Raw genomic sequence first — 144179 nt, forward strand, 5'->3', positions numbered from 1 at the left:
ACCCGTACGCCCCGAATCTGTCAGAAGACAAGAGGGGACCGGCCCCTGGTCCAGCCGTGTTACTCTACGTCTCAGCTGGGAAGACCGGAGGCTTGTGGCTTATATACAGTAGTCAGTTGCTGAAGCCACATTCTAATCTCCGTGAAGGTTAAGGAGGTCCAGAAACTGCAACGTACAGGAGGGACTTCAGAGCACCCAAGAGGGATTGAGAGTGGGCAGCGCAGGGCAGGAGGGAAAAAGACCCAGCGTGAAGATGGTCTAGCTAGGAACACAAGAAAGTGGGGTTCTGTCAGGTACTCCTAATCTGCCTGAGGTGAACGCAGTGCGACGTGGGAGGCTGTAAGCCGACAGTGCAACCTGCGGAACATAAGAACTGTGAGTAAAGACTCGGATGACTGCACCGCACTGCCTCTGTCCATTATTTCGTCTGCGCCATCTTTCCCCCTGCACGACAACGCCCAGCGCAACCACCAGCACCTACACTGCCCTGGAGCTAGCTCTTCCTGTGGAGAGCCAAACCATCCCTGCTGCAGTAACATCAGCTTCAGAGGACTGCTCCGCAGCGGCGGCTCCCTCTAACCGCAATCCACAGGTGGCGTCACAAGCACTATTCCAAAAACCCCATACCAGAAATCTACCCCTTTTTACTGACCGCCCTGGGTCACGGACCGGGCCAGCCACCCTGATATCCCCGCCATACCGGCATCCAAAGGCCCGGCAGCCGAGTACCCGACGGCCCTGGGGGTGCGTCAGTGACAGCAGGAGATAAGCAGCATTTGTGGCAGATTGCAGTGCATATAGCAAGAGGGTCCATTGAATGTCCTGTTAGTCTAGGTATTTCACAACATATATATATATATATGTATATATATATATATATATATAGTCTAATATATAAAGCTGAATGTGTGTGTGTGTATGTATTTATGTATGTATGTGTGTATGTCGGGGATTGGCATCTGCACCGTCGCAGCTACAGCCACAAAATTTTGCACAGTCACACGTCTGGACCCCGAGAGTGTCATAGGCTATGTTGTGAGGCGAAATTTTAACCCCGCTCATTCCAATTCACCAAACAATTTGGCCCTTATCTACATAATGGGGAAAAAGTGAAAGCAAAAGTGTTGGAGGCAAATTGACAGCTGCCACATGTGAACAAGGGAGAATTAAAGAATGAGAGCGATGTCTCCAAAGAGTATATACCTTACAGTTGCTAAGGTGGGGCCCCGACATGGGATACTCATACTACCCACACACGGGGATATGAACACACACACAAAATGCGGCACACACTACCACGTGCTTGAACACATATACCACCCTCAGCACACACAATACTCATCTCACAAAGATTTATCAGGCTGCCAATAGCAACCAATCACAGCTCGGCTTCTATTTTGCTACAGTTAATTAATCTGAGCTGTGATTGGTTAATATAGGCAACAAAGGACATTGTCAGTATAACAAAGCTTGTGTAAGGTAATAAGATGTCAGTCAGGGTGTTTTGGTGGAAAGGCTGATGTCAGTCACATTACTTCTATGTGAGAGGATATAGAAACTGCCAGTTATAGATTATTTTTACCACAATAATGCCTCATAAGAAAAGGATTTTCATGGCACGAATGTCAGCTGATGCAAAAAGAATAGCTGCATTACGGGCCAATGAAAAATGTGAAGACCGAGAAACAAGGCTGACACACATGAGAACAGCAGCTGCTTCCTCAAGAGCCAATGAACTTTCTGAGCAGAGGGAAGTGAGGCTTGCAGACATGAAAACAAGAGCTGCTTCCTCAAGGGCCAATGAACTTTCTGAGGAGAGTGAAGTGAGGCTTGCAGACATGAAAACAAGAGCTGCTTCCTCAAGAGCCAATGAACTTTCTGAGGAGAGGGAAGCGAGGCTTGCAGACATGAAAACAAGAGCTGCTTCCTCAAGGGCCAATGAACTTTCTTAGGAGAGGGAAGCGAGGCTTGCAGACATGAAAACAAGAGCTGCTTCCTCAAGAGCCAATGAACATTCTGAGGAGAGGGAAGCGAGGCTTGCAGACATGAAAACAAGAGCTGCTTCCTCAAGGGCCAATGAACTTTCTGAGGAGAGGGAAGCAAGGCTTGCAGACAAGAGAATAAGAACTGCTTCCTCAAGAGCCAATGAACTTTCTGAGGAGAGGAAAGCGAGGCTTGCAGATAAGAGAAGAAGAGCTGCTTCCTCAAGGGCCAATGAGTCATCTCTGCAGAGAGAAGGCCAGCTTTCCACTAAGAGAATTTTTGATTTCTTCCACCAGGGCACAGGAAATGGTTGGAGATTTGAAACATGCAGCCTTTTGTTACCAGTCAGACATAAACTATCAGGATAATCCTAAAGTTCAGATAGGAAAAATGGATGTGGTCTGCATGTACTGCAGTGCCCTGAAACGGAAAGATGTACCGCCAGGTTTATGCTGTGCAAATGGCAAGATAAAACTTCCACCTCTCCTGTCACCACTAGATTCCCTAAAGTCTCTGATGACAGGTACCAGAGAGGGCACCTGTTTCCGGGCCAAAAAACAGTGAATCGCCATGACCTTATTGCTCGGGTTTTCAAACAGAAACTTTCAAAAATGACTAATCTCATCACAAAATCACATATTTATGGTGTGACACAGTGCGGGATGTATTCAGTTGAATGGAAAAAAAGAGGCCTTCCTCACGTCCACATCTTGATTTGGCTGAAGCTAAAAATACAGCCTACCGAAATTGACAATATCGTCAGTGCCGAATTGCCAGACACTCAGATTGACCCATTGCTGTTTGACACCATCACAAAAAACATGATCCATGGTCCGTGTGGGAGTCTCAACAAAAATTCTCCCTGCATGATTGATGGCAGGTGTTCAAAGCATTACCCACGATCCCTGGTCCAAGAAACCCAAACAGGACAAGATGGATATCCCGTCTACCGAAGAAGAAAGCCAGGGGATGGTGGTTTCATAGCAAAGCTCAAAATGTCTGTTGGATCTTCACTCAAAGAGATAGAAATTGACAACAGGTGGGTAGTGCCTTACAAACCTTTGCTCTCAAAAATCTTCCAGGCCCACATAAATGTCGAATCTTGCAACTCTGTGAAATCAATCAAGTATATCTGCAAATATGTCCACAAAGGAAGTGATCAATCAGTTTTTGAACTCCAGAAAAATGGACCTATTATTGATGAAGTGGAGGCATTCCAGATGGTCAGGTACATAAGTTGCAATGAAGCTGTTTGGAGAATACTAGGATTCTCCATTCATGAGCGCTACCCACCAGTTGTGCATCTGAGTGTGCACTTGGAAAATGGACAGAGAATTTACTTTAACCCAGCAAACTTGCAGCAGCAGCTCCTAACACCACCTAAGACCACCCTCTTGGCATTTTTTTGAGCTGTGTCAACAAGACCCTTTTGAAAAAAAAATTCTCTACTGCGATTTACCAAAGTACTACACTTGGAATGCCTCCAGAAAAACACTGGAACGGAGGAAACGGGGGCTTGATATTGAAGGCTATCCAGCGGTGAAATCAACTGATACTCTTGGTCGCGTCTACACTGTTCATCCGTCAAATGCAGAGTGTTTCTACCTGCGCATGTTACTTCATGTTGTCAAAGGCCCTACATCATTTTCTGACCTGAAGACCGTCGGAGGCCATGTGTGTGAAACATTCTGGGAAGCTTGCCAAAGAAAATGACTTTTGGAAAATGATGGACACTGGGACATGACCCTCAGTGAAGCAGCAGCCACACAAACCCCAAAGCGACTAAGACACCTCTTTGCTATTATTATAACAACCTGTAGCATTTCAAATCCTCTTGAGATTTGGACAAAGTACAAAACTGATCTCAGTGAGGACATCCTCATGCAGATTGAAAGAGAAAATCCTCAGCAACTCATTAACTTCACTGAGGAAACGTTCAATTAAACTTTAATGCTCCTTGAAGATCAGTGCATAGCAATGTCAGGAAAAGCCTTACAGTTGCTTGGTTTGCCTGCTCCAATAAGAAATCTTGAAGGCATCCAAATGTGTAGGGAGATTTTCCTAGAAACTACAATATTGATGAACTGACAGCATTTGTGTCTCAGAAAGAGCCAATATTGGTACCAGACCAAAGGGACGCCTATAACTACATTTTAAGTTTCAGTGATACCAACAAAGGTGGGATTGTCTCCCTTGATGCTCCAGGTGGAACAGGAAAGACATTTGTAATCAACTTGATCCTGGCAAAATTTCGACAACAAAAAGATTGAATTTGCAGTGGCATCTTCGGGAATTGCAGCTACGCTTTTAAAAGGTGGCAGGACAGCACATTCGACATTCAAACTACCACTTAACCTGTCTCATAGTGACAGACCCATGTGTAATATTGCCAAGGAATCAGGACTAGTGCTGAGCCATCCCCGTAGTGTTCGAGTTCTGTTCAGTTCGTCGAACACCCGTATGTTCGCCGAACTGTTCGTCGATCTGTTCGTCGAACACCTTCGAACACAGTTAAAACCAATGGCAGGCAAACAAAAACACATAGAAACACATAGAAAACACCTTCAAAGGTGTTCAAAAGCTGACAAACTGCTCAGAAGAAGCAACTAACACATGGAAAAGTGACAAGTACATATAGTCATGGGAAAAGAAAAGAGGTGGAGGAGTAAAAGGAGGGGGAGACACAGATATAGGCATGTCATGCCCTTCTAAAACCAAAAAAGTGCGAAGCCGACACAGCCAGTCCGTTCCTGCCCGTGCGACCTCCGTGTCGCCGGGTTTGTGCCAGAGCTGCGGTGGACCCTGATGGCCAGCCCCCCTCTCTTAATACTGGTGCCTGTCCGCTGGTGGGTCGAGCCCCCCCTCGGTGGGGGGGGGAGTAACATCTGCAGAAGAAAGACCATCTTCCAGCAAAACTAAGATGTCTACTTCTTTTCGTGGACAATGTGATACGATCCATTTCTTACGGACACGCTCATCGCTACAAATTCCAGATGAGGCACAAAAACAGCAGGTGCTTCAACGGATATCAAGTGCTCCTTCAAGTGGGCTCTCCTCCACCTCAACTTCAACATCACAAATACTCCAGTCCTCAGAGGTGTCACCCCAATCGCACTTGCTTCCTCACAGCTCCCAAATCTCCAGCTGCCCGTCTGAGTATGGGGTAACACAGATGGTTGAGTCTGCACAGCTCTTTACTCATACTATAGCCTGGGAAACGGAGGTCTGCTCCAGAGCTTCTGTTAATCCAGATGAGGAAATGATCTGCACTGATGCCCAGAATCTTTATGAGTCAGATCCAGGACCAGATGAAGAAGGTTTTGAACATAATGTAGACCCTCGTTCCCAAACTGTAACTCCTGTTGGTGGAGACAATGATGAAGACGATTATGAGACTCAAATACCTGATTGGAGCGACAACTTGACTATTCGGTCAGGGCAGGAAGAGGTTGGCTCTGAGGACGACGGGTGTGAAAACACACAGGGTGATAATGACGAGGTTGGAGATCCCACTTACTGTCAACCCACAGTCAGCCAGTCGATGAGGTCAACAGAGGAGGTGGAGGAGGATGTGACTAGCCCAGGGGATGGGGATGACTCGGTACCCGGGCCTTTGCCTGGCCTTTGGGATATCGCGGTGGTCGGCTCCCGGGCCCGTACCCTGGGGTCAGTCTTTAAAAGGGTGGATAATTGTTAATTTTATGAGTTTGTGATGCCACCTGTGGTATCTGGTGAGAAGCACCAGCGCTGCAGTAGTCCACTGAGGCCGGTGATAAGACAACTCGATGGTATAGCTCCCGACAGGTGGAGCTAGGCCTCAGAAAAGCGTATGCAGGGGGAATGCAGGACAGGCGAGACCCAGCTGGGTCAGAGCAAGAACGGGAACGGACACGGTAGTCACTTCAGTACCTTTTACTGGTGGAAATTCAGGCACATCCCGGAGCACTGTAGGGTGAAGGGTGCATATCAGGATCCTCCCCAATGAACGGGTGTAGGGCCTCCTGTTTCTTGCCTCTGCGTAGTAAGTTTCTGACCTGCCTGGAGGTAGGCCTAACTTTGTCTCTGTCCTGCGCTGGCTGACCTTGTGGTAGGGCCTTGTCTTGGAGTTCACGCACCCAGTATGCGGGGCCTAAGCGTTTCCTGGCTCTGTTACGTATCAGCACCTTAGCGATCCTGGGACTTGTAGTTCTCCAGGGATTCCGGTTATGCCTTACTGGGTCATAGAGATCCCGGTAAGCTCGGATCCGGTGTCTGGTAAATGCTTCTGGGTGAGCTGGTTAAGCTCCTCTGCCCCCTGTGTACTAACTCTCCACTCGCCTTCGGCCTACTCAGGCCCTCACTAGGCTATACACACTAAAGGCAACTTGCCGCGCTTCACCGATCTTATGGCGCCGGCACACCTTAAGCTCTAACTGGGCTCCCTGAATCTAGCTAACAGGAGCCTCGTGCTCCACTGCTGAACTATTAACTGAGTTCTCTAGACTAGGCTGAGCTCCACTGCAGACTGACCTCTCTTAGGCTTCTCTACTGCAGGAACTCTTCAGAGGAAATAAACTGCCTAGCTCCACCTTCCCTATTTATATCCCTAACGGGCTCCCTCTGCTAGTCTGAGGTGGAAGGTGGAGATGTGTGAATGTTTATGGGGGCCTCTTTTGGAGGATTCCATCAATGCACTCTTCTAGGATCTGTGATACCAAGCGCAGCTGGGTGTCACAGATGCTATTGACGACGAGGTTAGGTTGCACCTTCCTGGACAGAGACGGAGTACTGGAAGCACGTCAACAACTGCATCCTCAGCCACAACTCTGCCTCTGACCACAAGTCGTAGTGGCTCTTCAGGTCGCATGGGCTCTAAGCCTTGCATAGCCTGGGTATTTTTTCAGATCGATAAGGATGACCCAACTCGTGTTATCTGTAATATTTGTCACCAAAAGCTAAGTAGAGGCCAAAAAATCCATAGTTTGAGTACTTCATGCATGAACCGTCACATGGATATGAAGCATAACTTGCAGTGGGAAGCTCACTGTGCTACAATGCGGCCTAGCGGGCCGTGCCAACCACCGTCTGCCCCATCTTCTGCATCCGCGGCCTCTTCATCCTCTGTGACTGGGGGGACAGCAGTCGCACATGTTTTTGGACACAGACCTGCCACCTCTTTACCCGCAACAGCCAGTGTGATTGGCAGGTCATCATTTCATTTGGAAGTGGAAACACCAGCTGGTGTTGAGCGCTCTCCGACATCGAGAGCACCACCTTTGGATCAAGGCAACCTAACTTTTCCGCCTGCATCTTCCTCACAGACCGGCAAGTTTGCCGGGGACACCCTACTCAACCCTGTCTAAGCAAAACAACCAGCCCTCGGTCCCTCAGATGTGGACAAGTAAAAGACCATTTCCTCCTAGCCATGACAAAGCTAAGAGGTTGAATTTCACCATCTGCAAGCTCTTGGCTACAGAAATGCTGCCTTTCCGCCTGGTGGACACAGAGGATTTTCGAGACCTTATGTCCGTCGCAGTGCCCCAGTACCAGATGCCCAGTTGGCACTACTTCTCAAAGAAAGGTGTGCCTGCGCTCCACCAGCATGTCGCACACAACATCACCGCTTCTTTGAGAAACTCTGTGTGTGACAGGGTGCATTTCACCACAGACACTTGGGCGAGTAGGCATGGACAAGGGCGTTGCATGTCGCTGACAGGGCATTGGGTAACTATGGTGACAGCAGGACAAGGGGCTGGTGTCCAAGTCTTGCCGTCCCCACGAGTTGTACGTCAATCCTCTTTATCTAGAAGTTCCTCCACTGCTTCTGCCTCCTCAACCCCCTCTCGGTCCTCCACCTGCACCCAAAGCCTGTCTGGTAATGCCACCCGCTTTCTAACTGCGCAGATGGAATCCTGCACACCTCCTTACTATGCTGGCAGCAGGGCTCAACGGCATCAGGCGGTGTTTACTTTGAAATGTCTGGGAAATGTGAGTCACACAGCTGAGAAGTTGTGGTCAGCTCTGGAGACCCAGTTTCATGAATGGTTGTCTCCAATGGACCTGCAACCAGGGAAGGCCGTGTGCGACAATGCTGCAAACCTGGGTGCGGCCCTTCACCGGGGCAATGTCACACACGTGCCTTGTATGGCTCACGTGTTGAACCTGGTTGTCCAGAAATTTTTAGCCCACTATCCCGGACTAGATGGCCTTCTGCAGAGGGCACGGTCTCTGTGTGCTCACTTTCGCCGTTCGCATCCCGCAGCTCAATGACTTACATCTCTACAGAAGTCGTTGGGCCTGCCAGTTCACCGGCTGAAATGCGATGTGCCGACACGGTGGAATTCAACTCTGCACATGTTGCTGCGACTGTGGCAGCACCGACAAGCCCTGGTGCAATACGTTCTGATGTATAGCCTGGGCCAACGAGATCCAGAGGTGGGGCAAATCACGCTGCAGGAGTGGTCTCAGATCAGGGACCTATGAAGTTGACGCGCCCCCTGGGCCGTGGGGTACCCGGATCCGGGCCGGAAGACGCTGGGGGTTGTAGTCACTGTGGCGGCGACCCGGTCCGTGACTCAGGGCGGTCAATCCAAGGGTAATTTGTATATATGGGTTTTATAATATCCGACTACGCCACCTGTGGAGTGCGGCCAAAGGGGCCGCCGCTGGGGAACAGTCCTCTGAAGCTGGTGGTTTTGCAGCAATGGTATTATTACTCTCCACAGGAAGAGTGTAGCTTCAGGGCAATATGGGTGGATGATGGTGGTTGTAGTGCAGGGAGTCAGTAATGAACACAGAGTCCGTGTGATGCAGTCCCAAGATCTTTACTCATAGTTGTTGCAGTCAAGATTACAGGTACCAGTGCAATCTCCCCCGTCATGCTGTGCGTACTCAGTGAGGGGCTCAGTACACCCCCAGATAGCTCCGGAGAACTTAGCAGGACCCCCTTCTGTGTTTCCTTTCTCTGGCCTTCTCCCTGCACCTCACACCCAGTGACACTTCTATCATGTATCCTCGGGCCTTGGCGGGCGACGAGTGTTCGGTCCCCTGGGTCCTATGTGGCTACCTTCTTAGTGAGACTGGTGTGGACTTTGGCCTGCAGTACATGAAATTCTGCAGCCTCCGGTTTCTAGTTGAGCCTAACTGTTTCTCTGCTAGTTGAGGGACCGGTTCCCCTTATCTGCCCTGACGCCTCTATCTCCTGGTAGCAGCGGGCGTAAGGGTGGCCTTCTGCACGGCCGGTACACCAAGGGTCCCTTCGGTTCCTGGAGCCTTCCTGCTCCCACTCCTCTCTTCTCTCCTTCAGTCCTGGGCCTCCCAGGATAGGCCCGCCTCCGGAGCAGAGCCTCTGCTCCTGTCACTTCTCCTCTGACTCGCTTGCTCTTTCTAAGATGGCTTCCTATTTATACTCTCCCTGTCATGTGCTCCCCTAAGCTGCTTTCTCCACCCACACCCACTACATAGGTCCCTCCCACCAGCTAGGGACCTGGGACTGTGCTCTCCCTTAGGAGCAATCTCGCCCTACCCCCACTGCGGGTATGTGTTGGATGCACGTGTTAGGGTCCCGAGCCATACTCCTTCCTTACCTGAGGGTGAGATACCACACCTCTGGGTGAGATGCAGTACCTCTGTGGCGACTGAACCCTCAGGGGCACCACACACACTTCTGCACAGTTTTGAAAAGGCAACGAAGATGTTTAGTGCTGACGACGATGCCATTATCAGCATGACTTTTCTGGTGATTTACATGCTGGAGCACACATTAAACAGAATTTAGAGTCAGGTGGTGGGACAAGAGGAGGTGGAGGAAGTAGAGGAGGAGTCGTATGCAGAAGGGATAACATCTCCAAGGTCCAGACAGTCGGCAGCACCAAGGCGGCAGGCATGGGAGGGTAGGGGAGAGGGATTAACCAGGGCGCATTGTAGCAGCCAAACTGTTGAGGAAGGTGCAGGAGCCGAGGAAGAAGTGGAGGACGAACTGGCGATGGGCATGTAAGACTCATCAGATGAGGGAGACCTTGATCACATTTCTGTTGTGCGAGGTTGGGGGGAGAGGGCAGAGGAAGGAAGCATGATTCTTACCTTGCTACCAACACAACAAGGACTTGGTGCTCCTGGATGCGCAAGACACATGAGTGCCTTCTTGCTGCACTACCTGCAACATGACCCTCCGATTGTCAGAATTCGAAGTAATCCTGACTACTGGGTTGCCACACTCTTAGATCCCCGGTACAAAAGTAAATTTGCCGTAATAATTCCTGCCATAGAAAGAGATTCCCGCATGCAGGAGTATCAGCAGAGGCTGTTGCAGAATCTTACATGTGCTTTTCCACAAAACACCAGTGGTGCACGTAGTGAATCTCACAGTTCTAACTTGCAAACCGTGGGACTGTCGAATCTTCATCACTCAAACCGTAACAGTAACACAGTATCTGCTGGTAACGGCAATTTTGTGGAATCGTTTCACCACTTTTTTAGACCATCCTTTGCAAGGCCACAGGAGACAAGAAGTCTGACACATAGTCAACGCCTAGAGACAATGGTACAGGAGTATCTCCAAGTGAATATCGAAGCTATGACTGTGTCACTAGACCCTTGCTCATTTCGGGCTTCCAATCTGGAAAAATGGCCGGAGCTCGCCACTCACGACTTGGAGATCTTGTCATGCCCTGCAGCCAGCGTTCTCTCTGAACGTGTGTTCATCGCTGCTGGTGGTGTGCTGACAGATAAGTGCATGCGGCTGTCCACTGAGAATGTAGACAGACTCAAGTTCATAAAGATGAACAAATCATGGATCCGCAAGGACTTTTCTACCCCTGTGTCATCCTGGGGAGACTAAAAGCTTGAGGATTTGGTAAAATCACCTCACCAACCATTTTAAGCAACTCTGGGGCAATTGATGCCACTTAAGTGGTGTCTGTGCCACAATTTTTGGAAAAAATGGAGACTCTTTTTGGAGTCCCCTTGCTGTGTTTTACGTGACGCTGGCATCGTCAATTCCAGGTGGGTTGGGTCGCTCCACCCCTTTTAGCTGTAAGAAACTACATACACTATGGCTTGGGGTAACACAGATGGTTGAGTCTGAAGAGCTGGTTACTCAGAGGTCTGCTCCAAACCTTCAGTGTCTGCTAGTCAGTGTAGAATTTTCAACTGCATCTAGCCTAGGCAATACTTTGGGCGTAGTAGCCCAGCTGCGAAGCAAGCTGCACCGCCTGTGTATCTAATAAGAATTTTTAAATGCATCTAGCCTAGGCAGACTGTGGGGACCCCCAACCAAACCCAGACGCTCAGCCCCACTACCGCCCCCCTTTCCTTGACAATACAATAATGTAACTCTTACAACTGGATGGGTGAGGATCGGTCACAGCTTTATTAACTCTTTATACTCATTCCATTAGAAAGGCATTTTATTTCTAAAATAATTCAGCTTGTTGCAGCATGCCCTCGGTCTCCATACCTGCAAGTTGGGCAACAAGTGTAACTCTCCAACATGTCCTTTCTATTTCCAGGCCACGGAGGATCCTGTGTACTCATATGCAGGACTCTGACCCCCATCGATCACTCTTAACGCTTGTTCCACTCCATCCTGGAGTCCTGACAGGAATATGTCCAGGCCGTATGAGGCCTGCTTTATCTCCTTCCAGTTGTCGGTGTTGTATCACTACACCATCTCTGTCTCTTCTAAATTTTGCCATCCGAATATTTATTACCCGCCTTGTCCGTTCGATGGCCGTGATGTCTCGCGCTCCTTGCCATACCGCTATCGGCACAATCTCTGACCATACTATAGTTAGTTTTGTGAAAAATTCTCTGAAGCGCTCAGTGTCTAGTTTCATTATTGCTGTTAGTGATGCGCTCTTGTAATGACCTAGGTCGTTTCCCCGGGCCTGTATAACTAAGATGACCGGACCTCTTGCCTCTCTCCCTACCTTGATTACCTCCATTAGTACCTGTGGCCATAGTAGGCCTCTAATACCTCTCCAGTTGAAATATGTGTTGTGAAACTCTAATTTCTTCCCGCCTGGGTGGACTTTCGCCCTTTTTTCTGCCCAATATATATACGAGTGGCCTATCACCCACACTGTTGGCTTAGCGTCACCTGTAGAAGAAACAAACCACGTTAGGATAACAAGTCCGGTCTTATGTACCTCGCCAAACACGTGGATCTCCATCTCCCTATCCTCTGAACTTCCGTTTCTGACAGTCCTGCTCTTGCTGCTTCCGTGGCCGCGCCTATGCGGAATGAATGTGTCCCGTAATCTTTGGGGTGGTTCCCTGCCGATGTTATGCATTTATTAAATATAGCTTGGAACTGGTATCTTGATAATGGCGTTCCATCAATGTGTGATAGGAAGAAATTACTTTGTGATCTGATGGTTATATATGTTTTTACTATTGTTACCCGACTCAGTGTACCGTTTGTGGGTTGCAGAGGTACCCAAGTACCCCTGCCCGCTGGAACCTTTTTCGATTGGCGTATGCGTAGACGTATTGCATTATTGGCTATGACTACGTCCTGGTGTAATAAGCCTCCACTGGTGGTAATTTTGGATTGAGGGACTAATTCGCTTATGCATAGCGGCCCGAAGAAGGCGATCGCATATGCAGTAGCAGTAGTGTTGCTTCAAATTGTGAGTGTCATGTTAATGGTGTTAGGGATATGATGTGAGAAATCAGTTTTAGTGACACGGGACGGGACGTCTACACTCCTGTCTTGGCTGACCCCTTTTCCACCCTTTTATGGATTGTCTGATGATGAATCTCTTTGTCACATCTCCCCAATTCAGTAGTTGGCAGTGAAATGCTACTCCAGTCAGACACCGCTGCGCTGATGCCCCTGATATGCCCCTCATCATTAGCTGGTGGAGAAATTCTATGGTGACTTGTAATCTGGCTTGTTCACATTGGTTAACCCGTATGCCTGCTACTAGTCGTGTCCACTCTTCCCATGCCTTACGGTATGCCTGCCACGTCGACGGGGCAACTGACGCTCTGATTAATGGCATCAACTATTCGCCACTAGATCCCATAGGGAGGGTGGGCAACTGTTGCCCGATGGGTGGGCGTTGAGGGGGAGCTCTGTGAAAATCTGCAAATTGAATTGTGATAAAGCATTAGCAGCAGCTTTAGATCCCTCAACATCGTGGCTAGCGCGGACCAATGCATTGTGTTATAGGCACAGAAATGCTAGCCGGCGTAGACGGGAGAGACGATGATGCCACCCTATTAATGCAGTGCGCTAGGCTGGTGTTTTTTGTTATGAAGCGTATATTTTTGTTAGCCAGGAGCGCGCCCCATAGCTCTATTGCTACCACTATTGGGAAGAAAAAAATTTTTCCGGGCTAGATGCAGCTAAAAATTATTCTTAATTTCAAAGCTGGTGGAGCTTGGTATAGATGGCCTAATACAATGAGTACCACACACTGCTAATATGCCCAAAATTAGTTTACAGGCAAAATGCAGCTAAAAAATATTTTTAATTTGCAACCTGGTGGAGGTTAGTATAGATGGACTAATAGAACAAGTCCCACACACTGCTACCAGCCGAAGCCCAAATATTTTTTCAGAGCTAGATGCAGATAAAAATTATTTTGAATTTGCAACCTGTTGGAGGTTAGTATAGATGGACTAATAGAATAAGTCCCACACACTGCTAGAAGCCCAAGCCCAAATATTTTTTCAGAGCTAGATGCAGATAAAAATTATTTTGAATTTGCAACCTGGTGGAGGTTAGTATAAATGGACTAATAGAACAAGTCCCACACACTGCTACAAGCCGAAGCCCAAATATTTTTTCAGAGCTAGATCCAGATAAAAATTATTTTGAATTTTCAACCTGGTGGAGGTTAGTATAGATGGACTAATAGAAAAAGTCCCACACACTGCTACAAGCCCAAGCCCAAATATTTTTTCAGAGCTAGATGCAGATAAAAATTATTTTGAATTTGCAACCTGGTGGAGGTTAGTATAGATGGACTAATAGAACAAGTCCCACACACTGCTACAAGCCCAAGCCAAATATTTTTTCAGAGCTAGATGCAAATAAAAATTATTTTTAATTTGCAACCTGGTGGAGGTTAGTATAGATGGACTAATAGAACAAGTCCCACACACTGCTACAAGCCCAAGCCCAAATATTTTTTCAGAGCTAGATGCAGAAAAAAATTATTTTTTAATTTGTAACCTGGTGGAGGTTACTATAGATGGACTAATAGAACAAGTCCCACACACTGCTACAAGCCCAAGCCAAATATTTTTTCAGAGCTAGATGCAAATAAAAATTATTTTTAATTTGCAACCTGGTGGAGGTTAGTATAGATGGACTAATAGAACAAGTCCCACACACTGCTACAAGCCCAAGCCCAAATATTTTTTCAGAGCTAGATGCAGATAAAAATTATTTTGAATTTGCAACCTGGTGGAGGTTAGTATAGATGGACTAATAGAACAAGTCCCACACACTGCTACAAGCCGAAGCCAAAATATTTTTTCAGAGCTAGATGCAGATAAAAATTATTTTGAATTTGCAACCTGGTGGAGGTTAGTATAGATGGACTAATAGAACAAGTCCCACACACTGCTACAAGCCGAAGCCGAAATATTTTTTCAGAGCTAGATGCAGATAAAAATTATTTTTAATTTGCAACCTGGTGGAGGTTAGTATAGATGGACTAATAGAACAAGTCCCACACACTGCTACAAGCCGAAGCCGATATATTTTTTCAGAGCTAGATGCAGATAAAAATTATTTTGAATTTGCAACCTGGTGGTGGTTAGTATAGATGGACTAATAGAACAAGTCCCACACACTGCTACAAGCCAGAGCCCAAATATTTTTTCAGAGCTAGATGCAGATAAAAATTATTTTGAATTTGCAACCTGGTGGAGGTTAGTATAGATGGACTAATAGAACAAGCCCCACACACTGCTACAAGCCGGAGCCCAAATATTTTTTCAGAGCTAGATGCAGATAAAAATTATTGTGAATTTGCAACCTGGTGGAGGTTAGTATAGATGGACTAATAGAATGATGCTATGCCCAAAAGGTTTTACTTCACTAGGTGCAGTAAAAAAATTTGTATTCTATACACAGGTGGTGTAGCTTGCAACACTGATAGGCTACTCCACTGACTAACACACACTGCCAGAGGCCAGAAAGGATTTTCTTTGCTAGATTTAGCCAAATGCTGTGAAAAAAAACTTGCACAGCATTGGCACAGACCTGCCTGGCAAAAAGTGATAGGAACTGATGTAACCTAGCCCTCAAAAGGACTGCAATTACAATTAGTCTTTACTCCAAACCTATCTATTTAAGAGCACAGACCTGCCTGATAAAAGTGATAGGAACTGATGTAACCTTGCCCTGAAAAGGACTGCAATTACAATTAGTCTTTACTCCCAACCTATCTATTTAAAAGCACAGACCTGCCTGATAAAAATAGTAGGAAATCATGTAACCTAGTCCTTAAAAGGACTGTAATCACAACTGTTCCCTACTCCCAAGCTATCTGTAGATTTGTGCGAAAATTGACTTGAAATTAACAAAGTATAGCGCACACAGCAACAGCGGTGCCATCTAACACGCAGCTGCAGCAGTGAGAAAATGGTGGCGACGGGTAAATGGCTGGGTCTTATAGGGCAAGGACATGTGACATACACTGCCAATGACACATGCCCTTGCTTGTGTGAAAAAAAGCAGTTCGCTCCGTGTGTGCGCTGCTGATAGGCTGACAGATTGCACCTCCCCACTGTAAATGCGGGAAAGAGAAAAAAAAATGGAGATCTTCATTATTTCTGCAGAGATCCATCCCCTGACCCTCTCCCCGCCCCGCTGTACACTCAAACTGCGTATTAACATTAATTTTCAGTATTACTGAGAAAAAATCCAGTTATGATTTTGGTGCACGAACAGTTATTGAACATAACCTCGAACAGCCGAATTTTTTTCAAAGTGTTCGTGTTCGCCGAACGGCTAGAACACCGCCCAAAACAGCTCGAATTTGAGATTGGCAAACAGTTCGAGTCGAACACCGCTCATCTCTAATCAGGACTGGCCAAATTGCTTCAAAAGTGCAGTGCCATCATTTGGGATGAATGCACCATGTCACACAAAAGGGCTCTGGAAGCAGTGGACAGACTGCTGCAAGACCTGCTTAGCAACAAATATATCATGGGAGGAGTAGTTGTTGTTTTGGCAGGTGACTTCCGCCAAATCTTGTTATTCCAAGATCAACCCCTGCAGACGAACTTAATGCCTGTCTCAAAGCATCGTACCTTTGGAGAAAAGTAAAGAAAATGTCACTGAACACAAACATGAGCGCCTATATGACAGGCGATGTTTCTGCTGGACTGTTTTTGAGCCAGCTGTTGACTATTGGGGATGGCAAGGAACCAGTTAGCTCAACCACTGGACAGATCACCTTCCCAAGCAACTTTTGTTGCATTGTGACTTCCATTGAGGAGTTGAAAGCAAAGATTTTTCCAAACATTCAACTCCACTTCAAAAATTCTGGCTGGCTGGGTTAAAGAGCTATTCTAGCTGCCCAAAATGACAGTGTCAACAAGATCAATCTTCAGATTCTAAATCTCCTTCCAGGTGTGTGCACAACCTACAAGTCAGTGGATACAGTAATAGACCCTGCTCAAGCATTATTTTATCCAACTGAGTTCCTCAATTCCTTGGAGCCACAAGGACTTCCTCCTCACAATCTCTTTCTAAAACCTTGAGCACCTATTCTGCTATTGAGAAATTTGTATCCACCAAAGCTGTGTAATGGAGCAAGACTCTTGATTAAGAACCTGTTTCCACATGTAATTGAGGCAACCATTTTGACAGGATGTGCCACAGGAGAAGATGTTTTCATTCCAACAATTCCTCTCATTCCATCTGATTTGCCTTTTGATTTTAAATGCCTCCAGTTTCCGGTTCGACTGGCATTTGCTATGTTCATCAACAAGGCTCAGGGACAGTCCTTGAATGTAGTTGGAATCGATTTACAATCTCCATGCTCTTCTCATGGTCAACTTTATGTGGCCTGTTCAAGAGTTGGGACAGCCAAAAATCTGTTCGTGTTTGCACCTGAAGGAAGAACTAAGAATGTCGTTTATCAAAAGGCTCTCGAATAAGGAGTAGAAGATTACTTCACATTACTTGGCCAATTTAGTTAAATCTGTGTGGAATATCTCTGGTGTTGAAATATATGTTGTGAAATGCTTCTATTAGCTTAGTTTTTGCCTTTTAATAATTACATTTCTATCTATTTGTTTTGTTGTTTTTGAGTGGAGAATAAATTTTTGTTAACACATTATATTTTGCTAACAGCAGTTATTAACCTGGGCGAAGCCGGATAGTATAGCTAGTATATATATATAAATATATATCAGAGCTAGACAGGCAGGAAATGTATGTGGAAGACTGCAGTGCATACAGCACAAGAGGCTCCATTCCAGTTTTGTCTGCTGCTGTTACAGATATTCCTAGAAATAACCCCAGGTATCAGGGGCCAGGGATAAATTTTTTTTTATCTTAATCCTGATTATGTGCTTAAAAAGCAATCCAGAGAACACAGTTTTTTTGCTCGAATTGCTTGTTGCCACTGCAGAATACAGCCAGATCCTTTCCATATTACAGCAATAAAAACCAGAAATTTGTAGTGAACGTGGAAAATATTGGCCTCCTTTTAAATTTTGTTGCACTGTGTCAGTGAAGTTATTGACACGTGGTCGCTGTGAAAAATAGTAACCTACGGGCCAGCTATTTAAAACTGGTTTTCCATAACACGTATCACATATAAGTTTTCACCAAATTCAGCCATTTCTGGCCTCCATTTCGATTTTGTTGCAGTGTGTCAGTGAAGTTATTGACATGAGGTCGCTGTGAAAAATAGTAACCTACAGGCCAGCTATTTAAAACTGTGGTTTTCCATCACACGTATCACATATCATTGCGGTTCAAATCCAGCCATTTGCAGTGAACGTGGAAAATATTGTCCTTCATTTAAAATGGGCATGGCGTGTGGCATGGGATGGGAAAGTGGACGTTATGGTGATGGTGCATGGAGAGGATGAGGCCCATGCCGTGGGCAAGCTGGAATTGTGCCACAACAAACACCCATATCTTGTCACTCGACCATCCTGTTCCAATTAATAGGGGACTGCAGAACACCACTATTGAACATAGAGCAGTGTGAAAAAGTTATTGGTTGGAATACAGATAATGCTTCCAGTCACTTAGCCACCACCACCACCACCCTGTCTTCCACATGGTTAAGTCTCAGTAGCCGTGAGTCTGGAATGCATATTCCTCACCCTGATCCTCCTTCGTCCCACCATGCCGAGTGCCGGAGATAACTGATCTCACACTTGGACACTCTGAAAAGCTGTTCACTTTTCCATTTATAGATTCGGGCCTCTCGTCGGTCCACTTTAAGTGGGGCAAGAGGAGATCGCATGTAGCAATGCCCAAATATTTGAGCAGCCACGGTCATACAAAACTGGGTGGGAAACTGTCACAAGAGGTGGACGATGATGAGACACAATTGCCAGAAAGTCAGGAGGAGGACCAGTGTGCGGAAGTGGAAAATGAGGTGGTGGACGATGAAGACACTGACCCAACCTGGCAAGGTGACATGCAGAGCGTGTACAGAAGCACACAGGGGGAGGGAGGCATAGCATCACAACAGGCAAGAACAAGCAGTATGGTGGCCGCAGACAGAAGGCGGGAAACCGTTCCCCGTAACATCAACACGACGGAAGTTGCCAGTACAACTGATAGGTCTTCCCGAATCTGGTTGTTTTTTAACTACTCTGCCGATAATCCCAAAAAGGCCATTTGCACCACCTGCAAGGCCAAAATCAGCAGGGGTAGCAAAACTACCAGCCTGACCACCACCAGAATGATCAGACACATGGCAGCAAAGCACCCTACTAAGTGGGCCGAACTCCAGGGTCCAGCAGCAATGTCTGCGGGTGACATCACTGTTTGTTCTGCTGTTGTGCATGAACACCAATCCCCTGTCCATGGCGCATGCCAAAATGCCTCCCACCCTTCACCTGTCGTTGAACACTCCCAACAAGCACCATCAGCAAGCACGTCCACCTCCTTGTCCCAGCGCAGCGTTCAGATGTCCCTACCCCAGTCCTTGTAATGCAAGCGCAAATACACAGCTAATGCACCACAAGCCACACTACTAAATTCACACATTTTGCGAATGCTTGTGCTCGAAATGTTGCCTTTTAGGCTCGTGGAGACAGAAGCTTTCCGCAACCTGATGGCGGCAGCAGTCCCTCTGTACTCGGTCTTAGCTGCCACTATTTCTGCTGCCCTCAACAACGCAGTTACTGGGAAAGTCCACCTAACCAAGGACACGTGGACAAGTGCTTGTGGGCAGGGAGGGCACATCTTGCTGATGGCACACTGGGCTAACATAGTGAAGTCGGGACCCAGTCAGACCTTGGAACGGAACATGTCCTCCCGACGCCGAGGATTGCGGGCCCTGGGTCAATCAGGGTTGCCCCCACATTCTACAGCTCCTGCACCTCCTCCTCCTTTTCTTCAGCATCCATCTCCGCATTGACCACATCAGTCGCAAGCTGGAACCACTGCAGCACTGCCTCGGCCAAGAGGCAACAGGCTGTGCTGAAGCTAATATGCTTAGGTGACAAACCACACAATGCTGAAGAGTTGCGGACTGCTCTGAAAGAGCAGGCAGATCTGTGGCTGACACCGATGACCCTACAGCCAGGCATAGTCGTGTGTGACAATGGCCGGAAACTGGTGGCAGCTCTGAGGCGAGGCAAGGTCACACACGTACCATGCCTGGCCCATGTGCTTAACCTCGTGGTTTAGCAGTTTCTCAAAACCTACCAGGATCTGCTGGATCTGCTTGTCAAAGTATGCCACCTGTGTGCCCATTTTAGAAAGTCAGCTACAGCTTCTGCCGCCCTTGCTGTGCTTCAGCAGCATTTACAACTTTCGGCTCACCGATTGGTGTGTGATATCCCCATGCATTGGAACTCTACATTGCAGATGTTGGGAAGGATTTATGGCAGTTATTAACTAGCAGCATCAACAAGGCCATCGGTATTCAGGTCAGACTACACACATAAAACCTCAGGAGTGGACATGGATGTCAGACATCTGTACCATCCTCCAAAACTTTGATGACTCCTTCAAGATGGTAAACGGCGATGAAGCCATAATTAGCATTACCATCCTGCTTCTCTGTCTTCTGAAACCCTCTCTGCTCTCAATCAAAGAGGATGCGTTGCAGGTGGAGCACAAAGAGAAGGAGCAAGGAACCATACAGGGTGATTCCACATAGCCCAGCCGCTCATCTCATCCCAACGTGAATTGGGTGACAATAAGGAAGAGGAGGAGAAGGAAGAAGAACAGGAGCTAGTTTCCTGCACTATAGACTGTACTACCTGCACAACTTTCATACTGTCTGTTCAGCGTGGATGGTGTGAGGAAGGGGAGGAGGAGGAAGAGGAGAAGGATAAGGAGGAGAGCATGGTCAGTCGTCCTCCTGGTGAGGACATGGAAGTCTTGCCTCTTTTCAAAAATGAGCAAGGGCTGGATTGGGCCAGACTTCTCAACACCACTGAATGATAGCAGTGTAACATAAACTTAAATACAGTGTCTTTTTTTGGGGAGGTCTAACTCTATTTCCATGTACCTCTGTCTTCATACCCAGACATGGGTATACGCTTCCTGATTTTGTCTATTTGCTCTTGTCCTCCTCCTTCTCTGCATCCTCATCCTCCACCACCATATCACCACCATATGTATCATACCAACATATCTACGTCTCTTGCAAGGGGCATTGGAGTGCCTCCAAATTTTCCACGCTCACTACAAATGCCTGAATTTAGAGTGAACTTATATGTGATCCGTGTGATGGACAAACTACAGTTTTAAATAGCTGGCCTGTAGGTAACAATTTTTAACAGTGCCAACCTCGTGTCAATAAGTTCACTGACACACTGCAACAAAATTTCAATGGAGGCCAGAAATGGCAATATTTTCAGCACAATTATATGTGATCCGTGTGATGGACAAACCACAGTTTTAAATAGCTGGCCTGTAGGTAACTATTTTTAACAGTGTCGACCTCGTGTCAATAAATTCACTGACACACTGCAACAAAATTTAAATGGAGGCCAGAAATGGCAATATTTTCAGAGCAATTATATGTGATCCATGTGACGGACAATCCACAGTTTTAAATAGCTGGATTTTTAGCACTGTAATATGGAAAGGACCAGGCTGTATTCTGCAGTGCCAACAAGCAAATGGCGCAGAAAAACAGTGTTCTCTGGATTGATTTTTAAGCAAATAATCAGAATTAAGATAAAAAAAAATATTCCTGTCCCCTGATACCTGGGGCTATTTCTACAAATATCTGTAAAAGCATCAACAGACAGAACTGGAATGGACCCTCTTGCTATGTGCACTGCAGTCTGCTATATACCCTGCCTGCCTGCCTAGCACTGATATCTCTGCAGCTGGATTAGTCCTCAGAAGGACTGTTAGTTGAGCTGGATATGTAGAGAATCTTGTAGAATACCTACACTTTCTAATAAACTACCGGATTTCTCCCTAGCTCAGCAGCACCTCTCCCTACACTGCCTGATTGTGGAGTAGACTGTGAGGAGCACGGCGGCGCCAGGTCTGATATAGACCTGATGACGCTGTGTGGCCAATCACTGTAATGCCACAACCAACATGGCTGCGGCATTACAGTGTGTGGCAGACAATCCCTGCATGTTCATTGGTGCTCTAAGTAGCGCCAAACATGCAGAGAGGGGTCCCAAGCTCCCGCTGAGTAACCCCGGACATACTCGGCGAGTGCCGAGCATCTCGAGCAGTGAGATGCTCAGGCGAGCACCGAGCAGTAGCGAGCATGCTTGCTCATCACTATTGGTATACTTACAATAACTAAGAAACAAGCAAATCTCTCCCAAGATGAACAGCACCTCTCCCTACACTGCCTGATTCGGAGTAGACTGTGACGAGCATGGTGGCACCAGGTCTGATATAGACCTGATGACACTGTGCGGCCAGCCAATCACTGTAATACCACAACCAACATTACTGCGACATTACAGTGTGTGGCAGACAATCCCTTCATGTTCATTGGCACTCTAGGGAGCGCCAAACATGTAGGGAGGGGACCCGAACTCCCGCCGAGTAACCCCCTGATATTCTTGGCGAAGGCCGAGCATCTCGAGCAGTGAGACACTCTGGCGAGCACCGAGCAGTAGCGAGCATGCTCGCACATCACTAGTCAAGAGTCTAGTACAAGAAGCTACACCTGACAGTCTCAAAACTTTACCCAAGGTCAACAACTCCAACTGGGAAAAGATTTATTAGAATTTAAGATTTAAGAATCTGAGCATATTTAACATTTATGACACTAAGCAGCCAGGTGTGAAGCAGTATCGGGTAATTCCTGCCACCAATGAATAGGATTCAGATTTCTATTCTATTCCAGAAGTCAATTTTCACTTGCAAATGTTAACAGAGGGGCTTTCTCCAAAGATGAGCAATCAATGATTCCCCTGAGGCCAGGGAAATTTACAAAGAAACCTTCAGTTCAAACTTGGCTATGTAGGATTAAAAATTTCCTTGTGAAAATGTGGCTACTACTTCTCTACTACAAGACAAGATGTGGATATTACTTGTCTTCAGACTTTTAGCAGCCTGGGAAAGGTCTCCTTCGATAAGTGGATTCTTAATGTTATCTGTATTTGCCTTGTCTGCACTTTAAAACAATTTCAATCTACAGTTGGATCAGCCTTTTTTCAAGCAGACAATTCACTGGATCGGATCCTCTCACTTGCATAGTAGGCGTTTATTTCTCTTTTACTTGTAGGATTGTGTGGTTGGGAAAGCCATGTTTCTTTGGTCATGAAATCAGTTGGGTCAGTCAGCCCATTTTCAATATAAAATTCCTCCACCAGTATCCAAAGCCAAAAATGTTTTGCTTGGAAAGTATCATAAAACTGAGATATGTATTTACTATAATGGTAGATTTGAAAGATGTTTTTCTTACAATTTATATTTTGTCAAAAACAGACAACTCTGAAGGTAGAAGAAAAGTTAGTTCCTCTGGTATTTCATGCCATTTCACAGCTTCTCTTAGGACGTACAGACAATATTTTATTCACTAAGGCTAAGTTCCCACAATTCAGAAATGCTGCATATTTTTTCCGCTGCTCCCTGGCAGGAAAAACGCATGCGGATTTTACATGCGCTTTTCCTGCCAGGTAGAAGCATTTGTCAAGCGTTTTTGCATGCATTTCGGAATGCGGGTTATCAAGCGCTTTTCCAAACGATTTTAGCATCATTTGGAAAAGTGCTTGACAACTTGGTCACACTATATAAATCCATGCAACCGGCATGGATTTATATAGTGTGACTAAGTAATAGTTAAAAAAAAGAATAAAAATGGTAAAAAATAAAAAATAAAGATTATACTTACCTTCTGATGGCCCCCGGTGTTTTCTCTGTTGCGTCCGGTGTGTTGCATCGGTCGCGGTGATGTGAAAGGGCCACGATGACGTCATTGAGTCATGTGACAGATCACGCGACCGTCGACGTCAGCATGCCTCCCGCCATCATAGACACTCCTTTTGATGATGCTCCAGAGGTTCTCATGCTGCACATAACACATCGGCATCTCTGACTGCTATGGGCATAAAAGGGGACAAACTTATGGTGTGGCACCCATGCACCCCTGACCTCAACCCCATTGAGAACCTCTGGAGCATCATCAAAAGGAGTGTCTATGATGGCGGGAGGCAGTTCACATCTGAGCAACATCTCTGGGAGGGTATTCTGTCCTCATGCAAAACAATTAAAGCAGAAACCATCCAAAACCTGACAAATTCAATGGACGAGAGAGTTCAGAAGCTCCTTTCGAGCAAGGGGTCCTATGTGCAAATGTAACATCACCTAGAATAAAGTTTTGAGTTGAAAACTGTTTGATTTCAGTTTGTAATAACCTGCTAATGCTTATAATTTCAAAAATGACAAAAATGAGTTCTTTATTAAAATGAAAAGGTTGAAAACTCTGCTGTGCATAATAATTTGGAACATGCATTTTGAGTGCAGTTTGAGTTTTTATTTTTTTTTAAAATATACTGTTATCATAGGCAGTTTGTACAAAAACCTTTCAATTGTACTCTAATAGTTATTTGACTGGAAAATTACAATGACTGCAATTCATATAGGTAATTTGGGAAAATCTGAGAAAATATTATTTGCATAATAATTTGGAACACAGTGTATATTCCTTTCTTGGTGAACTCCAGCACACATCTGCAACATTGAGCTGCACTATCCTTTTTTTTTTTAATTGTACAGCAATTATGAAAGAAACAAGTGCACGTATTTGGTTAACAATCCTAAGCCCCAGTACAAACCTATGGAACCTGAATATAGTTGGTAAAAACTGAAGAGAATTTTCTCCCCCTTAACTGCTTCATAACCTTGCGATTTTCTGTTTTTGCGCTTTCGTTTTTTCCTCCCCTTCTTACAAGAGCCATAACTTTATTATTTTTCCATCAATATATCTGTATGAGTGCTTGTTTTTTGTGAGATGAGTTGTATTTTGGATGACACCATTGATTTTACCATATAGTGTACTGGAAAACGGGAAAAAAATCCAAGCTCTGTGAAATTGCAAATAAAAGTGCAATTCCACAATTGTTTTTGTTATTTTTTATTTACCATGTTCACTATATGTTAAAACTGACCTAGCAATATGATTCCTCAGGTGAGTACGAGTGCGCAGATACCAATTATGTATAGGTTCTTTTTAATTTATGTGATGAAAAAAAGCAAAAAATTTTTTACTTACAAATTTTGGATTTATGTTGACATTTTTCGAGATCTGGGGTTGGGTGAAGGTTTATTTTTTGCGGCTTGAGTGGACTTTTATTGATATCATTGGGGTAGATATTATGCTTTGATCGCCTCTTATTACATTTTATTGCAATGTTGTGGGGGCCAAAAAAACATAATTCTGGCATTTCGATTTTTTTTCTCTGGAATATATTTTGATAGATCAGACATTTCTAAAATCAGTGATACCAAATATGTGAATCTTTTATTTTTTATTGGTTTATTTACAATGGGGAAAAAGGACTTTGAACTTTTGAGGTTTTTTTATTTTTTAATATATTTTTAAATATTTTTTTTTCCCAATTTTTACTGACTTCAGTAGTCCCCTTAGGAGACTAAAAGCTGCTATCTTCAGCACTGCTATGTACAGTATAGCAACAATCACGATCTCCACGAGCTGTCATTCACAGGAAATACACAATGACAAGAACAAGGATCTTCTGCAGACCCCTGGCTGTCATGACAACCCATCAGCACCCCACGATCAAGTGACAGGTGCGCCGATGGGCGAGATTTGTAGCGCACTTTCAGCTGGCGCCGTTTAAATCTCGCTGTCAGTGATTCATAGTGGGGTTTAACAGGTTAACAGCCGTGGATGGAACACCGTTTCACCCGTGACTCTTAAAGGCATTTTATGGCTGATTAAATCAGCCATCAAGTGCGAGGGAAAGATGCAGGCTCAGCATCGGAGCCTGCATGAAAGGCAGAGACACAACCTTTGAAGTACCAGTATGACAAAGGTCGTGAAGGGGTTAAGGTGGGATGGGAGTCTCAAAATTCAAAATGCTTTACCCCTTATGGTTCTCTATTTGGATTCCTCCAGTGCATCAGCTGGTATTAATGTACCCATTTTGGATTTCAAAACACTAGGATTCAACTGATTACACTCAGACCAAATGTTCTGCTAGATATGACAAGGGATTGTTTTCTGTGCTCACAAATTCTACTTGAATTAAAGCTCTAATTGATTTTTCTCATTTTCATGTAACTTATAATGAGGGACAGATATAAATGTAATATTAAAAATATTACAATTAATTTTGCGGAAGGAGGGCCAGAATCAATGTGAAATATTAAAATTGGCTTTGAAATTCTTGATGTCTGCCTTAAACATCCTCCTTCCAAATTTCTCAGAGAATTCATATTATTTGAGATATTTTAAGGAGCTCTATGATTAGAGATGAGCGGTGTTCGACTTGAACTGTTCGCCAATCTCAAATTTGAGCTGTTTTGGGCGGTGTTCGAGCCGTTCGGCGAACACGAACGATTTGAAAAAAATTCGGCTGTTCGAGGTTATGTTCGATAACTGTTCGTGCACCAAAATCATAACTGGATTTTTTCTCAGTAATGATGAAAATTAATGTTAATACGCAGTTTGAGTGTACAGCGGGGCGGGGGGAGGGGCAGGGGATGGATCTCTGCAGGAATAATGAAGATCTCCATTTTTTTTTCTCTTTCCCGCATTTACAGTGGGGAGGTGCAATCTGTCAGCCTATCAGCAGCGCACACACGGAGCGAAGTGCTTTTTTTCACACAAGCAAGGGCATGTGTCATTGGCAGTGTATGTCACATGTCCTTGCCCTATAATACCCAGCCATTTTCCCCGTCGCCAAAATTTTCTCACTGCTGCAGCTGCGTGTTAGACGGCAAAGCTGTTGCTGTGTGCGCTATTCCTTGTTAATTTCAAGCCAATTTTCGCACAAATCTACGGATAGCTTGGGAGTAGGGAATAGTTGTGATTGCAGTCCTTTTAAGGACTAGGTTACAGCATTTTCTGCGACTTTTATCAGGCAGGTCTGTGCTCTTAAATAGATAGGTTGGGAGTAAAAACTAATTGTAATTGCAGTCCTTTTCAGGACTAAGTTAGATAGGTTCCTATCAGTTTTTGCCAGGCAGGTCTGTGCCAGTGCTGTGCAAGTTTTTTTCACAGCATTTGGCTAAATCTAGCAAAGCTAATCCTTTTTGGCCTATTGCAGAGTGTGTTAGTCAGTGGAGTAGCCTATCTGTGTTGCAAGCTACACCACCTGTCTATAGAATACCAATTTTTTTACTGCACTTAGTGAATTAAAACCTTTTGGGCATAGCATCATTCTATTAGTCCATCTATACTGACCTCCATAAGGTTGCAAATTGAATATAATTTTTTTCTGCATCTACCTCTAAAAAAATATTTGGGCTTCTAGCTGTGTGTGGGACTTGTTCTATTAGTCCATCTATACTGACCTCCATCAGGTTGCAAATTGAATATAATTTTTATCTGCATCTAGCTCTGAAAAATATTTGGCCTTCTAGCAGTGTGTGGGACTTGTTCTATTAGTCCATCTATACTGACCTCCATCAGGTTGCAAATTGAATCTAATATTTTTCTACATCTAGCTCTGAAAAAATATTTGGCCTTCTAGCAGTGTGTGGGACTTGTTCTATTAGTCCATCTATACTGACCTCCATCACGTTGCAAATTGAATATAATATTTTTCTGCATCTAGCTTTGAAAAAATATTTGACCTTCTAGCAGTGTGTGGGAATTGTTCTATTAGTCCATCTATACTGACCTCCATCAGGTTGCAAATTGAATATAATATTTTTGTGCATCTAGCTCAGAAAAAATATTTGGCCTTCTAGCAGTGTGTGGGACTTGTTCTATTAGTCCATCTATACTGACCTCCATCAGGTTGCAAATTGAATATAATTTTTTTCTACATCTACCTCTGAAAAAATATTTGGGCTTCTAGCGGTGTGTGGGACTTGTTCTATTAGTCCATCTATACTGACCTCCATCAGGTTGCAAATTGAATATAATATTTTTCTGCATCTAGCTCTGAAAAAATATTTGGCCTTCTAGCAGTGTGTGGGACTTGTTCTATTAGTCCATCTATACTGACCTCCATCAGGTTGCAAATTGAATATAATTTTTTTCTGCATCTAGCTCTGAAAAAATATTTGGCCTTCTAGCAGTGTGTGGGACTTGTTCTATTAGTCCATCTATACTGACCTCCATCACGTTGCAAATTGAATATAATTTTTTTCTGCATCCAGCTCTGAAAAAATATTTGGGCTTCTAGCTGTGTGTGGGACTTGTTCTGTTAGTCCATCTATACTGACCTCCATCAGGTTGCAAACTGAATATAATTTTTATCTGCATCTACTTCTGAAAAAATATTTGGGCTTCTAGCTGTGTGTAGGACTTGTTCTATTAGTCCATCTATACTGACCTCCATCAGGTTACAAATTGAATATAATATTTTTCTGCATCTAGCTCTGAAAAAATATTTGGCCTTCTAGCTGTGTGTGGGACTTGTTCTATTAGTCCATCTATACTGACCTCCATCAGGTTGCAAATTGAATATAATATTTTTCTGCATCTAGCTCTGAAAAAATATTTGGCCTTCAAGCAGTGTGTGGGATTTGTTCTATTAGTCCATCTATACTGACCTCCATCAGGTTGCAAATTGAATATAATATTTTTCTGCATCTAGCTCTGAAAAAATATTTGGCCTTCTAGCAGTGTGTGGGACTTGTTCTATTAGTCCATATATACTGACCTCCATCACGTTGCAAATTGAATATAATTTTTTTCTGCATCTAGCTCTGAAAAAATATTTGGGCTTCTAGCTGTGTGTGGTACTTGTTCTTTTAGTCCACTGACCTCCATCAGGTTGCAAACTGAATATAAATTTTTTCTGCATCTACCTCTGAAAAAATATTTGGGCTTCTAGCTGTGTGTGGGACTTGTTCTATTAGTCCATCTATACTGACCTCCATCAGGTTGCAAATTGAATATAATATTTTTCTGCATCTAACTCTGAAAAAATATTTGGCCTTCTAGCAGTGTGTGGGACTTGGTCTATTAGTCCATCTATACTGACCTCCATCAGGTTGCAAATTGAATATAATATTTTTCTGCATCTAGCTCTGAAAAAATATTTGGCCTTCTAGCAGTGTGTGGGGCTTGTTCTATTTGTCCATCTATACTGACCTCCATCAGGTTGCAAATTGAATATAATATTTATCTGCATCTAGCTCTGAAAAAATATTTGGCCTTCTAGCAGTGTGTGGGACTTGTTCTTTTAGTCCATCTATACTGACCTCCATCAGGTTGAAAATTGAATATAATTTTTTTCTGCATCTACCTCTGAAAACAAATTTGGGCTTCTAGCCGTGTGTGGGACTTGTTCTATTAGTCCATCTATACTGACCTCAATCACGTTGCAAATTGAATATAATTTTTTTCTGCATCTACCTCTGAAAAAATATTTGGGCTTCTAGCTGTGTGTGGGACTTGTTCTATTAGTCCATCTATACTGACCTCCATCAGGTTGCAAACTGAATATAATTTTTTTCTGCATCTAACCCAGACAATAGTTTTGGCCTAATACCGCAGTTTGGCCACTCAGCTCTGCTCGGTTCCCATCCATTGTTTTTTTGTGCAAACAACTCCAGAGTTGTGAATTAGTTAACCACCAAAATGAGTGGAAAAAGGCCTGATGCTGGTGGAAAGGGGAATAGGCGTGTTCGGAAGGGGAAAAAAGGTTGTGTCCGTGGAGTAGGTGTTAAAGCAACAGTAACATCTGCAGTAGAAAGACCATCTTCCAGCAAAACTAAAATGTCTACTTCTTTTAGCGGACAATGTGATAAGATCCCTTTCTTACGGCCACGCCAATCGCTACAAATTCCAGATGAGGCACAAAAACAGCAGGTGCTTCAACGGATATCAAGTGCTCCTTTAAGTGGGCTCTCCTCCACATCAACTTCAACATCACAAATACTCCAGTCCTCAGAGGTGTCACCCCAATCGCACTTGCTTCCTCACAGCTCCCAAATCTCCAGCTGCCCGTCTGAGTATGGGGTAGAACAGATGGTTGAGTCTGCAGAGCTGTTTACTCATACTATAGCCTGGGAATCAGAGGTCGGCTCCAGCGCTTCTGTGAATTCAGACGAGGAAATGATCTGCACTGATGCCCAGAATCTTTATGAGTCGGATCCAGGACCAGACGCAGAAGGTTCAGACCATAATGTAGACGCTCATTCACAAACTGTAACTCCTGTTGGTGGAGACAATGAGGAAGACGATGATGAGACTCAAATACCTGATTGGAGCGACAACTTTCGCTTTTTGTCAGGGCAGGAACAGGTTGACTCTGAGGACGACGGGTGTGATAATACACAGGGTGATGATGATGAGGTTGGAGATCCCACTTACTGTCAACCCACAGTCAGCCAAGAGATGAGGTCAGCAGAGGAGGTGGAGGAGGATGCTAGTGACGACGAGGTCAGGTTGCGCCTTCCTGGACAGAGACGTAGTACTGGAAGCACGTCAACAACTGCATCCTCAAACACAACTCTGCCTCTGACCAGAAGTCGTGGTGGCTCTTCAGGTCGCATGGGTGCTAAGCCTTGCATAGCCTGGGCATTTTTTCAGATCGATAAAGATGACCCAACTCGTGTTATCTGTAACATTTGTCAACAAAAGTTAAGTAGAGGCCAAAAAATACATAGTTTGAGTACTTCATGCATGAACCGGCAACCCTGACTACTGGGTTGCCACACTGTTAGATCCCCGGTACAAAAGTAAATTTGCAGAAATAATTCCTGCCATAGAAAGGGATGCACGCATGCAGGAGTATCAGCAGAGACTGTTGCAGAATCTTACATGTGCTTTTCCACAAAACACCAGTGGTGTACGTAGTGAATCTCACAGTTCCAACTTGCCAACCGTGGGAACGTCGAGTGTTCAGCCCTCAAACCGTAACAGAAACACAGTATCTGCTGGTAACATCAATTTTGCGGAATCATTTCACCACTTTTTTAGCTCATCCTTTGCAAGGCCACAGGAGACAAGAAGTCTGACACATAGTCAACGCCTAGAGACGATGGTACAGGAGTATCTCTAAGTAAACATTGAAGCCATGACTGTGTCACTGGACCCTTGCTCTTTTTGGGCTTACAATCTGGATAAATGGCCGGAGCTCGCCACTTACGCCTCGGAGATCTTGTCATGCCCCGCAGCCAGCGTTCTGTCTGAACGTGTGTTCAGCGCTGCTGGTGGTGTGCTGACAGATAAGCGCACGCGGCTCTCCACTGATAATGTAGACAGACTCACGTTCATAAAGATGAACAAATCATGGATCCGAAACGACTTTTATACCCCTGTGTCATCCTGGGGAGAGTAAAAGCTTGATGATTGGTTAAAATTAGTGTTGAGCCACCCCCGTAGTGTTCGAGTTCGGTTCGGTTCGTCGAACACCCGTGTGTTCGCCGAACTGTTCGTCGAACTGTTCGTCGAACACCTTCGAACACCGTTAAAACCAATGGCAGGCAAACAAAAACACATTGAAACACATAGAAAACACCTTCAAAGGTGTCCAAAAGCTGACAAACTGCTCAGAAGACACAACTAACACATGGAAAAGTGACAAGTACATATAGTCATGCCAAAAGAAAAGAGGTGGAGGAGTAAAAGGAGGGGGAGACACAGATATAGGCATGTCATGCCCTTCTAAAATCCAAAAAGTGAGAAGCCGAGACGGCCAGTCCGCTCCTGCCCGTGCCACCTCCGTGTCGCCGGGTTTGTGCCAGAGCCGCGGTGAACCCTGACGGCCAGCCCCCCTCTCCCAATACTGGTGCCTGTCCGCTGGTGGGTCGAGAGAGCCCCCCTGTGATGGAGGCAGCTCTAAGCTTTTTAATTTAAATTGTCCCTCTAATTTGAATGAATACACTTTAAATCCATTTACAAGGATCTATTGGAGGGCAAGTCTCATGCCAGCAGCCGCGTAATTCCAGCTCCAGTAGCGTCCACTAAAGCTGTTGCAGTTAAAAAGCTTTTATAAGGATCGAGCTCGGCTGTCCACCGCAAGGCATCCTAGTGCCAGTCCCAGCCCCTATGCCTTGGGGTGCCTCCTGATGCTCTTCACTGAGTATCCCGTGGTCCCGAAGCATTTCCTTTGAAAAAATTAAGTGTCCAAACTACAGGTGGTTTAGCCTGCTTAACAGCCGGGATAATCCGCTGACTAGCAGTCACTGCTACTAGGCACAAAGTATTTCCTGGGCTAGATGCAGTTAAAAATTTGTAAGTAGATACTCTCGTTGGATGCTGAGAAAGCATTCCATAGAGTCTCCTGGCACGCCATATATGATTCTCTTAAAAAGCTTGGGGTAGGGGTCTAGGGGACCCTTTTATAGCCAAAATCACGGCCCTGTATCACAATACGTCACCTAGGCTGAAGATAAATGGAACTGTAGCACCGAGGGCTCGGTTGCTACAGACGTATTGCACCTCACCCAGAGGTGTGATATCTCACTCTCAGATAATGATGGAGTGTGGATCAGGACCCGACACCTGCATGCATTACACCACATTGCCGTGGGGCAGGGCGACCAATATGCCCCTGAGATGGGCACGACAGTCCCTGTCCCTGGCTGGAGTGGGGGGAGGGAACACTGAGGAAGGGGAACCCTGCAGTGCAGGAGCAGGGAGGAAGCAGTTCCTGGGTGCATTGAGAAGGGAGTATAAAAGGTGGGCACCATCTTAGTTCAGTGCAGAGAAGTCTGAGCAGAAGTGGCAGGGAGCAGGGGCTCTGCATGAGCTCTGCTCCGGAGGCGGGCCTAGTAACAGAGGCCCAGGCCTGCAAGAGGTAGAAGGAAGGAAGAGGAGCGGAGAAGGCTCCAGGAACGAGGAATGAAGGGATCCCAGGGGTGCGGACGGGCGAGTCGCCACCGCACGCCCGAATCCACCTGCGTGGAGGGGTCAGGCCAAAGGGGGAGACCGGTCCCCGAACTAGTGGAGGCAGGAAACGACCCTCAGCTAGAAACCGGAGGATCTGACATTTTATGTGGCGCAGCCCCTTGCTCCACCCGCTAGGAAGGCACCACATAGGGTCAGAGAAACTGGCGCCAAGTTTACCAAGAGGAGGCCCGAGGCAGCCGGACAGAAGTGTTGGTAAGAAAGGCCAGACAAAGGACACACAAAGGGGGTCCTGTGAAGCGCTCCAAAGTTATCTGGGAGTTGTCTGAGCCCCTCACCTGGTGAGCACAGTACGACGTGGGCAGCCGTTACCTGCAGACGTGGTCTGGATAATAAGAACTGTGAGTAAAGGCCCTGAACTGCATCACTGACTCCGTGTCGTTACTGCTGCTGCCCTGCACCATCACCCCCATCCTCCGCATACACTGCCTTGAGGCTATACTCCTCCCGTGGGGAGTTATGCTACGCTCTGCTGCACCCACAACACCAGCCTTAGCGGTCTGCCCTGTAGCGGCGGTTCACTCTGACCGCAATCCACGGGTGGCGTAGTCGGACATTTAAACATCAAAACCACATAAATAGTTCCGCCACTGGTTTGACCGCCCTGAGCCACGGAACCGGATCGCCGCCACGAAGACTACAACCACCAGCATCCACCAAAAAGGGTCCGGCTCCGGGTGTCCCAAGGCCCAGGGGGTGCGTCAGAACATTTTCATCACCTTTCACAATCACCAATGGGACAAGGCAGGGATGTCCTCTGTCCCCTCTCTTATACATCCTAGTGACGGAGCACCTGCTCTCATCAATTCGCCATAACCCCAATATTAGGTGGATTGAGGTGGGAGGCACCGAGTACAAGTGCTCTCTATTTGCTGATGATGTCCTAGTATATATCACTCAATCACATATATCCATCCCTGCTGTTATGGCTGAAATAGATCACTTTGTTACATGGTAAAATTTTAAAATCAATGCAGCGAAGTCTGAGGCCCTCGATGTCTCCCTCCCTAAATCCATATAGGATTCCATCCAGTCCAACTTTCCCTTTTCCTGGCCCTCACAGGTTATCAAATACTTAGGAATTCCTATTCATAGAGACCTCTCCCATCTATGTTATCTTAATTTTGGGCCCTTTATTGAACAATTCCATACAGACCACGGTTGGCAAGTTAGAACTGTAAGATTCACTAGGTGAACCACTGGTGTTTTGTGGAAAAGCACATGTACACCGCGTTCCAAATTATTATGCAAAAAGTGTTTAGGAGTGATAAGGGAAGAATTTGTTTGTTTGTCAGTTAAACTCATTGATGGTGATGTGTGTCAGGGCTCTTTATATCACTGTAAGCAATTGCAGACACCTGTGCTAATTAGTTTGGCAGGTGTGTCCAATGAAAGGCAAGACTACTTAAGAAGGCTCTCTCACATTATTAAGCAGCCTACATTTTCTGCCAAAATGGGAAAGAAAAAGGATGTGTCGGCTGCTGAGAAGCAACAAATTGTGGAGTGTTTAGGTCAAGGCATGACTACAATCAACATTGTGCGATGATCAGGATGAAGTGTCTTGGCAATCAAGAAGTGTGTAGCTGATTCACAGTACACACGTGTGCGTGCTGATAAGGGCAAATTGAGGACTCTTTCCTACAGGCAATTACGTCAGGTTGAAAGAGCAGCGGCAAAAAAGCCTTGTCATAGCAGCAGACAAGTTTTTGAAGCTGCTTGTGCCTCCAACGTCCCCCGAACAACAAGATGCAGGGTCCTTCAGAGGTTTGCAGCTGTGCATACGCCATCCTGTCGACCTCCTCTATCCACTTCACACAAGCAGAAACGGCTCCAGTGGGCCAAACATTACATGAAGACTGATTTCAAAACTGTTTTGTTCACGGATGAGTGCCGTGCAGCGCTCGATGGTCCAGATGAATGGAGTGGAGGATGGCTGGTTGATGGACACCCCATGCAAACACGGCTACAGCGCCAACAAGGAGGAGGTGGAGTAATGTTTTGGGCTGGAATCATGGGGAGAGAGATTGTCGGCCCCTTTAGGATCCCTGAAGGCGCTAAAGATGAACTCCATAATGTATGTGGATTTTCTCAAACAGCACTTCCTGCCATGGTTCAAGAAGAAGAACCGTGTATTTCACAGCAAGATCATTTTTCTGCATGATAATGCACCATCTCATGCTGCACATAAAACATCTGCATCTCTGGCTGATATGGGCATAAAAGGGGACAAACTTATGGTGTGACCCCCATGCTCCCCTGACCTCTACCCCATTCAGAACCTTTGGAGCATCATTAAAAGGAGTGTCTATGATGGCGGGAGGCAGTTCACATCTAAGCAACAGCTCTGGGAGGGTATTCTGTCCTCATGCAAAACAATTGAAGCAGAAACCATCCAAAACCTGACAAATTCAATGGACGAGAGAGTTCAGAAGCTCCTTTCGAGCAAGGGGTCCTATGTGAAAATGTAACATCACCTAGAATAAAGTTTTGAGTTGAAAACTGTTTGATTTCAGTTTCTAACAACCTGCTAATGCTTATAATTTCAAAAATGACCATTTTTTTGGTCTTTATTAAAATGAAAAGGTTGATCGAAAAGTTTGGGGGATCTAAGAGTGTGGCAACCCAGTAGTCATGATTACTTCGAATTCTGACAATATGAGGGTCATGCTGCAGGTAGTGCAGCAAGAAGGCACTTATGTGTCTTGCGCATCTCGGAGCCCCAAAATTATTTTCGGGGCTAGATGCAGCTAAAAATTATTTTTCATTTTAAATCTGGTGAAGCTTATTATAGATGGCCTAATAGGATCAGTGCTGCACACTGCTACAAAGCCCAAATTATTTTCCAGTCAAGATACAGATAAACATGATTAGTAATTTGAAAGCTTAAAACGGTTGGTAGGGTGATTTTAACCAATCATCAAGCTTTTACTCTCCCCAGGATGACACAGGGGTAGAAAAGTCGTTTCGGATCCATGATTTGTTCATCTTTATGAACGTGAGTCTGTCTACATTATCAGTGGAGAGCCGCGTGCGCTTATCTGTCAGCACACCACCAGCAGCGCTGAACACACGTTCAGACAGAACGCTGGCTGCGGGGCATGACAAGATCTCCAAGGCGTAAGTGGCTAGCTCCGGCCATTTATCCAGATTGGAAGCCCAAAAAGAGCAAGGGTCCAGTGACACAGTCGTGGCTTCAATGTTTACTTGGAGATACTCCTGTACCATCGTCTCTAGGCGTTGACTATGTGTCAGACTTCTTGTCTCCTGTGGCCTTGCAAAGGATGGGCTAAAAAAGTGGTGAAATGATTCCGCAAAATTGATGTTACCAGCAGATACTGTGGTTCTGTTACGGTTTGAGTGTTGAACACTTGACGGTCCCACGGTTGGCAAGTTGGAACTGTGAGATTCACTACGTGCACCACTGGTATTTTGTGGAAAAGCACATGTAAGATTCTGCAACAGTCTCTGCTGATACTCCTGCATGCGTGCATCCCTTTCTATGGCAGGAATAATTTCTGCAAATTTACTTTTGTACCGGGGATCTAACAGTGTGGCAACCCAGTAGTCAGGATTATTTCTAATTCTCACAATTCGAGGGTCATGTTGCAGGTAGTGCAGCAAGAAGGCACTCATGTGTGTTGCGCATCCAGGAGCACCAAGTCCCTGTTGTGTTGGTGGCGAGGTAACAATCATGCTTCCTTCCTCTGTCCTCTCCCCCCAACCTCGCACAACAGAAATGTGATCAAGGTCTCCCTCATCTGATGAGTCTTCCATCAGTTCGCCCTCCACTTCTTCCTGGGCTCCTGCACCTTCCTCACTAGTTTGGCTGCTACCATGCGCCCTGGTAAAATCATCTCCCCCACCCTCACATGCCTGCCGCCTTGGTGCTGCCGACCGTCTGGACCTTGCAGATGTTAGCCCTTCCGCATACAACTCCTCCTCCTCTACTTCCTCCACCTCCTCTTGTGCCACCACCTGACTCCGAATTCTGTTTAACATGTGCTCCAGCATGTAAATCACCGGAATAGTCATGCTGATAATGGCATCGTCAGCACTAAACATCTTCGTCGCCATTTCAAAACTGTGCAGAAGGGTGCATAGGTCCCTGATCTGAGACCACTCCTCCAGCGTGATTTGCCCCACCTCTGAATCTCGTTGGCCCAGGCTATACGTCAGAACGTATTGCACCAGGGCTTGTCGGTGCTGCCACAGTCGCTGCAACATGTGCAGAGTTGAATTCCACCGGGTAGGCACATCGCATTTTAGCCGGTGAAGTGGCAGGCCCAACGACCTCTGTAGAGATGTAAGTCGCTGAGCTGCGGGATGCGAACGGCGGAAGTGAGCACACAGCGACCGTGCCCTCTGCAGAAGGCCATTCAGTCTGGGATAGTGGGCTAAAAATTGCTGGACAACCAGGTTCAACACGTGAGCCATACAAGGCACGTGTGTGACATTGCCCCGGCGAAGGGCCGCACCCAGGTTTGCAGCATTGTCGCACACGGCCTTCCCTGGTTTTAGGTCCAGTGGAGACAACCATTCATGAAATTGGTTCTCCTGAGCTGACCACAACTCCTCAGCTGTGTGACTCACATTTCCCAGACATTTCAATGTAAAAACCGCCTGATGACGTTGAGCCCTACTGCCAGCATAGTAAGGAGGTGTGCAGGATCCCTTCTGCGCAGTTAGAAAGCTTGTGGCATGACCAGACAGGCTTTGGGTGCAGGTGGAAGACCGAGAGGAGGTTGAGGAGGCAGAAGCAGTGGAGGAACTTTGACATAAAGAGGATTGACGCACAACTCGTGGGGACGGCAAGACTTGGACAGCAGCCCCTTGTCCTGCTGTCACCATAGTTACCCAGTGCCCAGTCAGCGACATGTAACGCCCCTGTCCATGCCTACTCGTCCAAGTGTCTGTGGTGAAATGCACCCTGTCACACACAGAGTTTCTCAAAGAAGCGGTGATGTTGTGTGCGACATGCTGGTGGAGCGCAGGCACACCTTTCTTTGAGAAGTAGTGCCGACTGGGCATCTGGTACTGGGGCACTGCGACGGACATAAGGTCTCGAAAATCCTCTGTGTCCACCAGGCGGAAAGGCAGCATTTCTGTAGCCAAGAGCTTGCAGATGGTGAAATTCAACCTCTTAGCTTTCTCATGGCTAGGAGGAAATGGTCTTTTACTTGTCCACATCTGAGGGACCGAGGGCTGGCTATTGTGCTTAGACGGGGTTGATAAGGGTGTCCCCGGCAAACTGCCAGTCTGTGAGCAAGATGCAGGCGGACATGTTAGGTTGCCTTGATCCAAAGGTGGTGCTATCGATGTCGGACAGCGCTCAAGACCAGCTGGTGTTACCACCTCCAAAGAAAATGATGACCTGCCAATCACGCTGGCTGTTGCGGGTAAAGAGGTGGCAGGTCTGCGCCCCAAAACAGGTGTGACTGCTGTCCCCCCAGTCACAGAGGATGAAGAGGCCGCGGATGCACAAGATATGGCAGACGGTGGTTGGCCCGGCCGGCTAGGCCGCATTGTAGCACACTGAGCTTCCCACTGCAACTTATGCTTCATGTCCATGTGCCGGTTCATGCATGAAGTACTCAAACTATGTATTTTTTGGCCTCTACTTAGCTTTTGCTGACAAATGTTACAGATAACACGAGTTGGGTCATCTTTATCGATCTGAAAAAATGCCTAGGCTATGCAAGGCTTAGCACCCATGCGACCTGAAGAGCCACCACGACTTGTGGTGAGAGGCAGAGTTGTGTTTGAGGATGCAGTTGTTGACGTGCTTCCAGTACTACGTCTCTGTCCAGGAAGGCGCAACCTGACCTCGTCGTCACTAGCATCTTCCTCCACCTCCTCTGCTGACCTCATCTCTTGGCTGACTGTGGGTTGACAGTAAGTGGGATCTCCGACCTCATCATCATCACCCTGTGCGTTATCACACCCGTCGTCCTCAGAGCCAACCTGTTCCTGCCCTGACAAAAAACTAAAGTTGTCGCTCCAATCAGGTATTTGAGTCTTATCATCGTCTTCCTCATTGTCTCCACCAACAGGAGTTACAGTTTGGGAATGAGGGTCTACATTATGGTCAGAACCTTCTGCGTCTGGTCCTGGATCCGACTCATAAAGATTCTGGGCATCAGTGCAGATCATTTCCTCGTCTGGATTCACAGAAGCGCTGGAGTCGACCTCTGATTCCCAGGCTATAGTATGAGTAAACAGCTCTGCAGACTCAACCATCTGTTCTACCTCATACTCAGACGGGCAGCTGGAGATTTGGGAGCTGTGAGGAAGCAAGTGCGATTTGGGTGACACCTTTGAGGACTGGAGTATTTGTGATGTTGAAGTTGATGTGGAGGAGAGCCCACTTAAAGGAGCACTTGATATCCGTTGAAGCACCTGCTGTTTTTGTGCCTCATCTGGAATTTGTAGCGATTGGCGTGGTCGTAAGAAAGGGATCTTATCACATTGTCCGCTAAAAGAAGTAGACATTTTAGTTTGGCTGGAAGATGGTCTTTCTTCTGCACCTACCCCACGGACACAACCTTTTTTCCCCTTCCCAACACGCCTATTCCCCTTTCCACCAGCAGCAGGCCTTTTTCCACTCATTTTGGTGGTTAACTAATTCACAACTCTGGAGTTGTTTGCACAAAAAAACAATGGATGGTAACCGAGCAGAGCTGAGTGGCCAAACTGTGGTATTAGGCCAAAACTATTGGCTGGGTTAGATGCAGAAAAAAATTATTTTTAATTTGCAACCTGATGGAGGTCAGTATAGATGGACTAATAGACCAAGTCCCACACACCGTTAGAAGCCCAAATATTTTTTCAGAGCTAGATGCAGAAAATTTTTTTATTCAATTTGCAACCTGATGGAGGTCAGTATAGATGGACTAATAGACCAAGTCCCACACACTGCTAGAAGCCCAAATATTTTTTCAGAGCTAGATGCAGAAAAAAATTATTTTTAATTTGCAACCTGATGGAGGTCAGTATAGATGGACTAATAGACCAAGTCCCACACACCGCTAGAAGCCCAAATATTTTTTCAGAGCTAGATGCAGAAATTTTTTTTATTCAATTTGCAACCTGATGGAGGTGAGTATAGATGCACTAATAGACCAAGTCCCACACACTGCTAGAAGCCCAAATATTTTTTCAGAGCTAGATGCAGAAAAAAATTATTTTTAATTTGCAACCTGATGGAGGTCAGTATAGATGGACTAATAGACCAAGTCCCACACACTGCTAGAAGCGCAAATATTTTTTCAGAGCTACATGCAGAAAAAAATTATTTTTAATTTGCAACCTGATGGAGGTCAGTATAGATGGACTAAAAGACCAAGTCCCACACACCGCTAGAAGCCCAAATATTTTTTTCAGAGCTAGATGCAGAAAAAAATTATATTCAATTTGCAACCTGCTGGAGGTCAGTATAGAAGGACTAATAGAACAAGTCCCACACACTGCTAGAAGCCCAAATATTTTTTCAGAGCTAAATGAAGAAAAAAATTATTTTTAATTTGCAACCTGATGGAGGTCAGTATAGATGGACTAATAGACCAAGTCCCACACACTGCTAGAAGCCCAAATATTTTTTCAGAGCTAGATGCAGAAATTTTTTTTATTCAATTTGCAACCTGATGGAGGTCAGTATAGATGGACTAATAGACCAAGTCCCACACACTGCTAGAAGCCCAAATATTTTTTCAGAGCTAGATGCAGAAAAAAATTATTTTTAATTTGCAACCTGATGGAGGTCAGTATAGATGGACTAATAGACCAAGTCCCACACACTGCTAGAAGCCCAAATATTTTTTCAGAGCTAGATGCAGAAAAAAATTATTTTTAATTTGCAAACTGATGGAGGTCAGTATAGATGGACTAATAGAACAAGTCCCACACGCTGCTAGAAGCCGAAATATTTTTTCAGAGATAAATGAAGAAAAAAATTATTTTTAATTTGCAACCTGATGGAGGTCAGTATAGATGGACTAATAGACCAAGTCCCACACACTGCTAGAAGCCCAAATATTTTTTCAGAGCTAGATGCAGAAAAAAATTATTTTTAATTTGCAACCTGATGGAGGTCAGTATAGATGGACTAATAGACCAAGTCCCACACACCGCTAGAAGCCCAAATATTTTTTCAGAGCTAGATGCAGAAAAAAATTATATTCAGTTTGCAACCTGCTGGAGGTCAGTATAGAAGGACTAATAGAACAAGTCCCACACACTGCTAGAAGCCCAAATATTTTTTCAGAGCTAAATGAAGAAAAAAATTATTTTTAATTTGCAACCTGATGTAGGTCAGTATAGATGGACTAATAGACCAAGTCCCACACACTGCTAGAAGCCCAAATATTTTTTCAGAGCTAGATGCAGAAAAAAATTATATTCAGTTTGCAACCTGATGGAGGTCAGTATAGATGGACTAGTAGAATGATGCTATGCCCAAAAGATTTTACTTCACTAGGTGCAGTAAAAAAATTGGTATTCTATACACAGGTGGTATATCTTGCAACACAGATAGGCTACTCCACTGACTAACATACTCTGCAATAGGCCAAAAAGGATTAGCTTTGCTAGATTCAGCCAAATGCTGTGAAAAAAACTTGCACAGCACTGGCACAGACCTGCCTGGCAAAAACTCATAGGAACTGATGTAACCTAGTCCTGAAAAGGACTCCAATTACAATTAGTCTTTACTCCCACAATCTATCTATTTAAGAGCACAGACCTGCTTGATAAAAGTCGTAGGAAATGCTGTAACCTAGTCCTTAAAAGGACTGCAATCACAACTATTCCCTACTCCCAAGCTATCTGTATATTTGTGCGAAAATTGGCTTGAAATTAACAAGGTATAGCGCACACAGCAACAGCGGTGCCGTCTAACACGCAGCTGCAGCAGTGAGAAAATGGTGGCGACGGGGAAAATGGCTTGGTCTTATAGGGCAAGGACATGTGACATACACTGCCAATCACACATGCCCTTGCTTGTGTGAAAAAAAGCACTTCGCTCCGTGTGTGCGCTGCTGATAGGCTGACAGATTGCACCTCCCCACTGCAAATGCGGGAAAGAGAAAAAAAAATGGAGATCTTCATTGTTCCTGCAGAGATCCATCCCCTGCCCCTCCCCCCGCCCCGCTGTACACTCAAACTGCGTATTAACATTAATTTTCATCATTACTGAGAAAAAATCCAGTTATGATTTTGGTGCACGAACAGTTATCGAACATAACCTCGAACAGCCGAATTTTTCTCAAATTGTTCGTGTTCGCCGACCGGCTCGAACACCGCCCAAAACAGCTCGAATTTGAGATTGGCGAACAGTTCGAGTAGAACAACGCTCATCTCTAGTTAAAATCACCTCACCAACCGTTTTAAGCTTTCAATTACTAATCATGTTTGTCTGTATCTTGGCTGGAAAATAATTTGGGCTTTGTAGCAGTGTGCAGTACTGATTCTATTAGGCCATCTATACTAAGCTCGACCAGATTTAAAATTAATAATAATTTTTAGCTGCATCTAGCCCGGAAAATAATTTTGGAGCTCCGAGATGCGCAAGACACATAAGTGCCTTCTTGCTGCACTACCTGCAACATGACCCTCAGATTGTCAGAATTCGAAGTAATCCTGACTACTGGGTTGCCACACTCTTAGATCCCCCACACTGTTCGATCAACCTTTTCATTTTAATAAAGACCAAAAAAATGGTCATTTTTGAAATTCTAAGCATTAGCAGGTTATTAGAAACTGAAATCAAATAGTTTTCAACTCAAAACTTTATTCTAGGTGATGTTACATTTGCACATAGGACCCCTTGTTCGAAAGGAGCTTCTGAACTCTCTCGTCCATTGAATTTGTCAGATTTTGGATGGTTTCTGTTTCAATTGTTTTGCATGAGGACAGAATACCCTCCCAGAGCTGTTTGCAATGCACACGCCCGGGCTGAGCGGCGTGTGCGTGTGATTCCACTGGACCGTGCCGGAGAGTGAATGCCTGGAGCGGCGTAACTAGGTATTCACCCGATCCGACCAGGGTCGCACGACGGCATTCGACGCCAATGCACCCAGGAGGAACCGAGCAGAGGGACCAGGTGCTACTCCAGGACAGACCCCGGACACGGCTGTTGACCCACACAGGGGAATACAGGAACAGACTGGTTAGGCCGGCACACAGACTGGTGGGAATAGGCAGGCACGACTGGTATGCGGGCAGGCGGGTATGCAGACAGGGGGGTACAGGCAAGCACGGCTAGAGTGCAGACAGAAAGGCACTAGCAGGCAGGAACACAGGCGGGATAGGACCCAGTACACACTGGGACTCTGGAACAGAACCACAGATGTGGCAGACAAACACAGCAGAGTGAGGCTGCCCAGAGAGGTGAGCGAGAGCAAGGCAGGACAAGACCGCCTGGAGCGGTGAGCAAGAGCAGAGCAGGACGAGACCGCCTGGAGCGGTGAGCAAGAGCAGAGGAGGACGAGACCGCCTGGAGCGGTGAGCAAGAGCAGAGCAGGACGAGACCGCCTGGAGCGGTGAGCAAGAGCAGAGCAGGACGAGACCGCCTGGAGCGGTGAGCAAGAGCAGAGCAGGACGAGACCGCCTGGAGCGGTGAGCAAGAGCAGAGCAGAACGAGACCACCTGGAACGGTGAGCAAGAGCAGAGCAGGACGAGACCGCCTGGAGCGGTGAGCAAGAGCAGAGCAGGACGAGACCGCCTGGAGCGGTGAGCTAGAGCAGAGCAGGACGAGACCGCCTGGAGCGATGAGCAAGAGCAGAGCAGGACGAGACTGCCGGAGCAGTGAGCAAAGGAGTCAGAGCGGAGCGAGACTGAGCAGGGGGAACAGGGCTCTGTTCACATGGAACAGACAGGAAGGGAAAGGCAGAGCCAGATACCCACAAGGTACTTGCAGTGAAGTAGCGAGTGGACCACAAACACACAAACGGGAGTACAGAGACAACAAGCAGGAGTTATGTATGAGTTCAGACTCTGCAGAAAAAGGAAAGGAACGGACATAGAGGCAAAACAGGTAAAGGATAGGAGAGAGTTCAGACTGGAACTGAGTGTACGGAAGAGACCGACACTGCAGCGGGATACAGGAGCGGGTCTGGGAATACGGCCCCCAGAGAGGCGGGACGAACAGGCAAGGAGCGTGTTCAGACAGGACAGACAAGATACAGGAGCGGGTCTAGGTAATCGGCCCCTAGATGGCGGGAGGAACAGGCTAGGAGCAAGTTCAGAGAGGACAGACAAGATACAGGAGCGGGTCTAGGTAATCGGCCCCTAGAAGGCGGGAGGAACAGGCTAGGAGCGTGTTCAGACAGGCCTGGAAATACAGCCTCCAGGATAGGCAGACAAGAGAACACAGAACGGGATCTGGCACCTTCAGAGTGCAAGCACACACTGAATGAAACACAATGCTCAGGCAGGGATTGATTGGAGCAGCTGGGTTATATACCAGGTGACAGACAGCAATAGGCTGAGGACGCACAAGGGGTGTGACCCACAGCAGGTACAAAAAGCAGGAAGTGATCGGGCGCCGCCCTTAAGCAGCAGAAACAGACACAAACAGACAGCATGGAGGGAAGCCAGAGAGACATTCTGGACTGGAGATCAAGTGTGCGCTCTTGCACAGTGGGAGATGGACCACCATGCAAGGGCGCCGCCAGGTATGTTACACTGTTGCTTAGATGTGAACTGCCTCCCGCCATCATAGACACTCCTTTTGATGATGCTCCAGAGGTTCTGAATGGGGTAGAGGTCAGGGAAGCATGGGGGTCACACCATAAGTTTGTCCCCTTTTATGCCCATAGCAGCCAGAGATGCAGATGTGTTATGTGCAGCATGAGACGGTGCATTATCATGCATAAAAATGATCTTGATGCGGAATACACGGTTCTTCTTCTTGAACCATGGCAGGAAGTGCTGTTTGAGAAACTCCACATACATTATGGAGTTCATCTTTACCCCTTCAGGGTTCCTAAAGGGGCCGACAATCTCTCTCCCCATGATTCCAGCCCAAAACATTACTCCACCTCCTCCTTGTTGGCGCTGTAGCCGTGTTTGCGTGGGGTGTCCATCAACCAGCCATCCTCCACTCCATCCATCTGGACCATCGAGCGTTGCACGGCACTCATCCGTGAACAAAACAGTTTTGAAATCAGTCTTCATGTAATGTTTGGCCCATTGGAGCCGTTTCTGCTTGTGTGCAGTGGACAGAGTAGGTCGACAGGATGGCGTACGCACAGCTGCAAACCTCTGAAGGACCCTGCATCTTGTTGTTCGGGGGACGTTGGAGGCACCAGCAGCTTCAAAAACTTGTCTGCTGCTATGACAAGGCTTTTTTGCCGCTGCTCTTTTAACCTGACGTAATTGCCTGTAGGAAAGAGTCCTCAATTTGCCCTTATCAGCACACACACGTGTGTACTGTGAATCAGCTACATACTTCTTGATTGCCAAGACACTTCATCCTGATCATCGCACAATGTTGATTGTAGTCATGCCTTGACCTAAACACTCCGCAATTTGTTGCTTCTCAGCAGCCGACACATCCTTTTTCTTTCACATTTTGGCAAAAAATGTAGGCTGCTTAATAATGTGGGACAGCCTTCTTAAGTAGTCTTGCCGTTCATTGGACACACCTGCCAAACTAATTAGCACAGGTGTCTGCAATTGCTTACAGTGATATAAAGAGCCCTGCCACACATCACCATCAATGAGTTTAACTGACAAACAAACAAATTCTTCCCTTATCACTCCTAAACACTTTTTGCATAATAATTTGGAACACAGTGTACATGTGCTTTTCCACAAAACACCAGAGGTTCACGTAGTGAATCTTACAGTTCTAACTAGCCAACCGTGGTCTGTATGAAGTTGTTCAATAAAGGGCCCAAAATTAAGATAACATAGACGGGAGAGGTCTCTATGAATAGGAATTCCTAAGAATTTGATACCCTGTGAGGGCCAGGCAAATGGAAAGTTGGACTGGATGGAATCCTGTATGGATTTGGGGAGGGAGACATCGAGGGCCTCAGACTTCGCTGTATTGATTTTAAAATTTGACCATGTAACAAAGTGATCTATTTCAGCCATAACAGCAGGGATGGATATATGTGATTGAGTGATATATACTAGGACATAATCAGAAAATAGAGAGCACTTGTACTCGGTGCCTCCCACCTCAATCCACCTAATATTGGGGTTATGGCGAATTGATGAGAGCAGGTTCTCCGTCACTAGGATGTATAAGAGAGGGGACAGAGGACATCCCTGCCTTGTCCCATTGGTGATTATGAAAGGTGATGAAAATGTTCTGAAGCGTCCCCTGGGCCTTGGGACATCCGGAGCCGGACCCTTTTTGGTGGATGCTGGTGGTTGTAGTCTCCGTGGCGGCGACCCGGTTCCGTGGCTCAGGGCGGTCAAACCAGTGGCAGAACTATTTATGTGGTTTTGATGTTTAAATGTCCGACTACGCCACCCGTGGATTGCGGTCAGAGTGAACCGCCGCTGCAGGGCAGACCGCTGAGGCTGGTGTTGTGGGTGCAGCAGAGCGTAGCATAACTCCCCACGGGAGGATTATAGCATTAGGGCAGTGTATGCGGAGGATGGGGGTGATGGTGCAGGGCAGCAGCAGTAACGACATGGAGTCAGTGATGCAGTCCAGGTCCAGGACCTTTACTAACAGTTCTTATTATCCAGACCACTTCTGCAGGTAACGGCTGCCCACGTCGTACTGTGCTCACCAGTTGAGGGGCTCAGACAACTCCCAGATAACTTTGGAGCGCTTCACAGGACCCCCTTTGTGTGTCCTTTGTCTGGCCTTTCTACCAACCCTTCTATCCGGCTGCCTCGGGCCTCCTCTTGGTAAACTTGGCGCCAGTTTCCCTGACCCTATGTGGTGCCTTCCTAGTGGGTGTAGCGAGGGGCTGCGCCACATTAAATGTCACAGCCTCCGGTTTCTAGCTGAGGGTCATTTCCCGCCTCCACTAGTTTCGGGGACCGGTCTCCCCCTTTGGCCTGACCCCTCCACGCAGGTGGATTCGGGCGTGCGGTGGCGACTCGCCCGTCCACACCCCTGGGATCCCTTCGTTCCTCGTTCCTGGAGCCTTCTCCGCTCCTCTTCCTTCCTTCTCCCTCTTCCAGGCCTGGGCCTCTGTTACTAGGCCCGCCTCTGGAGCAGAGCTCATGCAGAGCCCCTGCTCCCTGTCACTTCTGCTCAGACTTCTCTGCACTGAACTAAGATGGTGCCCACCTTTTATACTCCCTTCTCAATGCACCCAGGAACTGCTTCCTCCCTGCTCCTGTACTACAGGGTTCCCCTTCCTCAGTGTTCCCTCCCCCCTACTCCAGCCAGGGAAAGAGACTGTCATGCCCATCTCAGGGGCATATTGGTCGCCCTGCCCCACGGCAATGTGGTGTAATGCATGCAGGTGTCGGGGTCCTGATCCACACTCCATCCTTACCTGAGAGTGAGATATCACACCTCTGGGTGAGGTGCAATACCTCTGCAGCAACTGAGCCCTCGGGGTGCTACAGTTCCATTTATCTTCAGCCTAGGTGACGCATTGCGTTACAGGGCCATGATTTTGGCTATAAAAGGGTCCCCTAGACCCCTACCCCAAGCTTTTTAAGAGAATAATATATGGCGTGCCAGGAGACTCTATGGAATGCTTTCTCAGCATCCAACGAGAGTATCTAATTACAAATTTTTAACTGCATCTAGCCCAGGAAATACTTTGTGCCTAGTAGCAGTGTCTGCTAGTCAGCGGATTATCCCAGCTGTTAAGCAAGCTGCACCACCTGTAGTTTGGACACTTAATTTTTTCAAAGGAAATGCTTCGGGACCACGGGATACTCAGTGAAGAGCATCAGGAGGCACCCCAAGGCATAGGGGCTGGGACTGGCGGTAGGACGCCTTGCGGTGGACAGCCGAGCTCGATCCTTATAAAAGCTTTTTAACTGCAGCAGCTTTAGTGGACGCTACTGGAGCTGGAATTACGCGGCTGCTGGCATGAGACTTGCCCTTCAATAGATCCTTGTAAAAGGATTTAAAGTGTATTCATTCAAATTAGAGAGACAATTTAAATTAAAAAGCTTAGAGCTGCCTCCACCACAGGGGGGCTCGCTCGACCCACCAGCAGACAGGCACCAGCATTGGGAGAGGGGGGCTGGCCGTCAGGGTCCACCTCGGCTCTGGCACAAACCCGGCGACACGGAGGTGGCACGGGCAGGAACGGACTGGCCGTGTCGGCTTCTCACTTTTTGGATTTTAGAAGGGCATGACATGCCTATATCTGTGTCTCCCCCTCCTTTTACTCCTCCACCTCATTTCTTTTCGCATGACTATATGTACTTGTCACTTTTACATGTGTTAGTTATGTCTTCTGAGAAGTTTGTCAGCTCTTGGACATCTTTGAAGGTGTTTTCTATGTGTTTCTATGTGTTTTTGTTTGCATGCCATACGGGGGTGGCTCAACACTATCTATGATATCCTACACCTTAATATTCTCCGAGATTGGAGCATAGAGCTGCTTTTCTCACACTTAAAGTGGTGGGGCACTTTATCTTTATATTTTATCAGATGTATTGAGAACATGATTTTGTGTACACTTGGTATTAATTTGGTATGACAAATTCTTCTCCTGCACTTATTACTGGAGCTTTCCTCACAGGCTGAACAGGTCTCCTATCCATAAAATGGCTGCTGATTCAGGAGCATGTGATCAGAGCAGTTCAACACCCCATCCAATTGAATAACACCTCATATGGGAAAGCTGCCTTTCAATTGGAGGAGGCTGGTAGTCTGAACTGGTCACATGCTCCTCCACCAGGAGCTATTTTATTGATAAAAAAGATGTGCAGTCTCCGAGGAAAGCTGTATTATCAAGTGCCAGAGATTAACCTTCCATACCTACCGTATGTAATAGTACATGTACACAAAGTCATGTCCCAACATTATCAGTTAAAATAAAAACAAAATGGCCAACCTCTTTAGGCAAACTGTCCAATTTCCAATCCCTAAAGTTGTTGGGATAAAGTTAGTATGCCTTATCTCCTCGGCTAAGGAAACAAACATGATGTAACTTAAACTACTGCACATAAACAAACCCTAGTTATCGGCCATCCTAAATGTTTTCAATTAAACAGGTTTTCTGGACTGGGAGTCACTTAATGTAACTGCAGACTGGTAAATTATGGCAATGTGTAATGCACACACTGTCACGATTCCCCTATATTTGGCATGCAATTGGGCAGTCACGTGCCAACTAGATTCTCATCTATTTTTCTCTAGTGAACATTGAGAGAGCAACTATATGCAAATCACAAACTTGTCGTCATGTGACAGCCCACACAAATGGGGACTACAAGTGAATAATGACAGTGTGTGCATCACATTCTCTTCCAGTCCTCTTAATATAATAATAATAATGTTTGTATTTAAATAGCACCAACATATTCCGCAGCGCTTTACAATTCAGAAATGGGCTACAGAAATGATGTGAGCTGTTGACATGACGTCACAGTTGCTGCCAAAACACAGAGACCCAAGCAGTGACAGGGAGCCGAGGAGGGTGAGTACCGGCTCTGTTTGTGATTTTAGATATATAAGAGCATATGGGGTTAACTTTCCATAAAGTTTAGAACACCTTTAATCTTTAATTAGTGATTAATGATCATTAAACAATTAATCAATTATCAAAAAATACCATAAGTGCTGTCTTCAAGGCTAAACCTATATGGCATCATGGCCACATAACGTAAAATATTAAGACAATACTCTGATAAGAAATGTCAGAGCACTGAACCTCCCTTCATACGAAATGTGAGTAAAGTGGTATTTGCCTTTTTATGTTATAAGTCTGATATGTGATGTATAACTCGTATATGACAGGGACAATTTTCATTTTTCCTCCTCTTATAAAAGCCATAACTTTTTTCCATTGACAAGGATGTGTAAGGGCTTGTTTTTGCAAGATAAGTTGTAGCTTTAAATGACACCATTCACTTTACCAAATAATGTGTGGCACCCCAGGGGTCTGGTTTCCACAGTAATAGCAGTATTACGTCTGTGAGCAGGTGGGAGGTCTCCTGGGCAGGAATCCTAAGCATGCCACACCTCCTGCCCAGTCCTGGGAGGGGAAGAACTTCCCCTACATAAACTGGGGCTGAGGCAGGGTTAGGGAGAGGAGTTCCAGACAGAGACGGAGTCTGGTCTGGACACGCAGAAACAGGGACAGATAGACATCAGGAGCTCTGTAGGAGCCAAGGAGAAGCGCCAGGGGCTGGAGCTGTGCAGAGCTCGCCCTGGGAGAAGGTACTAAAACCGGACACAGGAGTCCGAGGCTGTGGGGACTAAAATATACCCAGCAGCAGAATCCATCCGGCAGGGGATTCCAGGTCCTCTGGCCATAAAAGCCCAGAGGCTCAGTCACAACGAAGGGACCAGCACCACCATCCCGGAGCGGAGGCTAACAGGAGGCCCCAGGTCACCAGCCATACGGGTGAGCACCACACGGTATACCCAGGGACGTGGGCTACTTGTAACCGCCGAAAGCAGGGTAGCCAGGAAGGGTACAGACTAACGGGAAGGCCTACAACTCCACCTGGCCAGGGGAACTCCGGCTTACTCGCAGACTAACCAGGCCCCAACTACTAGCCAGTACTCCCGGGGGAATTTGCCTTGTACCATCAGTAAAGGCCCTGAACTGTACCCTCGCGTCTCTGTGCTTCCTTGTCGCACTGTTAGTGCTGGGACATCCACACCATCACTCCCAACATCACCCACATCCGCTGCCCTGAGGCCATACCTCTCCCGTTGGGGGTTATATCAACATTGCTGCACACCTATACCACCGGCCTCAGCGGTCTGCCCTGCAGCGGCGGTTTCATAACCGCATTCAACGGGTGGCGTAGTCGGACACTAATACCATCATACCAATAACTGCCACTTAGTTTGACCACCTTGGGCGCGGACCGGGTCACCGCCACACGAAGACTACTACCCCCATCGTATCCGGCTCCGGGTATCCCACGCGCGCCGCACTACAGCACTGGCCCAGGGGGTGAGTCAACTTTACTGAAAATATAAAAATAATGTAAGTGTGGTGTAATAGTGAGGGAAAGTGAAATTCTGCATTTTTTGTGTAGGTTTTGTTTTTGCAGAATTCATTGAGCGGTATTAATGTCTTGGTCAGTGCAATTACATCAATTCCAAATTTATATATTTTTTTATAGTTTACTGCTTTTAAAAAATTCAGAATTTTGAAAAAAGTAGGTTTGTTTTGATATAACTTTTAATTTTTCTGTTGTTGCAGGGTGAAATAACATTTTTATTTGTACCATTATACAAGCCCTAACCCACATCCAGATCACACCACTTGAAGAAGTTGTCCACTACTTGGACAACTCTTTGTCATACCCCATGCTTGGCCCTGATAAAATAAAAAACTGAAATTCACCTCCCATGGCGGCGCCATTCCAGCAGTCTCAGCACTTGCGGTCCTGGGGCTCCCATGCGGTTGTTGTGACACGTGAGCCCGGTGACCTATTAAGAGCTGGCGTCAATTGCCCTGCCTTTGGACAAATTGAATAACAAAAATGTTATTTAAAACCCAATTTTCTTTACTTTCACAAGGGTAACAGGAGAAAATGGACCCCAAAATGTGTTGTACAATTTCTCTTGAGCACGCCGATACCCCATATGTGTGGGAAAACCATTGTTTGGGCACATGGCAGGGCTTGTAAGGGAAGGAATGCCATTTGGCTTTTTGAATGTAAAATTTGCTGGAATAAGTAGTGGACGCCATGCCACATTTGAAGAGCCCCTGATGTGCCTAAACAGTGGAACTCCCCAGTAGTGACATCATTCTGAAAACTAGACCCCTCAGAGAACTTATCTAGATGTGTGGTGAGAATATTTTGCCTTCCTCTGGATCAACATGTTAGGCTATGGGTTGAACTAGATGAACTTAGTCTTCAATCAACCTTAAAAGCTATGCTACTATGTTACTAATGTTGAACCCCCAGGTGCTTCATAGAAATTTGTGAAGTAGAGTCGTGAAAATAAAAAAATCACATTTTTCCCACAAAAAAATATTTTAGACCCAAATTTTGCAATTTCACAAGTCAGGAGAAATTGCACCGTACAATTTGTTTGGGCACCCTTTCAGGGCTCGGAAGGGAAGGGAAGGAGCGCCATTTCACTTTTTGAATGCAAGATTTGCTGGAATAATTAGTGGATGTCATGTCGTGTTTGGAGAGCCCCTAATGTGGCTAAACAGTGGAAACCCCCCCACAAGTGACACCATTTTGGAAACTAGACCCTTCAGGGAACTTACCTAAAAGTGTGGTGAGCACCTTGAACCCCCAAGTGATTCACAGAAGTTTATAACTTAGAGCTGTGAAAATAAAAAAATCACATTTTTCTGACAAAAATGTTACTTTAGACCCAAATTTTATATTTTCACAGGGATAACAGGACAAAATGGACCCCAATAATTGTTGTGCAATTTCTTCTGAGAATGCCGCTACCTCATGGATGAAAACTACTGTTTGTTCACACAGCAGGGCTTAGAAGGGAAAGAGAACAATTTGACTTTTTGAATGCAAAATTTGCTGGAATAATTAGTGGACATCATGTTGCATTTGCAGAGCATCTGATGTGCCTAAACAATGGAAACCACCCACAAGTGACACCATTTTGGAAACTAGGCCCCTCAGGGAATTATCTAAATGTGTGGTGAGCACCTTGAACTCCCAAGTGCTTCACGGAAGTTTATAACGTATAGCTGTGTAAATAAAAATATCACATTTTTCCCCCCAAAAATGCTTTTTAGCCCCAAATTTTATATTTTCACAAGGGTAACAGGAGAAAATGAATCCCAAAATGTGTTGTACAATTTCTCCTAAGTATGCAGATGCTCCATATGTAGGGGAAAACTACTGTTTGGTAGCACAGCAGGGCTCAGAAAGGAAGGAGTGACGTTTTGGAATGCAGACTTTGATGGAATGGTCTGCCGGTGTCATGTCGCATTTAGAGAGCCTCTGATGTACCTAAACAGTGGAAAACCTTCACGATTGACCCCATTTTGAAGACTAGACCCCTAAAGGAATTTATCTAGACATGTGGTGAGCACCTTGAACCCACGAGTGCTTCTCAGAATTTTACCACGTTGATATGTGAAAATGAAAAAAAAATATTTTTCCCACAAAAATGCTGTTTTAGCCCCAAATTTATTCATTTTCACAAATATATCAGGAGAAAATGGACCCCTAAATTTATTGTGCAATTTCTCCTGAGTACGCCAATTCCCCACATGTGGTCAAAAACTACTTTTGAGTGCCACTGCAAAGCTCAGAATGAAAGAAGTGGCATATTGGAGTTTAGATTTTACTGCATTGGTTTGAGGGTGCCATGTCATATTGGCAGAGCCCCTGAGGTGCCAGAACAGAACAACTGCCCCCATAAGAGACCGCATTTTACAAACTACATCTATCAATTAGTGATGAGTGAATTTGCTGGACCAATGTTCTAAAGTTTCAAGTTCGACAGGAATATGGCACATTCAGATTCGTAATCAGAAAGGCGAGCAAAATTTCTTAAAATCGGAAATTGCATTTTGAACAGTTTTGGTAGCATAGTGCAAGTGTATGTTGAGCGAGGAGACGTGGTAGCTAAGTGTGGGGGCTGTGGAGAGCTCAGAACAGGTCAGATCAGCGGCGCGTGCTTTTTTTTTTCTGGTAGCCTGTAACTTCAAGTCAGGAAAGCGCGGCCAGTCAATCAGAGCACAGGAAGCATCCACACTGTCCAGACAAAAGGGCTTGTGCAATTGGCTGTTGAAATCACACGTCCTCTCCATATAAAAACCGGCCATGTTCCCTCAGAGCCATTTTATCCATGTAACTGCTGGGGAGAAAGAAGCAGCTCAGTGTACTCCTGTGTAATGACAGATATTAGCTAGCTAAATGGGCTCTTGTGTGGAAGTCAGATAATGTAGATAATTCCTGGCCTGTGTACCTGTGTAATCGCTGGTGCAGCATATTTTTTGTTTTCTTGTGGAAGTACTGAGATTAATACAGAAAGAGAGGGCCCATGCCATACAACAGTGTTGTGCACCGCTTATATTGAGCTCCATGCATGAGTATACCTTCAATCTATTCTTGCACTTGCTAATGTGATCAAGCAAGAAATCGCAGCCCACCTTTTCATTTTGTGGAGTTGAAATTCTGCTCTATGCAGAGTCTGCAGAGCTTCTGATTGCAGAGCACAAAAACCTTTTTTCTTTCTGTTGCTAATGTGATAGTGCATGCTTTGTTAGCCTAGTTTTTCCTTTTTTGGCTGGGTGAAATGCAGCTATACGCAGAGTAAAACAAATCTATTTTTTTGGTTGGCAGGCAGAGTCCACAAAAGTTTTTTTAGTGTGGCAAAGGTGATCCAGTCTGTTAAAAGCCAGATACAATTTTAGTGGCGTTGAACTTCACCTGGTTCCAGAGTAAAAAAATACATTTTTCTCTTGCTAAGCACAGTCCAAATAATATTTTTTCATGTGACAAACATGATACGCTTGCTATAAGCCAACTACTATGTCAGTGGTGGTCAAATTCATCTGTACGCACAGTCAAAGAAATATATATTTTTTGCTGGCAGGCGGAGTCCACAAAAATTTTTGTAGTGTGGCAAAGGTGATCCAATCTGCTAAAAGCCAGATACTATTTTAGTGGCGTTGAACTTCACCTGGTTTCAGAGTAAAAAGATAATTTTTTTCTCTTGCTAGGCACAGTCCAAAAATTTTTTTTTTGTGGAACAAACGTGATACACCTGGTGATACACCTGGTTTCAGAGTAAAAAAAATACATTTTTTATTTTGTTGCGCACAGTCCAAAAATTATTTTGATACAGCAGGCTAGATCTGAGTTTGAAATATTTTGGAGCATATATTCTATGTCATACTCGGCTCATCCACACTAAAAAAATACTTTCTTCTGTTCCTAACATTATACAGCAGGGGACATCTCAGTTTGAAATTGTTTGTATCATATCTTTTATGATATACAGGCCTCATCCACGGTAAAAATATACTTTCTTCTGTTACTAACATGATAGAACAGGGGACATCTCAGTTTGAAATTGTTTGCAGAATATCTCATATGTTTTATTGGCCTCATCCACACTGAAAAATTTCTTTCATCTGTTAGTAACTAGAGATGAGCGGAGTTCGACTAGAACTGTTCGCCAATCTCAAATTCGAGCTGTTTTGGGCGGTGTTCGAGTTGTTCGACGAACCCGAACGATTTGCAAAAAATTCGGCTGTTCGAGGTTATGTTCGATAACTGTTCGTGCACCAAAAGCTTGTCCTGCATGTCTGGCGCTATTTAGAGCACCAATCATGCAGGGATTGTCTGCCACTCACTGTAATGCCACAGCCATGGTGGTTGTGGCATTACAGTGATTGCCCAAATCGATGGGAACAGTGCCAACAGTGAAACATGAAAAGCCGGCAATTCAGCAGCGGCATACACCGGTACCCGACAATTTAGAACCGAAAGAATAGAGCTTCACACATAGATTAGATAGATAGAAACATGTCAGCCACATACAATACAGACCAAATGTTTGGACACATCTTCTCATTTAAAGATTTTTCTGTATTTTATTGACTATGAAAATTGTACATTCACACTGAAGGCATCAAAACTATGAATTAACACATGTGGAATTATATACTTAACAAAAAAGTGTGAAAAAACTGAAAATATGTCTTATATTCTAGGTTCTTCAAAGTAGCCATCTTTTTCTTTTATGACTGCTTTGCACACTCTTGGCATTCTCTTGATGAGCTTCAAGAGGTAGTCACCAGAAATGGTCTTCCAACAACCTTGAAGGAGTTCCCAGAGATGCTTAGCACTTGCTGGCCCTTTTGCCTTCACTCTGCGGTCCAGCTCACCCCAAACCATCTCGATTGGGTTCAGGTCTGGTGACTGTGGAGGCCAGGTCATCTGGCGTAGCACCCCATCACTCTCCTTCTTGGTCAAATAGCCCTTACACAGCCTGGAGGTGTGTTTGGGGTCATTGTCCTGTTGAAAAATAAATGATGGTCCAACTAAACGCAAACCGGATGGAATAGCATGCCGCTGCAAGATGCTGTGGTAGCCATGCTGGTTCAGTATGTCTTCAATTTTGAATAAATCCTCAACAGTGTCACCAGCAAAGCACCCCCACACTATCACACCTCCTCCTCCATGCTTCACAGTGGGAACCAGGCATGTAGAGTCCATCCGTTCACCTTTTCTGCGTCGCACAAAGACAAGGTGATTGGAACCAAAGATCTCAAATTTGGACTCATTAGACCAAAGCACAGATTTCCACTGGTGTAATGTCCATTCCTTGTGTTCTTTAGCCCAAACAAGTCTCTTCTGCTTGTTGCCTGTCCTTAGCAGTGGTTTCCTAGCAGCTATTTTACTATGAAGGCCTGCTGCACAAAGTCTCCTCTTAACAGTTGTTGAAGAGATGTGCCTGCTGCTAGAACTCTGTGTGGCATTGACCTGGTCTCTAATCTGAGCTGCTGTTAAACTGCGATTTCTGAGGCTGGTGACTCGGATAAACTTATCCTCAGAAGCAGAGTTGACTCTTGGTCTTCCTTTCCTGGCGCGGTCCTCATGTGAGCCAGTTTCTTTGTAGCCTTGATGGTTTTTGCAACTGCACTTGGGGACACTTTCAAAGTTTGCCCAATTTTTCACACTGACTGACCTTCCTTTCTTAAAGTAATGATGGCCACTCGTTTTTCTTTACTTAGCTGCTTTTTTCTTGCCATAATACAAATTCTAACAGTCTATTCAGTAGGACTATCAGCTGTGTATCCACCAGACTTCTGCACAACACAACTGATGATCCCAACCCCATTTATAAGGCAACAAATCCCACTTATTAAACCTGACAGGGCACACCTGTGAAGTGAAAACCATTTCCGGTGACTACCTCTTGAAGCTCATCAAGCGAATGCCAAGAGTGTGCAAAGCAGTCATCAAAGCAAAAGGTGGCTACTTTGAAGAACCTAGAATATAAGACATATTTTCAGTTGTTTCACACTTTTTTGTTAAGTATATAATTCCACATGTGTTAATTCATAGTTTTGATGCTTTCAGTGTGAATGTACAATTTTCATAGTCAAGAAAATACACAAAAATCTTTAAATGAGAAGGTGTGTCCAAACTTTTGGTCTGTACTGTATATATGAAGTACAGTGACATTGTTGCTTACTGTACTTGTCATTTAGTGTAAAGGATTTATCAAAAAAAATAATAGTGTTTTCATGCACCGTCTCTTAAAAAAAGCCGGCCGGCAATTCAGCAGCGGTACCCGACAATTTGGAATAGAAAGAATAGAGAATCACACATAGATTAGATAGATAGAAACATGTCAGTCACATATATATGAAGTACAGTGACAGTGTTGCTTACTGTACTTGTCATTTAGTGTAAAGGATTTATTAAAAAAAATAATAGTGTTTTCATGCACTGTCTCTTTAAAAAAGCCGGCCGGCATTTCAGCAGCGGTACCCGACAATTTGGAATAGAAAGAATAGAGAATCACACATAGATTAGATAGATAGAAACATGTCAGTCACATATATATGAAGTACAGTGACAGTGTTGATTACTGTACTTGTCATTTAGTGTTAAAATAAAGGATTTATTTAAAAAAAAATTGGCGTGGGGTTCCCCCTAATTTTAGTCTCTAGCGGAGGTTAAGCAGACAGCTGGGGCAGATGTTTGAAGCCTGGGAAGGGGGTAATACCCACGGAGCTTCCCAGGCTACTAATATCAGCCCCCAGCGGAATACCTAGCCTTTACTAGCTATTAAAATGGGAGACCCCCCCAAAAAATGAGGTGGGGTCCCCCTATTTTAATAGCTAGCAAAGGCTAGGCAGACAGCTGGGGGCTGATATTAATAGCCCAGGAAGGGTCCCATGAATATTGGCCCCCTCCCAGGCTAGAAACACCAGCCGTCAGCCGTCCCAGAAATGGCGCATCCATAGGATGCGCCAATTCTGGCACTTAGCCTCGCTCTTCCCACTGCTCTGTAGCGGTGGCAGTGGGGTAATAGGGCTGGGGTTGATGTCAGCTTATAATGCCAGCTGACATCAAGCCCAGGTTAGTAATGGAGAGGCGTCTATAAGACACCCCCATTACTAACCCCATAGTCAAAGTTAAAAGAAAACACAAACACCCAGAATAAAGTCCTTTAATTGAAATAAACACACAATTCTTTATTGTTCTAAATTAAACCATACTTACCACCACGCCCATTCCAGCTGAAGCCAACGATCTCCTGCAATAAAAGTAAAATAATAAAGCAACCTCATCCTTACCTTTCCATGGTTCCCACGACAGCTTCAGCTCTGCTACATCGAGATGACAGGCTGGACCGCAGCAGAACGCTGCCATCCAGACTGTCATCCCGCAGACACTGAGAAGCGCAGGCATGCTTGCGCTCCTCAGTGTCTGGCTGTGATGACGGCATAAAGATGAGCCGAGGTCATGTCCAATGAACTCGGCTCACCTCATGCACGTCACTGACAGCGTGGGAGAATTCTCCTGCACTCAGCGCTTCAGCGTGAGAAATTTCCCACGCTGTCAGTGACGTGCATGAGGTGAGCCGAGTTCATTGGACATGAATGAGCTCACCTCATGCACGTCACTGACAGCGTGGGAAAGTTCTCACGCTGAAGCGCTGAGTGCAGGAGAATTTTCCCACGCTGTCAGTGACGTGCATGAGGTGAGCTCATTCATGTACATTGAACTCAGCTGACCTCATGTACGTCACTGACAGCGTGGGAGAATTCTCACGCTGAAGCGCTGAGTGCAGGAGAATTCTCCCACGCTGTCAGTGACGTACATGAGGTGAGCTGAGTTCATTGGACATGACCTCGGCTCATCTGGATGCCGTCACAGCCAGACACTGAGGAGTAGAGATGAGCGTTTTTCTACTCGAACTATTCGCCAATCTCAAATTCGAGCTGTTTTGGGCGGTGTTCGAGCCGTTCGGCGAACACGAACAATTTGAGAAAAATTCGGCTGTTCGAGGTTATGTTCGATAACTGTTCGTGCACCAAAATCATAACTGGATTTTTTCTCAGTAATGATGAAAATTAATGTTAATACGCAGTTTGAGTGTACAGCGGGGTGGGGGAAGGGGCAGGGGATGGATCTCTGCAGGAATAATGAAGATCTTCATTTTTTTTTCTCTTTCCTGCATTTGCAGTGGGGAGGTGCAGTCTGTCAGCCTATCAGCAGCGCACACACGGAGCGAACTGCTGTTTTTCACACAAGCAAGGGCATGTGTCATTGGCAGTGTATGTCACATGTCCTTGCCCTATAAGACCAAGCCATTTTCCCCGTCGCCACCATTTTCTCACTGCTGCAGCTGCGTGTTAGACGGCACCGCTGTTGCTGTGTGCGCTATACCTTGTTAATTTCAAGCCAATTTTCGCACAAATCTACAGATAGCTTGGGAGTAGGGAATAGTTGTGATTGCAGTCCTTTTAAGGACTAGGTTACAGCATTTCCTACGACTTTTATCAGGCAGGTCTGTGCTCTTAAATAGATAGATTGTGGGAGTAAAGACTAATTGTAATTGCAGTCCTTTTCAGGACTAGGTTACATCAGTTCCTATCAGTTTTTGCCAGGCAGGTCTGTGCCAGTGCTGTGCAAGTTTTTTTCACAGCATTTGGCTGAATCTAGCAAAGCTAATCCTTTTTGGCCTATTGCAGAGTGTGTTAGTCAGTGGAGTAGCCTATCTGTGTTGCAAGATATACCACCTGTGTATAGAATACCAATTTTTTTACTGCACCTAGTGAAGTAAAATCTTTTGGGCATAGCATCATTCTATTAGTCCATCTATACTGACCTCCATCAGGTTGCAAATTGAATATAATTTTTTTCTGCATCTAGCTCTGAAAAAATATTTGGGCTTCTAGCAGTGTGTGGGACTTGTTCTATTAGTCCATCTATACTGACCTCCATCAGGTTGCAAACTGAATATAATTTTTTTCTGCATCTAGCTCTGAAAAAATATTTGGCCTTCTAGCAATGTGTGAGACTTTCTCTATTATTCCATCTATACTGACCTCCATCAGGTTGCAAATTAAAAATAATTTTTATCTGCATCTAGATCTGAAAAAATATTTGGCCTTCTAGCAGTGTGTGGGACTTTCTCTATTAGTCCATCTATACTGACCTCCATCAGGTTGCAAATTAAAAATAATTTTGATCTGCATCTACCTCTGAAAAAATATTTGGGCTTCTAGCTGTGTGTGGGACTTGTTCTATTAGTCCATCTATACTGACCTCCATCAGGTTGCAAACTGAATATAATTTTTTTCTGCATCTAGCTCTGAAAAAATATTTGGCCTTCTAGCAGTGTGTGGGACTTTCTCTATTAGTCCATCTATACTGACCTCCATCAGGTTGCAAACTGAATATATTTTTTTTCTGCATCTACCTCTGAAAAAATATTGGGGTTCTAGCTGTTTGTGGGACTTGTTCTATTAATCCATCTATACAGACCTCCATCAGTTTGCAAACTGAATATATTTTTTTTCTGCATCTACCTCTGAAAAAATAATGGGATTCTAGCTGTGTGTGGGACTTGTTCTATTAATCCATCTATACAGACCTCCATCAGGTCAGGTTGCAAACTGAATATAATTTTTTTCTGCATCTAGCTCTGAAAAAATAGTTGGCCTTCTAGCAGCGTGTGGGACTTTCTCTATTAGTCCATCTATACTGACCTCCATCAGGTTGCAAATTAAAAATAATTTTTATCTGCATCTAGCTCTGAAAAAATATTTGGCCTTCTAGCAGTGTGTGGGACTTTCTCTATTAGTCCATCTATACTGACCTCCATCAGGTTGCAAATTAAAAATAATTTTTATCGGCATCTACCTCTGAAAAAATATTTGGGCTTCTAGCTGTGTGTGGGACTTGTTCTATTAGTCCATCCATACTGACCTCCATCAGGTTGCAAACTGAATATAATTTTTTTCTGCATCTAGCTCTGAAAAAATATTTGGCCTTCTAGTAGTGTGTGGGACTTTCTCTATTAGTCCATCTATACTGACCTCCATTAGGTTGCAAACTGAATATATTTTTTTTCTGCATCTACCTCTGAAAAAATATTGGGCTTCTAGCTGTGTGTGGAACTTGTTCTATTAATCCATCTATACAGACCTCCATCAGTTTGCAAACTGAATATATTTTTTTTCTGCATATACCTCTGAAAAAATATTGGGCTTCTAGCTGTGTGTGGGACTTGTTCTATTAGTCAATCTATACTGACCTCCATCAGGTTGCAAACTGAATATAATTTTTTTCTGCATCTAGCTCTGAAAAAAATATTTGGCCTTCTAGTAGTGTGTGGGACTTTCTCTATTAGTCCATTTATACTGACCTCCATCAGGTTGCAAATTAAAAATAATTTTTATCTGCATCTAGCTCTGAAAAAATATTTGGCCTTCTAGCAGTGTGTGGAACTTTCTCTATTAGTCCATCTATACTGACCTCCATCAGGTTGCAAATTAAAAATAATTTTTATCTGCATCTAGCTCTGAAAAAATATTTGGCCTTCTAGCAGTGTGTGGGACTTTCTCTATTAGTCCATCTATACTGACCTCCATCAGGTTGCAAATTAAAAATAATTTTTATCTGCATCTACCTCTGAAAAAATATTTGGGCTTCTAGCTGTGTGTGGGACTTGTTCTATTAGTCCATCTATACTGACCTCCATCAGGTTGCAAACTGAATATAATTTTTTTCTGCATCTAGCTCTGAAAAAATATTTGGCCTTCTAGCAGTGTGTGGGACTTTCTCTATTATTCCATCTATACTGACCTCCATTAGGTTGCAAACTGAATATATTTTTTTTCTGCATCTACCTCTGAAAAAATATTGGGCTTCTAGCTGTGTGTGGGACTTGTTCTATTTATCCATCTATACAGACCTCCATCAGGTTGCAAACTGAATATATTTTTTTTCTGCATCTACCTCTGAAAAAATATTGGGCTTCTAGCTGTGTTTGGGACTTGTTCTATTAATCCATCTATACAGACCTCCATCAGGTTGCAAACTGAATATAATTTTTTTCTGCATCTAGCTCTGAAAAAATAGTTGGCCTTCTAGCAGTGTGTGGGACTTTCTCTATTAGTCCATCTATACTGACCTCCATCAGGTTGCAAATTAAAAATAATTTTTATCTGCATCTAGCTCTGAAAAAATATTTGGCCTTCTAGCAGTGTGTGGGACTTTCTTTATTGGTCCATCTATACTGACCTCCATCATTTTGCAAATTAAAAATAAATTTTATCTGCATCTACCTCTGGAAAAATATATGGGCTTCTAGCTGTGTGTGGGACTTGTTCTATTAGTCCATCTATACTGACCTCCATCAGGTTGCAAACTGAATATCATTTTTTTCTGCATCTAGCTCTGAAAAAATATTTGGCCTTCTAGCAGTGTGTGGGACTTTCTCTATTAGTCCATCTATACTGACCTCCATCAGGTTGCAAATTAAAAATAATTTTTTTTCTGCATCTACCTCTGAAAAAATATTGGGCTTCTAGTTGTGTGTGGGACTTGTTTTATTAATCCATCTATACAGACCTCCATCAGGTTGCAAACTGAATATAATTTTTTTCTGCATCTACCTCTGAAAAAATATTAATGCTTCTAGCTGTGTGTGGGACTTGTTCTATTAGTCCATCTATACTGACCTCCATCAGGTTGCAAACTGAATATAATTTTTTTCTGTATCTAGCTCTGAAAAAATATTTGGCCTTCTAGCAGTGTGTGGGACTTGTTCTATTAGTCCACCTATACTGACCTCCATCAGGTTGCAAATTCAAAATAATTTTTTGTCTGCATCTAGCTCTGAAAAAATATTTGGCCTTCTAGCAGTGTGTGGGACTTTCTCTATTAGTCCATCTATACTGACCTCCATCAGGTTGCAAACTGAATATATTTTTTTTCTGCATCTACCTCTGAAAAAATATTTGGGCTTCTAGCTGTGTGTGGGACTTGTTCTATTAGTCCATCTATACTGACCTCCATCAGGTTGCAAATCGAATATAATTTTTTTCTCCATCTAACCCAGCCAATAGTTTTGGCCTAATACCACAGTTTGGCCACTCAGCTCTGCTCGGTTCCCATCCATTGTTTTTTTGTGCAAACAACTCCAGAGTTGTGAATTAGTTAACCACCAAAATGAGTGGAAAAAGGCCTGCTGCTGGTGGAAAGGGGAATAGGCATGTTGGGAAGGGGAAAAAGGGTTGTGTCCGTGGGGTATGTGTTAAAGCAACAGTAACATCTGCAGAAGAAAGACCATCTTCCAGCCAAACTAAAATGTCTACTTCTTTTAGCGGACAATGTGATAAGATCCCTTTCTTACGGCCACGCCAATCGCTACAAATTCCAGATGAGGCACAAAAACAGCAGGTGCTTCAACGGATATCAAGTGCTCCTTTAAGTGGGCTCTCCTCCACATCAACTTCAACATCACAAATACTCCAGTCCTCAAAGGTGTCACCCCAATCGCACTTGCTTCCTCACAGCTCCCAAATCTCCAGCTGCCCGTCTGAGTATGAGGTAGAACAGATGGTTGAGTCTGCAGAGCTGTTTACTCATACTATAGCCTGGGAATCAGAGGTCGACTCCAGCGCTTCTGTGAATCCAGTTGAGGAAATGATCTGAACTGATGCCCAGAATCTTTATGAGTCGGATCCAGGACCAGACGCAGAAGGTTCTGACCATAATGTAGACCCTCATTCCCAAACTGTAACTCCTGTTGGTGGAGACAATGAGGAAGACGATGATGAGACTCAAATACCTGATTGGAGCGACAACTTTAGTTTTTGACAGGGCAGGAACAGGTTGGCTCTGAGGACGACGGGTGTGATAACGCACAGGGTGATGATGATGAGGTTGGAGATCCCACTTACTGTCAACCCACAGTCAGCCAAGAGATGAGGTCAGCAGAGGAGGTGGAGGAAGATGCTAGTGACGACGAGGTCAGGTTGCGCCTTCCTGGACAGAGACGTAGTACTGGAATCACGTCAACAACTGCATCCTCAAACACAACTCTGCCTCTCACCACAAGTCGTGGTGGCTCTTCAGGTCGCATGGGTGATAAGCCTTGCATAGCCTGGGCATTTTTTCAGATCGATAAAGATGACCCAACTCGTGTTATCTGTAACATTTGTCAGCAAAAGCTAAGTAGAGGCCAAAAAATACATAGTTTGATTACTTCATGCATGAACCGGCACATGGACATGAAGCATAAGTTGCAGTGGGAAGCTCAGTGTGCTACAATGCGGCCTAGCCGGCCGGGCCAACCACCGTCTGCCATATCTTGTGCATCCGCGGCCTCTTCATCCTCTGTGACTGGGGGGACAGCAGTCACACCTGTTTTGGGGCGCAGACCTGCCAACTCTTTACCCGCAACAGCCAGCGTGATTGGCATGTCGTCATTTTCTTTGGAGGTGGTAACACCAGCTGGTGTTGAGCGCTGTCCGACATCGATAGCACCACCTTTGGATCAAGGCAACCTAACATGTCCGCCTGCATCTTCCTCACAGACCGGCAGTTTGCCAGGGACACAATTATCAACCCCGTCTAAGCACAATAGCCAGCCCTCGGTCCCTCAGATGTGGACAAGTAAAAGACCATTTCCTCCTAGCCATGAGAAAGCTAAGAGGTTGAATTTCACCATCTGCAAGCTCTTGGCTACAGAAATGCTGCCTTTCCGCCTGGTGGACACAGAGGATTTTCGAGACCTTATGTCCGTCGCAGTGCCCCAGTACCAGATGCCCAGTTGGCACTACTTCTCAAAGAAAGGTGTGCCTGCGCTCCACCAGCATGTCGCACACAACATCACCGCTTCTTTGAGAAACTCTGTGTGTGACAGGGTGCATTTCACCACAGACACTTGGATGAGTAGGCATGGACAGGGGCGTTACATGTCGCTGACTGGGCACTGGGTAACTATGGTGACAGCAGGACAAGGGGCTGCTGTCCAAGTCTTGCCGTCCCCACGAGTTGTGCGTCAATCCTCTTTATGTCAAAGTTCCTCCACTGCTTCTGCCTCCTCAACCTCCTCTCGGTCTTCCACTTGCACCCAAAGCCTGTCTGGTCATGCCACAAGCTTTCTAACTGCGCAGAAGGGATCCTGCACACCTCCTTACTATGCTGGCTGTAGGGCTCAACGTCATCAGGCGGTTTTTACTTTGAAATGTCTGGGAAATGTGAGTCACACAGCTGAGGAGTTGTGGTCAGCTCTGGAGAACCAATTTCATGAATGGTTGTCTTCACTGGACCTGAAACCAGGGAAGGCCGTGTGCGACAATGCTGCAAACCTGGGTGCGGCCCTTCGCCGGGGCAATGTCACACACGTGCCTTGTATGGCTCACGTGTTGAACCTGGTTGTCCAGCAAATTTTAGCCCACTATCCCAGACTAGATGGCCTTCTGCAGAGGGCACGGTCGCTGTGTGCTCACTTCCGCCGTTCGCATCCCGCAGCTCAGCGACTTACATCTCTACAGAAGTCGTTGGGCCTGCCACTTCACCGGCTAAAATGCGATGTGCCTACCCAGTGGAATTCAACTCTGTACATGTTGCAGCGACTGTGGCAGCACCGACAAGCCCTGGTGCAATACGTTCTGACGTATAGCCTGGGCCAACGAGATCCAGAGGTGGGGCAAATCACGCTGGAGGAGTGGTCTCAGATCAGGGACCTATGCACCCTTCTGCACAGTTTTGAAATGGCGACGAAGATGTTTAGTGCTGACGATGCCATTATCAGCATGACTATTCCGGTGATTTACATGCTGGAGCACATGTTAAACAGAATTCGGAGTCAGGTGGTGGCACAAGAGGAGGTGGAGGAAGTAGAGGAGGAGGAGTTGTATGCGGAAGGGCTAACATCTGCAAGGTCCAGACGGTCGGCAGCACCAAGGCGGCAGGCATGTGAGGGTGGGGGAGATGGTTTTACCAGGGCGCATGGTAGCAGCCAAACTAGTGAGGAAGGTGCAGGAGCCCAGGAAGAACTGGAGGACGAACTGATGGAAGACTCATCAGATGAGGGAGACCTTGATCACATTTCTGTTGTGCGAGGTTGGGGGGAGAGGACAGAGGAAGGAAGCATGATTGTTACCTCGCCACCAACACAACAGGGACTTGGTGCTCCTGGATGCGCAACACACATGAGTGCCTTCTTGCTGCACTACCTGCAACATGACCCTCGAATTGTGAGAATTAGAAATAATCCTGACTACTGGGTTGCCACACTGTTAGATCCCCGGTACAAAAGTAAATTTGCTGAAATTATTCCTGCCATAGAAAGGGATGCACGCATGCAGGAGTATCAGCAGAGACTGTTGCAGAATCTTACATGTGCTTTTCCACAAAACACCAGTGGTGCACGTAGTGAATCTCACAGTTCCAACTTGCCAACCGTGGGACCGTCAAGTGTTCAGCACTCAAACCGTAACAGAACCACAGTATCTGCTGGTAACATCAATTTTGCGGAATCATTTCACCACTTTTTTAGCTCATCCTTTGCAAGGCCACAGGAGACAAGAAGTCTGACACATAGTCAACGCCTAGAGACGATGGTACAGGAGTATCTCCAAGTAAACATTGAAGCCATGACTGTGTCACTGGACCCTTGCTCTTTTTGGGCTTCCAATCTGGATAAATGGCCGGAGCTAGCCACTTACGCCTTGGAGATCTTGTCATGCCCCGCAGCCAGCGTTCTGTCTGAACGTGTGTTCAGCGCTGCTGGTGGTGTGCTGACAGATAAGCGCACGCGGCTCTCCACTGATAATGTAGACAGACTCTTGTTCATAAAGATGAACAAATCATGGATCCGAAACGACTTTTCTACCCCTGTGTCATCCTGGGGAGAGTAAAAGCTTGATTATTGGTTAAAATCACCCTACCAACCGTTTTAAGCTTTCAAATTACTAATCATGTTTATCTGTATCTTGGCTGGAAAATAATTTGGGCTTTGTAGCAGTGTGCAGCACTGATTCTATTAGGCCATCTATAATAAGCTCCACCAGATTTAAAATTACTAATCATGTTTATCTGTATCTTGGCTGGAAAATAATTTCGGCTTTGTAGCAGTGTGCAGCACTGATCCTATTAGGCCATCTATACTAAGCTCCACCAGATTTAAAATTAATAATAATTTTTAGCTGCATCTAGCCCGGAAAATAATTTTGGAGCTCCGAGATGCGCAAGACACATAAGTGCCTTCTTGCTGCACTACCTGCAACATGACCCTCATATTGTCAGAATTCGAAGTAATCATGACTACTGGGTTGCCACACTCTTAGATCCCCCAAACTTTTCGATCAACCTTTTCATTTTAATAAAGACCAAAAAAATGGTCATTTTTGAAATTATAAGCATTAGCAGGTTATTAGAAACTGAAATCAAACAGTTTTCAACTCAAAACTTTATTCTAGGTGATGTTACATTTTCACATAGGACCCCTTGTTCGAAAGGAGCTTCTGAACTCTCTCCATTGAATTTGTCAGATTTTGGATGGTTTCTGCTTCAATTGTTTTGCATGAGGACAGAATACCCTCCCAGAGGTGTTGCTTAGATGTGAACTGCCTCCCGCCATCATAGACACTCCTTTTGATGATGCTCCAGAGGTTCTGAATGGGGTAGAGGTCAGGGGAGCATGGGAGTCACACCATAAGTTTGTCCCCTTTTATGCCCATATCAGCCAGAGATGCAGATGTTTTATGTGCAGCATGAGATGGTGCATTATCATGCAAAAAAATGATCTTGCTGTGAAATACACGGTTCTTCTTCTTGAACCATGGCAGGAAGTGCTGTTTGAGAAAATCCACATACATTATGGAGTTCATCTTTAGCGCCTTCAGGGATCCTAAAGGGGCCGACAATCTCTCTCCCCATGATTCCAGCCCAAAACATTACTCCACCTCCTCCTTGTTGGCGCTGTAGCCGTGTTTGCGTGGGGTGTCCATCAACCAGCCATCCTCCACTCCATCCATCTGGACTATCGAGCGCTGCACGGCACTCATCCGTGAACAAAACAGTTTTGAAATCAGTCTTCATGTAATGTTTAGCCCACTGGAGCCGTTTCTGCTTGTGTGAAGTGGATAGAGGAGGTCGACAGGATGGCGTATGCACAGCTGCAAACTTCTGAAGGACCCTGCATCTTGTTGTTCGGGGGACGTTGGAGGCACCAGCAGCTTCAAAAACTTGTCTGCTGCTATGACAAGGCTTTTTTGCCGCTGCTCTTTTAACCTGACGTAATTGCCTGTAGGAAAGAGTCCTCAATTTGCCCTTATCAGCACGCACACGTGTGTACTGTGAATCAGCTACATACTTCTTGATTGCCAAGACACTTCATCCTGATCATCGCACAATGTTGATTGTAGTCATGCCTTGACCTAAACACTCCACAATTTGTTGCTTCTCAGCAGCCGACACATCCTTTTTCTTTCACATTTTGGCAGAAAATGTAGGCTGCTTAATAATGTGAGACAGCCTTCTTAAGTAGTCTTGCCTTTCATTGGACACACCTGCCAAACTAATTAGCACAGGTGTCTGCAATTGCTTACAGTGATATAAAGAGCCCTGACACACATCACCATCAATGAGTTTAACTGACAAACAAATTCTTCCCTTATCACTCCTAAACACTTTTTGCATAATAATTTGGAACACAGTGTACATGTGCTTTTCCACAAAACACCAGTGGTTCACGTAGTGAATCTTACAGTTCTAACTTGCCAACCGTGGTCTGTATGGAGTTGTTCAATAAAGGGCCCAAAATTAAGATAACATAGATGGGAGAGGTCTCTATGAATAGGAATTCCTAAGTATTTGATACCCTGTGAGGGCCAGGCAAAGGGAAAGTTGGACTGGATGGAATCCTATATGGATTTGGGGAGGGAGACATCGAGGGTCTCAGACTTCGCTGCATTGATTTTAAAATTTGACCATGTAACAAAGCGATCTATTTCAGCCATAACAGCATGGATGGATATATGTGATTGAGTGATATATACTAGGACATCATCAGCAAATAGAGAGCACTTGTACTCGGTGCCTCCCACCTCAATCCACCTAATATTGGGGTTATGGCGAATTGATGAGAGCAGGTGCTCCGTCACTAGGATGTATAAGAGAGGGGACAGAGGACATCCCTGCCTTGTCCCATTGGTGATTGTGAAAGGTGATGAAAATGTTCTGATGCACCCCCTGGGCCTTGGGACACCCGGAGCCGGACCCTTTTTGGTGGATGCTGGTGATTGTAGTCTTCGTGGCGGCGACCCGGTTCCGTGGCTCAGGGTGGTCAAACCAGTGGTGGAACTATTTATGTGGTTTTGATGTTTAAATGTCCGACTACGCCACTCGTGGATTGCGGTCAGAGTGAACCGCCGCTGCAGGGCAGACCGCTGAGGCTGGTGTTGTGGGTGCAGCAGAGCGTAGCATAACTCCCCACGGGAGGAGTATAGCCTCAGGGCAGTGTATGCGGAGGATGGGGGTGATGGTGCAGGGCAGCAGCAGTAACGACACGGAGTCAGTGATGCAGTCCAGGGCCTTTACTCACAGTTCTTATTATCCAGACCACGTCTGCAGGTAACGGCTGCCCACGTCGTACTGTGCTCACCAGGTGAGGGGCTCAGACAACTCCCAGATAACTTTGGAGCGCTTCACAGGACCCCCTTTGTGTGTCCTTTGTCTGGCCTTTCTTACCAACCCTTCTGTCCGGTTGCCTCGGGCCTTCTCTTGGTAAACTTGGCGCCAGTGTCCCTGACCCTATGTGGTGCCTTCCTAGCGGGTGTAGCGAGGAGCTGCGCCACATAAAATGTCACAGCCTCCGGTTTCTAGCTGAGGGTCGTTTCCTGCCTCCACTAGTTTCGGGGACCGGTCTCCCCCTTTGGCCTGACCCCTTCACGCAGGTGGATTCGGGCGTGCGGTGGCGACTCGCCCGTCTGCACCCCTGGGATCCCTTCATTCCTCGTTCCTGGAGCCTTCTCCACTCCTCTTCCTTACTTCTCCCTCTTCCAGGCCTGGGCCTCTGTTACTAGGCCCGCCTCCGGAGCAGAGCTCATGCAGAGCCCCTGCTCCCTGCCACTTCTGCTCAGACTTCTCTGCACTGAACTAAGATGGTGCCCACCTTTTATACTCCCTTCTCAATGCACCCAGGAACTGCTTCCTCCCTGCTCCTGCACTACAGGGTTCCCCTTCCTCAGTGTTCCCTCCCCCCACTCCAGCCAGGGACAGGGACTGTCGTGCCTATCTCAGAGGCATATTGGTCGCCCTGCCCCACGGCAATGTGGTGTAATGCATGCAGGTGTCGGGTCCTGATCCACACTCCATCCTTACCTGAGAGTGAGATATCACACCTCTGGGTGAGGTGCAATACCTCTGTTGCAACCGAGCCCTCAGAGTGCTACAGTTCCATTTATCTTCAGCCTAGGTGACGTATTGTGATACAGGGCCGTGATTTTGGCTATAAAAGGGTCCCCTAGACCCCTACCCCAAGCTTTTTAAGAGAATCATATATGGCGTGCCAGAAGACTCTATGGAATGCTTTCTCAGCATCCAACGAGAGTATCTAATTACACATTTTTAACTGCATCTAGCCCAGGAAATACTTTGTGCCTAGTAGCAGTGTCTGCTAGTCAGCGGATTATCCCGGCTGTTAAGCAAGCTACACCACCTGTAGTTTGGACACTTAATTTTTTCAAAGGAAATGCTTCGGGACCACGGGATACTCAGTGAAGAGCATCAGGAGGCACCCCAAGGCATAGGGGCTGGGACTGGCAGTAGGATGCCTTGCGGTGGACAGCCGAGCTCGATCCTTATAAAAGCTTTTTAACTGCAGCAGCTTTAGTGGACGCTACTGGAGCTGGAATTACGCGGCTGCTGGCATGAGACTTGTCCTCCAATAGATCCTTGTAAATGGATTTAAAGTGTATTCATTCAAATTAGAGAGACAATTTAAATTAAAAAGCTTAGAGCTGCCTCCACCACAGGGGGGCTCGCTCGACCCACCAGCGGACAGGCACCAGTATTGGGAGAGGGGGGCTGGCCGTCAGGGTTCACCGCGGCTCTGGCACAAACCCGGCGACACGGAGGTGGCACGGGCAGGAGCGGACTGAACGTGTCGGCTTCTCACTTTTTGGATTTTAGAAGGGCATGACATGCCTATATTTGTGTCTCCCCCTCCTTTTACTCCTCCACCTCTTTTCTTTTCGCATGACTATATGTACTTGTCACTTTTCCATGTGTTAGTTGTGTCTTCTGAGCAGTTTGTCAGCTTTTGGACACCTCTGAAGGTGTTTTCTATGTGTTTCTATGTGTTTTGTTTGCCTGCCATTGGTTTTAACGGTGTTCGAAGGTGTTCGATGAACAGTTCGACGAACAGTTCGGCGAACACATGGGTGTTCGACGAACCGAACCGAACTCGAACACTACGGGGGTGGCTCAACACTACTGAGGAGCGCAAGCATGCCTGCGCTTCTCAGTGTCTGCGGGATGACAGGCTGGATGGCAGCGTTCTCCTGCGGTCCAGCCTGTCATCTCGATGTAGCAGAGCTGAAGCTGTCGTGGGAACCATGGAAAGGTAAGGATGAGGTTGCTTTATTATTTTTCTTTTATTGCAGGAGATCGTTGGCTTCAGCTGGAATGGGCGTGATGGTAAGTATGGTTCAATTTAGAACAATAAAGAATTGTGTGTTTATTTCAATTAAAGGACTTTTTTCTGGGTGTTGTGTTTTTTTTAAATACTTTACTAGAAATTCATAGTGGTCATGTCTAATATTGGCGTGACCACATGAATTTCGGGCTTAGGGCCAGCGGATAATGCCAAGCTGGCCCTAACCCCTTTATTACCCAGTGAGCCACCGCACCACGGCCCTGGATGAGTTGGGTACAGCGCCAGAAGATGGCGCTTCTATGAACGCGCCATTTTCCGGGGCGGCTGCGGACTGCAATTTGCAGCGGGGGGGGGGGCCCAGAAGGCTTGGGCCTCCCTGCGCTGCGGATTCCAGCCCCCAGCTACCTAGTTGTACCTGGCTGGACACAAAAATAGGGCGTAGCTCCACGTATTTTTTTTTTTAATTATTTCATGAAATTCATGAAATAATTAAGAAAAAAAGGGCTTCCCTATATTGTTGTGTCCAACCAGGTACAAATAGGCTGCTGGTGGTTGGGGGCAGCCCGTTCCTGCCTGCTGTACCTGGCTGGACACAAATATAGTGCGAAGCCCCACGTCAATTTTTTTTTTAATTATTTCATGAAACTAGATGGTGGCCCGATTCTAACGCATCGGGTATTCTAGAATATGTATGCGGCAGACCCGGCGCAATCAGCAGAGCGGTGTTCAAATTTGGCGCCAAAATCGCTGACTGGTCGCGGCCAGCAACCGCGACCAATCAGCAAAGCGGTGTTGAAATTTGGCGACTATATCACTGATTGGTCACGCCCGGCGGTCGCGACTAATCAGCAGAGCGGGGTTTAAATTTTGCGCCAATAATACTGATAGGTTGTGGTCGCGACCAATCAGCAAAGCGGTGTTTAAATTTGTCGGCAATAATGGTGACTGGTCACGACCTCGACCATTCAGCAGAGTGGTGTTTAAATTTGGCGGCAACAATGTTGATTAGTCGCGGCCGGCGGTCGCGACCAATCAGCAGAGCGGGGTTTAAATTTGGCGCCAATAATGCTGATTGGTCGCAATCGCCGGCCGCGACCAATCAGCAGAGCGGTGTTTAAATTTGGCGTCAAAATCGCTGATTGGTCGCGGAAGGCAACTGTGACCAATCAGCCGAGCAGGGTTTAAATTTGGCGCCAATACTACTGATTGGTCGCGGACGGCGACCGCGATCAATCAGCAGAGCGGTGTTTAAATTTGGCGCCAATAATGCTGATTAGTCGCGGCCGGCATCCGCGACCAATTAGCAGAGCGGGGTTTAAATTTGGCGCCAATCTCACTGATTGGACGCGTCTGGCGTCCGCGACCAATCAGCAGAGCGTTGTTTAAATTTGGCGCCAAGCTCGCTGATTGGTCACGGCCGCTATTTAAATGTGGCGCCCAAATCGGTGATTGGTCGCGGGCAGCGTCCGCGACCAATCAGCAGAGCGGTGTTTAACTTTAGCGCCAAGATCACTGATTGGTCGCGTGCGGAGAGCGCGACCAATCAGCTAATCGTATTGGTGAGGACCGGGGAGCGCCGCTGCCTGGTCGGATACTTCTGTTGCGAGAAGCCGGGAGATGAGCGACTGCTCGCAGCAGAAGTATCCCGACCCGCAGCGCCGCTCCCCGGTCCTCCCTTGACACCCTAGCCGCTGATGTCCCCACAGTATCCGCATGGTGTTACAAAGATCCGGACATTTGTGTTAAAAATCGCTGATTGGTCGCTGGCGCTGCCCGCAACCAATCACCGATTTGGGCGCAAAATTTAAATATCAGCCGCAACCAAACACCAATCTTGGCTCCACATTTAAACACTGCTGTGCTGATTGGTCGCCGACGCTGGGCGCGACCAATCACCGATTTTGGCGCCACATTTAAATAGCGTCCGCGACCAATCAGTACAGCGGTGTTTAAATGTGGAGCCAAGATGGGTGATTGGTCGCGGAGGATATTTAAATTTGGCGCCCAAATCGGTGATTGGTCGCGGTTGATATTTAAATTTGGCGCCCAAATCGGTGATTGGTCGCGGGCAGCGCCAGCGACCAATCAGCGATTTTTAACACAAATGTCCGGACCTTTGTAACACCATGCGGATACTGTGGGGACATCAGCGGCTAGGGTGTGAAGGGAGGACCGGGGAGCGGCGCTGCGGGTCGGGATACTTCTGCTGCGAGCGCCCGCTCATGTCCCGGGTTCTCGCAGCGGAACTATCCGCACAGGCAGCGCCGCTGACATCCATGCGGCTAGGGCGTGAAGGGAGGACTGGGGAGCGGCGCTGACATCCAATTGGTCGCGGCCGCTATTTAAATGTGCCGCACAAATCGGTGATTGGTCGCCGTCTTGACCGCGACCAATCACTGATCTTGCCGCCAAAGTTAAACACTACTGTGCTGATTGGTCGCGGACGCTGCCCGCGACCAATCACCGATTTGTGCGCCAAATTTAAATATCGGCCGCATGCACGTCACTGACAGAGTGGGAAAATTTTCCTGCACTCAGCGCTTCAGCGTGAGAATTCTCCCACGCTGTCAGTGACGTACATGAGGTGAGCTGAGTTCATTGGAGGCTCATCTGGATGCCGTCACAGAGAGACACAGGAGCGCAAGCATGCCTGCGCTTCTCAGTGTCCGCGGGGTGACAGGCTGGATGGCAGCGTTCTGCTGCGGTCCAGCCTGTCATCTCGATGTAGCAGAGCTGAAGCTGTCGTGGGAACCATGGAAAGGTAAGGATGAGGTTGCTTTATTATTTTTCTTTTATTGCAGGAGATCGTTGGCTTCAGCTGGAATGGGCGTGGTGGTAAGTATAGTTTAATTTAGAACAATAAAGAATTGTGTGTTTATTTCAATTAAAGGACTTTATTCTGGGTGTTTGTGTTTTTTTTTTAACTTTGACTATGGGGTTAGTATTGGGGGTGTCTTATAGACGCCTCTCCATTACTAACCTGGGATTGATGGGAGCTGGCATTATAAGCTGACATCAACCCCAGCCCTATTACCCCACTGCCACCGCTACAGGGCAGTGGGAAGAGCGAGGCTAAGTGCCAGTATTGGCACATCCTATGGATGCGCCATTTCTGGGGTGGCTGACGGCTGGTGTTTCTAGCCTGGGAGGGGGCCAATATTCATGGCACCCTTCCTGGGCTATTAATATCAGTCCCCAGCAGTCTGCCTAGCCTTTGCTAGCTATTAAAATAGGGGGGACCCCACGTCATTTTTTTCGGGGGGTCCCCCATTTTAATAGCTAGTAAAGGCTAGGTATTCAGCTGGGGGCTGATATTAGTAGCCTGGGAAGCTCCGTGTGTATTACCCCCTTCCCAGGCTTCAAACATCTGCCCCAGCTGTCTGCTTAACCTCCGCTAGAGCCTAAAATTACTGGGAACCCCACGCCAATTTATTTTTTAATAAATCCTTTATTTTAACACTAAATGACAAGTACAGTAACCAACACTGTCACTGTACTTCTTATATATGTGACTGACATGTTTCTATCTCTCTAATCTATGTGTGATTCTTTATTCTTTCTGTTCTAAATTGTCGGGTACAGATGATGAATTGCCGGCCGGCTTTTTTAAAGAGACAGTGCATGAAAACACTATTATTTTTTTTAATAAATCATTTACACTAAATGACAAGTACAGTAAGCAACACTGTCACTGTACTTCATATATATGTGACTGACATGTTTCTATCTATCTAATCTATGTGTGATTCTTTATTCTTTCTATTCTAAATTGTCGGGTACTGAATTGCCGGCCGGCTTTTTTAAAGAGACAGTGCATGAAAACACTATTATTTTTTTAAATAAATCCTTTACACTAAATGACAAGTACAGTAACCAACACTATCACTGTACTTATTATATATGTGACTGACATGTTTCTATCTATCTAATCTATGTGTGATGCTCTATTCCTTCTTGTCTAAATTGTCGGGTACCGATGTATGCCGCTGCTGAATTGCCGGCCGGCTTTTTTAAAGAGAGCGTCTTCTGAGCAGTTTGTCAGCTTTTGGACACCTTTGAAGGTGTTTTCTATGTGTTTCTATGTGTTTTTGTTTGCCTGCCATTGGTTTTAACGGTGTTCGACGGTGTTCTAAGGTGTTCGACGAACAGTTCGACAAACAGTTCCTCGAACATCCCGGTGTTCGACGAACCGAACCAAACCCGAACACTACGGGGGTGGCTCAACACTATTAGTAACGTTACACGGCAGGCCATATCTTACCTTGTCTTTTATTGTCGCTGAAATTCAGGTGTGTGCAGAGCTTTTGCAGAGGAAAAAAATCATTTTTGTTTAGTTAATAGCGTGCTCCTACTACAGTATCTGAGCAACATGAGTGGGAAAAAGAGTGGTCGTGGTGGAAGGGTCAGAAAGAACAGGTGCTCCAGTGGATGGCAAGCTCTGCTTCAAGTGCCCTCTCCTCTTCTTCCTCCACCTCAACATCACATGCAGTACAGTCCACAGAGGTGACACCCCAATTACCCATGCTTCCCTCCGCATTACAACAGTCCAATTGCCCAACTGACTGTAGCGAACCCCGATTGAGAGAGTCTGTAGAACTGTTCACCCCTTCTATACCATGGGCATCAGAAGTGTACTCCAAACAGTCACAGAGTCAAGAGGAGGAAAGCATCTGCACCGATGCCAACATTTTTTTACCTTGGATTAGGGGCAGGACAAAAAAGGGTCTAAGCAGTTTCCTGACCCTCATCACCAGACGTTAATCGCAGTGGAGTGTGGTGATCCCGATGAGACTAAGATACCTTAGGCTGATGCGGACTGTACTTGCTGTCAGAGCAACAAGAGGAGAAGGGTCACTGTGAGGGCAAGAAATGGGATAACACATTGGAAGATGACGAGGTTGAAGATCCTACATTGTGTGAACCCAGAGTCACGCAGCCGAGTAGCTCATCTGAGGAGGTGGAGGAGGAAGACAAGGAGGTTACATTTCACCATACGGCGCAGACACAGAGTGATGCAAGCACAAGGAGCACTGCATCCTTAGCCACAACCGTGGCTGTGGACAGCAGCGGTCACGGGTCAGGGGAGGCAAGGGTTGCCTAGCATGGGCCTTTTTTGTCACCGCAAAGGATGAGCCAACTCACGTTATCTGCAAACTTTGCAATAAAAAACTCAATAGAGGCAAAAACTGCAATAATTTGACTATTACATGCATGAACGTTCACATGCTCAAACAACATGCCTTACGCTGGGAATTTCACAGCGCAGAAATGTCGACCAGCGCACCTCAACAACTATCAGCTGCCCCAACAAACACATCCACTGCTTCTTCCTCCTAGTCTGTTACCGTGCCAAGTATTGTCACGTAGGTCTCTCGTTGCAGAAACTCCGGTTGTTTACCGGCTCCAGTCAGGCTTAGTGACAGCCCATCAGCTGTACCGGAAGCGAACGCGCCTGTTGTGTTTGTTTTACAGAGCACACCGCATGTTTCTCAATCCACTGTAACATCTGCGCCTGCACCTCACTCACGGTCCAGCAGTTTGCCCGGTTCACCATACTCCGCCCTCTCTCAGCACTGCAGCCAGCCCTTGGTCCCGCAGTTGTGGTCATGTAAAAGATTGTTTCATCCTACGCATGACAAAGCAAAGGGGTTGAACTCCACCATCTCAAATCTGTTGGCAACAGAAATGCTGCCTTTCTGCCTTGTAGATAAAGATGGTTTCCAAAAGCTGATGGCCATCGCAGTCCCTCAGTACCAGTTGCCCAGTCGCCATTACTTCTCCAAGAAAGCTGTGCCTGTGCTACACCAGCATGTCGCAGACAACATCACCCATTCCTTGTCTAAATCTACGTCTGCCAGGGTGTATTTCACCACAGACACCTGGACGAGTAAGCATGGCCAAGGGCGTTACATCTCGCTGACTGGGCACTGGATGACTCTGGTTGCTGTGGGGGCAGGCAGGAAAGGGGCTGCTCCACAAATCTTGGAATCCTCAAGGCTTGCAGAAGAAACCTCTGTATTTCCCACTTCCTCCACTGCTTCTGCGTCCTCCACCTCCTCTTGGGCCTCCACAGGCGCACTCAACCTCTGCCTTGATGAGACACGCGTTCCAAGGGTGCAGAGCGAATCCACACCACCTCCGTACTGCGCAGTCAGGGCTCACTGCAATCTGGCAGTCTTAAAATTAATATGCCTTGGAGATCGCAGTCATACAGGTGAAGAGTTGTGGGCACCTCTCCAGGCTCAGTTTGTGCAATGGCTGTCTCCTCTGAACCTAGATTCAAGGAAGGCCGTGTGCGATAATGGTATGAACCTATTAGCGACCCTAGGCCAAGGCAAGCTCACACATGTGCCTTGCATGGCTCACATCCTCAACCTGGTGGTACAGCAATTTCTCCGCCACTATCCTGGCCTGGATGAGCTGCTTCACAAAGTACGGAAGCTGTGTGCCCACTTAAGCCGTTCGCACCCCTCATGTTATCAACTTGCATCAATACAGAGGTCTTCGACCATGCCAGTTAACAGGTTGATCTGCGATGTGTCGAAGTGGTAGAATTCCACTCTCACATGTTGCAGCAAGTGTGGCAGCATCAAGAAGCTCTGACGCAGTATGTCATGTCTTATAGCCTGGGCCAACGCAGTACGGACGTGGGGCATATCACGTTTACAGAGTGGGAACAGAATAAGGACCTCTGCACCCTTCTGCACAGTTTTCAAATGGCTATTAAACTGGTTAGTACTGACAATGCCATCATCAGCATCACTTTTCCGGTCATCTACATGCTGGAGCAGACTTTGAATAACCTGCGGCAGGAGGTGATGGTCCCAGAAGAAGAGATACCAATGTCTCACATTTCCAGAATCTCATCGCACAGGCGGATGCCAAGTGATGGTGGATTCCTGCAATTGAGGGGGTTTGGTGATACCAGGCAAACTGTTAGTGAAGGTGCAAGAGCCGAGGAAGTAATGGAGGAGGAAGAGGTGATGGGCGAGCAGCTGTCAGAGGATGAAGAGGATAATCATCCCCTCTCGGTTGAATGTGGTTGGCAGGAGGGGCCGGAGGAAACTAGCATCAGTGTTACGCAGTCCACAATACAGCCTGGCTTTGGACCTCCTGGAAGAACCCGACATATGAGTGCCTTCTTGATGCACTATCTGCAACATGATCCCCGCATAGTTAGGATTCGAAATAATGCTGACTACTGGGTTGCCACTCTGTTAGATCCACGTTATGAGAGTCAATTTTTCCAGATGCTTCCTGCCCTAGAAAGGGACCTGCTTATGTTGGAGTATCAAAACAAGCTTTTAAGCAACCTTAATAGAGCATTTCCCTAAGATAGCAGCGAGGCACACAGTGTGCATCGCAGCTGTAGACTTTCAACCTCCGGCACGTCAGTTTGTCAATGCCAAAACGTTAGCACCAGCAGCAGAGTAAGTGGCAGAAGCAATTTCTGTGAGTCCTTTCACACATTTTTAGATGACCTCGTGCACCAGTACAAAAGAGTTCAAGTCTGACACGTGGTGAATGACTGGAGATGATGGTGGAGGAGTATGTAGAGCTTAATATAAATACCATTAGGGAGGATTTGGACCCTTTTACATTTTGGTCTTCAAAAATGAATGAATGGCCTGAGCTCATCTGTCACGCTTTGGAAGTTTTATCATGCCCGGCAGCCAGGGTTCTCTCAGAACGTGTCTTCAGTGCTGCTGGTGGTATCTTGATGGTTAAGCGCAGCCGGCTGTCCCATGAAAGTGTAGACTGCCTAACTTTCATCAAGTTGAACAAGTTATGGATCTCCAAGGACTTTTACACCCCAATTGCAGACTGTACAGAGTAGGCGATGTGGTAGTTTTTAGTGTGCTGCATTGATCTCACGGAATTGCAGTCTGTGATTTGGCTTCTGTGCCTGCTCTTGCTGCTGAAGCAGGTTTTAGGCCCTAATTTTGGGAAATGTGGAGCATCCTGATTAGGTCTCCATCCATTGGGTTGGCTGTTGTGGGAGAGGTTTGGGTCTCCGTTAAACTACTTTTAGTCTGATGAAATTGATGCCACTTCGGTGGTGTTAGGCCCTCATTTAGGGAAATGTGAACACTCCTCGTTAGGTATCCATCTCCTGGGTTGGCTGTACTGGTAGAGGTGTGGGTCTTATTTACACTATTTCTACTGTAGTGAAATTGATTACACATTGCTTATGTCTGCCACTAATTTTTAGAAATGTGGAGAATCCAGATTGGGTCTCCATCTATTGGGTTGGCTGTAGTGGAATAGGCTTTGGTCTCCTTTGCAATAGTTATACTCTAGTGAAATTTATGCCACTTTGGTGGAGTTAGGCCCTAATTTAGGGAAATGTGTACAGTCCTGGTTTGGTCTCCATCTCCTGGGTTGGCTGTACAGGAAGAGGTGTGGGTCATATTTACACTATTTCTACTTTAGTGAAATTGATTACACATTGCTAGTGTCTGCCACAAATTTTTGTATATGTGGATAATCCAGATTGGGTCTCCATCTATTGGGTTGGCTGTAGTGGAAGAGGTTTTGGTCTCCTTTGCAATAGTTATACTGTAATGAAATTGATGTCACATCGGTGGTATAAGGCCCTCATTTAGGGAAATTTGAACAGTCCTGGTTAGGTCTCCATCTCCTGGGTTGTCTGTACTGGAAGAGGTGTGGGTCTTAATTACACTATTTCTACTGTAGTGAAATTGATTACACTTTGCTGGCGTCTGCCACAAATTTTTGGAAACGTGGAGAATCCTGATTGGGTCTCCATTAGTGATGAGCGAATGTGCTTGCCTCCAGGGTTGGATTAAGAGTAGCAAGGGCCCCGGGCAGTTTAGAAGGCGTGGGCCCCCCTCACACACGCACACACCTGATGTATCACGTAACTTGTCACATGATCCCCCTTTGATAGATCATGTGATAGTTCATGTGAAAATAATTCTGCACAATATTAATATATTAATTCTAATTATTTTTTTATATTAATTGTATGACTTAATATTGAGCAAAATTAAGTATGCTGACATCCCCCTATGTATGTAGGCTCTCATACTGTATAATATGAGCTTCCACATAATCCTCTTATACACAACAGGAGGCCGCACGGCGCCCCCCCAGATACAGCCGTAGGCCCCACGGCGCCCCCCCAGATACAGCTGGAGGCTGCACGGCGCCCCCCCCAGATAAAGCCGGAGGCCGCACGGTGGCCGCCCAGACAGATACAGCAGGAGCCCACACACACACAAACAAACATATACAGACATATACAAAGACAAACACATACACGCATAGGCTGCGTGCCCACTATGCGTTTTTCAAGCGTTTTTGCCGCAGAACTTCCGCAGCGAAAACACTTAAAAAACGCTTGGTAATACGTGCCCCATGGTCCCCAATTATAATCCGCATGTGCTGTGCACATGCTGCGGAAATTTCCACTGCAGATTATCATTGCAGAAAAATACGCAGCATGTCCATTCATTTTGCAGACACGCAGCGTAATTGCCGCCATTGACTTGCATTGAATCGCATAATATCCATATGAGCACATGTGCACAAGTGGATATTATGCGATTCTATGTGCGGATGGTACCCGGGTCTGGAGAAGAGGAGACTCTCCTCCAGACTCGGGTACCATAGAACCTGTTAAAAAAAGATTTAAAATAAAAAATAAAGATTATACTTACCTTCCGATGGCTCCCGGTGTTTTCTCCACTGCGTCCGGTCTGTTGTATGGGTTGCGGTGGTGTGAAAGGACCTGCCATGACGTTATTTAGTCATGTGACAGGTCACGCTACCGCTGACGTCGGCGGTCGCGTGACTTGTCACATGACTAAATGACGTCATGGCAGGTCCTTTCATACCACCGTGAGCAGTGCAAGAGACTGGACGCAGGGGAGAAAAGCCCGGGGACCATCGGAGGGTAAGTATAATCTTTTTTTTTATTTTTTACCATTCTTATTCTTTTTTTTAAACTATTACTTGGTCACACTATATAAAATCCATGCAGGTTGCATGGATTTATATAGTGTCACCAAGTTGTCAAGCACTTTTCCAATTGATGCTAAAATCGCTTGGAAAAGCTCTTGATAACCCGCATGCAGAAATGCATGCAAAAACGCTTCACAGACGCTTCTACCTGGCAGAAAAAACGCATGTAAAATCCACATGCGTTTTTCCTGCCAGGGAGAAGCGGAAAAAATCTGCAGCATTTCTGCATCGTGGGCACTTAGCCATAAACACATTTGAAACACAAAAATACTGTAAATATAAACAGACATATCACACAATGATATCTGCACACACTGACACGCCCTGTGCCACACACACACACACCACTCACCATCCCCCTGCTCAGCTCCCGTCGTCCAGCTCCTCTCTGATGGTAAGAAGCTGTGCAGGGCGCACACTGCATGACGTCACGCTAGCAGACACTGCTGCGCACAGGGCTGTGTCTTCTAGCTGTGACGCGGCCGGGCAAGCACACGTGCGCACGGTATGCAGACATGCGCACAAGCATGATACGCAGACATGCGCACACGCACGGTACACAGACATGCGCACACATGCACATGGTACACAGATATGCTCACAGACACATGCACACAGGCATACGTATATATCTTATAAACACATAAAACTGTACTGTCCAGCAGCTCCTCAGGCATGTCTCAGTGCTGGGCCGCCGGCATGTCACAGACATGGCCCTGGACCATCAGAAGGGCCCACTCGCCGTTGGGGCCCGGGCTGCTTCTACGGCATCTGTGTAGGACCTCTGGTGCTGCTTGATTTCTGGCACTTCACCTGACATGCCCATGCGCTGTGCGGTTGTGTCTGGTAGTAATGACGAGGCAGGGGCAATACACAAGCACAATTATAGGCACAGACACAGCCGCCAGCCGCACAGTTCACGGCTATGTCAGGTGAAGTGACGGCGGTCCTGCACAGATGCCAGGGAAGCGGCCTGGGCCACGACAGCGAGTGAGCCCCTCTGATGGTCCACAAATACATGGACATAGATACATACACACACACATATACATACATACACATATATGTGTATATACAGTTAGGTCCATATATATTTGGACAGAGACAACATTTTTCTAATTTTGGTTCTAGACATTACCACAATGAATTTTAAACAAAACAATTCAGATGCAGTTGAAGTTCAGACTTTCAGCTTTCCTTTGAGGGTATCCACATTAAAATTGGATGAAGGGTTTAGGAGTTTCAGCTCCTTAACATGTGCCACCCTGTTTTTAAAGGGACCAAAAGTAATGGAACAATTGACTCCAAGGCTATTACATGGACAGGTGTGGGCAATCCCTTCGTTATGTCATTCTCAATTAAGCAGAAAAAAGGCCTAGAGTTGATTTGAGGTGTGGTGCTTGCATTTGGAAGGTTTTGCTGTGAAGTAAACATGCGGTCAAAGGAGCTCTCCATGCAGGTGAAACAAGCCATCCTTAAGCTGCAAAAACAGAAAAACCCATCCGAGAAATTGCTACAATATTAGGAGTAGCAAAATCTACAGTTTGGTACATCCTGAAAAAGAAAGAAAGCACTGGTGAACTCATCAATGCAAAAAGACCTGTTCGCCCACGGAAGACAACAGTGGTGGATGATCGCAGAATAATCTCCATGGTGAAGAGAAACCCCTTCACAACAGCCAACCAAGTGAACAACCCTCTCCAGGAGGTAGGCGTATCAATATCCAAATCTACCATAAAGAGAAGACTGCATGAGAGTAAATACAGAGGGTTCACTGCACGGTGCAAGCCACTCATAAGCATCAAGAAGAAAAAGGCTAGACTGGACTTTGCTAAAAAACATCTAAAAAAGCCAGCACAGTTCTGGAAGAACATTGTTTGGACAGATGAAACCAAGATCAACCTCTACCAGAATGATGGAAAGAGAAAAGTATGGCGAAGGCATGGTACAGCTCATGATCCAAAGCATACCACATCATCTGTAAAACACGGCGGAGGCAGTGTGATGTCTTGGGCATGCATGGCTGCCAGTGGCACTGGGTCACTAGTGTTTATTAATGATGTGACACAGGACAGAAGCAGCTGAATGAATTCTGATGTATTCAGAGCCATACTGTGTGCTCAGATCCAGCCAAATGCAGCCAAACTGATTGGTCATTGTTTCACACTACAGATGGACAATGACTCAAAACATAAAGCCTAAACAACCTGGAAGTTTATTAAAGCAAAGAAGTGGAATATTCTTGAATGGCCAAGTCAGTCACCTGATCTCAACCTAATTGAGCATGCATTTCACTTGTTAAAGACTAAACTTCAGACAGAAAGGCCCACAAACAAACAGCAACTGAAAACCACCGCAGTGAAGGCCTGGCAGAGCATCAAAAAGGAGGAAACACAGCGTCTGGTGATGTCCATGACTTCAAGACTTCAGGCAGTCATTGCCAACAAAGGGTTTTCAACCAAGTACTAGAAAAGAACATTTTATTTACAATTATTTAATCTGTCCAATTACTTTTGGTCCCTTTAAAAACAGGGTGGCACATGTTAAGGAGCTGAAACTCCTAAACCATTCATCCAATTTTAATGAGGATACCCTCAAATGAAAGCTGAAAGTCTGAACTTCAACTGCATCTCTATTGTTTTGTTTAAAATTCATTGTGGCAATGTCTAGAACCAAAATTAGAAAAATATTGTCTCTGTCCAAATATATACACTGTGTGCAGAATTATTAGGCAAGTTGTATTTTAGAGGATTATTTTTATTATTGATGAACAACTATGTTCTCAATCAACCCAAAAGACTCATAACTATCCAAGCTTAATATTTTTGGAAGTTGGAGTGTTTTTTTTTTTTAGATTTGGCTATCTTAGGAGGATATCTGTTTGTGCAGGTAACTATTACTGTGCCGAATTATTAGGCAACTTAATAAAAACCAAATATAATCCCATCTCACTTGTTTATTTTCACCAGGTAAACAAATATCAGTGCACAAAATTTAGAAATAAACATTTCTGACATGCAAAAACCCAAACCAAAAAAATTACTGATCAATATAGCCACCTTTCTTTATGATGACACTCAACAGCCTTCCATCCATAGATTCTGTCAGTTTCTTGATCTGTTTCGATCAACATTGCGTGCAGCAGCCACCACAGCCTCCCAGACACTGTTCCGAGAGGTGTACTGTTTTCCCTCCCTGTAGATCTCACATTTTATGATGGACCACAGGTTCTCTATGGGCTTCAGATCAGGTGAACAAGGGGGCCATGTCATTATTTTTTCTTCATTTAGACCTTTACTGGTCAGACATGCTGTGGAGTAGTTGGATTCATGTGATGGAGCATTATCCTGCATGAAAATCATGTTTTTCTTGAACGATACCGACTTTTTCCTCTACCACTACTTGAAGAAGTTGTCTTCTAGAAACTGGCATTAGGTCTGGGAGTTGAGCTTCACTCCATCCTCAACCTGAAAAGGTCCCACAAGTTCATCTTTGATGATACCAGCCCATACCAGTACCCCACCTCCACCTTGCTGGCGTCTGAGTCGGAGTGGAGCTCTCTGCCCTTTACTGATCCAGCCTCTGGCCCATCCATCTGGCCCATCAAGAGTCACTCTCATTTCATCAGTCCATAAAACCTTTGAAAAATCAGTCTTAAGATATTTCTTGGCCCATTCTTGACGTTTTATCTTATGTTTCTTGTTCAAAGGTGGTCGTTTTTCAGCCTTCCTTACCTTGACCATGTCCCTGAGTAGCACACACCTTGTGCTTTTTGATACTCCAGTAACATTGCAGGTATGAAATATGGTAAAACTGGTGGCGAATGGCATCTTGGCAGCTTCATGCTTGATTTTCCTCAATTCATGGGCAGTTATTTTGGGCCTTTTTTGGCCAACACGCTTCTTGCGACCCTGTTGGCTATTTGCCATGAAACGCTTGATTGTTCGGTGATCACGCTTCAAAAGTTTGGAAATTTCAAGACTGCTGCATCCCTCTGCACGACATCTCAGAATTTTGGACTTTTCAGAGCCTGTCAAATCTCTCTTCTGACTCATTTTGCCAAAGGAAAGGAAGTTGCCTAATAATTAAGCACACCTTATATAGGGTTTTGATGTCATTAGTCAACACCCCTCCTCAGTACAGATATGCACATCACCAGATTTACTTAATTGGGAGTTGGCTCTCAAGCCTATGCAGCTTGGAGTGGGACAACATGTATAAAAAGTGTCATGTGATCAAAATACTCATTTGCCTTATAATTCAGCACACAGTGTATGGACCTAGCTGTATATATATATATATATATATATATATATATATATGTATATACTGTACACACACCCACACAAGGCACATGGACTTACCCTTTCTGTACATGATGCAGGTTCTTCCATCTTCTCTGTGGGGCAGCCTCCCCTCCTCTTTGGGCCCGACTTAAGAGCTCTCGGTGTAATTGCAGGGCAGGAGGGGGAGAGCGTAGCAGTAACATTCAGAGCAGGAGAAGGGGCAGGGAGAGCAGTGGTCATGCTATAAGCTGGCTCTGTGCTCTGCTGTATGCCGGGGCAGGTGGGCGGAGCCTCCTCTCCTGCACTTACACAGTCAGCAGCTGGTGAGTCATCCTCTGCAGCCCTGCTGGACACACAAGTTTTACAGAGCAGATTCCATCTTCCGACTCCCGGGCCCGCCTGTAACACATTACAATGAGGGTAATCTGTCCCTGGACCCCCTGGGAGCCCTGGGCCCCTTGAGAGCCCCGGGCAGTAGCCCAGTGTGACCTCATTATAATCCGCCTATGCTTGTCACTGCTCGGTACTTGCCTGAGCATCTCACTGATGTCACGACTGATTCATACAAAATCAGGAAGTGCATACCCATGTCTGGGTGTGAAGACAGAGGTGCATGGGAATAGAGTTAGACCTCCCAAAAAAGACACTGGATTTGAGTTTATGTTACACTGCTATAATTCAGTGGTATTAAGAAGTCTGGCCCAATCCAGCCCTTGTTCATTTTTATAAGAGTCAGCCTGTCAGCATTTTTAGTTTTCAGGCAGATGCATTTATCAGTTATAATTCCACCAGCGCCACAAAAAACCTGCTCTGACAAAACGCTAGCGGCAGGGCAGGCCAGGACCTCCAAGGCGTAGAGAGCCAGTCCATGCCACGTGTCCAGCTTGGATACCCAATAATTATAAGGCACAGAGGAATCACGGAGGACTCTGGTACGGTAGGCAAGGTACTCCCTCACCATCTTCCCAAAGTTTGCACTCCTTGTGAGAGTATTCCGTGTCTCAGGACCTGTGTGATGGGAGGGTCTGAGAAAACTGTCCCAGAACTTTGACAGTGTTCCCCTGCCTCTGCTGGATTGGAGTTGTTGGACAGAGAGAGTTTCAGAAGACAGAGAAGTAGGATGGTGATGCTAATTATGGCGTCATCACTGCTCACCATGTTTGCGGAGTCCTCACAGTTTTGGGGGATGGTAAATATGTCTGATATTAATGTCCACTCTTGAGGTCTTATGTGTGGAGTCTGAACTGAATACTGAAGGCCTTGTTGATGCTGGTAGTCAACAACTGCACCCTTCTGCTCACAAATCCTTCCCAGCATCTGCAATGTAGAGTTCCAACGCGTGTGAACATCACACACCAGTCTGTGAGCTGGAAGCTACAAACGCTGCTGAAACATGGCAAGGGCGGCGGACGCTGTAGCTGACTTTCTAAAATAGGCACACAGGTGGCGTACTTTGACAAGCAGATCCGGCAACTCCGGGTAGGTTTTGAGAAACCGCTGAACCATGAGGTTAAGCACATAGGCCAGGCATGGTACATGTGTGAGCTCGCCTCGCCTCAGAGCCGCCACAGGATTCCGGCCATTGTCACACATGACCATGCCTGGCTGTAGCTTCAGCAGTGTCAGCCACAGATTTGCCTGCTCTTTCAGAGCTGTCCACAACTCTTCAGCGCTGTGTGGTTTGTCACCTAAGCATATTAACTTCAGCACAGCCTGTTCCACTTGGCTGAGGCAGTGCTGGAGTGCTTTCAGCTTGTGACTGATGTGGTCATTTCGGAGATGGATGCAGAAGAGGAAGAGGTTCAGGAGCTGTAGAATGTGGGGTAATCCTGATTGACCCAGGGCCCGCAATCCTGGGCGTCAGGAGGGCGTGTTCCTTCCCAAGGTCTGACTGGGTTCCGGCTTCCACTATGTTAACTCAGTGTGCCGTCAGCAACTTGTACCATCCCTGCCCACAAGCACTTGTCCACATGTCCATGGTTAGGTGGACTTTCCTAGCAGCTGCATTGTGCAGGGCACGGCTAATGTTTTGGGACACATGCTCATGTATTGCGGGGAGGGCACACCCGGAGAAACAGTGGGGGCTGGGGACTGAGTACCGATAGACGGCCGCCGCCATCAGGTTGTGGACAGCTTCCGTCTCCATGAGCCTAAAAGGCAACATTTTGAGCGCCAGCAGTCGTGAAATGTGTGAATTTAGTAGTGTGGCCTGTGGGGCTTTGGCTGCGTATTTGCGCTTGCGTTCCAAGGACTGGGGTAGGGACAACTGAATGCTGCACTGGGACAAGGAGGTGGATGTGCTTGCTGATGGTGCTACTTGAGAGTGTGCAATGACAGGTGCAGGGCAGGAGGCATCTTGGCATGTGCCATGGACTGAGGATTGGCTTGCATGCACAACAGCGGAAGAAGCAATGGTGCCACCCACAGACACTGTTGCTGGACCCTGGGGTTCGGCCCACTTAGTCGGGTGCTTTGCTGCCATGTGCCTGATCATGCTGGTAGTGGTCAGGCTGGTAGTTTTGCCACCCCTGCAGAAGCTGGCCTTAGAGGTGTTGCAAATGGCCTTTTTGGGGTTATTGACAGAGTATTTAAAAACAAGTAGACTCGGGAAGACCTAATAGTTGTACTTGCAACTTCCGTCGTGTTGATGTTATGGGGAACAGTTGCCCGCCTTCTGTCTGCGGCCACCATGCTGCTTCTTCCTGCCTGTTGTGGTGCTATGCCTCCCTCCTCCTGTGTGCTGCTGTCCTCGCTCTTTATGTCTCCCTCACCTGATGACACTGTGCGGTCAGCCAATCTCTGTAATGCCACAACAAACATGCATTGCTGCGTCATTACAGTGTGTGGCAGACAATCCCTGCATATTCAGGTAGGGAACAAACATGCAGGGAGGGCACCCGAGCTCCCTCCGAGCAACCCCGGAAATACTCGGCAAGCGACGAGCATCTCGAGCAGTGAGATGCTTTGGTGAGCACCGAGCAGTAGTGAGCATGCTCGCTCATCACTAGTTGAAAGCAATGCAAAAATGCAAAAACGCATCAAAAACGCTTGTGGAAGGCGGGGGCGACAACGGGAGAAATAGTGGTGGCTGGGAACCAAGTATGGAGACCCGGCCGATGCCACCTCCATGAGGTTGTGAAATGCTTCTGCCTACACGAGCCTAAAAGGCAACATTTCAAGTACAAGCAGCTGCCCAGAAATGTGGCAATCTACTATTGCGGCCTGTGGGTGGGTGGCTGGTTGCATACTTGCGCTTGCATACCAAGTAACAGAAAACTAAGGAGAAGGATGGCCTCATCATCATCACAACCTGCAAGGTTTGGGCTATGAACTTTCCTGATGGAGAAGCCAGGGCCCACCGGGGGATTCTTGGTTTCTCTGGTGAGCCCGCTTAACCATGCTGAGAAGCAGCCCTGGCTAAGAAAATCTGTGTGAAGGTTCCCCGACAATTTGTGCATGATTTTTCACTGTTTACTGGCTCCGTACCTTCCCTGGCCACATTCACTTGTCCACGTGCTTGTGGTTAGGCAGTCCTTCCCAGTAAGTGCACTGGGGAGGTCAAGGGTAATGTTCTAAGTCACAGGCTCTTCTCTACCTTCAGCCTGGGACAGCTCATGGTCTCACGGCTTTCAGTTTCACCTTTATGCTATAACACACAGATCTACCTTTCTGGACCTGATATCACCTCCTTACTAACCAGAATCCCACAATGTGTGTCCTATATTTCATCTTTCTTCTCTGTTACATTTGTAAAACTTAACATGGATAAAATGGAATGCATAATCTTTCCACCATATCATTCACCCCCCCCCATCTGACCTATCCATCAAAGGGAATGGCTGCCCACTTTCCCCAGTCCCACAAGCTTGACTCTGATTTGTCCTTCAAACGTCACATCCAAGCCCTTTCCACTTGCTGCTGACTCCAACTCCAAAGTATCTCGGAGATCCCCACATTCTTCAACCATGCGTCTAGAAAAACACCAGTGCATGCACTCATCATCTCCTGCCTCTTTTACTACAAGCTCCTGCTCTGTGGCCTCACTTCTACCATTTCCTCACCCCTCCAATCTATCCTAAAGTGTGCTGGCCGATTAATCCACCTGTCACCCTACTTTTCCCAGGCTTCTTCCCTCTGTCAATCCCTGCGTGGGCTCCCTGTTGCCCAGACACTCCAGTTGAAAAGCCTAACTTTGGCATACCAAGCCATCGAAAACCTGTTTCCTCCAAACATGTGTGACCTAGTCTCCCTGTACTAGTTACCTGCATGCAACCTCCCATCCTTCCAAGATCTTCTTCTCTACTTCCCTCTTATCTCTTATTGTCACAATCGCATTCAAGATTTGTCCGGTGCATCTCCGCTACTGTGTAACTCTGTACCCCAACACATCAGACTGTCATCTACCGTGGAAACCTTGAAAAGGAAGCTGAAGACCCACTTCTTGTGACAAGGGTACAATCTGCGGTAACCCTCGCTTCAGCATACCGCTGCACGACTAACTGTACCCTGACCTACTGTATCCTCCCCCATCCCTTGCAGATTGTTTAAGCACCCTCACAGGCAGGATCCTCTCTCCTCTTTTACCAGTCGGTGACCCATTTTGACAGGTTGAGAACCATGGGATAAATGTGGCTGTCATAGTAATAATAATTATAGTACTTGTACTCTGGGTCAATTGATTGCACTTCCCTAGTGTCTAAACCTAATTTGATTTGTTTTGACAGCTTTTTGGCCTGTTTGTAGATGTTGTATATGCATTTTTTTGGTCCCCCCGTTGACTCCTATGGGATTCGGAAATGTCCATTGAAAATTCGACTAATAAATTCTGCGAATGTCTATTCGTTCGTCGAACTTTCCCGAACCGAACATTGAAATGTTCGCTCATCTCTACTCTCAATGAATTTATCTAGTTGTGAAGTGATCATATTGACACCACAGGTGGGTCAAAGAATTTTATACCATTGGGCAGTGAAGAAAAAAATAATTAAATTTTTACCACCAAAATTTTGTTTTAACCCCAGATCTTACATTTTCACACTGAAAATGGGTAAAAATGGCACCAAAATTTGTCCCACAATTTCTGCTGAATGTATAAATACCCATATGTGGATGTAAAGTACTGCTTAGCCACACAGCGAGACTCAGAAGATACAGAGCGCAATTTGCCTCCTGGAGAGCAGATTTTTTTAGAATAGTTTGCAGACTACCTATACAGAGCCCATAAGTGCTAGAAGAGCACAATTCCCCCTCAAGTGATCCCATTTAGGAAATTATACCCCTTTGGGAATTTAACCACAAGTGTGGTGAGGATTATAACTACATGGGTGTTTTCCAGAAACAAGCAGCAGTGGATCCTGCTGAGTGAAAATTGGAAACTGCCATTGTAGTGACCAGTATGTTAGGCCCAGCTTGTGTATCTTGAGACATGCACCCATAAATTACGTGTGCTTCAGAAATGTAAAACATGTGGACACTAACTGCGGTTTAGGCACACTGTGGTGCTCAAAAGGGAGGTGGGCATTTGTATTTGGGAGCACAGAATTTGATGAATTTCTTTTGGGGGGCAAGGGCCATTTCGCTTTTCCAGAGCATTTGTACTACTAGTAACATGGAGGCCCCCTATATTTCCGTTAACAGATGATGGAACTGAGTGGAGAATTGCTTTTTTTGTCAATTGAGTCAAAGCTTTTATTGTGATCCAAAATGTTACGTAAAATGTTCCCATTTATCCTGTGCTCTAGGCTCAGTTCTGATATCGGGGTGTCCATTTAAATCTCCGAGTGACATAATTCAGATGAAACCCCCGAGGGATCCATTCACTATAATGAGGCAGCAGAGTTAGACCTCTTTCACACGTCAGTGTGTCTGGTACGTGTGGTGACAGTTTCCACACGTACCGTAGACACATACACACGAAGACACATTCAAAAGAATGGTTCTGTGCACGTGTGTTTTCCAGAAACAAGCAGCAGCGGATGTTGCTGAATGAAAATTACAAACTGCCATTGTAGGGACCAGTACATTGTAGTAACCAGTACATTGTAGTAACCAGTATGTTGTGGTGCCCAGTAGTGATGAGCGAGCACTAAAATGCTCGGGTGCTCGAAGCTCGGGTCGAGCACATTGGAATACTCGGGTGCTCGACCCGAGCAATAAGCCCAATGTAAGTCTATGGGAAACTCGAGCATTTTTCTTGCGGTCCCCCCAAGCAATCTGCAAAAGGTCAAAAATTGCCCAAATCGATGGGAACAGTGCTCAATTAAACATCAAGCAGGCAGAATATATAGACAGACAGGCAGGCAGGGTATATAGGAGGATGCATGAAAAACATAGCAGGGCACTCAGAACACACTAGTACCCTCCGATTTTCATGCACCCGTCTCTTTAAAAAAGCCGGCCGGCAATTCATCATTGGCATACACCGGTACCCGACAATTTAGAATAGAAAGAATAGAGCACAACACATAGATTAGATAGTTAGAAACATGTCAGTCACATATATAATAAGTACAGTGACATGTTGGTTACTGTACTTGTCATTTAGTGTTAAAATAAAGGATTTATTAAAAAAAAAATTTGCGTGGGGTTCCCCGTAATTTTAGTCTCTAGCGGAAGTTAAGCAGACAGCTGGGGCAGATGTTTGAAGCCTGGGAAAGGGGTAATACCCACGGAGCTTCCCAGGCTACTAATATCAGTCTCCAGCTGAATACCTAGCCTTTACTAGCTATTAAAATGGGGGACCCAAACAAAAATGACATGGGGTCCCCCCTATTTTAATAGCTAGCAAAGGCTAGGCAGACAGCTGGGGGCTGATATTAATATCCCAGGAAGGGTGCCATGAATATTGGCCCCCTCCCAGGCTAGAAACACCAGCCATCAGCCACCCCAGGAATGGCGCATCCATAGGATGTGCCAATTCTGGCACTTAGCCTTGCTCTTCCCACTGCCCTGTAGCAGTGGCAGTGGGGTAATAGGGCTGAGGTTGATGTGAGCTTATAATGCCAGCTGACATCAAGCCCAGGTTCGTAATGGAGAGTGGACTTTAAGACGCCCCCATTACTAACCCCATAGTGAAAGTTAAAAAAACATCAACACTCAGAATAAAATCCTTTAAATGAAATAAAGACATCCTTGTCATCCTTCAGAGACATTGCCTGCGCTCCGCAGTGTCTCTGAAGGACGGCATGCTGGATGGTAGTGTTCTGCTACCATCCAGCCTGCCATTTCAATGCCATCCCAGCATGGGAGAATTGTCCTGCTCAAGTGGTGACGTCATTTGCCAGCACCTCATGCGCAGGAAAATTCTCCCACGCTGTCAGTGACGTGCATGAGGTGAGCTGAGTTGATTGGACATGAACTCGGCTCATCTGTATGCTGTCACAGCCAGACACTGAGTAGCTTCACTGAGGACACCTCTCAGTGTCTGTGGCATGGCAAGCTGGATGGCAGCATTCTGCTGCGATCCAGCCTGTTATGTCAATGTAGCAGAGCTGAAGCCATCCTGGGAACCATGGAAAGGTAAGGATGAGGTTGGTTAATTATTTTACTTTTATTGCAGGAGATCGTTGGCTTCAGCTGGAATGGGCGATACGGTAAGTAGAGTTTAATTTAGAACATTAAAGTATTGTGTCTTTATTTCAATTAAAGGATTTTATTCTGGGTGTTGGTGTTTTTTTAACTTTCACTATGGGGTTAGTAATGGGGGTGTCTTATAGACGCCTCTCCATTACTAACCTGGACTTGATGTCAGCTGGCATTATAAGCTGACATCAACCCCAGCCCTATTACCCCACTGCCACCGCTACAGGGCAGTGGGAAGAGCAAGGCTAAGTGCCAGAATTGGCGCATCCTATGAATGCGCCATTTCGGGGGCGGCTGACGGCTGGTGTTTCTAGCCTGAGAGGGGGCCAATATTCATGGCACCCTTCCGGGGCTATTAAAATCAGCCCCCAGCTTTCTGCCTAGCCTTTGCTAGCTATTAAAATAGGGGGGACCCCACGTCATTTTTTTTTTTGGGGTCTCCCATTTTAATAGCTAGTAAAGGCTAGGTATTCAGCTGCGGGCTGATATTAGTAGCCTGGGAAGCTCCGTGGGTATTACCCCCTTCCCAGGCTTCAAACATCTGCCCCAGCCGTCTGCTTAACCTCCGCTAGAGACTAAAATTATGGGGAACCCCACGCCAATTTTTTTTTTAATAAATCCTTTATTTTAACACTAAATGACAAGTACAGTAACCAACACTGTCACTGTACTTATTATATATGTGACTGACATGTTTCTATCTATCTAATCTATGTGTGATGCTCTATTCTTTCTGCTCTAAATTGTCGGGTACCGGTGTATGCCACTGATGAATTGCCGGCCGGCTTTTTTAAAGAGACAGGTGCATGAAAACACTATTATTTTTTTTAATAAATTGTTTATTTTAACACTACATGACAAGTACAGTAACCAACACTGTCACTGTACTTATTATATATGTGACTGACATGTTTCTATCTAACTAATCTATGTGTGATGCTCTATTCTTTCTGTTCTAAATTGTCGGGTACCGATGTATGCCACTCATGAATTGCCGGCTTTTCATGTTTCACTGTGAGCACTGTTCCCATCGATTTGGGCAATCACTGTAATGCCACAACCACCATGGCTGTGACATTACAGTGAGTGGCAGAAAATCCCTGCATGATTGGTGCTCTAAATAGCGCCAAACATGCAGGGAGAGATGCTAGGGCAAGTACCGAGCAGTGGCGAGCATGCTCGCTCATCACTAGTGCCCAGCTCATGCTTCTGGAGACATGCACCAGTAGATTAGGTGGGCTCTCATCGCTACAGAAATGCCAAACATGTGGAAGCTAACTGTGGTTTAGGCACACTGGGGCTCAAAATGGAGGGGGCATTTGGATTTGGGAGCGCAGACTTTGCTGAATATCTTTTGGAGGGCAAGGAGCCATTTTGCTTTTCCAGAGCTTTTGTGCTACTAGTAACATGAAAGCCCCCTATATTTCTGATAACAGATGACAGATCTGAGTGGGGTCTTTTTTTTTGTGGCTTGAGTTGAAGTTTTTATTGGAAACATTTTGCATAACATTTTGGATCACATTTATCCTGTGTTCTAAGCTGGCCACTTACATCAGGGTTTCCATCTAAATCTCTGAGTAAAGTGATTCAAATGAAAACCCTGAGTGATTCAATCACTATAATGAGGAAGCAGAGTTACTCTGGACTCTGTTTGGCCTTTGTTCAGCGGTGTCCATTTTTTCCAGCGATGCATAAAACTATGGCCAACGGAGCTTTTATGCATGCCTAAAAAGATAGACACTGCTTGATCAAAGACCAGACGGCGTCCACAGTGCCTCGTTATGGGGAATCTTCCAGGGGGTCCATCTGAATCATGTATTTCAGAGATTTAGGCTATGTGCCCACGATGCAGAAATGCTCAGGATTTTTTCCTGAGCGTTTCTGCATCTCCCTGGCAGAAAAAAACGCATGCGGATTGTACATGCGTTTTTCATGCCAGGGACATGCGGAAATGAAGCGGATCTTCACTTGCATTTCCGCATACGGCTTGACAAGCGCTTTCCAGGCGATTTTAGCATCACTTGGAAAGTGCTTGACAACTAGGTCACACTATATAAATCCATGCAAACAGCATAGATTTATATAGTGTGACCTTTAGAATGGTTAAAAATAAAAAAATAAACCTATACTTACCTTCCAATGGCCCGGGGTGTGCTGCTGCGCTCGTTCCTGGCTGCCGGGATATCGTGATGCCCTGTACTGAAGGACCTACCGTCACATGACTGTGACGTCACCGCAGGTCCTACAGTCCAACGCAATGTGCCGGCAAAGGAGAAGGAGTGCAGCGCGGGCCGCCAGAATGTGAATATAATCTTTATTTTTTATTTTATTCTTTTTTCTTAGGTTCTATGGTACCTGGGTGTGGAGGAGAGCCTCCTGTCCTCCACACCCGGGTACTATACGCACATTATAACGTGCAAATTACGCAAGTACAGATGCAGTCTTGCGGAATTGGCGCGCTCTAATGCAAGTCAATGGCGGCAAAAACGCAGCGCTTCCGCAAAATAATTGGTAGTGCTGCTTTTTTTTCCGCAATGATAATCCGCAGAAGAAACTTCCGCAGCATGTGCACAGCACATGCGGATTATCATTGGGGAACATTGCTGCCCTTCTACCATGCGTTTTTAGTGCGTTTCTGCAGCGTTTCCACAGCTGCAAAAACGCTGCGGAAACGCATTAAAAACGCATCGTGGGCACATAGTCTTACACGGAAACCCCAGTGTAACCTCTCAGCGTAAAGCGCAGGATAAATGTGAGCCAAGCCTTACTGCGATCTTTGGGAGGCAGAATGAACAAATCAACAGCAGGTGAAGAACTGGATTTAATTTTTTTTTACGCTGTGCCTCATGCGGTATAACTGATTAGACTACTTAATTCTTTGGGTCGCTACGATTATGGTGATACAGGATTTATATTGGGTCTTTATGTTTGGCTGCTGTCACACACTAAAAGACGCTAGTTTTTGCACCACCATATTTTGAGAGCTATAATTTTTCCATATTTTTGACGACAGAGTCATGTGAGGGCTTGTTTTTGAGGGACAAGTTGACGTTTTTATTGGTAGCATTTTCAGGCACATGACATTTTTTGATCACTTTCTATTCTTGGGAGGCAGAATGAACAAAAACCAGCAATAAAGGAATTGTATTTTTGTTTTTTTTTATGCCATTCCGCATGTGGTAAAATTGATAAAGCAGCTTTATTCTTCATGTTAGTACTATTACAGCGATACCACATTTATATCGTTTTTTAATTTTTTGGCGCTTTTACACAATAAAAACTATTTTAAAGAAAAAATTATTATTTTTGCTTCGCTTCATTGAGAGCTATAACCTTTTTGTTTTTCCACTGATGGAGCTGTATGGCAACTTATTTTTTACTGGACAAGATGAAATTTTAATTGATATCATTTTTATTTACATTCATCTTTTTCATTGCGTTTTATTCCACTTTTGGTTCAGCGGTATGATGAAAAAGCATTGTTTTTGCTTCTTTTTTTTTGTTTACGGTGTTCACTTAAGGGGTTAACGAATGGGACAGTTTTATAGATCGGGCCGTTACGGATATGCCGTTACCAAATATGTGTATTTTTTTTCCATAAAAATATTTAATTATGAGTACAATATATATATATAAATATACATATATATATATATATATATATATATATATATTATTATTTATTTTTCTATATTTTTACATTTTATTTAGTGATGAGCGAGCACTAAAATGCTCGGGTACTCGTTGTTCGAGTCGAGCAAATTGGAATGCTCGAGTGCTCGGACCGAGTAATGAGCCCAATGTAATTCTATGGGAAACTCGAGCATTTTTCCGGCGGCTCTCCCCGGCTTTCTGCAGAGGGACTAAAAATTGCCCAAATCGATGGGAGCAGTGCTCAAATGACATGGGAACAGCATGGGGAAGACCCCTGCAAGCATTTATGACTCCCAGGTCACTGCTGTCAACAATGTTGTCAGAGCTATTACGCCACTTTTACGGGCTCACAATAAAACATACAAAAACAAATCCAAAATGGATTTTCCTGGGAAATATATTAAGGAACATCCTTTCCAGGGTAATGACTTGTACTGTATATAAGGCAAAATAAATAGCCAAAAACAGAAATGCTCCTCCACACTTTGGGCTATGTTCACACGTAGCGTTTTTGATGCGTTTTTGCACTTTTGCATTGCTTTCAACCAAGATAAATGTATTCACTGGGAAATGTAATTTTAACATTTCACAACCTTATCTGGCCATGTGGTGTGTGACACATCATCAGACCCATGCATTCATTGCTGAAAAGACATGGGAACAGCATGGGGAAGACCCCTGGAAGCATCTCTGACTCCCAGGTCACTGCCTAAAAGTGTGCCCATCATAAGTGATCCTTGGTGCATACGAAGATGCCTCCCGCCATGCACCTGTCATTGCAGACTTGCAACAATCACCATCCATGTCCTTGTCCCAGTGCAGCATTCAGTTGTCCCTACCCTATACCTTGGAATGCAAGTGCAAGTATTCAGCCAGCCACCCACCCACAGGCTGCAATACTATACTGCCAAATTTTTGACAGCTGCTTGCACTTGAAATGTGGTCTTTTAGGCTCGTGGAGGCAAAAGCTGTCCACAACCTTATGGCAGCAGCGGCCGGGTGTCCATACTCGGTCCCCAGCCGCCACTATTTCTCCCAGTATCGTCTCCACCTTCCACAAGCACGGGTCCCACAACATTACCCGTGCCCTCCCCAGTGCACTTACTGGGAAGGACCACATAACCACAAACACGTGGACAGGTGAATGTGGCCAGGGACTGTATGGAGCCAGTCCACAGCTTTTTTTGCTGAGTTGTATTTCACCACAGCCATATTCTTTAGCTTGGTGAAAGGACTTGGGAAACCATATCTACCCAGCTGTCATTTCTCCCAGGAAGTGCTCTAAAGCTGCTTGCACTTGAAATGTGTCCTTTTAGGATCGTTTAGCAAAAGCTTTTCACAACCTCATGCCGGCGGCCGGCCGGGTGTCCATACTCAGTCCCCAGCCGCCACTATTTCTCCCAGTGTTGTTGCCGCCTTCCACAAGCACGGGTCCTACAACATTACCCGTGCCCTCCCCAGTGGACTTACTGGGAAGTACCGCCTAACCAAGTGAATGTGGCCAGGGGCGGTACGGAGCCAGTATACAGCTTTTTTTGCTGAGAGTTGTATTTCACCACAGCCATGTTCTTTAGCTTGGTGAAAGGACTTGGGAAACTGTATCTACTCCAGCTGTCATTTCTCCCAGGAAGTCCTCTAAAGCTGCTTGGGAAGGACCGCCTAACCACAAACACGTAGACAAGTGAATATGGCCAGGGACGGTATGGAGCCAGTCCACAACTTGACGGTGAGTTGTATTTCACCACAGACATATTTTTTAGCTTGGTGAAAAGACTGACTTTTGGGAAACCGTATCTACTCTGGCTGTCATTTATCCGTCACCAGGTTCTGCCCATTGTCACACACGACCATGCCTGGCTGTATGTTCAGCAGTGAGAGCCACAGATCAGGCTGCTGTGTTACAGCTTTCAACAACTCTGCAGCGGTGGGTGGTTTGTCACCTAAGCATTAAGCATGTTATCTTCACCACAGCCTGTTGCCGCTTGGCCAAGGCAGTGCTGCAGTGCTTTCAGCTTGTGACTGATGTGGTCATTTCGGAGATGGAGGCCGACCTGGAGGAGGAGGTGCAGGAGCTGAACAATGTGATTACATTGAGGTTACATTGGTGACTCTGGTTTTTATATTAAAGAAAGATCCTACTGTGTATTTTTTTTACGTTATTTTTTAAGACAAATGGATTCACCGGGAAATGTCATTTTAAGATTTTACAACCTTATCTGGCCATGCGGTGTGTGACACATCATCAGACACATCCTGTTTCATTTATGATGGAGGGACTCTGAAAGTCACAAAGTCTATTTTTATAGAGCCATCGGGCGGCCCTTACTATTCTTAAAGGGCCAGCAGTCAGCCTTCGATATTGTTAGAGAGCCATCAGCCGGCTATGCTTTGTTGTTCCTATTATTAACTAGTGGGTCACCAATACTGCTATTGCATATCCAGTGACTGCGAAGGCTGCCAAAAATTTGGAGGAACTCTAATGACCCTTCCAAGAGACGTAGAGGTCAGAGAGCCTCCTAAAAACAATGTTCCCATTATTAGGAAGTGTGTCTCAAATACTGTTTGCCTATGCAGTGAAGCAACGGCTGAAAAAATTTGGGGGAACGTAGATATGTTGATATGGTATATATGGTGGTGATATGGTGGTGGAGGATGAGGATGCGGAGAAGGAAGGGGACAAGAGCAAACAGACAAAATTAGGAAGCGTATACCCATGTCTGGGTGTGAAGACAGAGGTGCATGGGAATAGAGTTAGACCTCTCCCCAAAAAACACTGTATTTGAGTTTATGTTACGCTGCTATCATTCAGTGGTGTTGAGAACTGTGGCCCAATCCAGCCCTTGTTCATTTTTATAAGAGTCAGCCTGTCAGCATTTTCAGTTTACAGGCAGATGTGCCTGTCGGTTATGATTCCACCGGCGGCACTAAAAACCCGCTCTGACAAAACGCTAGCGGCAGGTCAGGCCAGGACCTCCAAGGCATAGAGAGCCAGTTCATGTCACGTGTCCAACTTGGATACCCAATAATTATAAGGCACAGAGGAATCACAGAGGATGTTGGTAAGGTTGGCAAGGTACTCCCTCACCATCTTCCGAAGCTTTGCACTCCTTGTGAGAGTACCCTGCGCCTTAGGGCCTGTGCGATGGGAGAGTCTGAGAAAACTGTTCCAGAACTTTGACAGTGTTGCCCTGCCTCTGCTGCATTGCATTTGTGACTCTCTTGCCAGTACTCCTTGGTTGTCCAAAAAACTGTGACCTCTGCTGCCAGAGTTTTCAGATGGCAATTTTTTTAATAATTCCGCAACAAGGGTCTTCTCATACTACATCATTTTATTAGGCCTGTCCTGCAAGGGAATAAGAGACAGAAAGTTCTCCCTGTAATGTGGGTCTACAAGCGTCATCAACCAGTAATGACTGTCACCCAAAATTTGGACACTGCGAGGGTCATGGGAAAGGCAGCGTAACATAAACTCAGCCATGTGTGCCAGACTGCAAAGAGGCAAGACTTCTGTGTCCTCCCCAAGAGGACGACTGACGGTGCTCGCCTCCTCATCTTCCTCCTCTTTCTCCTCCTCCCTGTCCTCAGGTCATCCATGCTGAACAGACGGTATGACAGTTGTGCAGGTAGTACCGTCTATAGTGAAGGAAACTAGCTCCTGTACTTCCTCCTCTTCCTTATTTTCACCCAATCCACATTGGGATGAGATGAGGCTGGGCTGTGTGTAATCACCCTGTATAGCTCCTTGCTCCTTCTCTTCGTGCTCCGCCTGCAATGCATCCTCTTTAATTAAGAGCAGAGAGCATTTCAGAAGACAGGGAAGCGGAATGGTGACGCTAATTATGGCGTCATCGCAGCTCACCTTCTTGGTGAAGTTATCAAAGTTTTGGAGGATGATACAGATGTCTGACATCCATGTCCACTCCTGAGGTTTTATATGTGGAGTCTGACCTGAATACCGACAACCTTGTTGATGCAGGTAGTCAACAACTGCCCCCTTCTGCTCACAAATCCTTCCCAACATCTACAATGTATAGTTCCAACACGTGGGGACATCACACACCAGTCGGTGAGCTTGAAGCTGCAAATGCTGCTGAAGCACAGCAAGGGCAGCAGAAGCTGTAGCTGACTTTCTAAAATGGGCACACAGGGGGCGTACTTTGACAAGCAGATCCAGCAGATCCGGGTAGGTTTTGAGAAACGGCTGAACCACGAGGTTAAGCAAATGGGCCAGGCATGATAAATGTGTGAGCTCACCTCGCCTCAGAGCCGCCACCAGATTACGGCCATTATCACACAGGACCATGCCTGGCTGTAGGTTCAGCGGTGTCAGCCTCAGATCTGCCTGCTCTTTCAGAGCTGTCCACAACTTTTCAGCGTTGTGTGGTTTGTCACCTAAGCATATTAACTTCAGCACAGCCTGATGCCGCTTGGCCGAGGCAGTGCAGCAATGCTTCTAGCTTGCGACTGATGTGGTCATTTCGGAGATGGATGCTGAAGAGGAGAAGGAGAAGGAGGAGGTGCAGGAGCTGTAGAATGTGGGGGCAACCCAGATTGACCCAGGGCCCACAATCCTCGGCATCGGGAGGACGTGTTCCGTCCCAAGGTCCGACTGGGTCCCGGCTTCCATTATGTTAACCCAGTGTGCCGTCAGTGAGATGTACCTTCCCTGCCCACAAGCACTTGTTCATGTGTCCATAGTTAGGTGGATTTTCTCAGTAACTGCATTGTTGAGGGCATGGCGAATGTTGTGGGACACATGCTAGTGTAATGCGGGGACAGCACATCGGGAGAAATAGTGGCGGCTGGGAACCGAGTACAGAGGGACGGTCGCCGCCATCAGGTTGCAGAAAGCTTCCGTCTCCACGAGCCTAAAAGGCAACATTTTGAGCACAAGCATTCGCAAAATGTGTGAATTTAATAGTGTGTCCTGCAGGGCGTTAGCTGCGTATTTGCGCTTGCATTACAAGGACTGGCGTAGGGACAACTGAACGCTGAGTTGGGATAAGGATGTGGAAGTGCTTTGCTGATGGAGATAGTTGAGAGTGTTCAGCGACAGGTGCAGGGCGGGAGGCATCTTGGCATACACCATGAACAGGGGATTGGCGAGCACGCACAACAGACGATCAAGCAGTGGTGTCACCCACAGACACTGTTGCTGGACCCTGGGGTTCAGCCCACTTAGTAGGGTGCTTTGCTGCCATGTGCCTGATCATGCTGGTGGTGGTCAGCCTGGTAGTTTTGCTATCCCTGCTGATGCTGGCCTGGCAGGTGGTGCAAATGGCCTTTTTGGGGTTAACAGCAGAGTCTTTAAAAAACAAGCAGACTCGGGAAGACCTAACAGTTGTACTGGCAACTTCCGTTGTGTTGATATTACGGGGAATAGTTTCCCGCCTTCTGTCTGTGGACACCACACTGCTTGTTCTTGCCTGTTGTGATGCTATACCTCCCTCCCCCTTTGTGCTTCTGTCCGCGCTCTGCATGTAACCTTGCCAGGTTGGGTCAGTGACTTCATCATCCACCACCTCATCTTCCACTTCCATACCCTGGTCCTCCTCCTGACTTTCTGCAATTGTGTCTCATCATCATCCACCTCTTGTGACAGTTTCCCACCGTCGCCTTTATGTGACCGTGGCTGCTCAAATATTTGGACATCGCTACATGCAATCTCCTCTTGCCCCACTTCAAGTGGACCAGGCGAGAGGCCCGAATCTATAAATGGAAAAGTTAACAGCTCTTCGGAGTGTCCAAATGTGGGATTAGTTGTCTCAGGGCACTCGGCATGGTGGGAGGAATGAGGATTAGGGTGAGGAATATGCAGTCCAGACTCACGGCTACTGTGACTTGACCTTGTGGAAGACAGGGTGGTGGTGGCTAAGTGACTGGAAGCATTATCTGCTATCCAATCAATAACCTTTTCACACTGTTCTGTATTCAATAGTCGTGTTCTGCGGTCCCCTATTAATGGGGACAGGAAGGTTGAGTGAGAAGATGAGAGTGTTTATTGTGGCACAATTTCAGAACAAATGAAGGCCAATATTTTCCACATTCACTACAAATTTCTCGATTTTTATCGCTGTAATATGAAAAGGATCTGGCTGAATTCTGCAGTGGCAACAAGCAAATGGAGCAGAAAAATGCTGTTCTCTGGATTGCTTTTATAGGATTAAGATAAAAAAAAATATTCCTGGCCCCTGATACCTGCAGCTATTTCTAGAAATATCTGTAACAGCAGCAGCAGCAGCAGACAGAACTGGAATGGAGCCTCTTGTGCTGTATGCATTACAGTCTGCCACATACACAGCGTGCCTGAATAGCTCTCATATATATATATATATATATATATATATATTTATGTTGTGGAATACCTAGACTAACAGGACATTCAATAGACCCTCTTGCTATATGCACTGCAGTTTGCCACATACACTGCCTGCCTGCCTGCCTAACTCCTGCTGTCACCACTGAACAGATGCAGCTGGATTAGTCCTCAGAAGGACTATTAGTTCAGATGGATATATATAGACGCTGTGGTATACCTACACTAACTAATAAACAAGCAAATCCCTCCCTAACTCAGCAGCATCTCTCTCTACACTGCCTGTTTCCGGGGTAGACTGTGACGAGCATGGCGTCTCCAGGTCTTATATAGACCTGATAACGCTGTGCGGCCATCCAATCACTGTAATGCCACAACCAACATGGCTATAGCATTACAGTGTGTGGCAGGCAATCCCTGCTTGTTCATTGGCTCTCTAAAGAGCGCCAAACATGCAGGGAGGGGACCTGAGCTCCCACCTGAGCAACCAGGAAATAGTCGCAGAGCGCCGAGCATCTCAAGCAGTGAGATGCTCGGGCGAGTACCAAGCAGTGGCGAGCATCTTCGCTCATCGCTACTTTTATTTCACTTTTTTTCACTTTTTCCCACTATGGGACTTTCACTTTTTGCAGGCTCATTGCTTGTATAGCATAGGAATGAAGGAGCATTGCTTTGCTTTACAAACTGTCAGCGCTGCATGACAGATAAACTTGCTACATCATGCACTGAGCATGATCTCGCAAGTTTGCTAGCTCTGATGACCCGGATGTTGTCATGACGACATCGGGTCACCATAACAATGATCTGGCCCCCACAATGATGTCGCAGGGGTGCCGTTCCAAGGGCAGAGGGGTTTCCTCCCTCTGCCTGCGTTGTAAATGCTGTTATTGATTTAGATCACAGCATTTATAATGTTAAAGTGCCAGAAGCAGTGCGTCACTGCTCCTGGCACTGAGTACCTGGTGTCAGCTGTCAGAATCAGCTGACACCTGGCGGCAATAGCGCGCACACAGCGATTGCCATGATATATCCATATGTTCAAGGTTGGTAAGTACCTAGTTACCTGAACGCATGGCTATGTCGAAGGTCGTGAAGGGATTAAAGAGGTGGTTCAAAGTCCAAAGTAATTTTCATCATAAATCCCTATCTATTTAGTGCCATAATTAAAACTATTTTGTAATATGCTTGAATTAAAAATTCCCTATCCTTCCCTAACTACATTAACTGCTTTTCTTTTTTTTCAATTCCTTTTTGATTGCACTTTGTTTTAGAATCCCAGTGCATGCTGGGATTCTCAAGCAAAGCATCATCAGGCTGAAGTAACCCCTACCCTCTCCCTGAAATAAAGCATCATCAGTGCCAGCTCAGATCATTAGTAACGAGCTGGTAACAGAGATAAGCGCCCCCCACCACCCCGCACGCAATTGACATCACCGGTCTTTGCACGCCGGGTATTCTGATAGACTCTTCCCCCTGATGACGCTTTCTTTGAGTATCCCAGCATGCACTAGGATTCTCAAATGAAGTGTCGTTAAAAAGAAAGTGAATAAAAAAAGAAAAGCAGTTAGATAGTGTAATTAGGGAAGAAAAGGGAATTTTTAATTCAAGTATCTGAAAATAGTTTAGATTATTTCACTAAATAGATAGGGATTTAGGATGAAAATTATTTTGAACTTTGGACCACCCCTTTAATGTGATAATCTACCCCTCTATAGAAGAAATGGAAAATTAAGTATGTAGGAGTCTTATGTGTAATAATGTCTGGTTTATTATAAAATATGTAATGCAGAAAGAGAGGTACTGTAAATAAAAAGGCTAAAGAAAATATAAGGTATAAATTACAGTAAAAAACATGGATTTGATTAGTTTAATTTCATGAAATTATCCATCAATTTTTTTTCAGTTTCTTTCTAATTATACATATTTACTGTTTGTTTAAGCATTAAGGCTGTTCTCATTAACAAACTTCTAAATAGCATGTTGTTTTGTCTATATACAGATAATTGCAAGGGAGCTAGAGTACAAAAGTAACAAATCAGAAATTGAAGAATGTGTGAATATATTAAAGAGAATGCAGATTTTGCATCAAAAAGTGTATGGTGGAACAAAGACAAAGTGCTGTCAACAGCTGTTTCACATGCAGTCACTTTCTTACAGCGTAGTAGAGTTCTAACAAAACATTGGTGTGAGCTGATTAAATTAATTGATGTAAAACTTGCACTCCCTCATAATTAGAGAATGTTGCCTGAGAAAACAAAGCTATTCATTGCATAACTATACCGTGCCATAACTATGCCACTGAGCAAATATATCTTTGAAACTTGTTACCAATGAAATGTTTAGAGCTGAGTAAGAAGCACAATTTTATATTAAATATCAAGAATATAATGTAGGTATTGTGACAAAGTCACTGGCAGAATACTGGAGGGGAGAGACTTTTTGCTTCAGTGATGTAAAACATGGAGATTTCTCCTGCACAATAGGTGCAGAGAGGGTTAATAGTCAGAGTTACAAAGGCATGCTTTACAGGTGGATAGCTAAGTGCTGGGAGGGAAGCTATCCACCCTATCTCCACTCCAGCCTTTTGACTCAGGAGGTGGTCAGCATCTGGAAATCTTAGACTATTGTAGATCCTGCCCCACCTGCCAGATAACCGCGCCCACCTTCCATTTCCATAGTCCCTTAGGTCCACTACCGGTGATAGATGTCCCCTTTGAGAAAATTATTATGGACCTAGTAGGGCCTTTAGCCAATTCAGCCCGGGGCCACCAATACATTCTGGTGGTCATGGACTATGCGACCCGGTATCCAGAAGCGGTACCGCTAAGGAACTCATCAAGTAAGTGCATTGCCAGGGAACTTGTCCATATATTTGCCAGGACCGGTCTGCTGAAGGAGATACTAACTGATCAAGGGATCCGGTTCATGAGCAAGGTGATGAAGGAGCTGTGTAGGGTCCTCCAGATTACCCAGCTGCGACCCTCCGTTTACCATCTGCAGACAGACGGCCTAGTAGAGCGCTTTAATAAAACCCTAAAAGCAATGCTCAAGAATGTCGTAGAAAAGGATGGACGTGACTGGGACTACCTGCTGCCGTTCCTGCTTTTCTCAATAAGGAAGGTTCCTCAAGCCTCCACTGGCTTTTCTCCATTTGAGTTACTGTATGGACAACATCCGTGAGGGCTCCTGGGTATCGCTAAGGAAACCTGGGAAGCCCAGATGCAGCAAAGAATGGTGAAAGTGATGCCTATCATGAAGGTGCATCTCATCCAGGCGCAGGAGGCCCAGGCAAGGGTCTATAACCTATCTGCGAGCCCGAGGCAGTTGCAGCCTGGGGACCATGTTTTGATCCTAATCCCTGTAGCATCGGCGTCTCTGCCCCGTGCTAGGCAGAGACGCCGTCCCTCTCACCTCCCCACTCCTGGCGCGGCGTCCTCCAGCGCTTCTCTCCCCGCTGCTTCCGGCACGCGCTCCTTCCCCGGCAGTGTGCTTAGGGCACGCGCGCGCGTGCTCGCTCCCCCACTCTTAAAGGGACCGCGCGCGCCGTCCTAAGGAGTCCCCGGCCAATTGCCGGAGGACCTCCCATTTATAAGGCACCTCCTCCAAAATGGAGGTGCCCGAGCTATGTTGTTTGCACTGTGTCTCACCTGTGCTTCAGCCCTCAGGTTCCGCTGCTAGCCTGACTTCCCGTCCTGCATGCCAGCCTGTTACTTGCCTAGTCCGTCTGACCGCTCACCTGGGAGCATCTTCTACTTACCTGCCTTGTCTGCCAGTCCGCTCACCTGGGAGCGTCCTTCAGTTACCTGCCTGTTACCTGCCTCGTCTGTCAGACTGCTCACCTGGGAGCGTACACCAGTTACTTGCCTGTTACCTGCCTTGTCTGCTGACTGCTCACCTGGAAGCGCCCACCAGTCACCTGCCTGTCTCCTGCCTCGTCTGTCAGACTGCTCACCTGGGAGCATCCACCAGTTACCTGACTGTTTCCTGCTGTCTCAGTCTGGCCGCTCACCTGGGAGCGCCCGCCAGCTACCTGTCAGGTACCCGCCTCGCCTGTCTACCCAGAGACTGCCCCGGTCACTTGCCGTGACCACCTGCCTATCTACCCAGAGACTGCCCCGGTCACTTGCCGTGACCACCTGCCTATCTACCCAGAGACTGCCCCGGTCACTTGCCGTGACCACCTGCCTATCTACCCAGAGACTGCCCCCATCACTTGCCGTGACCACCTGCCTGTCTACCCAGAGACTGTCCCCGTCACTTGCTGTGACTACCTGCTTGCCCTCCCTGGGAGTCACCCGCTTCCTTACAAGGACTTCCCCCTAGTATTGCAGCTCAGAGGTTCCACTTCCCGGACCCGTAACAGTTAGCTCGGGCCCGTAACAGTTAGCTCGGGCCATGGAACCCGGTGGCACCCAAGCTCCCTCGCTCTCTGACCTATACCATGAACTCTCCCATCAGAGATCCCAGCAGGAGTCCATCCTGAACCACCTGCAGAATGTCAACTCCCGCCTGGACACACTGTCTGCTCCACCAGCAACCACCGCTAGTGTCACGAGTCGCACCCCGGCTGCACCGTTGCCCACCAATACCATGGCATCCTGTCCCGGACCCCGGCTGTCTGCACCTCCTCGCTTCGGAGGCGACCCCGCTCAAGCTCGGGGCTTCATAAACCAGTGCACCCTGCACTTTGAACTCTTGACTCACCAGTTTGTCTCCGACCGGGCCAAAGTGGCCTTCATCTTGTCCCATCTCACTGGGGAGGCACTGGCATGGCTTAACCCCCTGTGGGAGAGAGGGGATCCTCTGGTGTCCGACCTGTCGTCTTTCCTCATTGCTTTCCGGAGAGTCTTCGATGAACCGGGACGAAAGAATTCATCTGCCTCCTCTTTGCTACGTCTCCGTCAAGGGAGTCTCACCGTGGGCCAATATGCCATACGGTTCCGCACCCTCGCTTCTGAGCTTGCCTGGGATAATGAGGCCCTGGTGTCCGTCTTCTGGGAGGGCCTTTCCGGTCGGATTAAAGATGAGCTCGCCGGTCGGGATATTCCTACCACCCTGGATGACCTGGTGTCGTTGGCTACCCGGATTGACATCCGGTTTCAAGAACGCACCAAAGAGACCACCCGTGAGAGAAGGTTTCCCCGCCTAGCTCCTACTTTCCAGAAACCTGTCTCCTCTTCTGTCACTCCCCGGGCACACTCACCCGAGCCCATGCAGGTCGACCAGACCAAGATGGTCAAATCTCGCCAAGAGTCTTGCCGAGCCGAGGGGAGCTGCTTCTATTGTGGCAGTAAGGAGCACTTGATTCGTTCCTGCCCGGAGAGGCCGGGAAACTCCAGTGTCTAGGACCGCTCGGAGAGGTTGCCCTAGACAAAAATAAATCCTCTCCAACCCTGACTTTGTCTGTATCTATCTCCTGGGGAGAGACCCGTCACTTTGAACTCGCCCACCTGGATTCTGGATCCGCTGGAAACCTCATCTCTCAGTCCCTGGTTGAGAAATACCGTATTCCCACCAAGTCTCTGGCTGAACCCTTGTCTGTCGCCTCAGTGGATGGAAGACTCCTTCCGGTGACCATCCTGCTCGCCACAGAACCCATAACCCTGCAGGTGGGAATGCTGCACTCTGAGGTAATCTCCTTCCATGTGTTGCCCGGACTCTCCCACTCCCTATTGCTAGGTCTACCTTGGCTCCAAACACACGAACCCGTGTTGAACTGGCATTCCGGTGAAGTACTCCGGTGGGGGCCGGACTGCCATAAGACCTGCCTGGTTCCGGTTCGTCCGGTTCGTCCTCCACCTACCCCAGCTAATTTACCCGGTCTTCCGGCTCCTTACTGGACCTTTGCTGATGTCTTTGGTAAGAAGGAAGCAGAGACATTGCCGCCTCATAGGCCATATGATTGCCCGATTGACCTGGTTCCTGGCGCCACTCCACCCCGTGGGCGTATTTATCCGTTGTCTGCGGCCGAAACCCGGGCCATGTCTGAGTACATAGAGGAGAATCTGGCCAGGGGATTCATCCGGAAGTCTACTTCCCCGGCTGGAGCCGGATTCTTCTTTGTCAAAAAAAAGGATGGCTCGCTACGCCCCTGTATTGACTTTAGAGGACTCAATCAGATCACGGTTAAAAATAAATACCCCCTTCCGCTCATCTCCGAGTTATTTGATCGCCTTAAAGGCGCCAGGATCTTTTCCAAGCTGGATCTACGTGGAGCGTATAACCTGGTCCGTATCCGTCAGGGAGACGAGTGGAAAACGGCATTTAATACCCGTGACGGACACTATGAGTACCGTGTGATGCCCTTCGGTCTCTGCAATGCTCCCGCCGTCTTCCAAGAACTGGTCAACGACATCTTCCGTGACCTTCTTTACTCCTGCGTGGTGGTATACCTGGACGACATCTTGGTCTTCTCTCCGGATCTTCCCTCACACCGGAGGGATGTTCGTCAGGTCCTGCTGAGGCTCAGGCAGAACCACCTCTATGCTAAATACGAGAAGTGCCTTTTTGAGCAGACCTCTCTTCCATTCCTGGGCTATGTTATCTCCCAGACGGGTTTGCGAATGGATCCTGAGAAGCTCCCTGCTGTCCTAAAGTGGCCCCGTCCGGAGGGCTTGAAGGCGATACAGCGATTCCTGGGCTTCGCTAATTACTATCGTCTCTTCATTCCTCACTTCTCGTCTCGGACTGCGCCCATATCTGCGCTCACCCGTAAGGGAGCAAATCCCAAGGTATGGCCACCCGAAGCTGAGGAGGCCTTCCTTTCCCTGAAGCAAGCCTTCTCCTCTGCCCCTGTGCTGCACCGTCCGGACTGCAACAAACAGTTCTACCTGGAGGTTGATGCTTCCGCCTCTGGAGCCGGAGCGGTGCTCACCCAAAAGTCTTCTTCCGGGAGAATGGTAACCTGCGGCTTCTTCTCTAAAATCTTCTCCTCCTCTGAGCGCAATTACTCCATTGGAGACCGAGAACTGTTAGCTGTTAAATTGGCGCTGGAGGAGTGGCGTTACCTGCTTGAAGGGGCTCTATACCCGGTGATCATCTACACGGATCACAAAAACCTGGCATATCTCCAAAATGCCCAGAGACTTAATCCACGTCAGGCCCGGTGGTCTTTGTTTTTTGCCCGCTTCGATTTCATCCTTCATTTCCGCCCGGCGGACAAGAATGTCAAAGCTGATGCCTTGTCCCGATCCTTCCTGTCCTCCGACCAAGAGGAGGAGCCTATGCACATTATCGACCCCTCCAAGGTGATGAATGTGGCCCCCCTGGATTTGACTCGTCTTCCACCCGGCAAGACGTTCGTGGTGCCTCCTGACCGTGAGAAGGTTCTTCACTGGGGTCATTCTTCTAAACTTGCTGGCCATGCCGGCCAAAAAAAGACCTTCCTACTCATTTCCCGGCATTACTGGTGGCCTACCCTGCGTAAGGATGTGGTAGACTTTGTCTCTGCATGTTCATCTTGTGGCCGCAACAAGGTTCCCAAACACTTACCAGCTGGTCATCTCCTGCCGCTTCCCATACCTGTTTCCCTGTGGCAACACATCGCTATGGACTTCATTACCGATCTTCCTGTCTCTGCCGGGTGTACTGTCATTTGGGTGGTCGCTGACCGCTTTTCTAAAATGGCCCACTTCATTCCCCTGCCTGGTCTTCCATCTGCACCTGAGCTGGCTAAGGACTTTATCCGCCATATCTTCCGTCTTCATGGCCTACCCCTCCACATCGTGTCGGATTGAGGAGTTCAGTTCACCTCGCGCTTCTGGAGAGCCACATGTAAACTGCTGGACGTCACCCTGGACTTCTCCTCCGCTTACCACCCTCAGTCCAATGGTCAAGTGGAGCGGATCAATCAGATCCTTACCAGCTATCTCCGGCACTTTGTTAATGCCCACCATTCTGATTGGGTGGACCTCCTCCCTTGGGCCGAGTTCTCTTACAATAACCACGAGAGCGAGTCCTCTTCCAAATCCCCGTTCTTTGTTGTCTTTGGCCAGCACCCCCGGATTCCGTTTCCCGTCTCCGCCTCTGTGGACAACCCTGCCGCGCAGTCTCTTGTCAGCGAGTTTTCTACCATTTGGGAGAGTACTAGATCCGCACTTCTTCTGTCCTCCGAGCGGATGAAGAGATATGCTGATAAGAGACGTCTGGATCGGCCTCAATTCCGTCCGGGAGACAAGGTTTGGCTCTCCTCCAAACATGTACGGCTCAAGATACCCTCCTACAAGTTAGGTCCTCGCTTCATCGGCCCATTCGAAACCCTCAGGCAAATAAATCCGGTGGCCTACAAACTAAAACTCCCGGCCACCTTACGGATTCCTAACTCCTTCCATGTGTCTCTCCTCAAACCCGTTGTCTTTAACTCTTTTTCCAATAATCCAGGTGCCCCTCCTGCTCCGGTTTCCGCTGATGACGTCTTTGAGGTAGAGAGTATTCTGGCCTCCAAGAGGGTAAGAGGAAAGACCTTTTTTCTGGTAGATTGGAGGGGGTTTGGTCCTGAGGAGAGAACTTGGGAGCCCAGGGAGAACATCAACGCCCCGCTTCTCCTTGAAAAATTTCTTTCTGGCCAAAAAAAGAGGGGGCCTAAAGGGGGGGGGTACTGTAGCATCGGCGTCTCTGCCCCGTGCTAGGCAGAGACGCCGTCCCTCTCACCTCCCCACTCCTGGCGCGGCGTCCTCCAGCGCTTCTCTCCCCGCTGCTTCCGGCACGCGCTCCTTCCCCGGCAGTGTGCTTAGGGCACGCGCGCGTGCGCTCCCCCGCTCTTAAAGGGACCGCGCGCGCCGTCCTAAGGAGTCCCCGGCCAATTGCCGGAGGACCTCCCATTTATAAGGCACCTCCTCCAAAATGGAGGTGCCCAAGCTATGTTGTTTGCACTGTGTCTCACCTGTGCTTCAGCCCTCAGGTTCCGCTGCTAGCCTGACTTCCCGTCCTGCATGCCAGCCTGTTACTTGCCTAGTCCGTCTGACCGCTCACCTGGGAGCATCTTCTACTTACCTGCCTTGTCTGCCAGTCCGCTCACCTGGGAGCGTCCTTCAGTTACCTGCCTGTTACCTGCCTCGTCTGTCAGACCGCTCACCTAGGAGTGTACACCAGTTACTTGCCTGTTACCTGCCTTGTCTGCTGACTGCTCACCTGGAAGCGCCCACCAGTCACCTGCCTGTCTCCTGCCTCGTCTGTCAGACTGCTCACCTGGGAGCGTCCACCAGTTACCTGACTGTTTCCTGCTGTCTCAGTCTGGCCGCTCACCTGGGAGCGCCCGCCAGCTACGTGTCAGGTACCCGCCTCGCCTGTCTACCCAGAGACTGCCCCGGTCACTTGCCGTGACCACCTGCCTATCTACCCAGAGACTGCCCCGGTCACTTGCCGTGACCACCTGCCTATCTACCCAGAGACTGCCCCGGTCACTTGCCGTGACCACCTGCCTATCTACCCAGAGACTGCCCCCATCACTTGCCGTGACCACCTGCCTGTCTACCCAGAGACTGTCCCCGTCACTTGCTGTGACTACCTGCTTGCCCTCCCTGGGAGTCACCCGCTTCCTTACAAGGACTTCCCCCTAGTATTGCAGCTCAGAGGTTCCACTTCCCGGACCCGTAACAATCCCTACCATTGAGAGCAAGTTCCTGGCCAAATGGCAAGGCCCGTACGAGGTGGTGGAGAAAATCAGTGAAGTAAATTATAAAGTCCACCAACCTGGCTGAAAAAAGACGCATCAAGTATACCAAGTAAACCTGCTCAAGTCGTGGTGAGCCCGGGGACCTGTGGAAGCTCCTTGCCTGGGAGCCGCTCCTGGAGGCAAGTTGGAAGAGGTCACGATAGCAGAGACTCTATCGCCAGCCCAGAAGCAATAATGTTGAGAACTGCTGCAGCGGAATTGTGACCTGTTCTCAGAGTTGCCGGGCATACTCAGGTGGTAGAGCATGACTTGCTAACAAAGGGGAGTAGAGGTTTTGTAACGACTACCGCCGGCTGAATGAGGTGTCCAAGTGTGACGCATACTCAATGCCCCGTATCGATGAACTCATCGAGAGGCTTGGACATGCGAGGTATATCACCACCCTCGAACTGACGAAGGGCTACTGGCAGATCCTCATGTCCCGGACGGCCAAGGAGAAGACGGCTTTCTCAACACCTGATGGATGTTTCCAATACACTCGGATGCCGTTCGGACTGCAGAGGGCCCCAGCCACCTTCCAGAGGGCTATGGATTGGATCCTAGCCCCACATAAGAAGTATGCCGCAGCTTACCTTCACGACATTGCGATATTTAGCCCAGGCTGGGCTAATCATCTACCTAAGGTACAGGCAATTCTGGATGCTCTAAGGAAGGTGGGATTTACAATAAATCTGAAAAAATGCGCCTTTGGAAAAGAAGAAGCCAAGTACTTGGGCTATGTAGTCGGGAGAGGTGAGATAAAGCCACAAGTCAATAAAGTGGAGGCAATCCAGAACTGCCCGCAACCGCTCTCCAAAAAGCAAGTGCGAGCGTTCCTGGGAATGGTGGTATATTACCGGTTGTTTATCCCAAATTTTGCCATGATGGCCACGCCACTCACAGATCTCCTTAAAGGCACCATATCAACGATGGTGAAATGAACGGAGGAAACAGAGACGGCATTCCAACGATTGAAGCTAGCACTGTGTAAGCAGCCGGTCCTGGTTGCACCAGAACCAGACTTTGAGAAAGAGTTTGTGGTCCAGACAGACGCTTCAGAGGAGCCGTACTCTCTCAAGAGATAAATGGGGAAGAACATCCCATTCTCTATCTGAGCCGAAAGCTGTCGTCCTGCGAGAAAAACTACGCGATAGTAGAAAAAGAGTGTCTAGCCATAAAATGAGCAGTAGATACACTGAGATACTAGCTACTAGGCTGGAAGTTTAGGTGGTTCCTAGCACTATAAGACTTTAATTTTCATGTAGAGCACAGGTCCAGGAAACTACATGGAAATGCTGATGCCCTCTCTAGAATTCCCTGTCTTGTGTCTGAAGGTGCCCAATCCCCCGGTTTTTGGTAGAGGTGGGGTATATGTGACAAAGTCACTGGCAGAATATTGGTGGGTAGATACGTGTCTCTGAGACTTTTTGCCTTAGTGATGTAAAACATGGAGGTTTATCCTGCACATTAGGTGCAGAGAGGATTTATAGCCAGAGTTACAAGGGAATGCTTTACAGGTGGATAAATAAGTTCTGGGAGGGAAGCTATCCACCCTATCTCCACTCCAGGGCGTGGTTTAGGGGCTATAAAACGCCAGCCTTTTGACTCAGGAGGTGATCAGTATCTGAAAGCCAGCTCCAGAGAGAGGAGCGTGTGTTTGTTCCTGCTAACCTTGAACCATGTGCTTTTTTTTTTGCTAACCCGGAGAGACCGGACCCCAGCCAGTGCAAGGACTTTGCTGGACTCTTTTCTTGCTGCTAGGCCAGATGGGCTGTGTTTCTTTTCATGAACTTTACATTGGTTTATGCTGCTCAAATAAACCAAATGAAAATTTAAGAGACAATGTTCCGTTTATACCTCAATGCATAGCCGAGTGAGCTGATCTACCACAGTATGATCTAAAGAAGGGTGTCTGGAACTTTCTTAGTGGACTTCATTAATTAAACCATAGTGATTCTGGGGCATCATCAATTTACATAATCCTCCGCAGAACACCAAATACCATCATGTAGCATCCAATGTAACCCTCAATAACAACAAATATCACGAGGTAGCACCAAACAAATATCATACTGCAGCACAAAATACTCCCCAGCAGCAGAGCCAAGTAAATACCACAGTGCAGCACAAAATACTCCCCAGCAGCAGAGCCAAGTAAATACCACAGTGCAGCACAAAATACCCTCCAGCAATGCCAAGCAAATATTACAGTTCAGCACTGCTGACAGCAGCAATTCCCACCTTCTCACCACTACTACAGTAACAACAGCATTGTCCCTATTACCACCCTTTATCCTAATGGCAGCTACATTGTCCTCCTACCAACCTCTCCCCCATTTGCCCCAGCATCAGCATTCTATTCATTCATCACCCTATGGCACTAGAACTCCTCACAGAAATTCTTCTTCATTGGCACCAACATATTCCATATCTCAGTTCCTCCAAGACTTACAATAGTATCTCCATACTACAGGAAAAGGCAGATTGATTGATGTTGGCAGTTGGAGTGATAGTATCAGGAAAATTCCTCTCTTACATCCTCTATAATTTATTCATAGTCTCTAGACTTACGAGACTTAGACTACTCGTACCTTCAACTATTAAGTGCAGGACTTGTGACTATGAAGTCCAAACCAGTTCTTCACTAACTCTTAATCTATGGTCACACCAACATATATTTTCTCATCTGAGAGAATCGGATCAATTATGATTATCATAGTTTGGGCAGAGTGTCATCACAGCGTGTTCTGATTTTCTCAGATGAGAAGAAAATGGAGAAAAAAAATTCTCGATCTTCTCCATTTTGTCAGTCCATGGAAATCGAACTGCACTCGGATGTGATCCAAGTGCAGTCTGATGGTTTCCATGCACTCATTGAAATGTATGACTGAGTGCAATCCTAATATCCCATGAAACTCAGGCATGCTGCAATTTTTTTTTACCTGGACCGGCTCTGTCTGAGGAAAAAATTGGACATGTGCATGACCCCATAGAATAACACTGGTCTGAGTGCGATCCAATGTTTTGTCGGATCGCACTCGGCCCGAAAATACAGTCATGTGCACAAGACCTTGGCCACAAAAACTGCACTGATTGAGTTACCAATAGCAGTGTTGCTTTTAATTCTGCTTTTGAGTTCCTGCTTTAACCTGAAGCTGGCCACTGATGAGGACTCCACAACATCCCATTCCAAATGCACTAATTGACAGCACAAATCATTTTTTTATTATTGTCCTTCAAAAACAAAATTAAAGAAAGATGGGCGATGTCAAACAGATCCAACCTCTTATATGACTAGGTATTAAGTAATTCAACCGGGGTGCAAGGTGCCTTTTCTACTTGGAGATGTTCGACTGGTCCCTTGGAGATTGTGTGGTTGTTAGAACGGTCTTTTCGATCTTTGGTTTGCCCCCTTTGATTTTTAGCTTTGAAAGCTTTCTCTTCTGGATATGCTTTCTTTCATATTGAAGTTAAAATCTTCTGTCACTTCCTTTTCATTGAAAGACGCAAAAGTCTAACTACTGCAGATTTTCATTAACAGTCATTTATAAGTCATTGACAATGCTAAATTTAAAAAGTATTGCATGAAAGTTAAATGGATCTTACTAAAGCAGCCAATTCTATTTTAAATTCTCAGCAAGTCTTTTTTTTTTCTTTTTTTTTTCTCCTTTTCATTCTCCTTGTGTTATTAATTTCTTTTCTTTTAAGAGTACAAAAATAATGGTCTTTTTTACAGACTTATCTGATTTGCAATTTCTTTCGGAGACTGTTGCCTGTTGAACTGCAGAGAAATTTATATCTAAGGTCAGTTTCACCTCAATCAATAGAAATCTATCTTTTGGCCTAATCCAAAATCAATAGCCTCTAGAGAATTACCGTCCCTTCTGCCTCTGAAAGAATGTAGGATTTAGAATATTATCATTGTAAAACTGAAGCATTTGTGTTATCTGATGCTTGTTCTAAAAGGCTTAAGTCAATTATATGTTTTCAGTGAAAAGTCTGAAGTACTGGTTCATTACATATAAAATAATTAATCCAAATGAAATGTTTACATAACCAATGTCCGTTATTTTACAAGAATAATGGAAAATAAATGGAGTATAACTACTAATGTATTTTGTAAACCGCTTATACCTATTACATACCAATCACCTTATAACTAACAAACGTATAGTTCGTTATCTAACAAATGTGCATAAAATTATACTGGTTTTGCTTGTCACAAGTGACAGTCTTAATCCTACAGGCTAAGAGCACAGATAAAAATTGGAAATCATCTTCATGCCTAGCACACAATTAAAGGGAATCTGTCAGCAGGTTTTGTTAAGTAATCTGAAGACGGAATGAGGTTGGGGTTAAAACACAGATTTCAACAATGTGTCACATGTCAGGCAGTGTGTTGTTGTTTATTTACAATGAAAGTTTTATCACCTTGTGATTATCATTGCCTGAACTAGAGCAACTATAGAAGCACGTGCATGCTAGTCCGACTCCACTTCCTTCTGTGATAAGCAGCACACTGTCAATAGACAATGTGCATACAGAGCCTGCTGTGGGCAGGGCTAGCTTTCTCAGCTCTGCTGCATTACTATATTTAAAAACTCTAAATGCAGCGGAACGGTTGCACCCAGTAAGCTACGTGATACATCATTGTATTCAGGGTCTCTTTGCCTACATATTGCTGCTCTCAGATGAGACAGCAAATATTTACTGACAGATTCCCTTTAAAGTGTTGTCCACTAATGGACAACACAAGCTTAATCAATTTAAGGCCCTAATAAAAATAAAAACCGTGGATACTCAACTATTGCAATAGCACCATTCCATTTATGCCAGCGTTAAAGTTCCCGGAGAGTAATATCACTTGTTTCAGTTGCAGACTGCAACTTCAGTTGCACTTCAAAAAATAGATGGCATCATGAGGAAAGAAGATTATATGGCAATACTGAAACAACATCTCAAGACATCAGCCAGGAATTTAAAGCTTGGGCGGAAATGGGTCTTCCAAATGGACAGTGACCCGAAGTATACTGCCAAAATGGTAACAAAGTGGCTTAAGAATAACAAAGTCAATATTTTGGAGTGGCCGTCACAAAGCCCTAATCTCAATCCCATTGAAAATTTATGGGCAACGCTGAAAAGGTTGATGCGAGCAAGGCGACCTACAAATCTGGATCAGTTACACCAGTTTTGTCAGGAGAAATGGGCCCAAATTCCAATGATTGTGAGAAGCTTGTGGAAGGATATCCAAAACGTTTGACCCAAGTCATTCAGGGCAATGGTACCAAATACTAATGAAATGTATGTAAACTTTTGACTTTGCAGTTAGTAATAAAAATGCCTTAAACATTCTCTCTCATTATTCTGGTATTTGGCAAATATTAAACACTAGCTGTACTTCCCGGATTCACCCGGGTTAATAACTGCTGTTAGCAAAATATAATGTGTTAGCAAAAATTTATTCTCCACACAAAAACCACAAAACAAATAGATAGAAATGTAATTATTAAAAGGCAAAAACTAAGCTAATAGAAGCATTTCACAACATATATTTCAACACCAGAGATATTCCACACAGATTTAACTAAATTGGCCAAGTAATGTGAAGTAATCTTCTACTCCTTATTAGAGAGCCTTTTGATAAACGACATTCTTAGTTCCTCCTTCAGGTGCAAACACAAACAGATTTTTGGCTGTTCCAACTCTTGAACAGGCCACATAAAGTTGACCATGAGAAAAGCATGGAGATTGTAAATCGATTCCAACTACTTTCATGGACTGTCCCTGAGCCTTGTTGATGGACATAGCAAATGCCAGTCAAACAGGAAACTGGTGGCGTTTAAATTCAAAAGGCAAATCAGATGGAATGAGAGGAATTGTTGGAATGAAAACATCTTCTCCTGTGGCACATCCTGTCAAAATGGTTGCCTCAATTACATGTGGAAACAGGTTCTTAATCAAGAGTCTTGTTCCATTACACAGCTTTGGTGGATCCAAATTTCTCAATAGCAGAATAGGTGCTCCAGGTTTTAGAAAGAGTTTGTGAGGAGGAAGTCCTTGTGGCTCCAAGGAATTGAGGAACTCAGTTGGATAAAATAATGCTTGAGCAGGGTCTATTACTGTATCCACTGACTTGTAGGTTGTGCACACACCTGGAAGGAGATTTAGAATTTGAAGATTGACGCTGTCATTTTTGGAAGCTAAAATAACCCTTTCACACAGCCAGCCAGAATTTTTGAAGTGGAGTTGAATGTTTGGAAAAACCTTTGCTTTCAACTCCTCAATGGAAGTCACAACAAAAGTTGCTTGGGAAGGTGATCTGTCCAGTGGTTGAGTTTACTGGTTCCTTGCCATCTCCAATAGTCAACAGCTGGCTCGAAAACAGTCCAGCAGAAACATCGCCTGTCATGTAGTCGCTCATGTTTGTGTTCAGTGACATTTTCTTTACTTTTCTCCAAAGGTATGATGCTTTGAGACAGGCATTCAGTTCGTCTGCAGGGGCTGATCTTGGAATAACAGGTAGTGTTTGGCGGAAGTCACCTGCCAAAACAACAACTACTCCTTCCATGATATATTTGTTGTTAAGCAGGTCTTGCAGCAGTCTGGCCACTGCTTCCAGAGCCCTTTTGTGTGACATGGTGCATTCATCCCAAATGATGGCACTGCATTTTTGAAGCAATTTGGCCAGTCCTGATCCCTTGGCAATATTACACACGGGGCTGTCACTATGAGACAGGTTAAGTGGCAGCTTGAATGTCGAATGTGCTGTCCTGCCACCTTTTAAAAGCGGAGCTGCAATTCCAGAAGATGCCACTGCAAGTTCAATCTTTTTTTGTTGTCGAAATTTTGCCAGGAGCAAGTTGATTACAAATGTCTTTCCTGTTCCACCTGGAGCATCAAGGAAGACAATCCCACCTTTGTTGGTTTCACTGAAACTTAAAATGCAGCTATAGTCGTCCCTTTGATCTGGTACCAATATTGGCTCGTTCTGAGACACAAATGCTGTCAGTTCATCAATATTGTAGTTTCTAGGAAAATCTACCTACACATTTGGATGCCTTCAGGATTTCTTACTGGAGCAGGCAAACCAAGCAACTGTAAGGCTTTTCCTGACATTGCTATGCACTGATCTTCAAGGAGCATTAAAGTTTCATTGAACATTTCCTCAATGAAGTTGATGAGTTGCTGAGGATTTTCCCTTCTAATCTGCATGATGATGTCCTCACTGAGATCAGTTTTGTACTTTGTCCAAATCTCAAGAGGATTTGAAATGCTACAGGTTGTTAGAATAATAGCAAAGAGGTGTCTTAGTCGCTTTAGGGTTTGTGTGGCTGCTGCTTCACTGAGGGTCATGTCCCAGTGTCCTTCATTTTATAAAAGTCCTTTTCTTTGGCAAACTTCCCTGTATGTTTCACACACTTGGCCTCCAACGGTCATCAGGTCAGAATATGATGCAGGGCCTTTGACAACATGAAGTAACATGCGCAGGTAGAAGCACTCTGCATTTGACGGATGAACAGTGTAGACGCGACCAAGAGTATCAGTTGCTTTCACCCCTGGATAGCCTTCAATATCAAGCCCCCGTTTCCTCTGTTCCAGTGTTTTTCTGGAGGCATTCCAAGTGTAGTACTTTGGTAAATCACAGTAGAGAATTGTTTTTGCAAAAGGGTCTTGTTGACACAGCTCAAAAATGCCAAGAGGGTGGTCTTAGGTGGTGTTAGGATCTGCTGCAAGTTTGCTGGGTTAAAGTAAATTCTCTGTCCATTTTCCAAGTGCACACTCAGATGCACAACTGGTGGGTAGCGCTCATGAATGGAGAATACTAGTATTCTCCAAACAGCTTCATTGCTGCTTATGTACCTGCCCATCTGGAATGCCTCCACTTCATTAATAATAGGTCCATTTTTCTGGAGTTCAAAAACTGCTTGATCACTTCCTTTGTGGACATATTTGCAGATATACTTGATTGATTTCACAGAGTGGCAAGATTCGACATTTATGTGGGCCTGGAAGATTTTTGAGAGCAAAGGGTTGTAAGGCACTACCCACCTGTTGTCAATTTCTATCTCTTGGAGTGATGATCCAACACGCATTTTGAGCTTTGCTATGAAACCACCATCCCCTGGCTTTCTTCTTCGGTAGACTGGATATCCATCTTGTCCTGTTTGGGTTTCTTGGACCAGGGATCGTGGGTAATGCTTTGAACACCTGCCATCAATCATACAGGGAGTATTTTTGTTCAGACTCCCACACGGACCATGGATCATGTTTTTTGTGATGGTGTCAAACAGCAATGGGTCAATCTGAGGGTCTGGCAATTCGGCACTGATGATATTGTCAATTTCGGTAGGCTGTATTTTTTGCTTCAGCCAAATCAAGATGTGGGCGTGAGGAAGGCCTCTATTTTGCCATTCAACTGAATACATCCAGCACTGCATCTCACCATAAATATGTGATTTTGTGATGAGATTAGTCATTTTTGAAAGTTTATGTTTGAAACCCCGAGCAATAAGGTCATGGCGATTCACTGTTTTTTGGCCCGGCAACAGGTGCCCTCCAATTTCCTCCCAGGCAGGATTGCAAGTAAAGGTGATGAAAAGATCTGGACGGCCATACTTTCTCACATAAGTCATTGCATCCTGTGTGTATTAATGCATGTGTCGTGGGCTTCCAGTGACAGTTGATGGAAGAATAACCATTTTCCCCAACTCTTTTGGATCAGCATCATTTGCAACAGCATCTCTAAGGTGAATATATTCCTCTGCCCTGAGCTTCTTTTGATTCAGTCGGATATATAAAAGATGTTCATTCTCAATCTTTGCATACATGTCAACAATAAATTGGTGGAAGAGGTGTTTGCATTTCAAGATGTGATTTTCCTCTGCAAATCTTGTCATGATCCTATATGAATAGAAGTCCATGGCAGACACTTTTTTTCCTGAATGGTTGCCTGTTGTAGAATCTGTCTGAGGTATTCCAAAGTGATAGCCATCCTGTCCCTGCCAAAAGATGATTGGATATTGCAGAGCATCATAGGACCTGTGAGTTTCTGCTACTCGTTGCAAACTATTGTTCCTTTTCTGAAGCACAATGTCACGGCTTTGAAAATCATTACCTACAATCAAGATGGCTACCTCATCAAATGTGGGAGCATTGAAACGTCACTGATGTTCACTTTGTGGTGTTTTGTCAGCTTGAATGACAACCTTGCAATCGTCATTTAGCATGCATCCAAGTGCAGTCTTGAAAAGTGGAACATATAGATTGTTGCAGTGAAGGAACTGCTGCAAAATAGTGACAATATCAAGGCAAGTGTTCGGAATTAAACAGCATCTCTGCTGAGCCTCTGTTTCTGCATTTCCGTAAAGAAGAGTTGAAGAAATTGAGGTTCTTCTCCTTGTAATGGAAGCAGTGAGCCAATTGTATGGTAAACCGGTCCTTGAACTTTAAATGTCGGCATAAATCCTGTTGTAAACATTTCTTTTGTTGCACCAAATGATGTCATTTGGAAGCAGGAGTTGTACTTCCTAATGCTGTCCAAGAAATGCTTTGATATCATACTGGTACCTGTCATCAGAGACTTTAGGGGATCTAGTGGTGACAGGAGAGGTGGAAGTTTTATCTTGCCATTTGCACAGCATAAACCTGGCGGTTCACCTTTCCATTTCAGGGCACTGCAGTACATGCAGACCGCATCCATTTTTTCTATCTGAACTTTAGGATTATCCTGATAGTTTATGTCTGACTGGTAACAAAAGGCAGCATGTTTCAAATCTCCAACCATTTCCTGTGCCCTGGTGGAAGATATAGCAATTCTCTTAGTGGCAAGTCAGCCTTCTCTCTGCTGAGATGACTCATTGGCCCTTGAGGAAGCAGCTCTTCTTCTCTTATCTGCAAGCCTTGCTTCCCTCTCCTCAGAAAGTTCATTGGCTCTTGAGGAAGCAGTTCTTGTTCTTTTGTCTGCAAGCCTCGCTTCCCTCTCCTCAGAAAGTTCATTGGCCCTTGAGGAAGCAGCTCTTGTTTTCATGTCTGCAAGCCTCGCTTCCCTCTCCTCAGAAAGTTTATTGGCTCTTGAGGAAGCAGCTCTTGTTTTCTTCTTGTCTGCAAGCCTCACTTTCCTCTCCTCAGAAAGTTTATTGGCCCTTGAGGAAGCAGCTCTTGTTTTCATGTCTGCAAGCCTCGCTTCCCTCACCTCAGAAAGTTCATTGGCTCTTGAGGAAGCAGCTCTTGTTTTGATGTCTGCAAGCCTCGCTTCCCTCTCCTCAGAAAGTTCATTGGCCCTTGAGGAAGCAGCTCTTGTTTTCATGTCTGCAAGCCTCGCTTCCCTCTCCTCAGAAAGTTCATTGGCCCTTGAGGAAGCAACTCTTGTTTTCATGTCTGCAAGCCTCACTTCCCTGTCCTCAGAAAGTTCATTGGCAATTGAGGAAGCAGCTCTTGTTTTCATGTTGCAAGCCTCGCTTCCCTCTCCTCAGAAAGTTCATTGGCCCTTGGGGAAGCAGCTCTTGTTCTCTTGTCTGCAAGCCTTGCTTCCCTCTGCTCAAAAAGTTCATTGGCTCTTGTGGAAGCAGCTGCTGTTCTCATGTGTGTCAGCCTTGTTTCTCGGTCTTCACATTTTTCATTGGCCCGTAATGCAGCTTTTCTTTTCGCATCAGCTGACATTCGTGCCATGAAATTCCTTTTCTTATGAGGCATTATTGTGGTTAAAAATAGTCTGTAACTGGCAGTTTCTATATCCTCTCACATAGAAGTAATGTGACTGACATCAGCCTTTCCACCAACACACCCTAACTGACATCTTATTACCTTACACAAGCTTTGTTATACTGAGAATGTTCTTTGTTGCCTATATTAACCAATCACAGCTCAGATTAATTAACTGTAGCAAAATTGAAGCTGAGCTGTGATTGGCTGCTATTGGCAGCCTGATAAAACTTTGTGAGATGAGTTTTGTGTGTGCTGAGGGTGGTATATGTGTTCAAGCACGGTAGTGTGTGGCGCATTTTGTGTGTGTGTTCATATCCCCATGTATGGTGAGTATGAGTATCCCATGTCGGGGTCCCACCTTAGCAACTGTACGGTATATACTCTTTGGCGCCATCGCTCTCATTCTTTAATTCTCCCTTGCTCACAATTGGCAGCTGTCAATTTGCCTCCAACACTTTTCCATTCACTTTTTCCCCATTATGTAGATAGGGGCAAAATTGTTTGGTGAATTGGAAGGCGCGGGGTTAAAATTTTGCCTCACAACATAGCCTATGACGTTCTCGGGGTCCAAACGTGTGACTGTGCAAAATTTTGTGGCTGTAGCTGCGACGGTGCAGATGCCAATCCCGGACATACACACATACATACATACATACACACACACACACACACACATTCAGCTTTATATATTAGATTATGGTAATCCTAATTGACCTAAAACGGGAAAGGTTTATTCTGATTTCATGTCACATATTGAGAAAAACATGCATATGTGTCTTTTTACATAGTGTATGTAAACTTCTGGTTTAAGCTGTAGATATATACAGTACAGACCAAAAGTTTGGACACACCTTCTCATTTAAAGATTTTTCTGTATTTTCATGACTATGAAAATTGTACATTCACACTGAAGGCATCAAAACTATGAATTAACGCATGTGGAATTATATACTTAGCAAAAAAGGGTGAAACAGCTGAAAATATGTCTTATATTCTAGGTTCTTCAAAGTAGCCACCTTTTGCTTTGATGACTGCTTTGCACACTCTTAGCATTCTCTTGATGAGCTTCAAGAGGTTGTCACCGGAAATGGTCTTCTAACAATCTTGAAGGAGTTCCCAGAGATGCTTAGCACTTGTTGGCACTTTTGCCTTCACTCTGCGGTCCAGCTCACCCCAAACCATCTTGATTGGGTTCAGGTCTGGTGACTGTGGAGGCAAGGTCATCTGGCGTAGCACCCCATCACTCTCCTTCTTGGTCAAATAGCCCTTACACAGCCTGGAGGTGTGTTTGGGGTCATTGTCCTGTTGAAAAATAAATGATGGTCCAACTAAACGCAAACCGGATAGAATAGCATGCCGCTGCAAGATGCTGTGGTAGCCATGCTGGTTCAGTATGCCTTCAATTTTGAATAAATCCCCAACAGTGTCACCAGCAAAGCACCCCCACACCATCACACCTCCTCCTCCATGCTTCACGGTGGGAACCAGGCATGTAGAGTCCATCCGTTCACCTTTTCTGCATCGCACAAAGACACGGTGGTTGGAACCAAAGATCTCAAATTTGGACTCATCAGACCAAAGCACAGATTTCCACTGGTCTAATGTCCATTCCTTGTGTTCTTTAGCCCAAACAAGTCTCTTCTGCTTGTTGCCTGTCCTTAGCAGTGGTTTCCTAGCAGCTATTTTACCATGAAGGCCTGCTGCACAAAGTCTCCTCTTAACAGTTGTTGTAGAGATGTGTCTGCTGCTAGAACTCTGTGTGGCATTGACCTGGTCTCTAATCTGAGCTGCTGTTAACCTGCGATCTCTGAGGCTGGTGACTCGGATAAACTTATCCTCAGAAGCAGAGGTGACTCTTGGTCTTCCTTTCCTGGGGCGGTCCTCATGTGAGCCAGTTTCTTTGTAGCGCTTGATGGTTTTTGCAACTGCACTTGGGGACACTTTCAAAGTTTTCCCAATTTTTCGCACTGACTGACCTTCATTTCTTACAGTAATGATGGCCACTCATTTTTCTTTACTTAGCTGCTTTTTTCTTGCCATAATACAAATTCTAACAGTCTATTCAGTAGGACTATCAGCTGTGTATCCGCATGACTTCTGCACAACACAACTAATGGTCCCAACCCCATTTATAAGGCAAGAAATCCCACTTATTAAACCTGACAGGGCACACCTGTGAAGTGAAAACCATTTCCGGTGACTACCTCTTGAAGCTCATCAAGAGAATGCCAAGAGTGTGCAAAGCAGTCATCAAAGCAAAAGGTGGCTACTTTGAAGAACCTAGAATATAAGACATATTTTCAGTTGTTTCACACTTTTTTGTTAAGTATATAATTCCACATGTGTTAATTCATAGTTTTGATGCCTTCAGTGTGAATGTCCAATTTTCATAGTCATGAAAATACAGAAAAATCTTTAAATGAGAAGGTGTGTCCAAACTTTTGGTCTTTACTGTATGTATGTATCTATATATTTTTCTTACTTATATTTATTTGCTTTAACAGCCAAACCTATTCTAAGCTATTGTATGTAAGTATATGGCACTAGACAGAGTAATAAGCACTGATGAAGGAGATGGCGTTCATGAGCTTTGTAGCTTATCTCTACATATACAGCTCCCTGGTGGATGCCCATGATAAACATTATTGGAACAATTAGCTTCTGCTGACATAGAAACTAGACACAAAAGCAGCGGCCAGCAGCAGAGAGCCAAAATTATGGCGCCAAGATCCATTAAAAGCAACACCCAGCTCCATTCTCCATTCAACTGCAGCCATAAAATCCTCCCAGTGCTATGTTTGCATAGCTGGCTTCAATGATATAACACTAAAGCACAAAAGAAGCTGCAGCTCTTCTCTTTGCTTAGCTGGAATTACAAGTCACTGAATTAGTATGTCATCTTTATTGTGCTATCATGCAGCGAAGGTGAGGAAGGCTCACTGTAATGGAAGTTACAGTTTGATGGCCCATGCACTGGGCTCACAGATGGTTGTCTATATAAAACACTTTGGCTTTTCCAGCAGTGCATTTAGTATATTTATATTGATTTCAATGGTTACTAAAACAGATGATGTTTCAGGGGGAAAATATCTTGGAAAGCTTGTCTAAATATTGGAATTTGAGACTCCATGAAAAGCTTTTTTTATTTAATTAAAACATGCAAAATTCTTTCAGAGAAAAAGTGGAAAAGGCCATTGGGACTGGCGTTAAAATGAATCTGTCACCAGGTTTTTGCTACACGATCAGCATAATATAGAGCTACATTCTGCATTTTTGATAAAATCACTGTTTTATCTGCTGCCTATCTATTAGTTCTCTGAATGCTGAGCTCTCTATAACCCTGCCAATACCACTATTTGGAGCTTTCTGTGTACATAATACAAAGGCAGAAATTTGCCAATTAGTGATTGATGGAGGACTATACAGAGTTTAATAAATATGGATAACTACTTGGCAGCAGATTTACTATTCCTCTAGTGATAATCTTCTGCTAATAAATAGTGATTTTATCAAAACTACAACAAGCAGCCCAGTAATTGACACATCACAGGAATCAGTGTCTCTGACCATACATTATTCTGTTTCTCAGATAAGGTGGAAAAAAAACTGGTGACAGATTCCCTTTAAACATCTGTAACTAATTTGAATGAAGGAAAGTTTAAGGATGGACACAAGCAAATACTCTGCACAGACTATAGTGGTACTGACAAAGCAAGCGTGTGCTCTGTCGTGCATCATTTTTGGGCATGTACGGTTACTGGAGGTGGACATTCAGATGTAGTAGACTGCGTCTGGGTGTTCGTTTCCAGTAGATGTGCATGCCCGAAAATGATGCACGACGGAGCACACTTTTACTCTGTTGGCACCATTATAGTCTAAGGCCCCATCAGTGCATAAGTCCAAATCCAGTTTTGTGGGGGGGTTCAGACGCAAGCCCTGACAGGGACAACAAATGAGTGCCTGAACGCAATGTGATAACACCCTTAATGTTAATTAAGTTTTGTGAAGTATTCATATACTGTGCATTAAACAGAAAAAAAACACAGAAAAAAATGGCTTTTACACTTTTTTTTTATAAAAAACAGTGTTTACTAAGTACCCAATGTCATTTACAGGTGCATCTCACTAAATTAGAATATCAACACAAAGTTAAATTATTTCAGTTCTTCAATACAAAAAGTGAAACTCATATATTATAAAGAGTCATTACAAACAGAGTGATCTATTTCAAGTGATTATTTCTGTTAATGTTGATGATTACGGCTTACAGACAATGAAAACACAAAAGTCATTATCTCAGTAAATTAAACTAATTAACAAAAACACCTGCAGAAGTTTTCTAAGCATTTAAAAAAGGTCCCTTAGTCTGTTTCAGTAGCCTCCACAATCATGGGGAAGACTGATGACTTGACAGATGTCCAGAAGGCAGTCACTGACACACTCCACAAGGTCCCAGAGTTCCAATTTTCATTTGAAAATCAAGGACCCAGGGTCTAGAGGAAGAGTGGAGAGGCACATAATCCAAGCTGCTTGAGGTCTAGTGTGAAGTTTCAATAATCAGTGATGGTTTGGGGAGCCATGTCATCTGCTAGTGTAGGTCCACTGTGTTTTATCAAGACCAAAGTCAGCGCAGCCGTCTACCAGGAAATTTTAGAGCCCTTCATGCTTCCCTCTGCCGACAAGTTTTTTGGAGATGGAAATTTCATTCTCAAGCAGGACTTGGCACCTGTCCACACTGCCAAAAGTACCAATACCTGGTTTAAAAACAACAGTATCACTGTGCTTGATTGGCCAGCAAACTCGCCTGACCTTAACCCCATAGAGAATCTATGTTGTATTGTCAAGAGGAATATGAGAGACACCAGACCCAACAATGCAGACGAGCTGAAGGCTGCTATCAAGGCAACCTGGGCTTCCATAACACCTCAGCAGTGCCACAGGCTGATCGCCTCCATGCCACGCCTCATTGATGCAGTAATTGATGCAAAAGGAGCCCCGACCAAGTATTGAGTGCATTTACTGAACATGCATTTCAGTAGGCCAACATTTCAGATTTTAAAATAAGTTTTCAAGCTGTTGTTATAAAGTATTCTAATTTAGTGAGGTAATGACTTTTGTGTTTTCATTGGCTGTAAGTAGTGATGAGCGAGCACTAAAATGCTTGAGCATTCATTGTTCGAGTCGACCAAATTGGAATGCTCGAGTGCTCGGTCCAAGTAACGAGATCAATGTAAGTCTATGGGAAACTCGAGTATTTTTCCTGGGGGCTCCCCCCGGCGGTCTGCAGAGGGCCTAAAAATTGCCCAAACAGTGCTCAAATGACATTGAAACAGCATAGGGAAGGCCCCTGGAAGCATTTCTGACTCCCAGGTTGACAGGTCCCTGCTGTCAACAATGTTGTCAGAGGTATTATGCCACTTTTACGGACTCACAATAAAACATACAAAAGCAAAACCAAAATGGATTTTCCTGGGAAATATGTTAAGGAACATCCTTTCCAGGGTAATGACTTGTATATAAGGCAAAATAAATATACAAAAACAAAAATGCTCCTCCACACCTTGGGTTATGTTCACATGTAGCGTTTTTGATGCGTTTTTGAACTTTTGCATTGCTTTCAACCAAGACAAATGCATTCACCGGTAAATGTCATTTTAACATTTTACAACCTTATCTGGCCATGTGGGGTGTGAAACATCATCAGACACATCCTGTTTCATTTATGAAGGGGGGATTGTGAAAGTCACAAACACTATTTTTACAACCTTACTATTCTTAAAGGGCCAGCAGTTGGCTATGCTTTGTTGTTCCCATTATTAAAGAGTGGGTCTCCTATACTGTTATTGCGTATGCAGTGACTGCAAGGGCTGCCAAAAATTTGGACGCAACCCATTACCCCTTTGATGAGACGTAGAAGAGGGTCTCAGTAAAAAAAAATGTTCCCATTACAAAACAGCGGGTCTCTTATAGTGGTAATGCCCATGCTGTGACTGCAAGGGTTACCAAAAACCCCACTAAAAATTTAAAGACACATTGGGCTGGGCCACAGTAATGACATGTTCCCATTAGAAAGGAGAGGGTTTGCTTTTCAGTTATAGGGCATGCAGTGAGTCCAATGGCGGTCAAAATTTAGGAAAAACCCTACTAACAATTTAAAGACACATAGAGCTGGGCCACAGTAATGACATGTTCCCATTAGAAAGGAGAGGGTCTCCCATACTGTTTGCCTATGCAGTGACTGCAATGGCTGTCAAAAATTTGGAGGAACTCCAATGCCCCTTGCAAGAGACGTAGAGGTCAGAGGACCTCATGAAAACAATGTTCCCATTATTAGGAAGTGTGTCTTCCATACTGTTTGCCTATGCAGTGAAGCAACGGCTGCCAAAAATTCGGAGGAACTCCAATGCCCTTTGCAAGAGACGTAGTGGTTGGAGAGCCTCCTGAAAGCAATGTTTCCATTATTAGGAAGTGGGTATCCCATACTGTTTGCCTATGCAGTGAAGCAACAGCTGCCAAAAATTTGGAGGAACTCCAATGCCCCTTGCAAGAGACATAGAGGTTGGAGAGCCTCCTGAAAACAATGTTTCCATTATTAGGAAGTGGGTATCCCATACTGTTTGCCAATGCAGTGAAGCAACGGCTGCCAAAAATTTGGAGGAACTCCAGTGTCCCTTGCAAGAGATGTAGTTGATATGGTACATATGGTGGTGATATGGTGGTGGAGGATGACAATGCGAGAAGGAGGAGGACAAGAGCAAATAGACAAAATAAGGAAGCATATACCCATGTGGGGATGTGAAGACCGACGTGCATGGGAATAGAGTTAGACCTCCCCAAAAAAAGACACTGTATTTGATTATATGTTACGCTGCTATCATTTGGCGATGTTGAGAAGTCTAGCCTAACCCAGCCTTTGTTCATTTTTATAAGAGTCAGCCTGTCAGCATTTCAGTTGACATGCGGATGCGCCTATCAGTTATAATTCCTTTGATGGCTCTAAAAACCCCCTCTGACAAAACGCTAATGGCAGGGCAGGCAAGGACCTCCAAGGCGTAGAGAGCCAGTACATACCACATGTCGAACTTGGATATCCAACAATTATAAGGTACAGAGTAATCACGGACGATGTTGCTACAGTTGGCAAGGTACTCCCTCAACATCTTCTGCAACTTTTCCCTCCTTAGGAGAGTGCCCCGTGCATCAGGGCTTGTGCAATGGGAGGGTCTGAGAAAACTGTCCCAGAACTTTGACAGTGTTCCCCTGCCTCTGCTCTATTGCATTTGTGTCTTTCTCGCCTGTACTCCTTGGTTGTCCAACGAACTGTGACCTCTGCCACCAGCATTTTCAGATGGGAATTATCTTAGTAGTTCCTCAACAAGGGCCTTCTCGTATTGCACCATTTTATTAGGCCTGTCCTGCAGGGGAATAATAGACAGAAAGGTCTCCTTGTAGCATGGATCTAAAAGTGTCACCAACCAATAATGACTGTCACCCAAAATTTGGATAATGCGAGGGTCACGAGAAAGGCAGCATAACATAAACTCAGCCACGTGTGCCAGACTGCTAACAGGCAAGACTTCCGTGTCCTCAACAAGAGGACGACTGAACATGCTCTCCTCCTCATATTCCTCCTCCTCCTCCTCCATCTCTCTGTCCTCAGGCCATCCATGCTGAACAGACTGTATGGCAGTTGTGCAGGTAGTATTGTCTATAGTGCAGGAAACTAGCTTCTGGTCTTCCCCCTCCTACTCCTCTTCCTCATTGTCACCCAGTCCACATTGGGATGAGATGAGGCTGGACTGTGTGGAATCACCTCGCCTGCAATGCATCATTTTTAATTGTGAGCAGAGAGCATTTCAGAAGACAGAGAAGCAGGATGGTGACACTAATTATGGCGTCATCACCGCTCACCACCTTGGTGGAGTGCTCAAAGTTTTGGAGGATGGTACATAAGTCTGACATTCATGTCCACTCCTGAGGTTTTATGAGTGGAGTCTAAACTGAATACCAATGGCCCTGTTGATGCTGGTAGTCAACAACTGCCCTCTTCTGCTCACAAATCCTTCCCAACATCTGCAATGTAGAGTTCCAACGTGTGGGGACATTGCACATCAGCAGGTGAGCTAGAAGCTACAAACGCTGCTGAAGCATGGCAATGATGGCAGAAGCTGTAGCTGACTTTGTAAAATGGGCACACAGGCGGCATACCTTGACAAGCAGATCCAACAGATCCGGGTAGGTTTTGAGAAACCGCTGAACCATGAGGTTAAGCACATGGTCTAGGCATGTACGTGCGTGAGCTCGCCTCACCTCAGAACTGCCACCAGGTTCCGGTCATTGTCACACACGAGCATGCCTGGCTTTAGGGTCAGTGGTGTCAGCCACAGATCTGCCTGCTCTTTTAGAGCTGTCCACAACTCTTCAGCATTGTGCAGTTTGTCACCTAAGCATATTAGCTTTAGCACAGCCTGTTGCTGCTTGGCTGAGGCAGTGCTGCAGTGCTTCCAGCTTACAAGTGATGTGGTCATTTCGGAGATGGTGGCTGAAGAGGTGGAGGAAGAAGAGCTAATGCAGGAGCTGTAGAATGTGGGGGCAACCCTGATTGACCCAGGGCCCGCAATCCTCGGCATCGGGAGAACATGTTCCATCCCAAGGTCCAACTGGGTCCCGGCTTTCACTATATTAACCCAGTGTGCTGTCAGCAAGATGTACCGTCCATGCCCACAATCACTTGTCCACTTGTCCGTGGTTAGGTGGACTTTCCCAGTAACTGCATTGTTCAGGGCATCACTTCACGCGTTCTCCTCTTGACTCACTTGAAGCTGGCCAGGCGAGAGACCCGAATCTACAAATGGAAAAGTGAACACCTCTTCTGAGTGTCCAAGTGTGGGATCAGTTGTCTCCGGGCACTCTGCATGATGGGAGGAAGGAGGATCAGGGTGAGGAATATGCGGTCCAGACTCACAGCTACTGAAACTTGACCATGTGGAAGACAGTGTGGTGGTGGTGGCAACGTGACTGGAAGCATCTGCTCTCCAACCAACAATCTTTTGACACTGCTCTTTGTTCAATAGTGGTGTTCTGCAGTCCCCTAGTAATTGGGACAGGAAGGTTGAGTGACAAGATGTGTGTTTTTGTTGTGGTACAATTTCAGCTTGCCCACGGCCACATCCTTGGCCTCGACCTCTGCATGCACCATCACCATCACGTCCACTTCCCTGTCCCTTGCCACGCACCTTGCCCATTTTTAATGGAGGACAATTGTAGAGATCTGAGGTTGTGGGTTGTGAGTAATCACGTAGGTGTTATGTTCTGCTACCAAAGCTAAGGAAAGAGAGGAGATCTGTCCCTACTATAGGACTCAGCTAAATCCCTACGATGTAACAGGGAACCTGATCCTGCGATCAGACCTGCTAAAGTCCTAATCTAGTCTGTACGGAGACCTATAGATGTGGGGAGGGAATCCCTACAAGTACTAAGGACTGGGAGGAATATGGGACACCTCCTAACAGAAATAGTAGCAGACAGACGAACAAACAAAATAGATAGAACATAGAGGTCCGTAGACCAAGCAAACTAACAGAGCTAGATACAGAGCACAGGCTAGATAGAAAGTAGATATACAATGAAGTCCAGCAAAGCCAGAAGGGCGGAGCAGGATTAAATAGGCCAACAAGGTCATGTGACCAGCAAAAACCTAACAGCAAGGTTCTAACAGTACCCCCCCTTCTAAGAGGATCCTCCGGATCCCCTAGGACCAGGCTTATCAGGAAATCTCCTGTGAAACGCTCTGATAAGTCTGGACGCGGAAACATCATCTGACCTCACCCAAGAGTTATCCTCGGGTCCGAAACCTTTCCAGGCCACAAGATACTGCAAACTACCTCTATACCGTCTAGAGTCAAGGATGCGAGAAATTTCATATTCCCCGTCCTCCACCACCGGAGGAACAGAGGCAGAGGCGTCACCATCCGACACAACAGCTTTTTTTAACAGAGAGACATGAAAGACCGGATTAATTCTCCAGGAGGTAGGAACCTCCAACCTAACAGCAGATTGGTTGACAACCTGAAGCACCTTAAAGGGCCCTACAAACTTGGGACCCAATTTCTTAGAAGGAATCCTCAACCGCAGATTCCTAGAGGACAACCAAACCATGTCACCAACAGCGAACAAAACCTCCTGTCGTTTCCTATCAAAGTAGTCTTTAGATTTTCTGTTGGCCTCCTGAAGATTACCACGCACATCCGTCCAAACTCTTTCCAAATCACCGGAAAAATTCTCCTCCTCAGGCACGGCAGATCCCAACTTGGAGAACGACCCAAACGACGGATGTCTCCCAGAACAACAAAAAAAAGGCGAACAACCAGCAGAAGAAGATGTATGATTGTTCAGAGCAAATTCGGCAAGTGGCAGAAACTCAGACCACCCCTCTTGATTGTCTGCCACAAAACAACGCAAGAACTGCTCAACATCCTGGTTTTTCCTTTCTGTCTGGCCATTAGATTCAGGATGATATCCGGACGAAAACGACAAATGAATTCCCAACCTGTCACAAAAGGCACGCCAAAAACGAGCCACGAACTGAGGACCCCTATCAGAAACAATGTCAGTAGGAACGCCATGAAGTCTGACAATTTCCTTGACAAAGGCCTTAGCGAGAGTTTTAGCGCAGGGCAGTTTGACGAAGGGAACCAAGTGACACATCTTGCTAAAACGGTCCACGACCACCCAGATGACAGTAAAACCCTCAGAGGGGGGAAGGTCAGTTATAAAGTCCATAGCCAAATGTGTCCAAGGAGCACTGGGGACCTCCAAAGGACAAAGTAACCCCGCAGCAGGAGTATGTGAGGACTTAGATCTAGCACATATAGTACATTGGCGCACCCACTTAATGACTTCCTTCTGCCATCCAGGCCACCAAAAACTGCGACCCACCAGTCTCTTGGTCTCAGAGATTCCGGGATGACCTGCCAACCGAGATTCGTGACACTCAACAAACAAATCTCTCCTAAAGGTCCCAGGCACAAACAACCTCCCATGAGGAGTGTTAGATGGGGCATTCTCCTGAGCTTTAAGAATCTCATCTTCCAAAACGGAGTCTAAAGCAGCTATCACAACACCTTCTTGTAAAATGTTTTCCTCTTTCTCAGCACCGACTATGGGAGAAAAACTGCGAGACAAGGCATCCGCCTTAACATTCTTAGTACCAGGGATGTAAGTAACGGAGAAATTAAACCGCGAGAAAAACAGTGCCCACCTAGCCTGACGGGCATTCAGGCGCTTGGCAGCATCAAGATATATCAGATTTTTATGATCCGTAAGAACCTGAACGGGAAATTCCGCACCTTCCAAGAAGTGGCGCCAGTGTTCAAATACGAGTTTAATAGCCAATAATTCACGATTACCAATATCGTAATTCAATTCAGTCTCCGAAAATTTTTTGGAAAAAAAGGCACAGGGATGTAATCCATCCCCGTTATCCTGAGACAATACTGCGCCAACCCCCACAGAGGAAGCATCAACCTCAACCAAAAACGGCCTAGTAACATCAGGCTGCATAAGGATGGGAGCAGAGGTGAACCTCTCCTTGAGATACACAAAAGCTTCAATGGCCTCAGAAGACCACTGAACCGCATCAGCACCTTTCCTGGTGAGATCAGTCAGAGGTTTGACAATACTAGAAAATTTTTTTATGAATTTTCTATAGTAATTGGCAAAACCCAAAAACCTCTGTATCGATTTCAAACCAATAGGCCTAGGCCATTCCTGCACAGCCTGAACCTTAACCGGATCCATCTCAAAACCTTTGCTGGAGATAATGTAGCCCAAAAAACTAATTCTCTGTACAGCGAACTCACATTTCTCCAGCTTAGCAAAAAGCGAATTGTCCATTAATAACTGTAATACCTCACGCACGCTCCGCCAATGAGACTCCAGATCTGGCGAATAAATCAAAATGTCATCCAAATACACAACCACATTTTTACCGATCAAAGGTCTAAGGATGTCATTAATCAGATTCTGAAAACATGCAGGAGCATTAGTAAGACCAAAAGGCATAACCAGATTCTCAAAATGACCCACAGGAGTGTTAAAAGCAGTCTTCCATTCATCACCCTCCTTCATGCGCAACAGATTGTATGCCCCCTTAAGGTCAATTTTAGAGAACCACTTGGCCCCCAATAACTGGTTAAACAGATCAGGAATCAATGGCAGTGGGTAAGGATTGCGTACCGTAATTTTGTTAATCTCACGAAAATCCAGACAAGGACGTAAACCGCCGTCCTTTTTTTTTACAAAAAAAAATCCAACCGCCACAGGAGACTTAGAGGGCCTAATGTGACCGGCGGCCAAACTTGTCTGTATGTATTCCTCCAAAGCCTTCCTCTCAGGAATAGTAAGGTTAAATAAACGACTTTTAGGAAGAATCGCTCCAGGGACAAATTCAATAGAACAATCATAGTCTCTATGGGGAGGCAAAACCTGCGATTCTTTCTCAGAAAAAACTCTCCAAAAATCCTGAATAGGAACAGGCAATTCTCCCCTATCCAAAGCTGCAATACGCCCGTTACAACACTTGTCATAACATTTATGGCTCCAGGATTTAATTTCACTGGTAGACCAATCCAGTACAGGATTGTGAAATTTTAACCAGGGCAAACCCAATATTACTGGAGAAGGCAAGTTATTCAACACTACCAAATCCAATTTCTCATGGTGAACACCATTAATAGTGAGAGGAAATTCACTGACCTTGAGAGTAATATTCTTCAAAGGGGAGCCATCCACAGAAACCACAGCAATGGGGGATGATAAAGGTTCAGGTTTTAAATTGAGTTTTTCCACGAATCCCCCATCAATTACATTCAGTGTAGACCCGCAATCAACAAACACCCGAAATTCCATTAATTTTTCCTGAGCAATCGTGGAAGCAGCTAAAAATATACCCTTGGAATTTAAACAGGCAATACGGGCGTGACTGACCATTTTTTTTTTTTTCTTCATACGAAGCTCACAGCCTTTAATCAAATGACCAGATTTTCCGCAATAGAAACACAAGCCTTCCGAAAAACGACGGTCTTTTTCTTGAGAGCGAGGTGCCACCGATCCAATCTCCATCGGTTCACCACTGTTAGTACACACATTATCATAACCAGAAACTGACATAGCAGAGGATTTGCTCTCATTAACCCTTGCACGCAGTCTCCTATCCACCCGTATAGCTAATTGCATAGCCTGTTGCAAATCCTCTGGTGTAGGATAAGCAATTAGCAGGTCTTTAACCCTTTCACTGAGCCCAGCAAGAAATAGACTTTTCAGAGCAGAATCGTTCCACCCTGTTTGAGTGGACCAACGACGAAAATGAGTACAATATTTTTCCACATTACCTGATCCTTGTTTTAAACGTCTCAACTCAGTCTCAGCTGATGCCACACGGTCAGGATCATCATATAATAATCCTAAAGCAGAAAAAAAACTATCCACTGATCTGAAGCATGTATCACTAGGTTGCAAAGAAAAGGCCCACTCCTGAGGCTCTTTGCGCAAAAGTGACATTATGAACCCTACGCGCTGAGATTCATCCCCAGAGGACTTGGGTCTCAAACGAAAATACAATAAGCAAGCATTTTTAAATGAAAAAAATTCTCGATGTTCACCAAAAAATAAATCCGGCAAACATACCTTAGGCTCCAAGAAATATGCTCCAGGACAGTTACTCACGTGCTGACGGAGCTCGGCCACTTCCAGAGAGAGTCCCTGCAGGTGTTTAGCCAAATCCTGAACCGACACCATGATGGAACAAAAAAAAAAAAAAATCTTTCCTTAGAGAATTTGCAGGCTGGACTTACTGTTATGTTCTGCTACCAAAGCTAAGGAAAGAGAGGAGATCTGTCCCTACTATAGGACTCAGCTGAATCCCTACGATGTAACAGGGAACCTGATCCTGCGATCAGACCTGCTAAAGTCCTAATCTAGTCTGTACGGAGACCTATAGATGTGGGGAGGGAATCCCTACAAGTACTAAGGACTGGGAGGAATATGGGACACCTCCTAACAGAAATAGTAGCAGACAGACGAACAAACAAAATAGATAGAACATAGAGGTCCGTAGACCAAGCAAACTAACAGAGCTAGATACAGAGCACAGGCTAGCTAGAAAGTAGATATACAATGAAGTCCAGCAAAGCCAGAAGGGCGGAGCAGGATTAAATAGGCCAACAAGGTCATGTGACCAGCAAAGGAAAAAAAACCTAACAGCAAGGTTCTAACAGTAGGCAGGTTAACAATGCAACAATATTTTATTAATCACCTCCATGGTAATGCAGCAATTCCAAGTAAATGGCCAAAATACAGTTCTCTCAGTCCTTAAGTTCTCAACCTGGGATCAGTAGTTCCACTGGCTTTGTATCAGGTGATACCCACTGTCTCCCAACTTTTGGTTGGCCCACAGATTTCGTATCTTCAGCCAATAGAGTCTATAGCCACAATCCATGATCCTCCAGACGAAAGATAAAACGATGAAAGCACAGATATCCAGTAGCAGCAGTTCTTCAATAAAGTTTAAATCCAAATGACATATCCACAACTGAAGCACTTTATTCACTTCAGTTGATAACAGATCTTCAACACTCCGTAAGTCATCCATCCATCAGCTCCAGGTCCACAGCCACAGATCCGAACCCTCCGGCATCCTTCCACCAACTCCTAGACTAAAACATGTCTCTCCTCTACTAACCTGGGGTCAGCCCCCTCCCAGCTCAGAAGTGCTGACACCCTTCCCCTTAAGCATTTACTGTTCGTTAAAATAGTGAAGAATATTCTAGAAGCCTTCATTTGGGACTGCCTGTAAGACCCCCTGTGGTGACGGCTCCACTGTCTCTCAATCTACACTCACCTAATGAGATTAATGGCTGTTGAAACAATGGACTCCTGAGATAGAGATGAGATTAGTGGAATGCTGGACATTTTACAAGTGAATCTTACATACTGACAAGTAAGCAGAACTATATAAAACATAACAAGTAAGTCACTAATAACACACAATAATAATATTGACGAAAATGGTGGTCCATGCTGGAAAAGTATCATAGTCTTTAGTAAGTGGGCAGCTCCTCACAACAATATTTTCCACATTCACGAGAAATGGCTGATTTTGGAATGCAGTTATATTTGATACGTCTGACAGAGAACCAAAATTTTAAATAGCAGGCCTGTAATTTGCTAATACTATTCTTCATAGACACCTAGTGTGAATAGCTTGTCGTACACACTACAACGGAATGAAAATGGAAGAAATGGCTGATTTTGGAGCACTCTTATAGGTGTTATGTCTGACAGAGAACAACGGTTTTAAATACCAGACCTATAATTTACTAATACTATTCTACACAGAGACCCAGTGTGAATAGCTTGACCGACACACTGCAACGAAATTAAAATGGAAGAAATGTCTGATTTTGAACACTTATAGGTGTTATGTCTGACAGAGAACCACGGTTTTAAATAGCAGGTCTAGGCCTGTAATTTGTTAATACTATCCTTCACAGACATCCAGTGTGAATAGCTTGACCGACACACTGCAACGGAATGAAAATGGAAGAAATGGCTGATTTTGGAACAATCTTATAGGTATGTCTGACAGAGAACCAAGGTTTTAAATAGCAGGCCTGTAATTTACTAATACTATTCTTCACAGACATCTAGTGTGAATAGCTTGACCGACACACTGCAACAGAATGGAAGAGGAGGCCAATATTTTCCTCGTTCATTTTAAATTTCTGGATTTTTATCGCTGAAATATGGAACAGATCTGACTTTATTCTGCAGTGAGAACAAGCAAATGGAGCTGAAAAATGGTATATTCTGGATTGCTTTTTAAGCAAATAACCAGGATTAAGATCAAATTTTTTTTTCCCTGGCCCCTGATATCTGTGGCTATGCCTACAAATATCTTTAAGAACAGCAGCAGGAACGTTCAATGGACCCTCTTGTACTATATGCAGTGCAGTCTGCCATATACACTGGCTGCCTGCCTAATTCCTGCTATCACCACTGAATATATGCAGCTGGATTAGTCCTCAGAAGGACTATTAGTTCAGATGGATATATATATATATATATGTATATATATATATATATATATATAAATATACAGTACAGACCAAAAGTTTGGACACACCTTCTCATTTAAAGATTCTTCTGTATTTTCATGACTATGAAAATTGTACATTCACACTGAAGGCATCAAAACTATGAATTAACACATGTGGAATTATATACTTAACAAAAAAAGTGTGTAACAACTGAAAATATGTCTTATATTCAAGGTTCTTCAAAGTAGCCACCTTTTGCTTTGATAACTGCTTTGCACACTCTTGGCATTCTCTTGATGAGCTTCAAGAGGTAGTCACCGGAAATTGTTTTCACTTCACAGGTGTGCCCTGTCAGGTTTAATAATTGGGATTTCTTGCCTTATAAATGGGGTTGGGACCATCAGTTGTGTTGTGCAGAAGTCTGGTGGATACACAACTGATAGTCCTACTGAATAGACTGTTAGAATTTGTATTATGGCAAGAAAAAAGCAGCTAAGTAAAGAAAAACGAGTGGCCATCATTACTTTAAGAAATGAAGGTCAGTCAGTGCGAAAAATTGGGAAAACTTTGAAAGTGTCCCCAAGTGCAGTAGCAAAAACCATCAAGGGCTACAAAGAAGCTGGCTCACATGAGGACCACCCCAGGAAAGGAAGACCAATAGTCACCTCTGCTTCTGAGGATAAGTTTATCCGAGTCACCAGCCTCAGAAATCGCAGATTAACAGCAGCTCAGATTAGAGACCAGGTCAATGCCACACAGAGTTCTATATGCAGCAACGGGGATAATAGAAAAAACTACACAAAAGTAGATATAGATGCCAGCAGGTGTAGTGCTATAGGAACTTAAAACTTAACATTTATTACCATTAGATAAAATATGTGCAAAATGCAAGGACCTAAAAACACACAGTTAGACTGTCTGTGATATACAATAGCCAAAAGAACTTCCATATATTGTTACTTCCAGAGATATAAATATATGTCATATAAGCATACTGTATCTCTAACACAGACCAAGGAAGAAATGGCAATAGGAAAATAATGGAGCCCACAGTACACTATCAACTTATTGTGCCCCAATATATGGGAACATGAAAACACTCGCCCTGAGATATGGAAACATGAAAACACTCACCCTACCAATGATACAGTATGCTTATATGACATATATTTATATCTCTGGAAGTAACAATATATGGAAGTTCTTTTGGCTATTGTATATCACAGACAGTCTAACTGTGTGCTTTTAGGTCCTTGCATTTTGCACATATTTTATCTAATGGTAATAAATGTTAAGTTTTAAGTTCCTATAGCACTACACCTGCTGGCATCCACACAGAGTTCTAGCAGCAGACACATCTCTTCAACAACTGTTAAGAGGAGACTTTGTGCAGCAGGCCTTCATGGTAAAATAGCTGCTAGGAAACCACTGCTAAGGACAGGCAGCAAGCAGAAGAGACTTGTTTGGGCTAAAGAACACAAGGAATGGACATTAGACCAGTGGAAATCTGTACTTTGTTCTGATGAGTCCAAATTTGAGATCTTTGGTTCCAACCACCGTGTCTTTTTGCGACGCAGAAAAGGTGAACGGATGGACTCTACATGCCTGGTTCCCACTGTGAAGCATGGAGGAGGAGGTGTGATGGTGTGGGGGTGCTTTGCTGGTGACACTGTTGGGGATTTATTCAAAATTGAAGGCATACTGAACCAGCATGGCTACCACAGCATCTTGCAGAGGCATGCTATTCCATCTGGTTTGTGTTTAGTTGGACCATCATTTATTTTTCAACAGGACAATGACCCCAAACACACCTCAAGGCTGTGTAAGGGCTATTTGACCAAGAAAGAGAGTGATGGGGTGCTATGCCAGATAACCTGGCCTCCACAGTCACCAGACCTGAACCCAATCGAGATGGTTTGGGGTGAGCTGGACCGCAGAGTGAAGGCAAAAGGGCCAACAAGTGCTAAGCATCTCTGGGAACTCCTTCAAGATTGTTGGAAGACCATTTCCGGTGACTAACTGTTGAAGCTCATCAAGAGAATGCCAAGAGTGTGGAAAGCAGTCATCAAAGCAAAAGGTGGATACTTTGAAGAACCTAGAATATAAGACATATTTTCAGTTGTTTCACACTTTTTTTGTTAAGTATATAATTCCACATGTGTTAATTCATAGTTTTGATGCCTTCAGTGTGAATGTACAATTTTCATAGTCATGAAAATAGAGAAAAATCTTTAAATGAGAAGGTGAGTCCAAACTGTTGGCCTGTACTGTATATGTTGTTGAATGCCTATAGTAACAGGACGTTCAATGGACCCTCTTGTGATGTATCATGCACTGCAGTCAGCCACATACACTGCCTGCCTGTGTTATGCTGGCGTGTCCTTTAATAAAATAAAATAAAACTTAAAGGACACATCGGGGTCCACCGGACTGCAGAGGAGCTGCAGCAGCTGAGTCCCAGAGGAATGTTCAGCTAAGCACAGAGAAAGAAATAAACTAGTGTGTTAAGTGCACACACAAGTAATAACTAAAAAAGGTACAATGCTGGGAGTTAGCAACACTCCAGAAACAAAACTAATAAACTTCTGCACTGCAAGACACCGCTGTGCAGAGCAGGAAGGATTTGGCAGCATGAAACGCCCGATCTCTAGATGGCAGCGTATAGAGCTCCAGATAGCTGCAGGCCAGGAAAGGCCTGGAACCTAAGTTCCTAAAGAGGAGGATCTCTGCAGCACCCAACACATGGGTGTAAAAGCAGCAGTGTGACCACACATACAATGGCGGAGACCTGGAATGCTGGATCGATAGCGAGGACGCCTCCGTGCCGTGGACTCCAACTGGTAAACCGACACGGTAGAGTGTGCTGCTCACAGCATTCCCCTAGCCCTAATTGATGGCTAGGATGACTAGGGAGCACACAGCAGGAGCCCTTGACAATGACTCACACACACAGCATTTACTGCCAGAGACCTCACCCCGGGTTAGAAAGAGATAGACTAGGCACTGGGGCGGAGCCCACGGAGCCCTTAAATACACTAGAGACAGACTCAGCCCCCCAGGACAACCAACCACACTGTACCATACACAAGGGGCGTGGCTTAGCGGCACATGACCGAAAGGGGGCATGGTTTAGTGACACATGACCACAATGGGCATGGCTTAGCGGCACATGACTGCAAGGGGGCGTGGATTAGCGGCACATGAGCAGAAACGCAGAAACCACACTTAGAATCCCTAGAATGGAACCTAAATGCTGACAATTACTGACCAGCAGGAAAGGGCCTGGTCGGACGCCGCGAGAAAGCTCTTCTCCTGTGTACCGGCCTAACAGCCTGCCTAACTCCTGCTATCACCACCGAATATATGCAGCTGGGTTAGTCCCCAGAAGGACTGTTAGTTCAGATTGATATATACTGTATATACAGTATGTTGTGGAATACCTATATTAACTATGAAGAAGCAAATCTCTCCCTCACGCAGCAGCACCTCTCCCTACTCTGCCTGATTTCGGGGTACACTGTGACGAGCATAGCGGCGCCAGGTCTTACATTGACCTGATGAAGCTGTACGGCCACCCAATCACTATAATGCCCACAACCAACATGGCTACGGCATTACAGTGCATGTCAGGCAATCCCTGCATGTTCATTGGCTCTCTAAAGAGTGCCAAACATGCAGGGAGGGGACCCGAGTTTCCGCCCAAGCAACTCAGAAATACTCGCCGAGCACCGAGCTCGTCAAGCACAGTGATGCTCGGGCGAGTACCGAGCAGTGCCGAGCACGTTCGCTCGTCACTAGCTGTAAGCCATAATCATCAGCAATAACAGAAATAAACACTTGAAATAGATCACTCTGTAATGACTTCATATAATATATGAGTTAATTTTTTGTATTGAAAATCTGAAATAAATTACCTTTTGATGATATTCTAATTTAGTGAGATGCACCTGTATATGCACTATTGCTTTTACTTATTTACTTACAGCAGGGTATTTGTACATTTTGCTTCTGTCTTTGGTTGTATATTCTGTGCATTGTAGAAATGTTGTGTTCCTAATAAAATCTAAATATTGTGGTGTACAGCTAATAACATTTGGGAGAAGATTAAATTAAACACAAGGGGATCTACCCAAATAAATCAGATTTCATAAATCTTATTAGCATATATAAATATTTGTGTGGTCAATAAAATCTAGAACACAATGTATTTATTCTCAGGACTATACATTTCTTTCATGTGGAGGAAAGACTATTCCAACATCAATATAAAAAATTGTTCTTTATGGGTAGGCTGATCAACTTTTGGAATGCCCCATCGAATTCAGAAAATAACTTGTAGACACATATAGCAAACATGAAAATTATAATTAAATTAGTAATGAATTATGTGTAAATGCTTTAGGGAAACAGTACATACAAGTGGCTTGAGGCAAAGTTGTCAACAGTTTGGCTGGTATTTCATAGAAATGATCGAACAATCAAATATTTTCAAATTCGCCAGCTTCAATTTTGAAAAATTTGATTTACAGCAAATAACATTCTGAAGTCTTATGAGACTGTATTGAACACCGTTCAAGCTTTTTAATGCA

The 144179-nt window shown here is 45.6% G+C and overlaps 2 pseudogenes; one reads left to right on the top strand and one right to left on the bottom strand.

Annotated features, from left to right (window-relative positions):
- Positions 1–2432: 2432 nt before the first annotated feature.
- LOC141258560 (uncharacterized) lies at positions 2433–115437 on the top strand (annotated as a pseudogene).
- A 4902-nt stretch (positions 115438–120339) lies between these two features.
- On the bottom strand, positions 120340–121686 carry LOC141258561 (uncharacterized; annotated as a pseudogene).
- Positions 121687–144179: the final 22493 nt, after the last annotated feature.

This window comes from Phyllobates terribilis, unplaced genomic scaffold (assembly GCF_046119375.1).
Source record: "Phyllobates terribilis strain yellow unplaced genomic scaffold, ASM4611937v1 Scaffold_3__8_contigs__length_932513732, whole genome shotgun sequence".
Taxonomy (NCBI): Eukaryota; Metazoa; Chordata; class Amphibia; order Anura; family Dendrobatidae; genus Phyllobates; species Phyllobates terribilis.